The following is a 144,179-nucleotide window of genomic DNA, read 5'->3' as shown; positions in this document are numbered from 1 at the left end:
CTTACTACACCATCATCTTTTTTTCCCATCCAGATCAGAAGAGATTTAAAAAATTCTTTCTTGGAGTTTATAAACCAGTACCTACAACTTCTTGGATTCCAGATATTCTCTTTTCACTTGTTTATAAAAGATAGGTTACACTACTTCATCATATTTTATTGAACAGCTTTTAGACATAAAATAATTTGTGGGAAAGGGAAATGACACAGGAGCTGGCTCCAGAAATTATCAATATTGTGAGTGAAACCAATATCTAAGCCTGTTAGCAAATTACAGCCAGTGAGGGTTTTCCAACAACAGAATACATGATTAGATCTGCATTTCAGAAAGGTCATCCTAGAATAGAGGTGACCTCAGAGGCATGAAGTTTATATCAGAGACAAGACCTAATGATGTTTTGGATTAATGCAGCAGCAGTAGGGATGGGCAGTGGAACAGCTTGATGAGACATTTGGGGAAGAGACTCAGTAGATTTGGTGATTTGCTGAAAATGAAGGTAAAAGAAAGACGGAGCCACTTGGGCTTTCAAGCCACGGAGCTGTACTCTAAGACAATGAACAGAGAAAGTAGAGCCAGTTTAGAAGGGGGGGATTTTGGTTTTTATGTGGGACATCTATGGACATCTAGGCAATGCCTGATACAGAGATGGAAATAACCATTTAGAGCATTATAGAGAGTTGGGGGTAACAGAAAAAGTCTTAGGAGTAAAAAGATTCAGGGTAAAGGTAGATCAATGAAATAACCATGTTCAAAATTGTTGTCATCAGTGTCTTCCCTAGGTGGTGGTCACACTTTTACCTTCCTGTCACCAGGTATAGAGATCCTGAAAAAGAGGAGCTAGAGAAAGAAATAAGCCAGAACAATGAACAGCAGAAACTGTTAGGGAGTATGATTATTTACCTGTGCAGGATGGCAGCAGAGCTAATGATTTAGCCAGCATATCCCATATCCCCTGGCCAGTAAACTACACATTACATTGGAACCTACTCTGCATTAAGTCCACATTTGTGGAATAATTGTCTTGTGAAAATGCTATTTCTGGCTAGAGCCCCCATTCTTGGAGCAGGCTAGGCCATTGGAAGTTCAGCTGGGGAGAGCTGCTTCCTTCTGCTGTGGGGCTCTTGTCCTTCTTAGGTGTGCAAACAGGTGCAGAGATTCAATGTTAATGTGCTCTTGGGGAATTTGGGCATTGTGTGTTGAGGCATTTCTACATGAATCAAATTCTGAGATGAGAATGGCATCAAATGTTAAACATCCTGTAAATCTGGACCACAGCTGAAAGTGAAAATCCTCTTCTATGTACCTCTGATAAACACCTCAGATCTTCTCTCTCCATCTTGAAATTGAAATAAACTTAGTGTGTTTTCAAAAGAAAATAAAAGACTACTTTGGGGTCTGTTAAGAACTTAAAGCTGGCAAACATGTTTCTTGTGATTCATATGATGTGAGGTTATCTTAAAGTAGACTCGACAAAGCATCCTGAGAGCCAGACAGCACACAGTACCCTGACCCCTGGCAAGCAATGATCTCTCACTGCTGCTGCTCCATTTGAGAAAGACTTTAGATGTCCAATCTCATAAGAACTTAGATATTCATATGTATAGGATTGTGGATCATGCATTTATCAAGATCACAAGTATTATTTGGGATTTAAATTGCTGCACTGAAGGATTCATTGATGCCATGTAGACTACCACATAAAGTTCATGAGCTGGTTCTCCAGTAGTGCCAAGGAGACATTTAAGACTTCCTAAATCAAACTGCCCTGCTCAACAAAATGGTGTCTTTGTGCTGTAGAAATTCAAGGGGCACTTCTAACACAAAGACCATCTACTGTATGTAGGTTACAAAGTCAGAGAACATGGGAAATGGTGCTGCAGATCAGATTACACAGAGCACACTCTCAGTAGATTGCTGGAGCTGTCTTAAGGTGCTGGATAAAGCAGACTCAATTCTTAGAAAGTGAGTCTGAGGAACAAATTTCAGGGCTGCTTCTTCTGAGGGACCTAGTCAGGGCTGCCTTGAGGGTGTCCTTTTAGAGACCACAAACAGTATAGGATTTGTGTGGCTACCAACCCCTGGAAGCTATCGAGCTTTCTTAAGAGGTTAAGGAGAAAACAGGAGACCTGGATCAATCTTTATAGAATAGAGTATGTCTGATTTCAAAGGGACATCAGAGACCACCTTGTCCTAACCTTTTCATTAACCAGAGAGATAAAGTGATTTGCCTGGCATTGTCTAGACAGTGGCAGACTTGGGACTAGAAACATAGGTGGCTCCTCTGTCAGTCCAAGTCCGTCCAGCTTTTCTAAACCAGGTTATAACAGGAGGGTAGAAATGAACAAATATGGGATTAAAGTTGGGAAACTTGCTTTAGGTTCTAATTTAGTTGCTACTAGGTAGACCTTTGGTATGAAGGCGGACCTAGTTTGACTTTCTGAACTGGTATCCCAAAGATACCATTTGTCATTTGTTGAATCTCCCTCAAATTACTTCTTATCATTGGCATTATAACAAGATCTTACAAATAGGTATAAACTGTGGTAGTCAAACTGTCTGCTGCCAAAGGCCAGAGTACAGTTCCCCAAACAGCATCCCATAGGGCTGTGCTGGGGTGGGAATTGGGTGATAACATCTACCTGAGGTCTTTTGTTGGGTGTGTGCTGCTCTCAATGGGGGAACAAAACAACCAAATGATTGTTTTGATTCAGTCAGTCATGACACATTTTTTTTTAGTACTTAACCCTAGGAAATGCATAGAAAGATTCAGGAAAGAGAAGCAAAAGTTTTCTTCTTTCACACTGAGTTTATTTGGAGTAGCTGGAGACATTGAATAATCATAAAAATCAGAGTATTTTAATATATTGGGTCCTATGAGGACCCTCCAGAAAACCTTTGAACACTGTATCAATGATTTTGTGTTTCCTGTGACTCCAATTAATGTGTTTTTACTCTCCAAGCAGGCTTTGTGCCCTTTGTTGCAGGGCAACAATGCTTGTTTCTAAATGACATCTTTTTCCCTCATCTTATCTGAGCTGATCATTGCTATGCTTCCATGAAAACACCTGTGTCAAGTTCCATTGTGTTCCTTACTAACTTACGAAAGCTCATCAGTCATCTCCGGCAATGCAGCACAGATACAGAATCCTTTAACAGCCTAGTTTGGTGTTCCACCTGCCATGAGACAGCTATACAGATTTGTGCCCCTTACGATGGGGTACTAACAATTGTGTCAGTTGTACCATTCTACGGTGGGAGAGGTTGGCTGTGAGGACACAGAGATCTTGTGTTGAATTGTACATGAATTTTTATGAATTCATGTTATTGGAATACCAAGGAGAAAAGTTGGGGACAAGCATTTTAGGAAGAAGGAATAGTATGTGGGAAGACCTTGAGTTGGCAAAGAGTTTGGCTTAGTCAAGAGGAGCTTGTTTGTTTTTCTAGGATTCTTGTCCTAGAAGGGGAGAAAATGATAAATCATCTCAGGGATATGTTCACAGATATTGGCAAATAATAACAAAGGTGGCCATGTTTGGACAACATGTGACTTTACATGTGACTTTACAAAACATAACACTCATAGCCTACAGGCTATTCTATAAAACAAAGTCTCAGTAATATGATCAGGTAACCCCAAAGTAGGGAAGACATCTTGAGCCAGACTGCATTCCCCTCTTTGTCCCTTTGCAAATGACAGGCATTTGCCTCCAAATCTGCAGGAGCTGATCCTGCATACTAGCTCAACAAAAAGAGAAAAATAGGTAACATCAACTGCGTTCAGCCTCAGCTCTCTGTTTAGTGTGCCAAACTGATCAAACAAACCAAGCCCCTCTAGTCCTCCTTAAAGAGCAAGAGGGCTGAATGGTGCCTAAATTAACAGAGAGGAAAACCAGATAGCCACTATGACTTCTGGGGGACTAATAATAAACCTGCTCTTGAGCATGTAAGAGTTAAAAAGGGCAAACATAGGAAATATGCTAGACATTTGCAAAAAGATAGGTGATAGTATGATTTTGAAGAAGACTCGTGCCGTTAAACAGAATGAAATAACAGAGCAACTAGGGGGCATCTCGTAAGCAATGAGCTAGGTCATTTAAATAAATAATTAATAGTTAACTAAAGTAATTAAGTAAGAGATAAAAAGTGATTGACATTACCAGAAATATAGGTACAAAGCAAGCCTTCAAAGCTAAGAAAATAATTTAAGGAAACAGTGCTATTTGTAGAATTTAAAATGCCAACAGAGGTAATAAAAAACAATATTGACCTAGAAAATGAAATCCTGATAACATGGTTATACCATCTAACTAGGTTTATTTTAAAGGGACACATATATCACCCAGTTGCTGCCAATTAAGGAACAGTACTTAGGACAGTACTAGGTATCTGGAGGTGGGAATTAGATAGCCCTCTCTAATGATAGAAACATCCAGAGCCTCAGAGCCTCTGGGCTCAGAATGTGAAGGACTATCTTATCTACATGTATTTATAGGCACCACACAATAATGTCATGTAAATGACCATGTAGGTAATGTGGTTTTTATTTAGCTGAAATTTTTAAATAGATAGTCCATATGCAATTGTAGGAAATAATACAGAGACTTTATACACCCAGTTTCCCCTATTGGTAGCATCTTTTTTTTTTTTTTTGAGAGGGCATCTCTCGTATTTATTGATCATATGGTTGTTAACAACAATAAAATTCTGTATAGGGGACTCAATGCACAATCATTAATCAATCCCAAACCTAATTCTCAACAGTCTCCAATCTTCTGAAGCATAATGAACAAGTTTTTACATGATGAACAAGTTCTTACATAGTGAATAAGTTCTTACATGGTGAACAGTGCAAGGGCAGTCATCACAGAAACTTTCGGTTTTGATCATGCATCATGAATAAACAATCAGGTCAATTATGATTATTCGATTGATTTTTATACTTGATTTATATGTGAATCCCACATTTCTCCCTTGTTTTTATTATTATTATTATTATTATTATTTTTTTTTTTAATAAAATGCTGAAGTGGTAGGTAGCTGCAAGATAAAGGTAGAAAACATAGTTTAGTGCTGCTGTAAGAGGGCAAATGTAGATGATCAGGTGTGTGCCTATGGACTAAGTATTAATCCAAGCTAGACAAGGGTAACAAAATATCCACGGATGCAGAAGATTTCTCTCAAAACGGGGGGGGTGGGGTGAGGTTCTAAGCCTTACCTCTGTTGATCCCCAATTTCTCACCTGATGGCCCCCCTGCAACTGTGCCTGTCTTAGGTTGTTCCTCCCTTGAGAAATCTTACCCGTCTCTGGCTAACCAGTCATCTTCCGGGGCCATACAGGGAAATGTAAAGTTGGCAATTGGCAAGTGAGAGAGAAGCAATATTGTTTGAAAAAGTTGGCTTTTTACTTCTTTGCAGAATTATGCCCTGTGGCTTCTATGCCCAGCATTTGTCTTGAGGTATCTTTACCACTTGGAAGAATTATGATACTCGGTAATTTTGATATGAGGCATGAATTCTACTTAGGGGTTGTAATTATGAAGGAAGAAGAGAAGCTATAGAAGTAGCAGACAGAAGAAAACATGGGAAGATTGATTATCTCTTTGACATATCTTCTTGTAGCATGTATAGGTTTTAAATTACTAATTAAATTGTGTGCACACATTAACATAATAGGAATACAACTACATAACCAAAGCAGACCTACAATTACCAGCCATATCCAGTGAAACCAAGAAAACCAGTTAGGCACCCTAGGCATTTGTGAAAACTTATCAATGATGTGATGGATATTGTCTAACTGAATTTGAATATTTTGAGAAAAATCAGACAAATTAAAACAACACATTCGTGGGAACTGTTCACATCACATATGTTCTTTTAACAGTAGATAGTCTATAGTTGCAAGATTTTGGAACACTGCAACTTGCACTTCTCCTAATTCTTGGTTGAGTTCTGACAGTATAGATCCAGTCAAATTTGTTGTTTTACTGTATGTACAGGCAAGCTTAAATGTCTCCTTCTTCATTCCAATGGCAAGTCCAGGAACTGGTGGGATGAATGCAGCTACAACTGCAACAGCACCAGGATCTTTGTTGAAGTTTTTTGATGATCACCTTCTGGAAGGACTCTTCCAGAGAATGTTGATGTTGGAAGTTCTTCTTCATATCGTATCTTAATTTGTTTTCTGGGTAGCCAAATTAGGCTTTGATCCTCTGTATAAACACAAACAAACCCTTTGCCCACACTTCGATATGCCCTTTATATCATTGTGAAGAACTTATTGGAGATCACCACACAGGAACTGATTTTTTTTTTAAAGAGAAAGGAATATTATCAGAAAAATGTACTTCCATAGCTGATCATCTGACACCCTTTAAATGATCAAAATTGAGGATATTTAAAGCATGCATTAATTGGTGATTTGCAGTTAGTTTTATCCTATCAGGGAGTAATCCCCCCCTTTTTTTGTTATCACTAATCTACAATTACATGAAGAATATTATGTTTACTAGGCTCTCCCCTACACTAAGTCACCCCCACAAACCCCATTACAGTCACTGTCCATCCGCATAGCAAAATGTTGTAGAATCACTACTTGTCTTCTCTGTGTTGTACAGCCTTCCCCTTTCTCCCACCCCCTCATTATGATTATGCTAATCATAATACCCCCTTTCCTCTTCCCCCCCTTATCCCTCCCTACCCACCAATCCTCCCCAGTCCCTTTCCCTTTGGTACCTGTTAGTCCATTCTTGGGTTCTGTGATTCTGCTGCTGTTTTGTTCCTTCAGTTTTTCCTTTGTTCTTATACTCCACAGATGAGTGAAATCATTTGGTATTTCTCTTTCTCTTCTTGGCTTATTTCACTGAGCATAATACCCTCTAGCTCCATCCATGTTGTTGCAAATGGTAGGATTTGTTTTCTTCTTAAGCTGAATAATATTCCATTGTGTATATGTACCACATCTTCTTTATCCATTCATCTACTGATGGACACTTAGGTTGCTTCCAATTCTTGGCTCTCGTAAATAGTGCTGCAATAAACATAGGGGTGCATCTGTCTTTTTCAAACTTGAGTGCTGCATTCTTAGGGTAAATTCCAAGGAGTGGAATTCCTGGGTCAAGTGGTAAGTCTATTTTGAGCATTTTGAGGAACCTCCATACTGCTTTCCACAATGGTTGAACTAGTTTACATTCCCACCAGCAGTGTAGGAGGGTTCCCCTTTCTCCACAACCTCGCCAACATTTGTTGTTGTTTGTCTTTTGGATGGTAGGTATCCTTACTGGTGTGAGGTTATACCTCATTGTGGTTTTAATTTGCATTTCTCTGATAATTAGCGATGTGGAGCATCTTTTCATGTGTTTGTTGGCCATCTGTATTTCTTTTTTGGAGAACTGTCTGTTCAGTTCCTCTGCCCATTTTTTAATTGGGTTATTTGTTTTTTGTTTGTTGAGGCATGTGAGCTCTTTATATATTTTGGACGTCAAGCCTTTGTCATATCTGTCATTTTCAAATATATTCTCCCATATTGTAGGGTTCCTTTTTGTTCTATTGATGGTGTCTTTTGCTGTACAGAAGCTTTTCAGCTTAATATAGTCCCACTTGTTCATTTTTGCTGTTGTTTTCCTTGCCCAGGGAGATATGTTCAAGAAGAGGTCACTCATGTTTATGTCTAAGAGGTTTTTGCCTATGTTTTTCCCTAGAGTTTAATGGTTTCATGACTTACATTCAGGTCTTTGATCCATTTTGAGTTTACTTTTGTAATATGGGGTTAGACCATGGTCCAGTTTCATTCTCCTACATGTAGCTGTCCAGTTTTGCCAGCACCATCTGTTGAAGAGACTGTCGCTTCACCATTGTATGTCCATGGCTCCTTTATCAAATAGTAATTGACCATATATGTTTGGGTTAATGTCTGGAGTCTCTAATCTGTTCCACTGGTCTATGACTCTGTTCTTGTGCCAGTACCAAATTGTCTTGATTACTATGGCTTTGTAGTAGAGCTTGAAGTTGGAGAGTGAGATTCCCCCTACTTCATTCTTCTTTCTCAGGATTGCTTTGGCTATTCGGGGTCTCATTGAAGAATGTTGCTGGTAATTTGGTAGGGATTGCATCAAATCTGTATATTGCTTTGGGCAGGATGGCCATTTTGACGATATTAATTCTTCCTAGCCACGAGCATGGAATGAGTTTCCATTTGTTAGTGTCCCCTTTAATTTCTCTTAAGAGTGACTTTTAGTTTTCATGGTATAGGTCTTTCACTTCTTTGGTTAGTTTTATTCTTAGGTATTTTATTCTTTTTGATGCAATTGTGAATGGAGTTGTTTTCCTTATTTCTCTTTCTATTGGTTCATTGATACTGTATAGGAAGGCCACAGATTTCTGTGTATTAATTTTGTATCCTGCAAATTTGCTGTATTCCTATATCAGTTCTAGTAGTTTTGGAGTGGAGTCTTTAGGGTTTTTATGTACAGTATCATGTCATCTGCAAATAGTGACAGTTTAACTTCTTCTTTACCAATCTGGATTCCTGATTGCCGTGGCTAGGACCTCCAGTACTATGTTAAATAACAGTGGGGAGAGTGGGCATCCCTGTCTTGTTCCCGATATCAGAGGAAAAGCTTTCAGCTTCTCGCTGTTCAGTATGATGTTAGTTGTGGGTTTATCATATATGGCCTTTATTATGTTGAGTTGCTTGCCCTCTATACCCATTTTGTTGAGAGTTTTTATCATGAATGGATGTTGAATTTTGTCAAATGCTTTTTCAGCATCTATGGAGATGATCATGTGGTTTTTGTCTTTCTTTTTGTTGATGTGGTGGATGACGTTGATGCATTTTCAAATGTTGTACCATCCTTGCATCCCTGGGATGAATCCCACTTGGTCATGGTGTATGATCCTTTTGATATATTTTTGAATTCAGTTTGCTAATATTTTATTGAGTATTTTTGCATCTACATTCATCAGGGATATTGGTCTGTAATTTTCTTTTTTGGTGGGGTCTTTGCCTGGTTTTGGTATTAGGTTGATGTTGGCTTCATAGAATGAGTTTGGGAGTATTCCCTCCTCTTCTATTTTCTGGAAAACTTTGAGGAGAATGGGTATTATGTCCTGTCTGCGTGTCTGATAAAATTCTGTGGTAAATCCGTCCGGCCCGGGTGTTTTGTTCTTGGGTAGTTTTTTGATTACCATTTCAATTTCTTTGCTCGTAATTGGTTTGTTTAACTTTTGTGTTTCTTCCTTGGTCATTCTTGGAAGGTTGTATTTTTCTAGGAAGTTGTCCATTTCTTCTAGGTTTTCCAGCTTGTTGGCATATAGGTTTTCATAGTAGTCTTTAATAATTCTTTGTATTTCTGTGGAGTCTGTTGTGATTTTTCTGTTCTCATTTCTGATTCTGTTGATTTGTGTTGATTTTCTTTTTCTCTTAATTAATAAGTTTGGCTAGAGGCTTATCTATTTTGTTTATTTTATTGACGAACCAGCTCTTGGTTTCATTGATTTTTGCTATTGTTTTATTCTTCTCAATTTTGTTTATTTCTTCTCTGATCTTTATTATGTCCCTCCTTCTGCTGACTTTAGGCCTCATTTGTTCTTCTTTTTCCAGTTTTGATAATTGTGATGTTAAACTCTTCATTTGGGATTGTTCTTCCTTCTTCAAGTGTGCCTGGATCGCTATATACTTTCAACTTAAGACTGCTTTCACTGCGTCCCACAGAAGTTGGGGCTTTTCTGTTGTTGTTTTCATTTGTTTCCATATATTCCTTCATCTCTATTTTAATTTGTTCATTGATCCACTGATTTTTTAGGTGCATGTTGTTAAGCCTCCATGTGTTTGTGAGCCTTTTTGTTTTCTTTGTAGAATTTATTTCTACTTTCATACCTTTGTGGTCTGAAAAATTGTTTGGTAGAATTTCAATATTTTGGAATTTACTGAGGCTCTTTTTGTGGGCTAGTATGTGGTCTATTCTGGAGAATGTTCCATGTGCACATGAGAAGAATGTATATCCTGTTGCTTTTGGATGTAGAGTTCTATAGATGTCTATTAGGTCCATCTGTTCTAGTGTGTTGTTCAGTGCCTATGTGTCCTTACTTATTTTCTGCCCTGGTGGATCTATCCTTTGGGGTGAGTGGCATGTTGAAGTCTCCTAAAATGAATGCATTGCAGTCTATTTCCCCCTTTAGTTCTGTTAGTATTTGTTTCACATATGCTGGTGCTCCTGTGTTGGGTGCGTATATATTTAGAATGGTTATATCCTCTTGTTGGACTGAGCCCTTTATCATTATATAGTGTCCTTCTTTATCTCTTGTTACTTTCTTTCTTTTGAAGTCTGTTTTGTCCGATATTAGTACTGCAACCCCTGCTTTCTTCTCTGTGTTGTTTCTGTGAAATATGTTTTTCCATCCCTTGACTTTTATTCTGTGCATATCTTTGGGTTTGAGGTGAGTTTCTTGTAAGCATCGTATAAATGAGTCTTGCTTTTTTATCCATTCTATTACTCTGTGTCTTTTGTTTGGTGCATTAAGTCCATTTACATTTAGGGTGACTATTGAAAGATATATACCTATTGCCATTGCAGGCTGTAGATTCATATTTACCAAAGGTTCAAGTTTAGCCTCTTTAGTATCTCACTGCCTAACTTAGGTAGCTTATTGAGCTATTATATACATTGTCTGGAGATTCTTTTCTTCTCTCCCTTTTTATTCCTCCTCCTCCATTCTTCGTATGTTGGGTGATTTGTTCTGTGCTCTTTTTAGGAGTGCTCCCATCTAGAGCAGTCCCTGTAAGATGCCCTGTAGAGATGGTGGGAGGCAAATTCCCTCAACTTTTGCTTGTCTGGGAATTGTTTAATCCCTCCATCATATTTAAATGATAATCATGGTGTATACAGTATCCTTGGTTCAAGGCCCTTCTGTTTCATTGCATGAAATATATCATGCCATTGTCTTCTGGCCTGTAAGGTTTCTGTGGAGAGGTCTGATGATAGCCTGATGTGTTTTTCTTTATAGGTGACCTTTTTCTCTCTAGCTGCCTTTAAAACTCTTTCCTTGTCCTTGATCTTTGCCATTTTAAATATTATATGTCTTGGTGTTGTCCTCTTTGGGTCCTTTCTATTGGGAGTTCTGTGTATTTCTGTGGTCTGTTTGATTATTTCCTCCCCCAGTTTGGGGAAGTTTTCAGCAATTATTTCTTCAAAGACACTTTCTATCCCTTTTCCTCTCTTTTCTTCTTCTGGTACCCCTATAATACAGATATTGTTCCTTTTGGATTGGTCACACACTCTCTTAATATTGTTTCATTCCTGGAGATCCTTTTATCTCTCTCTATGTCAGCTTCTATGCGTTCCTGTTCTCTGGTTTCTATTCCATCAGTGGCCTCTTGCATCTTATCCATTCTGCTCATAAATCCTTCCAGAGTTTGTTTCACTTCTGTAATGTCTTCCTGGGCATCTGTAATCTCCCTCCGGACTTCATCCCTTAGCTCTTATATATTTCTCTGCATCTCCGTCAGCATGTTTATGATTTTTATTTTGAATTCTTTTTCAGGAAGACTGGTTAGGTCTGTCTCCTTCTCTGGTGTTGTCTCTATGATCTTTATGTGCCTGTAATTTTACCTTTTCATGGTGATAGAGAGAGTTTGCAGAGCTGGCACGAGTGACGGCTGGAAGAACTTCCCTTCTTGTTGGTTTGTGGCCTTCCTCTCCTGGGAGAACAGCGACCTCTAGTGGCTTGTGCTGGGCAGCTACACACAGACAGGGCTTCTGATTCCTGCCCGGCTGCTCTGGAGTTTATCTCCGCTATTGCTGTATGTGTGGCTTGCCTCGGGCTGCTGCTCCGATATGGTGGAGCCGTGTTGGAGGAGGTGCGGCCGGGAGGCTATTTATCTCTGTGAGGGGCCTCCATGCTCCCTGCTGCCCAGGGTGTTAGAGTGCCCAGAGTTCCCCAGATTCCCTGCTGCCTAAGTGTCCCAGGATGCTTCCATCTGGTTTTGGGGTCCCTGTCCCTTTAAGACTTCCAAAAAGCACTCACACACACACACACACACACACAAACACAAAAAGCCGCTCGCTTTTCTTTGTCCCCTGGCGCCGGCCTCAGGGACCTGTTCACAGGTCTTGCTATCCTGTTTCCCTAGTTTCCAGCACCCCACGCATGCACTGTGTCTGCATTCTGGTCCGGATGGCTGGGGCTGGGTGTTCAGCAGTCCTGTGCTCCCTCTCCCTCCCCTCTCCAACTCCTCTCCTCCTGCTGGGAGCTGGGGGGAGGGCCGCTCGGGTATCTTACCCCCTTCGTGAGGCGCTGGGTTCTTGCAGGTGTGGATGTGGTCTGGATGTTGTCCTGTGTCCTCTGGTCTCTATTCTAGGAAGAGTTGTCTTATATTTTCATAAATATATGTGGTTTTGGGAGGAGATTTCCGCTTCTCTACTCACGCCGCCATCTTGGCTCTTCGGTAGCATCTTATATTCCTATGGTACAATCACCAGATGTTGACATTCATACAATTCACTGATCTTTCAGATTCATTCAATTTTACCTGTGATAATATGGATTTAAAAGCACTGGGATCAACACATGAAAATGAATCTCAATTACATGGACTAGTTCCAGATCCTAATTACCTTCACTAAATTGATCATCGAACAGTCCTGTCACTGTATTGATCCATGGTTGTGAAAGTGCTTAGGAAATTACCAGCCTGGAGAGAATACTTCACAAATGTCATCCCAGTCTCAATCTGAAATTCTCCCTTGGGCAGGCATGATAAACGGTGGTCAGCAAGGATGTTCTGATCCTCAAAACTGTACACATTGTCCAACACACTGTGAAATCACTGTGTTCTGTTCAAGACTGAAGCGTAACATGGGATGGAAAACAGACGGCAGCATAATTTTTCTTAGAAGTAACTAGCTATTTACTGTGAGCCAATGCAGGATGTAAACAGTAATCTAAGAATAATTAACCTCCTCCCTGAGTGGCATTAAATTACTGTAATCAAAGGGCACAATAGGAAAAAAGTGGTCAGTTATTTAGTTACATTGTATAAATATGTATGAAGGGGTAATTTGAGAAACATTGTACAGGTATCAGGAGACAAGCTGTACAGTGTTTTGCCATGGTAAGCCAAGAAGAGACATAGAAATTTAATGTTTGCAAATGACCTTTATTCATATACCCAGTAAGACCCTCACACTGACATTCTGAACATTGAAAGGAAGGGAACATTGAAAATAAATTTCCAACACAGGAAATCATGAATATGTTGGGGAACTCATGGGCTCTGGATACAGAGGGCATTGTTAGTAATCAAGCCCTTGATGCATGTTCTGGTGAGTTGATTCATGAGTTTCTAAGGCATGTCTGTTCAGTTTGAGGTGTCACTCACATATTGTGCATATTGAGTATGTGCTCCCTTACACAGTTTTGGATCTGTGGTTGATAAGAAATCTAACCAAATTAATCAGAAAACCTTTTAAGGAATAGTTTTATTTCTCTAAAGTAGTACTTCTCAACCCCCCCTTTTTAAATTGAGTATAGTTGATATACAATCTTTTATTAGTTTTAAGTACACAAAACATTGGTTTACCCATTACTCACATTATTAAATCCTCACCCTCAACTATAGACCTTACTATCTGTGTATCTGTCAACATAAAATGATGTTACAGAATCATTGGCTGTATTCTCCATGCTGTACTGCCATCCCAGTAACCAACTTATGATATGATTGAGAAATTTTGTGCCTTATTATTACCCTGCTTCTCACCCACCATGCCCGAACCCTCCCCAATGGTAACCACCAGTCACTTCTCAGTTTCTATGAGTTTCCTGCTATTTTACTGATTTTGTTTTGTTCTTATATTCTACAAATAAATGAAATCATATGATATTTGTCTTTCTTTTTTATGGCTGAATAGTATTCCATTGCATATATGTAACACATCTTCTTCACAATTCTTCTGTTGATGGACATTTTGGTTGCTTCCTTATCTTGGCTATTATAAATAGTAAAGCAATAAACATAGGGGTACATATATCTTTTTGAATCAGGGATTTTGTTTTCTTTGGGTAAATTTCTTGAAGTGAAGTTACTAGGTCCTATGGTATTTCTCTTGTTAGTTTTTTGAGGAATCTCCTTACTGCTTTCCAGAGTGGTTGCACTAATTTACATTTCCACCAACAGTGTAGGAGTGTTACCTTTTCTCCACATCTTTGCCAATACTCATTTGTTTCTTGTCTTTTGGGTAGTGGTCATTCTAACTGGTGTGAGGTGATATCTCATTATGGTTTTGATTTGCACTTCCCTGATGATTAGCGATGTGGAGCATCTTTTCATGTGCTTGTTGGCCATCTCTATGTCTTCTTTGGAAAAATATCTATTCATGTCTTTTGCCCATTTTAAAGTCAGGTTATTGTATTCTTGGTTGTGAGTCATGTGAGTTCTTTATATATTTTGGATGTATAAATCATTTATGAATATTTTCTCCCATACTGTAGATTGCCTTTTTGTTTTGTTGATGGTATCCATTGCTGTACAGAAGCTTTTAGTTTGATGTAGTCGAACCTGTTCATTTTTTTTTGTTTTCCTTGCCATAGGAGATGTGTCCAGGAAAAATTGCTCATGCTAATGTTGAAGAGACTTCTGCCTGTTTTCTTCTAAGAGTTTTATGGTTTCATGTCTTTTAGGTCTTTAATCCATTTCTAGTTTACTTTTGTGTATGGGATTAGACAGTAATCCAGTTTCATTCTCTTGCATGTTCCTGTCCTTTTTCCCATTGTATATTCATGGCTCTTTTATTGTATATTAATTTACCATATATGCATGGGTTTGTATGTGGGCTCTCTATTCTATTCCATTTTTATTTGGGTCTGTTTTTGTGCCAGTACCAAATTTGTTTTGATTACTGTAGTTTTGTGGTAGAGCTTGAAGTCAGGGAGCATAATCCCCCCAGCTTTGTTACTTTTTCTCAGCTTTGGCTATTCAGGGTCTTTTGTGGTTCCATATGAATTTTAGGATTATTTGCTCTGGCTCATTGAAAAATGCTGTTGGTGTTTTGATAGGGGTTGCATTGAATTTGTAAATTGCTTTGGGAAGGATGGCCATTTTGACAATATTAATTTTTCCAATTCATGAGCCTGGGGTAGATTTCTATTTATTTGTGTCTTCTTTAGTTTCTCTCATCAGTGTCTTTAGTGATTAAGTACAGCTCTTTTGCTTGTTGGTTAGGTTTATTCCTAGGTATTTTATTCTTTTTTATGCAATTGTAAATGGAATTGTTTTCCTGATTTCTGTTTCTCCTAGTTTGTTGTTAGTATATAGAAATGCAACAGCTTTCTGTGTATAAATTTTGTATCCTGCAACTTTGCTGAATCTAGTTATTAGTTCTAATAGTTTCTTGATGGAGTCTTTAGTTTTTTTTTAATAGTATCATGTCATCTGTAAATAAGGACAATTTAAGTTCTTCCTTACCAATTTGGATGTTTTTTTATCTCTTTATCTTGTCTGATTATTGTGGCTAGGACCTCCAGTACTATGTTGGATAAAAATGGTGAGGGTGGACATTCTTGTCTTATTCCTGATCTTAGAGGAAAAGCTTTCAGCTTTTTGTCATTAAGTATGGTTTTGGCTGTGGGTTTGTCATATATGTCCTTTATTATGTTGAGGTACTTTTCCTCTCTACCCATTTTGTTGAGAGTTTTTATCATGAGTGGATTTTGAATTTTGTCAAATGCTTTTTCAGCATCTATTGAGATGATAATTTGTTTCTCTTTCCTTCTTTTTGTTGATGTGGTATATCACATTAATTGATTTATGAATATTGACCATCCTTGCATCCCTGGAATATATCCCACTTGGTGATGATGGACAATCCTTTTGATGTATTTTTAAATTTGGTTTGCTAATATTTTGTTAAGGATTTTTGTATCTGTGTTCATCATGGATATTGGCTTATAATTTTCTTTTTTATAGTATCTTTGTCTGGTTTTGGTATTAGAGTGAGGCTGGCCTCTCTTGGAAGTATTCCCTACTCTTCTACTTTTTGAAATACTTTAAGAAGGGTGGGCATTACCTCCTTAAATGTTGGGTTGAATTTAGCTGTGAAGCATCTGGTCCTGGACTTTTGTTTTTTGGGTTTTTTGATTACCAATTCAATTTTGTTACTGGTCATTGATCTTTTCCAAATTATCTGCTTCTTCCTGGGCCAGTCTTAGAAAATTGTCCTTTTCTAGGAATTTGTCCATTTTCTAGGTTGTCCAACTTATTGGCATATAATTTTTCAAATGATTCTCTAATAATTCTTTGTAACTATGTGGTGTCAGTTGTAACTATTCCTTTTTTTCTTTCTGATTTTGTTTGAGTCCTCTCTTCTTATTCCTTGATAAGTCTGGCTAGGGCTTTGTTTGTTTTGTTTATCTTCTCAAAGAAATAGCTCTTGATTTCATTGATTATTTTTCTGTTGTTTTATTCTTCTCTATTTTGTTTATTTCTGCTCTGATCTTTATTATGGCCCTCCTCATACTAACTTTGGGTTTCATTTGTTCTTCTTTTTCTAGTTTCATTAGTTGTGATTTTAGATTATTTATTTGGGATTGTTCTTGTTTTTGAGATAGGCTTGTATTGCTATGTACTTTTCTGTTGGAACAGCTTTTGCAGCATTCCCCATATCTTGAACTTTTGTATTTTTGTTTTCATTTGTCTCTATGTGTTGCTTTATTGCTTTATTGTTTCCTTGATTTGTTCCTTGATCCACTGATCATTTAGAAGCCTGTTGTTTAGCCTCCATGTGGTTCTGTTTTTTTTTTTTTGAAATCTATTTTGTCTGATGCAAGTACTGCTATTCCTGCCTTTTTCTCCTTATCATTTGCATGGCATATGTTTTTCCATCCCTTCACTTTCAGTCTGTGTATGTCTTTGGGTCTTGTTTCTTTATCTATTCTGCCACCCTATATCTTTTGATTCGTGCATTCAGTCCATTTACACTTAAGGTAATCATTGATAGGTATGCACTTATTGCCATTTTATTAATTGTTTTCTGGTTGTTTTGAAGTTACTTTCTCATCCTTTCCTCCTCTCTTATACTCTTGTTATTTGTTCATTTTCCCTAGTGTGATTGCACTTCTTTTTTTTTATATTTTTTGTTTATCTATTATAGGTTTTAGGCTTGTGGTTACCATAAGGTTCATAGATAGTTTCCTAAACATATAACAGTTGATATTCTGTCACTCTATTTCAATCACAGTCTAAAGATACTTCTTTTCTATTCTTCCTCCTCCACACTTTATAATTAGCTGTCATAATATGCATTTTTTGTGTGTAGCCCTTCACTGATTTTGTATGTAGATGATTTTATTACTTGTTTTGTTTTTTAACTTCATACTTGCTTAGTAATTGGCCTTCTACCTTTACTGAGGGTTTATTTTCACTAATGAAAAAATATTTAGGCTTAAGAACATTTCCATCTACGGAAGTCCCTTTAATTTATCCTGAAGGCTGGTTTAGTGATGGTAAATTCTTTTAACTTTCATTTATCTGGGAAGCATTTAATCTCCCCTTCAATTCTGAATGATTATCTTACTGGGTAGAGGATTCTTGATTGAAGGTCCTTTTGTTTCAATACATTAAATATTTCATGCCACTTCCTTCTGTCCTATAAATTTCCTGCTAAGAAATCTGCTGATAGCCTGATTGGATTGCCTCTATAAGTAATTTTTGCCTTCTCTATCTGCTTTCCATACCCTCTTTATCCTTAATCTTTGTCATTTTAATTATTATATATTTTGGTGTTGTCTTATGGGGTTCCTTTTGTTAGGAACCTGGATGTCTATTTCCTTCCCCAGATTAGGGAAGTTTTCAACAATTATTTCTTCAAAGAGACTTTTTACTCCTTTGTCTCTCTCTTCTCCTCTGGGACCTCTATTATGCAAATATTTTTCTTTTGGAGTTGTCACACAGCTCTCAGAATCTTCTCAATTCTAGAGATTCTTTTTTCTCTCTGTTCCTCAGATTCATTGTTTTTCTGTTCTCTAATTTGCATCTCATTGATTTTCCCCTCTATTTGCAGCCATCTATTTGCATTCCCTCCATTGTATATTTCATTTCAGTTACTGTATCCTTCAGCTCTGAGTGGTTATTTTTCAGTTCTTGTATCTCTTTGTCAAAGTCCTCCCTGAGATCATCAAAGTTTTCTGCAGATCAGTGAGCATATTTATGACAGTTATTTTGAAATCTTTATCAAGAAGATTTGTGATCTCCATTTCATTTAGCCCTATTTCTGGTGTCTTAACCTGTTCTTCTGTTTGGAACTTATTCCTCTGCCCCCTCATTTTGTCAGTGTTTCTGTGTTTCTTTCTTTGTATTAGATAGATCTGCTATGCCTCCTGGTCTAGAGGGTTTTATGAAAAAGATGGCCTGTGGTGCCCAGAAGCTCAAGACTCTTTGCTTCCTTGTGCTTTCAGTGGAGCTGTAGTTACTGTTGGTGGGCTGTGGACAGGACTGCTTTTCTGCTTATCTGCTGACAGTGGTTGGTTTCTGTCAGCCGAGGCCCTTTGTGGGCCATGCAGTGGTGCTTCTGCTGGTAATGTTGTGGGTGGGGTTTCCACTGCCTGCTCTGCAGCAATGGCAGTGCTGCTGGCAGACTCTGCTAAAGGTTGGACAGGGTGGGTGCACAGGGGAGTGCCACATGGGGCAGGAAGGAGCTGGCTCCTGCAAGTGCCTCCCCAGTTGGGCTGAGAGAGGGCCAGGAAGTTGTGAAAGCCTTTCTCCATATGCCAGGCAGCTTAGTCTGACCACTGCTGGGCCTAGCAGGCAGGTGCACAGAGAAGCACTTAAGAGCTGAGCTGCCAGAGAGAGGGATGGAGGGTTTGGGGCTGGCTCATGCCTGCATCCAGCCAGTTGGGCTGAAGGAGGGTTTGGGAAGCATCTCCAACTTGCCCTTTCTCCTGCAGAGAGAGCTCCATGCAACTCTTGCCCCTCTGGCACCCTTCCTGCTGCTGGTAAATCTTTCAAACTGTCACCTCTCTGTTGGGTCTCAGTAGGACCACCTGAGTGTGCCTGTCTTCCATAAGTGGCAGGAGTCTCAGCCTCCCAGAGTGCCCCAACTCTCCCTGGTGTCCAGCCCCATTAATTTCCAAAGCCCAGTGTAATGTGGACTTGTGTTCCTGGGGAAGATCTCCAGGCCAGGTGTGCAGAGTTCCTGAGTAGTTATCCCCTGTCGGCTCTGTTCTTCTCCCTCCTGCTGTAGGCTGGGTTAGGGGAAGCGCTTGGGCTCGAATTGATCATACCTCTGCTTCTTTACCTTTCTCTGTGTGGTCTTCTCTTCTCTTCAGATGTCTTTAGGTCATTTTCAGGGTTAGTTGTTTTTGCTGTAGTTGCTCCCTTGATGTTTATGTGAGTGGAGGTTTCTGCCTTGCTTTCCTACTCCACTGTCCTTTTTACTAAAAGGATTAACAGGACAATCCTTTTAATTCATGCTCCCTTGTAGTAATCATAAAAGCCTCACTTTCTCCTGCATCCACTTAAGTCTGATATAAACAACCTCCCCCTTTCTACCTTTCCTATCTGGTCAAGAAGATTCTTATTACTGTTTATGTTCTACAGAAAGTATATTTTTTCATTTTTTTATATTACGTCATAATGCTACATGTGCTAGTTGACTCAGTTCCAACAATTATGACTTAGGCTTTTGACTTTGGGTTTTGTTGTAACTTAAGTGAATACAAGCACTAGCAGACCACTCCAGTGAAAACTTGAAGCTTCCTCTTTCTTTGTTTGCCTGAGCTAAAAGGTAATATTTCAACTCACATTATCTCAGTGCTTTTTCCAAGAGTCATTCTCTGATTAAGGGGCAGCACCCTGACAACAAAGCTTAGTATAATATATCATTATGGCCATTATTCTGATGTCAGGGAAAATGTGACAAAAACATAAGCTACCTCTGTTTTGTTTATCTCCATAAATATCCTCTCTGGGTGGCTTGAACACAGAACAAAAACTGCAGTGTCAGCTATCGTCCATTTGTGTCGACTCAGAGCAGATTAGAGTTGGAGTGGGCCTTAGAAATCCTCTAGTTGAGTTTCCTCATTTGACTGATGAAACCAAGGCAAAAATAAAATTAGAACTCATTTCCCTAATTGGAAATCTAATAATATTTTCAATATTTCAAGGATTTCCATGTACATTTTTGACGCTCCACTTTGTTTAATAAACAGACAAGATTTAAATAGATACATAAAATCTTAAAACATGCCCATAAATGTGCTTTCATAAGAACTCTGTGAGGTATATACTCTCATTATCCTCATTTTAAAGTTGAGAAAATGAGGCTTAGATGGTTGATATGACTTGTCTAAGATTCTGCTCTGTAGGAAGTAGCAGAGCTGAGATTGATTTTGGAACAGAAAACCATACTACTTCCATTGTACTACACAGTTGTAAAGAAGATTGTTTCAGGCATCTTTGAATGCAGTGTGTTTCCATTTACAAAGTAGTTGCATTCATAAAAGAAGTAAGAAACACTTCAACATGACTTTCTATACAATGGTACCTCATAGTGTCTCAACAAACTGCAAAGTTGCAATAGAATAAATGCTGTTCAGTGGTTTGAAACCCAGCACTGCCGTGTACCAGCTCTGTGATTTTGGGCAAGTTCTTTAACCCTCAGATTCTTCAGTGATGAAATGGAACATTAATATCTACTGCATAAGGTTGTTCTAAGGATAAATGAGGTGACAAGTTAAAAGCTTAGTATAGTGTATGTCATGCAGTAGAGCTCAACAAATGGGACTTATTTCTGCTGTCTAGAGGAGGGAGTGATGTTGATCATAATGCAATAAGCATAGAAAGCAGTACACAAATATGGCTAAAAAATATTTCCTTTACATGGAAGCTAACCCCAAACCAAATAACTTTTGAGTTAGAAAGGAATTATAAGAAAAATTACAGAGTAGTTAGAATTGCAGGACAATCAAGATACTACATATTAGCATTTGTAGAGCATGGCTAAAGGAGTACTTACAGAGAAATTTATAGTTCTAAATACTTTTATCAGGAAGAAAAACATTAAGCTAACCTAAGCTAGTAATTCAAGTCAATAATTTATTTTAAAGAGTGAAACCCCAAAACTGAGGAGACAATGATAAAAAACAATGAATGACAGAACAAAAATAAAAATAGAGTAGATTAACAGAATACAGTAGAAACTAAAAGAGAATTATGGACAAAAAAGCAATAGGGAAAAGATAGATTGTTTAACAAATCATATTAGGAGACTTGGCTTACTATATGGAAAAAATAAAAATACATCTTTGCTAATCCCACATATTTGAACTTCCTACTTCTCTAACTTCATAAAGATAATATGTATTATATTTTTTTAACCTAGGGATGGGAGAAGGACTTCTTAAAACTCCCAGAAAGTAATCTATAAGGCAACCACCCCAAAAGATTTGATTAAATTTAAAAATAAGGATTTCTGTTCAAAGGAGGAAGCCATGGACAAAGTTAACAAATGGCAGATTTGGAGAAGATATTTGCAGTGTCTAAAACTGCCAAGAAACTAATATTGAAATAAACATTTTTTATAAAGAAACAAGCAAAAACAGTAATCTCAATGGAAAAATGGACAAAGGTTATAAAAATGCCATTCATAGAAGGTGAACTACAAATGACTGAAACATATGTTACTTAAATGTAAGATGTTCCAACTTATATTTAGGGAAATGCGAATGAAAATACAATGAAGCTTTATTTGTATCAGGTCAACAATAACTAGGAAGTTGGATGTTAAACATGGGGTAGGAATGTGGAGTTACAGGAACGCTTGTACATTGCTGGTGGTTGTACAAACCAATAGAGTCATTCTGAAGTGCTATCTGGCAGAATCAGCCAAGTGAAGTACATGTATCCTCTGTGACCCAGCAGTGCTGTTTCTGTTATCATTCTCAAGAAAATCTCACACAGGTACATAAGAGGTGGAAGATGCTCATTGCAGCATTGTTTATAGTAGCAGGAAATGATAGGTAGTCTAGGTATCTCTCACTAGGTAATGGCAAGTAAAATATGGTTGGTGCAGTTTCTGTACAATGCACAGACTAGACATATGCTCAGAAACATGGGTAGGACTGCCTCAATGCTCTTCACTACTATTTTCATCGCTGGTGACTTCTCATGGTTAGGATTTCAGTGTAAACATTATTTCTTCAGAGAGGCCTTCTGTTGTAGACTAAAAATGGCCACAAATTTCCTTGCTTCTCCTCCCAATGAGAAGGGAGGTCTAATCCTGTCCCTTTGAATCTGGACTGGCCTCAGTGACATGCTTAATTAATAGTGTGGCCAAAGTGATGTTGTCATAGTCTGTGTCCAGTCTTTAAGAGGATTCTGCCTTGTCATCTTGGAGCCCTGAGCTGCCGTGTAAGAAGTCCATCTATTCTGTGGCACCATGCTGTGAGAAAGCCCAGAGCACATGGAGAAACAGGGAAAACGCTCTAGTCCACCATCTCAGAGGAGCTCCCAGCCAACAGCCCACAAGAACAACCAGCCAAGGAAGCGGCCATCTCCAGTGTCCAGGTGATTGGTTCAGATGATTCAAGCCCCAGCTGCTGTTGCACTGCAACTACATGAGAGGCCCCAAATAAGAAGAGTCTAGTTGAGCCCAGCCAATCCTAAGAACCATGAAATATAAGAATAAATTCTTTTTTTATTGAAGTATTGTCAATATACAGTCTTATGTTGGTTTCAAATATACAACACAGTGGTTCAACAGTTACCCATATTATTCAATCTTCACCCCCTTTAGTGCAGTCACTGTCTATCAATGTAGAAAGATGTTGCAGAATCATTGATTATATTCTCCATGCTGTGCTGCTGTCCCTGTGACCAACTTATATTGTGATTTCGAATTATTGCGCCCCTTTATCCCTTTCACCCTCTACCTGAACCTGCCCCAACCCCTCCCGCTTGGTAACCAGTAGTCACTTCTCAGTGTCTTTGAGTATTTTTTATTCTGTTTTTATTTGTTTTTATATTCCACAAATAAGTGAAATCATATGGTACTTGTCTTTCTCTGCCTGGCTTATTTCACTGAGCATAAAACCCTCTAGATCCATTGATGTTGTTGCCAATGGTAGGATTTCTATTCTTTTTATGGCTGAGTAATATTCCATTGTGTATATGTACCATATCTTCTTTATCCATTCTTCTATTGATGGACACTTAGGTTGCTTCCATATCTTAGCTATTGTAAATAGTGCTGCAATAAACATAGGCGTGCATATGTCTTTTCAAATCAGGGGTTTTGTTTTCTTTGGGTAAATTCTTAGGAGTGGAATTACTGGGTCAAATGATATTTCTATTTTTTGTTTTTTGAGGAACTTCCATATTGATTTCCACAGTAGTTATACAAATTTACATCCCAAGAATAAATTATTTTAAGCCAGTGACTTTGGGGGTAGTTTGTTATGCAATAGGTAACTGGAACACTTCCCACAGTTACTTTATTTAAATATACACCCAATGCCTAGCAGAGTGTCTGCTTGTGGTATATTTGTTCAATAATTGAAAAAGTTTAATTGGCCAAACTAGTTTGAACCTTCTTATCTGATCTCCTAGTCCTGATTTCTGACTCATACCTGCAACCTATTTCACTTCAGATATAGAGGGGTCACTAGCTACATTTATTTTTTTAAACCAAATGTTTTCTACAATGTGGTCACATCAGTGCAGCTTTGTGTCAGGAAACCACCAGTTCTTCTGAGCAGTTTTCACTGCCCACCTTATCCTCTTGTTACCTTTTCCCTGCTTCCATTATTCTTTTGTTGCCAGAAGCTGAGGAGAAGCTTCCATTATTTTAAGTTTTTAATGGATCTCATTCATTGTCTCTCATTTCAGGATTATACACAATGGTATTTACACCTTGTGAATGTGTGCCACCTTAGCTATGGGCATTTAAAAGCACAGCTGTCAGAAGGAGTTGATAATAATGGTTATTATACCTCACAATTTTCGTAGACAACTCCCATATTTGAAATGTATGTTGGTGAGTGACATCCTTTGTAGTAATTGAACAAATGGAAATTTTGTCATTTTTATCATTTGGTGACAAGCAATTTTCTCAAACCACTGAACTGAAGAGTTACATAGAAGAATGAGAATTTCTTTAGTTTAAGCATGACATGCCGTGCCTTACCTAGGTATTGCACATCTTTGTCACGTATTCCTCTTGTTTGTGCACATGCCTTTTATCTTCTACTAAATGACAGAACCTTGAGGACTGACTCCAGGTTTCAGTTCTTTTCACAACCTCCAGTCTACAAATATTTGTGGATTTAAAGGCATGACTCTAATTTTCCATCTCTTGATGTCCTTCATAACTATGAACTGGGTAAAGAGAGTGGTGTTTTATTTATTTTGTGTTTTTAATGAGAGTTTTGAAGAGAAAGAGTTATGGAGGCATTTCTGGTATGTAAGAGAGGCTGATGGGAGAGGAGAGGGGATTTCCAGAAGTATTGCTGAGGGCTCTGCATTTACTCTAATTAAAAAAAACAAACTCAGAATAAACACACTTCATTTTGAAATTCCTCTTTTCTTACAGCAACTTTTCTCTTAAACCCTCTAAGATGTTTTGTTATAGCTTATAAATGTTACATAATAAAGCTTGCTGGGGTGGTGTATGAAATGAGTGAATTGGTGTTGAGGGGGATCTGTGGGGCTTTTCTATGAACTAAGTCATATGAAAAAGTCATTGACTTTTCGACATAACAGCTTTTATAGAAAGCTTATGTCCTACTTGGTAGTGTTCTAGATAGGTTGCTGGATAGAGACTTACAAAAAAGTTATTGTACCATAATTTTCCATTAACCCAAAAGATATTTCTGTTCAAGGGTGAGACATTACTTTGGTATGGAACTACTGCACCACTCTCAGCGAGTAACAGGACCTGGGTCTTCGCTGTCGGTGGCAGGGGAAGATCTCTTCCTCCCCACTTTCTAACTGGTCCAGTTACATGGTGTGGACCTAATTAGTCACAGAGTGCCGAGCTGCATTTTACTCCACTCATATAATGCACATGTTGTGTTTAGGGAATCACTATTTTTGTCCCAAGATGGTTTCCTTATTTGTAGAAAGGATGGACAGTACAGAAACCCTATGACTATAGTCAGAAGAGCATATAATGCAGTTGTCTTAATCTCTGTTTATAAGATAATGACACTTGTTCTGGATATGCACAGGGACATTGGCAATGCATGTTGTTTTTGACTATTTCCCCTCTTTCCTGGAGTTTAACTTTCTTGAAGGCAGGAACAAAGTTTAGTTCAGGATTATGCCTTCAGTGATCAGTGCCACACCTGGCAAATAATAGATACTTCATAATTATTTGATGAATGGATTGAAGATTTGAGGACATGCTATGATAATAGGTGAGAAAATTGCTTTGGGGACATCAGGTATTTTAATTAAGATCCTTGTTAAACTTCTGTGTATTCTAAAAATTTTTGTTCTAGGTTGTTACAACTAAACTTTCTTAGCTTTTCCAGATTAATCAATGTCTCTTATAGTAAGATGATTTGCAAATTTTACATTCTGAAAATTTTGAACTTTTACTAGGGCCCAGTTCTCTCAATATTAAAAAAACTACAGTTGAGATCAGTTCTTAAGTTAACAGCTAGCCCTTGGAAAAGAATGTTATTAATTAATTCAATAAACTTTAAGGCCTGTATTATGCTAAGCATTGAGACTACAACAAATAGTCACATTCTTGACCTCAGGGTGTTTAAGATCTGGTGTTATGGGTTGGATTGTATCTCCCCAAAATTCGTATGTTGAAGTCCTTATCCTCAGAACCTCAGAATGTAGACTTATTTGGAATAGGGTCTCTACAGAGGTGATTGAGCTCACTAGGGTAAGGCATAATCCTTTATGACTAGTGTCCTTATTAAAAGGGGTACTTTGAAGACAGACACATAGGGGGAAGACAATGCAAAGACACAAGGTAAGATAACCCTCTACACCAAGCAGAGAAGCCTGGAATAGATCCTTCTCTTACAGCCCTCAGAAGGAACCAGTCCTGCCTATGCCTTGATTTTGGACTTCCAGCCTCCAGAACTGTGAGACAATAAATTTCTGTTGTTTAAGCCACCTACTTTGTGGTACTTTGTTACAGAAGCTCTAGGAAACTAATACATATGGTAAAGGGACTGGTTCTGTAAAGAGACAGTTAAATCCTAGGAATCAAGATTCCTAGGTGTCCTACTGTCAGGGTGTAGAGATTCTAGTGGGTGGACACAGATAATTAGCAACTAAAATTAAAAATGCCCTTTGTGATGAATTCATATAGAGGTATTTTTTAAGAAGTCCAAACTAACAGGGAAAGCAAGACTTTGTAAAGATTTAGACCAATAATTATCTTGGGGGAGAAGAGATAGGCAAATGGATTGGTAGGGGATATCATATAAGCACAGTTGATTCTTCTTACTTGCAGATTTACATATTTGTGAATTTGCCCACTTGCTAAAATTGATTTGTAACATCAAAATCAATACTCACAATGATTTTGCAGTCATTTGCAGACATGCTCAGAGTGGTGAACAATTCAGGTCTCCCAACATGCATGTGTATTCTTGACTGAGGTTGTATACTGTGATATACTTACCTTCCTGTTTCAGCTCTCATACTGTTAACAAGTGTCATTTTCATGGTTTATTTAGTGTCACTTTTTTTTTCATTTTTTTTGCTTTGAGTTAGTGATCTCACTGTTTAAAATGACCCCCAAGTGTCTGAAGTGCTGTCTACTGTTCCTAAGCTCTAGGAGAACTGGCAGGTCTTATGGAGAAAAGATGTGTGTTTTGTTCAGCTTTGTTCAGGCATAGTTATAGAGCTGTTGGCCATGAGTTCAATATTAATGAATCTCCAATGTATATGAAATAAGAAATCTTTAAACAGGAGCACACATAAAACAAAGTTATTGAATGGTTGATGAAAATGTTACCATAGGCTTCAGGAGCATAACCCCGTATTTCCTCTAGGAGCAATGCTTCAGTATTTGCTCATTGGTATTTATGGTGACTTTATAGAACATAATTATCATTAATAGTGAGAATCAGCTGTAGATGTAAATTATTTTTAAGTTCATGAACATTTATTACACTACTAGAAAAACCTAATGATGAGTGTGTGTCATAAATTGTGGTATGATTAACTTCATGTACCTGAACATGCATAAGTAAAATACAATTTTAAGAAGTGCACAAGCATAAGATAACTTTATATAGTCCTAAGTGCCACTGAGGAAACAAAGCATGATAGTGGGATAGATAGAGACTGGCAGGTGGTGAGGGCAGGAGGGTGAGAGAAGGGGTCAGGGATGGATTCTCTGAACAGTGGACTTTTGATCTGAGACTGGAATGATGAGAAGGAGCTCCCAGGTGGAGATCTGCAGGGATAATATTCTATGCATGGGATCAGTGAGTTCAAAGGGCAGAGAATGAGGTTGGCATGTTAAAGGAGCACAAAGGACAGTGAGGTTGGAGCACAGTGACCAGTGGGAAGGGGGATGGCATCAGATGAAGCTGGATAAATAAGAGGGTCATGATAATGCTCTTACCAATAAATAAATGTTCAGGGTATTCCTATATGTGACAAGTTCTTTCCTGGTACATGTGAATGCATTTTAGATGGATGTGAGAAAGTGGTTCCTCTTTTGTTTCTTTGCTTTGTTGGTTTTCATAGTTGTTTTTCCTTCCTTATTTTGTTTGGATGATTTAAGACTACAACCATTGTTGAGACATGGTAGCTTAGCAGAGATGTCTTGGAAAAATGCATGTGATTGTCAACTTCCACAGAGCTGAATGAGTGGAAGGTAAGTCCACAGCCCGCTGATGCGCTCGGAGGAAGCAGTGTGTGCCATGACATCATTTGGTCTGCATCATTGACTCTTCAGATGTCTCTCTGCTGCCCTTATAACTTAATGCTCTGGGCAGCCCAGGTTCTAATTTATCAGCAAGGACGATAAATTGCTAATGACTGCTGGCTTCTCCTATTCTTAAGTTATCTACTAACACAAAGAGACAGATTCATTCAATTTGGAAAATGTTAATAAGCTGCCAAAAATGTGTTCAGGGAGAATAAAGAGAAAGCTTTTAGAAATGGCTGTATCATTCTTTCCAAAATTGAATTCCAATTGTCCCTGTTTGTGTAGGTGAATTAAAAGACTATCAAAACCCTAAATGTCTATTAACCTAATTAAACAGTGTCTGAATAGAGAAGTGGTACAGATGAAAGGCATTCATGCTTTATCAAACAAACCTCCATGACAAAAGGTAATGAACACTAGATTTTTTTTTCCTCCCAGGAAATCATTTGTAATACTTTGATTTGACTATTTGGATAATGATTTTCTAGGTTTTTAGGAAGCTCTTTTAAGTAGTTTTTTTCTCAGTTTTTACTTTACAGAATAGATTTTAGTATTTGCAATTCCTAGATTCGTGGTGTTGTGGAAGTTTCTGTTACCACCCCACCCCCCAATTTGTGAGCCACATTGCTACTGACTGACATCCTTCTGTGGAGAAGCAGAGAAAAGTGGGTGGTAGGACTGAAATCAGATTTTTTACATTGTTTCAAAAAGGTTGCTCAACTGATGTTTGGGGGTTATAAATATTTCAAAAATTTGAAGTCCAAGTAGTAATGACTGTTCTTATAGAAAGAGTCTCCAATTCGATCCAATAAGAAGGATGTTGAAAATAGTAGATTGTTTTATAGCCTTTGTATAAGGACATATGAGGTAAATAGCTTTTAGAATTTAATACAATGAAAATGGTCTCTGCTCCTGGGGAACTTTTATTATTTTGGTAAAGATTTACTTGTATATGTAATTAATTCTTTTTTTTGTGTTAGAAAATGAGTCATTTGTAAGCCATCTTACTCTCTTTTTGCCTATGCTGCTAGAACTGTATACAATGCTCAACAGAGTTATTTAGCAATGGCTTACATATTAACTTACCTCCTTTTTACACAATATTTTTTGTATATATATGACACTTACTTATAAACTCCTTGACATAGGTTTTGGAAGTAGATCAAATATAAGTAAAATAAATACATACATAGTAACTCAGGTTCATGTCTCTGAGAGAGAATTTTCTACTGGAGGTATATTTGTTACTAACATATTTTGCTTTGGTAGTGATTGGTTATATTTGCTTTCTCTGAGTTGTCTTTTTGCAGCATGATTCCTTCTTAATGGTGGGAGAGACATTTGTGGCTATATTTCCAAGTAGATTATTTGATACAGGTGTCAGTCATAAGGACTTCAAAGTACCTTCATTCCTTCTGATTTAATACTATAAATTTCAGCAGATAGTATTAAAAACATTTTAGTGGGCATGCCAGGCATTGGTAAGGTTTTGTCATGTTGAATCAAGCTTTTGGGCCATAGTAATGTTTACTTCTGACAGCCATGTAAACAACACTGCAGTTAAATGGTGCAATACCTTTCTGTTATAAATGATATAGAGTTACTTTTCTGTACATTGATTTTTTTAATGGAGATGTCTTGTAGTTTCAGATAGTTAATATAGTTCTAATTATTCAAGTGTTCAATGAATCAAGTAGAAACACCTCTCTATCAAACCACAGGAAGTGAATTTAGATTGGAGCTGAATACATAGTGGGAGCTGCCTTAACCCACTGATGACTCATTGGCTAAATTGCAGTTTTGTCATTTTGATGTTGATAATTCATAAGATAAGCTCACAACTCGTGACAACCCAACCAGTGGTTATTCAGCTGCCTCAAGGGTTTGAGTAAATATAGCAGAGAATTGCAATTACTTTCTCAGTAAGAGATCAGATTTCTCATGAGATGGTTCCCTGTCTCCCTCATTCTGATATGTTCTGGCTTTGCATGGTAAAACAAGAGAACGTTTTGACACATCTTCCTAGTTGGAGATTAAGATATACGTCTTTATGGTTTCTCCCTTTGGGTTTTTGCACTTTACTCCTGCAAACCAAAAGCACCTGTCCCTGACATACTCTCACCCAGGTCTGCCTGAGGTTCCCATTTCTCTCTCTCTCTCTTTCTATGTGTATGTACATGTGTATGTGTACACATGTGCATGTAATAATGCACGTGTGCATGTGTGTGTGTATCTTACCTTCATGTTTCCCTTTCAGTGCCTTCTCCACAGCTTCCTGTGCTCTCTGAGGTACCTCTTTCTGGATCTTCCTCTCTAGATCTTTCCATCCTCCTCTCTCTCTTAGTAAAGCAAGGTATCCTTCCTTGGACTTCTCTAAAATGGATCCCTACATGTGCTTGGTCAGGAAAAAAGTCCTCTAACATATCCACCTCCCTCAGAAGGTGAGGATAGATGAATGTAAATAACTAGTAATTTAACTTAATTTTTATCCTGAACATTCTTCTTCTATGTTTTTGCACATTCTGAAAGGTCTTCAGCTTCTCACCCTATCTGTAAGACAAATCTTTTAAAACCATTTTTCTCTACTCAACAAGAGTTATCTGTTAGTCACAAAAACCCAGAGAAAAATGTAAAAGCATGTGTTCCTTCTCTTTCTCCTTATCTCTGTCCCCCACCCATGCTCTCCCCTACTCCCTGTCTTTCATTATATGTGTCTGTTTCTCATACTCTCTCTCCCTCTCCTTCATTTCCTCTCTCTCTCTGTTTCATCCTTCTTTCTTTTTAAATGATGGAAATTGCAAGCTTTCCTTCTTGACAGTTATGATTAAAGGACTGTGCACCTGCTCAGGTAGAATAAGTGGGGAAAATGCTGAAGCAAGTATTTATGCTCACTAATATAGTCTCCTTTCTTGTTGCCTTTGAAAACAAGCCTGCAACTCAGAAAAGCTTCCCCTAAAATAAGCACACTGAACCCTTTTACATTCAAGCTTTCTCCAATGTCAGAAGAGGTCCTTGAATCTCAACTCCATGAGGTTTGTGGGGGCACAGGTGCCATTTCCTCAGAGAGGAATAGATGCTTAGTTCACAGGAAGAGGAAGAAATTTTCTCTTCTCTGTGAGAAGGAATAAGAAGGAAAACAGTGGAGGGGGCAAAGGTAAGGTTTTAATAGCAAATGACTTAGAAACCCCTACTTTCTCCTCAGATCTTATAAACTCCAACGTTTCTAGGTTGGATTTAACTACACTTTAAAAATAGAGCACCAAATGCTCTTGAAGCTTGCATCTCATTTTCAAAGCCCTCTCCTACTCCACTTAGGCTTCTCATCTCTTTTTCCCCTTTCTGATGGGAAGAAGCAGTTCTGCTGTGACAACTTGTCAATTAGTAGGTAAATCTCATTGAACAAACAGTATTTTATTTAAAGGACAAGTTACTTGAAAATAGGACAAAGATCTCATCTCACTCCTTCTGTTCCCCTTGTCTTCTCACCCACTTTTCCTCCCTCACTCTCATGCATAATCCAAAAAAAGTTAACCATTGCAGCTGGTTAATATGTCTCTTAACTCTATTGATTCTCCTTTCTATTTCCTTCTTCTTTCTGGCAATCTTTCTTTGGTAGGAGAAATTGGTTGGTTTGTCCGGTAGAGTTCTCAAAGTTTGGATTTTGTTGATTGCCACCTCGGAGAGGGTTTTACTATATTCCTTATGCCTTGAATTCCTGTCAACTGGTAGTTAGGTCTAGAGCCTTGATCAGATTCAGCACTGAAGTTTGGAGGACAAGACATCACTGGTGGTGGTGTGTGCTTCCAATAGGAGGTATGGAAGGATGTCCAGTTCTCTCTATTTTGAGGTTCAAAATCATGGATGATCATTGCCTATATTAAATTGTTCTTTAGTAGCTGCAAATAATTATACTTAATTTAATATTTTTTTCATTTGATTGTGGAGGACTTGTATAAAAAGACTTCTTGTAAAATATTTGTTAAGGTTATTTCATTAAGGTAAAATGCTTATTTCTCTCTCCTTGTTTAGAAGTTTTTAAAGTAATGAGTTGGTTTCCTAGTAGCTCTGAAAGTGACTATCTTGAATAGATTTTTAGAAGAACCAGACCCAGAAGGAAGGATTTGGTGGTGCAGGAAATGCCAGCAAGGGGAATGGAGAAGACAGAGAAGGGCAGGCAGCCCAAACAGGGTACATTATTGACACAGCTAGCACTGAGAGTGACTGGTGTTAAACCTGCTTGGGAAATCACGGCAGCTAGAGTAGAATGCTTCTGTGTTATCCCTCTTGTTACACCCTGGTTGTTCTGTCCTAACATGGGAGCCAGACAAGCTCTTAGGTAAAAAAATGCATGCACCAACAGTTGGAAGTGGAGCCACTGTGCCCTGCAGTGAGCAGATGTGGGTGAGGCACTGACCAAGACCGCCATAGTCCACCCCATCCTCCCCTCAGTGCCCCACATCAAGTTTATCCTTTCACTGTTTCCTCTAGATGGTAGTTAGTGACAACTGAAACAACCCAAAACACTCAACATGAGAGTAGAACAATCTACATTCCTATTGCTACAGGAAGTAGCTGACATCATTGACAGTGGAGCAGAAAAATAAAAAAGAATGGAGACCCTTGTTGGCACTGCAGAATCAATCAACCCTGAAGTCTGCCTGACTGCTGAAGTAGCAGGGATATGAGACAATAAATTATTGTTTAGCCATTTTGAGTTGAGCTTTCTGTAAATCACTTTCAAAAGCATGCTGTGTATTATAATACTATTATTAAACCTGTTTAACAGATGAGAAAACTGAGTCATGTAGAAGTTAAAGGAATTTGTCAAAGATTGATACGCATAATAGTGAGTATGCTGACACTTGAGCCTGGGAATGTCTAATTCAAGAAACTTAATTATGTAATCATATAATCTTAATTATGTAATCACTATAATGTTCTTTATAGCGATATGTGAATCTCTAAGAAAAGTCCTTGCCAGAGGACTTTCCTCAGATTTCACTCTATTTATTCAAGGGCCACAAGGACCCGTGCACGTGAACACAACCCCCGGAGGACTGAGCGTGCCTACCTAGCCCACTTCTAATGATGTGAAGGCAGCCAGGGTCACCAGTCTAAGAATCCTAGAATTGCCTTTACTGATGGGTTGGGATTGTGCACAGCACCCCCATGGGGCCCCTAGGTAAGATGTGCATAGAGAATGCAGCTTGAACCCAGGGCCAAATTGTGGTTCTCTACTCTTATCTCCCTGGTAGTCTGGACTAAGGGCCTTGCCTGTGGAGAGAGCTAATGTGGTAGAATAGACTTTTATCCAGCTGGTCTCATAAATGCTCTCATCAGGCAAAGCAGGGGCAGAGACACTGGGAAGGCCGACCTCTCCTTTTGAGGCACAGCAGCATGGCCTTTCATCATGTGGGACAGGCCCAACCTGTGGTGCTCCTCACTAATCACTAGCCATTCTTTTCTCAGCAGGAGAAGGTGGAGAGAATTTGAAACTCTTTAACACTTCTCAGAGAAGGGCTGTCATGGTGGGCTGAGGTGGGAATGTGGAGAGAAGGAAATGTTTTTTCTCAGGTCAGCGATTTTTTTCTGTTAAGAGCCAAGTAATAATATTTTAGGCTTGGGGCTGGGGACAGGGTGTTGCACATAGTCTTTGTTGCATATTCTTTTTTGTTTGTTTGTTTCCCAACCTTTTAAAAATGTAAAAACTATTCTTAGTTGGGGACCCTTCCAAACACAAAACACAGGATAAATTTGGCTGTGGGTGAGAAGGATCTGACTCCTTAATTCACCAACTGCCAAACCTGAGACCAATGCTTAATGTGCTCTGACATGGGTCAGGATAGGACTTTACTTAGAGCAGCTCTGAGGCCATACTGTACCCTAGGCCAAATATTCATCCTCTTTTCTATATCCTAAATCCACTTATGACCAACTATACAGTTCAATATAGCTTGCCAGAAGTGAGTAAATGAACTTAAATACCAGCCAGCCTAAATATAGCTCAAATAACACAGTGCCATCAGTATCCCAGTGTCTCAAACTTAAACATGTACTCTATCTTACTCTTAAAGTCTAAGAAGGCTCAAAACTAAAATTTTGGCTCGTTAATTGAATCTCAAAGATGAATGTTCCATTTCCTATTTTCCTGTTTTGCCCTCTGTCCAGTAGGAGAGGCCTCCTTCTGCAAAGCCTGGCTTCCTTCTGCAGCTGTGACACCCTGGGCACACACTAGAATGACCCTCCTCTTCAAAGCTGACTGAATCTCTGCAGTCAGTAGGACTCACAAGATTCTCATGGCACCAGCCCCAAGTTCATCATACTGAGAAAACGTACACTTGACCTGAAACTTTTTCTGCCAACGAAGACTTCTCTTCTTTCAAGCTGGCTCAGTTTCTGCCTTATAGGAGCTCCATGGGGTTCTTTGTTGTTTAAAAAAAATCCTGCCATTTTCCCTCGCCAAGCAGGCAATTCCACTAGGCGCTATCCTCCAATAGGCTAGGCCCCTGAACGGGGCAGTCTCAGTCTGTCATTATCTGGCCAGGCTGCACTGTCATCTCTCCTTGCCTATCCTAGTCGCCTACATACCGAGGGCACGTGTTCTCTCTGTGCGGGCTGTGTTTGCCTACAGCTCTGGATGTTCACTTACTAATTCCTGACCTATGTCATAGTGGTTTTCCTGGTCTTCCCCTTTCAAATCAATGCAAATGCTCTGTATATCTTCTTTAAGTGTCCCCATCATTTAAGGGTAGCTTCCCCGTTGCTCTTAAATTTTCTCCCTGACACTTAGAGAAGGTAACCTTGAGTCACAGTGTTCCCAGGCCAGTGTTCCCTCAGTTTCTGCAGTCTCCTGGTTTTCCTCTGACCCCGTAACCCCTTGTGATGTAGTAATAACTAAAATGTCCCACTCATTCCTGAATGAAGTTAGGACCGAGTGTAGCTTTTTTCTCTTTCAGGTCTGTTTTGAGATCGCTGACCTTTGTGTCTCTGACTTCTCCCCTAAGGCAAGCCTTTCCTCGGTGCAGTTTACTCAGTATGTCTTTTTTTTTTCCTTTTTCTTTCCCACAGCAGGTGTTCTGACTGAAAGACTGAGACTTGTTTCTTAAGCTGATCTGATTCTCCCTTGAGTCACTGAGTAAACCTAATTTATAGAGACAGCATATTCCTACTAAAATCTTCTTAATTCCTTCTAAGACCCTGGGTTTGAAAAAATTCAATGGACTTTTATCTGATTTTCTAAGAAGATGACTTAGTTTCTCTGTGATAAACCACTCTACCCTTTTATTGCTACCACTCAGATCTTCTATACTTGCTCGTTGATAAAATCTGCACTTTTTGTAGACCCGTTGTAGTAGACCTTTAGTCCTAAAATAGACGAACATAATTTGAGGCAGCTGGAGACTGGGGAGAGAAAGAAAAAGTGTAGACAGAAGAAAAGGTTTAGGTGCTGTGTTCTGACAGTTCTCCCCCAATCATCCAAGGATTGGAAGGGGAGAAAGGGCCTGGGCTCAAGGCAGACCCAGCCTTGGCATTTGGGGGATCCCAGAATGCCCTGTTTCCCTTGGGATCCTTCAAGACTGGCAGCTGCATCGGTGCCATTGCACAAGCGTGATGGCACAGAGAGGTGGGGATAGAGTGCATATAAACGTGTAAAGAGCCCCAGGCCCCACCACATCACAAAGACACATCCAGTAATTTTTTCTGCCTCTTAGTGGGGCATGGAGGTTCACCAGGTGAGAGAACCAGTATGTTTTTTTAGGGAAACCCTAGTCAGGAATGTGACACATACTTGGGGAGAGCCACGGGCAGCCTGGTGGTCACCTTCAAGTTTGACTACAACAGGTCACTGGAGTGAAAACAGAATCTCACCAAAGGTGACAAGAATAGCTAAGCCCTCCCCCTACATGCCTGAAAACAAGACATAAATTTGTAAAGGCATCTCCCTTTCCCACATCACAATGGGCAGAATTCTTAATCACCAGGAGAGAACTCTAGACTCTTATCAACCCAGATATGGGCACCAAGTGGAATCTGCATAACAAATCACTAAATAATTCAGATGTTCCATGAGTTTCTCCCATATATTTACCTTCTCACAGCTTGCCAGCCATAAAAACCTAAAAACTTTTTCCTTTGTTTTATCACTTCTTCACAAATTTACTATATAAACCTCAAATTCTGACCACCCTTTGAGTGACTCATTACTAAGTCACTGTATGTATGATGCATATGTTAATAAATTCTGTTTTTCTTTTGTAAATATGCCTTTTTATCAGTTTATTTCACAGGCCCAGCCACTGAATCTTAGAGGGCAGAGTTCTTCCTCCCCTTAAGTCATTTTTCTGGGATTGACTTTTCTAGAGGAGTTCTACCAATGTCCCCCTGCCTGCCGCCCTCTGATTGGCTGGGCATTTGGTGGTTGAGTAGGGGGCTGGTAGTCTTCTGCTTCAGTCCATCTATCCAGTTAACCTCACTTTCAGTAGATACCTCTGCCCTGCCTGGTGCATTGGGGTCTGGAGACACTCTGCTTCATTTTTCCCCCAGAATAAAGCTCCAATGTCCTACAATGGAAAGGGGGAGGTAGGTAGTCAGGTTGGTGGGCTGAGAAGGAGCTGGGGTTTAACCTTCTGCTGACAAATTTCAATGCCTCTCCCCTCCTCTCTGCCTTTTCTAGCCTCCTACCTTGTTCCCACCCTCTGTGGCTCTTAGTGTTTCCAGTTTGTGAGTCTTTTGGAGGCCTGCTGTGTGAGATGACTTGATTCTCATTTCATCCCTCTCTGCTGGCACATGGTATTCACTTGTTTGTCTATTCTACTACTTTGATCCATATTCCAGCTTCTAAATTTTGTAGACTTTTCTTATCTGCTCTTCTCCCATTTTCTTTGTCTCTTACCCTATGTCCTCAATTTTAGTGTGCTTAAGAATAGAATAGAATAGAATAGAATAGAATAGAATAGAATAGAATAGAATAGAATAGAACGAATAAATTTGTATTTTAAACTGTAAGTCAAACAGAAGAGCCCTAATCTTAAAAACAAACAAACCATGGTCAAAATTGATGTGGCCCTGTTCAAGATCATTTAGTCACTGGCAGAAACAGAATAAAACTCTAAAAGTTTGGAGTTAACTTTCGTGATGAGATTTATTGATAGGTGGGATCAATCAATCATCTTTCATAATTGAAAGTGAGAGCCTGAATCCTCCTTTTCCTTTAAAAAATTTTATTTCTAAAACTGAAGGCCACTTTAGTATTTCCTAGTTCTACCTAAACTCCTCTGGCCAACAGGTCCCTGAAGGGTCTTGCCGGGACAGTTGCAGACTTCTGGTGGCACCAGTACAACCTCTCATCCACTAAGACTCCTAACACGCAGGTGTGTCCAGACCCACCGGAAAAGTCGTCCTACCCGTCAGCCCTCCACCCCTGCAGAACAATACAGGTTGAGACATCATGGGCTGCAGTTTTAGCAAAAGTGCTTTGGAAGGAGGGAAGAGGAGAGGAAGGGGGCTGGCGTGCTTTGGGAAATTAAAGAACATCTGAACAGTGAAGCGACAAGATGGTAATCACAACCAGGCTGGCTAATTGAGACTTGGCTTACTGAGATGAGGCGGAGAAAGAGCAGCAGTCTGGTTTCAGAACCAAGATTAACAGGAGAAAAAAAAAGATCTAATTGGAAGCTACATTAACTTTTTGAAGAGGCAGGTACAGCTGAGATGCAGGGCAACTGTTCATATAGACAGCCTCATAATGGAAAGGAAATAGAAGATTAATCCACTGTGGATTCTCTACGCTTGGGCTGATTTAATATGCAAAGACCTCCTCTGAGCCTGCCTTCTCTTTCCTCTCTTTCAGCATCATTTTTGAACTGAAGGGAAGCATTTATGTTGAAAGAAACTTGTGAGGCTGAAGAGGGATGATAACCTGGTTGGTACAAGAGAGATGGCTGCACATTACTGCCAGGTGCAAACGAGAGACGCTCAGAGGCGTTCAAGGCTTTCTAGGACCTTTGGGCAGACGTCCCTGCAGGCTGTAAAAGGGCAGCAGCCTGCTTGTTGTAGCTGAGCCAGCGTCAGGGTATCTGAAGCAGGTTCATAAGGAATTTGTCAAAGCTGCTTTGCAGGGGTTTCATATAGAAGTGCAGGGGTTTTAAAGGTGGAAGGAAGCCACAGAGACAAAAGCATTTAGAACAGAAAAGGAGCTTACTTGCAAAGAGATTTTACGAGGGAGTCAAGGCTTTTAAAGAGTGTTTTCCAAATAAAATTTATTAACAACCAATTAAAGAAAAGAAATAAAAGATTACTGTAGCATGTTCCTGATGGGAAAATAGCAGTTTTCTAACTTGATTATCATATACTCAAAGGTGATCTTTTTAGGATCAAAAGTCAGGAATGAAGTTTTTTTTGCTGTTTTTTAAGGAGTTGTGACCTAATGGCTCAAGGTCTCCTTCATTTTGAGGATCAGAGCTAAACAAAAACAATCCTGTTTTGTTGTTGTTACCCTTGTTCTCAGGAGCAAAGTGCTTTATGGTATGGGGCATGGTCTGCAGTTGCTCATAAAGGAGGCAGAGCAAGGTGTCAGGTTTGCCTTCACAGACCCTCCTAGAGGTACCAATTTAATGTTTGCTTAGTGCTTTTGTGATTCACATAATTAATTTGATGTTTCCTTTCATTTGGCTGGTTTTACAAACCAGCCCTGGGTATAATGAGGGATTTTGATTAATGTGCAAATACCTCCTTAAGATGTAGATAATAAAACTGGAGCCATAGTATGCTAAGGCCTGGGACTTAGTTTCTGTCTGGAAGTTTTATAAGGCCATCAAGACTAATTTTTAACCTCTTTATGTGCTAGAAGTATTTTTATGGTCCTTATTAGTTTATCTGCCGAGACCAAGAACAAGAACTGTCCAATTCTCTTCTTCCAGGTTTTGCCTGCAATACCCATACCTGTAGGGGCTTCCTACAATTTCTTGCTGTTTATCATTATTAAAGCTAGGATTTCATAAGCCACAAAACAGGTGCCAAGACAATTTTTTTGAGGAAAATTTATAAGCATCAATTTTACATGTGATATATAGTTCCTTCTCCTTAATCATAGGTTTATCATACCCAATTAAATGAGATTTATTTCCCTATGTGCCATTTCTAGCATGGTCAAGGTTGTAAATCTGATTTTTCCAATTAAATTTTAGTAGAAAGGAGGACATATTCTTAGTACATTTAGATAACATGATCTTGGAAAGTAAAAAAAGATTCAGTAAAGTACTTTGCATAATATTTAATAAGAGTTATCCCTATTTTGAGTTATTTTGTAGAAAAGGCCAATTTGTCACTTTTTCCAGAATCATAAATCTTAGATATTTCTAATTATTTATTAGCTTATAATTTTAAAATCTTTCACAGATTTTTTTCCCCCAACTTTTTGGAGTTCAGTAGAAACAAGTAGTTCGTTCTAGTTTAATATGTGTATATGTGTAAAGAGACAGACAGATCAAGAAAAAATGAAAAGGATTTTCTCATACATTCATTAGAAATACACCATTAATCACACCTAAGTCAGTTTCATTTATTCCTAGGCAATTAACTCTTATTTTGCTGATTGTAGGTTAGTTAGCAGTCTGCTTTCATGAATTTACCTGCTTGTCTTGGAATTATTGATTTAGGCTCTGGGTACAGACTGACAAATGTCTGTTGGTGATGAGTGTCAGCTTATAGTGGCAAGCCTGTACCCATTAGTCTGTTACTTTAATATTACTAGTTAAGAGAATGTGGGACTTTCTGAGACTCTATTTCTTTCAGAAGACTCAAATTTCTAATGTGGAGTTTGTAGCAAGAAACTTAGGCAACTTTGAGGAAAAAGCAAAAAATACTTGTCAGTGATAAGCTCTAATGGCTCAACTTAATTTTATTATGACACATAACAAAATGGGGGATGGTGGATTCCTCTCAATATATTTATGGAATTTACAAGGAGTTAATCAATGATTATCGTCTGATAAAAATACATTGTGGACAAAGCGGGCATTGTCAACTTTTTTAGGGCCCTTTAAGTCATACCATAATGTGAGTGGTATCATTATTCCTAACTAGCAAGGATATTTAAGCCTAGAAACAAAATTTTAATTTAAAAATACATTTTTTGAGGGTTAGTGTGCCAGTCTGCACATACCATAACTGCAAATATGGTATGCACATACCATATTTCCATCTGAAAGATACTTCAGATTAGATAATTTCAAGACATACTCATATTAATAACATTTTGCTTGTATATAATTAACTTGGGGAGGTTGAGCTTCTGTTTTGATATGCTAGTTTTCTGTTGTGAGCTTTACTAAGTAGTGTAGAGATAAGTAAAAATATGGAGACTTTCCACCATAACCAATTACTTCTAGTAATTCTTCTTTTTTTTTTTTTTTTTTTTGAGAGGGCATCTCTCATATTTATTGATCAAATGGTTGTTAACAACAATAAAATTCAGTATAGGGGGGTCAACGCTCAATGTACAATCATTAATCCATCTCAAGCCTAATTCTCGTCAGTCTCCAATCTTCTGAAGCATAACGAACAAGTTCTTACATGGTGAACGAATTCTTACATAGTGAATAAATTCTTACATGGTGAACAGTACAAGGGCATTCATCACAGAAACTTTCGGTTTTGATCATGCAATATGACCTATAAACAATCAGGTCAAATATGAATATTCATTTGATTTTTGTACTTGATTTATATGTTGATCCCACATTTCTCCTATTATTATTATTACTTTTATTTTTAATAAAATGCTGAAGTGGTAGGTAGATGCAAAGATAAAGGTAGAAAATATAGTTTAGTGCTGTAAGAAGGCAAATGTAGATGATCAGATGTTCAGGTGTGTGCCTATAGACTAAGTATTAATCCAGGCTAGACAAGGGCAGCAAGACATCCACGGATGCAGAAGATTTCTCTCAAAGCAGGGGGGGTGAGGTTCTGAGCCTCACCTCTGTTGATCCCCAAATTCTCACCTAATGGCCCCCCTGCGACTGTGCCTGTCTTAGGTTGTTCCTCCCTTGAGGAATCTTACCCGTCTCTGGCTAACCAGTCATCTTCCGGGGCCATACAGGGAAATGTAAAGTTGGTAAGTGAGAGAGAAGCCATATTGTTTGCAAAGGTTAGCTTTTTACTTCTTTGCAGATTTATGCCCTGTGGCTTCTATGCCCAGCACTTGTCTCGAGGTATCTTTACCACCTGGAGGAATTATGATACTCGGTAAATTCGATATGAGGCACGAATTCTATTTAAGGGTTGTAATTAGGAAGGAAGAAGAAAAGCTATAGATGTAGCATATGAAGGAAACATGGGAGGATTGATTATTTCTTTGACATATCTTCTTGTATAGTACCTTAAGTATGTATGGGTTTTAAACTACTAACTAATTTGCACACACATATTAACATAATAGGAATACGGTGACATAAACAAAGCAAATCTATAATTACCATCCATCTCCAGTGAAGCCAAGAAAACCATTTAGGCACCCTAGGTATTTGTGAAAATATATCTATGATATGATGGATATTGTCCAACTGTACTTGAACCATCAGACAAATTAAAGCAGCCCATTTCTGGGATCTGTTCACATCCCATATGTTCTTTTAACCATAGATAGTCTATAGTCATGAGATTTTGGAGTGCTACAACTTGCACCCCTCCCAACTCCTGGTTGAGTTCCAACAGTACAGATCCGGTCAAATTCGTTGTCTCACTGTATGCACATGCCAGCCTAGACATCTCCCTCCTCATTCCTATGGCAAGTCCAGGAGACGGTGGGCTGGATGCAGCCACAACCGCAGCATCGTCCGGATCCCTGTGGAGGCTTTTTGATGATGATTCCCCGGCACAAGTCCTCCAGAGAGTGCTGATGCCGGAAGCTCCTCCTCATATCGTATCTTAGTTCATTTTCTGGGTATCCAAGCTAGGCCTTGATCTTCTGCATAGAAACAAACAGACCCTTTGCCCACACTTTGACATGCCCTCTATACCACTGTGCAGAACTCATTGGAGGTCAGCACACAGTAACTGCTTTTTTTTTTTTTTTTTTTAATTAAGAGAAAGGAATATTATCAGAAAAGAGTACCTCCATAGCTGATCATCTGACACCCTTTAAGTGATTGACATTAAGGATATTTAAAGCATGCGTTGATCTTTGATTTACCAATAGTTTTATCCTGTTAAGGAGTAATCCCCCTTTTCTTTCTTTCTTTCTTTCTTTTTTTTTTTTTTAATTTTTAACTACACTTACATGAAGAATACTATGTTTACTATGCTCTCCCCTATATCAGATCACCCCTAACAACCACATTACGGTTACTGTCCATCAGCTAAGCAAAATGTTGTAGAGTCACTACTTGTCCTCTCTGTGTTGTGCAGCCCACCCTCCCCTTTCTCCCTCCCCCCATGCATGCTAATCTTAATACCCCCCTTCTTCTCCCCCCCCCTTATTCCTCCCTGCCCACCCATCTTCCCCAGTTCCTTTCCCTTTGGTAACTGTTAGTCCATTTTTGGGTTCTGTAATTCTGCTGCTGTTTTGTTCCTTCAGTTTTTCCTTTGTTCCTATACTCCTCAGATGAGTGAAATCATTTGGTATTTCTCTTTCTCCGCTTGGCTTATTTCACTGAGCATAATACTCTCCAGCTCCATCCATGTTGCTGCAAATGGTCGAATTTTTCCACTTCTTATGGCTGAGTAGTATTCCATTGTGTATATGTACCACATCTTCTTTATCCATTCATCTACTGATGGACATTTAGGTTGCTTCCAATTCTTGGCTATTGTAAATAGTGCTGCGATAAACATAGGGGTGCATCTGTCTTTCTCAAACTTGATTGCTGCGTTCTTAGGGTAAATTCCTAGGAGTGGAATTCCTGGGTCAAATGGTAGGTCTGTTTTGAGCATTTTGATGCACCTCCATACTGCTTTCCACAATGGTTGAACTAATTTACATTCCCACCAGCAGTGTAGGAGGGTTCCCCTTTCTCCACAGCCTCGCCAACATTTGTTGTTGTTTGTCTTTTGGATGGCAGCTATCCTTACTGGTGTGAGGTGATACTCATTGTAGTTTTAATTTGCATTTCTCTGATAATTAGCGATGTGGAGCATCTTTTCATGTGTCTCTTGGCCATCTGTATTTCTTTTTTGGAGAACTGTCTGTTCAGTTCCTCTGCCCATTTTTTAATTGGGTTATTTGTTTTTTGTTTGTTGAGGCGTGTGAGCTCTTTATATATTCTGGACATCAAGCCTTTATCGGATCTGTCATTTTCAAATATATTCTCCCATACTGTAGGGTTCCTTTTTGTTCTATTGATGGTGTCTTTCGCTGTACAGAAGCTTTTCAGCTTAATGTAGTCCCACTTGCTCATTTTTGCTGTTGTTTTCCTTGCCCGGGGAGATATGTTCAAGAAGAGATCACTCATGTTTATGTCTAAGAGGTTTTTGCCTATGTTTTTTTCCAAGAGTTTAATGGTTTCATGACTTACATTCAGGTCTTTGATCCATTTTGAGTTTACCTTTGTATATGGGGTTAGACAATGGTCCAGTTTCATTATCCTACATGTAGCTGTCCAGTTTTGCCAGCACCATCTGTTGAAGAGACTGTCATTTTGCCATTGTATGTCCATGGCTCCTTTATCAAATATTAATTGACCATATATGTTTGGGTTAATTTCTGGGGTCTCTAATCTGTTCCACTGGTCTGTGGCTCTGTTCTTGTGCCAGTACCAAATTGTCTTGATTACTATGGCTTTGTAGTAGAGCTTGAAGTTGGGGAGTGTGATCCCCCCTACTTTATTCTTCTTTTTCAGGATTGCTTTGGCTATTCTGGATCTTTGTTGTTTCCATATGAATTCTTGAATTATTTGTTCCAATTCATTGAAGAATGTTGCTGGTAATTTGAGAGGGATTGCATCAAATCTGTATATTGCTTTGGGCAGGATGGCCATTTTGACAATATTAATTCTTCCTAGCCATGAGCATGGGATGAGTTTCCATTTAATAGTGTCCCCTTTAATTTCTCTTAAGAGTGACTTGTAGTTTTCAGAGTATAAGTCTTTCACTTCTTTGGTTAGGTTTATTCCTAGGTATTTTATTCTTTTTGATGCAATGGTGAATGGAATTGTTTTCCTGATTTCTCTTTCTATTGATTCATTGTTAGTGTATAGGAAAGCTACAGATTTCTGTGTGTTAATTATGTATCCTGCAACTTTGCTGTATTCCGATATCAGTTCTAGTAGTTTTGGAGTGGAGTCTTTAGGGTTTTTTATGAACAGTATCATATCATCTGCAAATAGTGACAGTTTAACTTCTTCTTTACCAATCTGGATTCCTTGTATTTCTTTGTTTTGTCTGATTGCCGTGGCTAGGACCTCCAGTACTATGTTAAATAACAGTGGGGAGAGTGGGCATCCCTGTCTGGTTCCCGATCTCAGAGGAAATGCTTTCAGCTTCTCGCTGTTCAGTATAATGCTGGCTGTGGGTTTATCATATATGGCCTTTATTATGTTGAGGTACTTGCCTTCTATTCCCATTTTGCTGAGAGTTTTTATCATGAATGGATGTTGAATTTTGTCAAATGCTTTTTCAGCATCTATGGAGATGATCATGTGGTTTTTGTCTTTCTTTTTGTTGATGTGGTGGATGATGTTGATGGATTTTCGACTATTGTACCATCCTTGCATCCCTGGGATGAACCCCACTTGGTCATGGTGTATGATCCTTTTGATATACTGTTGAATTCTGTTTGCTAATATTTTATTGAGTATTTTTGCATCTACATTCATCAGGGATATTGGTCTGTAATTTTCTTTTTTGGTGGGGTCTTTACCTGGTTTTGGTATTAGGGTGATGTTGGCCTCATAGAATGAGTTTGGGAGTATTCCCTCTTCTTCTATTTTGTGGAACACTTTAAGGAGAATGGGTATTATGTCTTCTCTGTGTGTCTGATAAAATTCCGAGGTAAATCCGTCTGGCCCCGGGGTTTTGTTCTTGGGTAGTTTTCTGATTACTGTTTCAATTTCTTTGCTTGTAATTGGTTTGTTTAACTTTTGTGTTTCTTCCTTGGTCAGTCTTGGGAGGTTGTATTTTTCTAGCAAGTTGTCCATTTCTTCTAGGTTTTCCAGCTTGTTGGCATATAGGTTTTCATAGTAGTCTTTAATAATTCTTTGTATTTCTATGGAGTCTGTCGTGATTTTTCCATTCTCATTTTTGATTATGTTGATTTGTGTTGACTCTCTTTTTCTCTTAATAAGTTTGGCTAGAGGCTTATCTATTTTGTTTATTTTCTCAAAGAACCAGCTCTTGGTTTCGTTGATTTTTGCTATTGTTTTATTCTTGTCAATTTTGTTTATTTCTTCTCTGATCTTTATTATGTCTCTCCTTCTACTGACTTTAGGCCTCCTTTGTTCTTCTTTTTCCAGTTTTAATAATTGTGATGTTAGACTATTCATTTGGGATTGTTCTTCCTTTCTCAAGTGTGCCTGGATTGCTATATACTTTCCTCTTAAGACTGCTTTCGCTGCATCCCACAGAAGTTGGGGCTTAGTTTTGTTGTTGTCATTTGTTTCTATATATTCCTTGATCTCTATTTTGATTTGTTCATTGATCCATTGATTATTTAGTAGCATGTTGTTAAGCCTCCATGTGTTTGTGAGCCTTTTTGTTTTCTTTGTAGAATTTATTTCTACTTTCATACCTTTGTGGTCTGAAAAATTGGTTGGTAGAATTTCAATATTTTGGAATTTACTGAGGCTCTTTTTGTGAGCTAGTATGTGGTCTATTCTGGAGAATGTTCCATGTGCACTTGAGAAGAATGTATATCCTGTTGCTTTTGGATGTAGAGTTCTATAGATGTCTATTAGGTCCATCTGTTCTAGTGTGTTGTTCAGTGCCTGTGTGTCTTTACTTATTTTCTGCCCGGTGGATCTATCCTTTGGGGTGAGTGGTGTGTTGAAGTCTCCTACAATGAATGCATTGCAGTCTATTTCCCTCTTTAGTTCTGTTAGTATTTGCTTCACATATGCTGGTGCTCCTGTATTGGGTGCATATATATTTAGAATGGTTATATCCTCTTGTTGGACTGAGCCCTTTATCATTATGTAGTGGCCTTCTTTATCTCTTGTTACTTTCTTTGTTTTGAAGTCTATTTTGTCTGATATTAGTACTGCAACCCCTGCTTTCTTCTCACTGTTGTTTGCCTGAAATATGTTTTTCCATCCCTTGACTTTTAGTCTATGCTTATCTTTGGGTTTAAGGTGAGTTTCTTGTAAGCAGCATATAGATGGGTCTTGCTTTTTTATCCATTCTATTACTCTATGTCTTTTGATTGGTGCATTAAGTCCATTTACATTTAGGGTGACTATTGAGAGATATGTACTTATTGCCATTTCAGGCTTTAGATTCGTGGTTACCAAAGGTTCAAGGTTAGCTTCTTTAGTATCTTACTGCCTAACTTAGCTCGCTTATTGAGCTGTTATATACACTGTCTGGAGATTCTTTTCTTCTCTCCCTTCTTATTCCTCCTCCTCCATTCTTCATATGTTGTGTGTTTTGTTCTGTGCTCTTTTTAGGGGTGCTCCCATCTTGAGCAGTCCCTGTAGGATGCCCTGTAGAGGTGGTTTGTGGGAAGCAAATTCCCTCAGCTTTTGCTTGTCTGGGAATTGTTTAATCCCACCATCGTATTTAAATGATAGTCGTGCTGGATACAGTATCCTTGGTTCAAGGCCCTTCTGTTTCATTGCATTAAGTATATCATGCCATTCTCTTCTGGCCTGTAGGGTTTCTGTTGAGAAGTCTGATGTTAGCCTGATTGGTTTTCCTTTATAGGTGACCTTTTTCTCTCTAGCTGCCTTTAAAACTCTTTCCTTGTCCTCGATCCTTGCCATTTTAATTACTATGTGTCTTGGTGTTGTCCTCCTTGGATCCTTTCTGTTGGGGGTTTTGTGTACTTCCATGGTCTGTTTGATTATTTCCTCCCCCAGTTTGGGGAAGTTTTCAGCAATTATTTCTTCAAAGACACTTTCTATCCCTTTTCCTCTTTCTTCCTCTTCTGGTATCCCTATAATACGAATGTTATTCCTTTTGTATTGGTCACATATTTCTCTTAGTGTTGTTTCATTCCTGGAGATCCTTTTATCTCTCTCTATGTCAGCTTCTATACGTTCCTGTTCTCTGGCTTCTATTCCTTCAATGGCCTCTTGCATCTTATCCATTCTGCTTATAAATCCTTCCAGGGATTGTTTCACTTCTGTGATCTCTTTCCTGACATCTGTGATCTCCTTCCAGACTTCATCCCACTGCTCTTGCATTTTTCTCTGCATCTCATCCCATTGCTCTTGCATTTTTCTCTGCATCTCTGTCAGCATGTTCATGATTTTTATTTTGAATTCTTTTTCAGGAGGACTAGTTAGGTCTGTCTCCTTCTCAGGTGTTGTCTCTGTGATCTTTGTCTGCCTGTAGTTTTGCCTTTTCATGGTGATAGAGATAGTTTGCAGAGCTGGTACAAGTGACCGCTGAAAGAGCTTCCCTTCTTGTTGGTTTGTAGCCTTTTCCTGGGAGAATAGCGACCTCTAGTTGCTTGTTCTGGGCAGCTGTGCGCAGACAGGGCTTCTGCTTCCTGCCCAGTTACTTTGGGGTTTATCTCCGCTGTTGCTGTGGGCTTGGTCTGGCTGGGGCTGTTCCTCCAAAATGGTGGAGCCCTGTTTGGAGGGGGAGCGGCCAGGAGGCTATTTATCTCCGTAAGGGGTCTCTGTGCCCCCTGCTGCCCAGGGGGTTAGGGTGCCCAGAGATCCCCAGATTCCCTGCCTCTGGTCTAAGTGACCTGTCCTGCCCCTTTAAGACTTCCAAAAAGCACTCTCCAAACCAAAACAACAATAGCAACAATGAGAGAGGGAACAGAAAGTAAGAAAAAAAAAAAAAAAGGAAAAAACAAGTGATTTTTTTTTTCTTTTTTTCTGTCCTCAGGTGCCGGTCTCAGGCACCCGCTCACTGGTCCTGCTGCCCTGTCTCCCTAGCACCAGGGTCCCTGTCCTTTCAAGGCTTCCAAAAAGCACCCACCCACCGGTCCCGCAGGGAAGGAACGCTCGATATTCTTTGTCCTCAGGCACTGGTCCCAGGCACCCGCTCACCAGTCCCGCCACCCTGCCTCCCTAGCACCAGGGTCCCTGTCCCTTTTAGGCTTCCAAAAAGCACTCGCAGAAAAGAGAAAAAAAAAAGAGAGGAAAAACGCGCGATTTCCTCTGTCCTCAAGTGCCGGTCTCAGGCACCCTCCCACCGGTCCCACAGGGGAAAAACGTGGGATATCCTTTGTCCTCAGGCGCCGGTCCCAGGCACCCGCTCACCAGTCCCGCCACCCTGCCTCCCTAGCACTGGGGTCCCTGTCCCTTTAAGGCTTCCAAAAAGTGCTCGCCAAAAAGAGAAAAAGAAAAGGGGAAAAACGCGCGATTTCCTCCGTCCTCAGGCACCGGTCTCAGGCACCTGTCCGCCGGTCCCGCAGGGAGAAATGCGGGATATTCTTTGTCCTCAGCCGCTGGTCCCAGGCACCTGCTCACCGGTCCCGCCACCCTGCCTCCCTAGCAACGGGGGCCCGTCCCTTTAAGGCTTCCAAAAAGCGCTCGCCAAAAAAAAAATCCGCTCCGGTTTCTCTCCACCCGCCGGGAGCCGGGGGGAGGGGCGCTCGGGTCCCGCCGGGCCGTGGCTTGTATCTTACCCCCTTCGCAAGGCGCTGGGTTCTTGCAGGTGTGGATGTGGTCTGGATGTTGTCCTGTGTCCTGTGGTCTCTATTTTAGGAAGATTTTTCTTTGTTATATTTTCATAGCTCTATGTGTTTTTGGGAGGAGATTTCCACTGCTCTACTCACGCCGCCATCCTGGCTCCGCCCCCTAGTAATTCTTCTTTTATAAGGACAGGAGCAAATCTTTGATATTATCCAGTCTGGAAGTCCCAAAGATTAGGTTATAAACGGCAAATTATTTTGAATGTGGGACCTAAATTGAAAAAAGCAATGTCCAAAATATTTGTCAAAGGAAATAAGGCATGAGGTTAAGTCATAGGTACCTGAAGGCAAGAAATGATGAATCTCAGACAAGAAAGAAAATAAACACAGCAGCCTATAAATATTAGAAATTCTAGCTTTTTCAAAAGTAGACATTTGCTAAAATTGATTCAAGGGCAAATAAAGAAAGTATAGAATTAAGAGGCTGCTTAGTATAGAAAAGGTATAGAATGATTTTTACTGTTTCTTGTTAAATGCAAACTGTTACTCAAGATCAATTTGTCATTTTCACAGGAAGAAAATGAAATTCTAGTTTACTCTTTTTATATACCTCCCATGTAACATTTTTTGTTAAAGAACTGAGAGTTTTCTGCTTGCCTCTGGGGTCCACACACTGGGGCTATGGGTCAAATCTGGCCACATCCATTGTTTGCTTGCTGTTTGCAGCTACATTTGGGGCCATGACAGAGTGAATAAACGCAACCAAGACCAGGGGCCCACAAAACTGAAAGTATTTACTATTTGGCCCTTTACAGAAAAATGTTGCCAATCCCTCAACTCTACCCTACTAATAAATCCACCAAACTTAAGCCAATTGTATTAAACATTCTAGTACTTGTCAGTGCTCTTTTCAAACTTGTTATTTGCAGATATAAGACCAAGGAAAACATAATTCATTTCCCCTCTGACCTTCTACAACTCCAACTCATTGTAAATCTCAAAATTTGTTTTTTTACTATTTCTTTTCACATTCTTGCATGATCAAGTTTCAGGTAGTTAATCTCTTTTTCCCTATGTAAACCAACAGGCAAATCACATCCATTATTTTATAAATGCACTTACATTCCTTTGTAATGATTATAACTAGTTTGGTCTCAATCTTTTAATTGGTTTCAGCCTTTAACCGAGGTAACTGACTTCCCTCCACAGGTACAGAGACTTCTGGGAAGTAGGTAGCTGAGAACAGTGTGTCAACGTAAGTGTTTTATACACCAGCAGAGCTCCAGTTTGGGATGCTGTACCTTATGTGCACACAAAAGTCTGCATTTGCCTGCGGTCACCTACATTCATGTCACCATTCTTGAGGTAGGAAAAATAAACATGTATGCTAATACGTCCCCAAGGTATCTGCACAGCTTTGTCCACCTATTAACTGATTTCTTCTCTACTGTATAAAAAAGAGGTGTATATATATATATATAATATATACACACACATATATATGTGTGTGTGTGTGTGTGTGTGTGTGTGCGTGTAAACTTTGTGTGGTGTTTTTGTATTCTCTTTATTTCCAAGAATTTTAATTTTTAAAGAATTGTTCAAGTAACTATACATTTCTCAAATTAATATTAGTCAAAGTTCTCAAAGTTAGTAAGGATTTTGGAAATTAGATTTATTTATTTATGTTTATGCAATACAGTAATTCCTATTGATATTATGAATTTGCCAGAGAGATGACATTTAAATTTTCTAGTGTAGAGTCATAAGAATTAATCCTTTTTGATAAAGACATGGCTTATTCTCACTTAATTTAGAACTTCTGATTTTTATACTCCATATTTCTAAATATTTTGTGGAAATGATGATTTACCTGACCCATACTTTAGACGGCTTAAAATAGACTTTTCATAGGAAAATAAAATCAGGTCTTATATAAAGTAAATTATTATGTTATCATTTTTCATGCTGTGATATAAGTGGGAAAAGTATTTTGTCAGTATGCACCTTGATTGGAAATATTATCTGAACTTTATTTGATATTTATATACATATTAAAAAGCTCTTGAACTTGTGTTTAAAATACTGAAAAAATCTCTTAAAATTATTTACCCCTCAAATTTGCATTTTTTTACTTCTTATCTTGGAATTGAGCAACAAAGGACAATAATTTAATTTAAAGCTAAACTCCCCCACTCCACACATAGGTTTTTTTCCCTTACTGTTTCAGTGAGCATCTGAAACTTTCTCAAAGGACTAGCATATTTAAACAGAAGTTCAAATAATTGTTTATTTTCTAGTAATTCTTCATTTATTTTAAATGTACATATATACTGATTAGTCCTTATAAGCCAATCAAGATAAGAGGGCTACTGAATTTTAGAGAATTTATAATCGAATTTATTAATCCCCATTGGAGGTAACCAAGGTATACCAATGTTTGCTCAGACAATACTTCACATTCATATAATTGAAGAACTTAACTCCTAGGCAAGAGAGAGTTTATAGCTGGATTTCTCTTTAATTTATTATAAGCTGTTTTCTGTTGTGCTTGTTCAGTCAGATTGTAATTATTTTTCATTATACCTTGAGTTGATTTATTTGGATATTTCTAGGTAATTACCTATGTACCGTAGCTCACCTTAACACAGTTTCACTGACTATTTTCAGTTTCTGAGGTCAATTGCTGTCTGGAAGCAGATGATCCTCCTTCTTAAATCTCATCGGAAGGTCAATAGCAGCTTAATGCTATGTCACAGGGCCTCCATCATTCACCTCACTTCATCTCATCAGGTAGGCATTTTGTCACCTCACATCTCCACAGGAAGAAGGGTGAGTACCGTAAGATATTCCGAAAGAGAGAAACCTCATTCACATGACCTATTACAGTATATTGTTATAATTGTTCTATTTTATTAGTATTTGTTCTTGTTAACCTCTTACTGTGCCTAATTTATAAGTTAAACCTTGTCATAGGAATGAACATACAGGGAAAAAAATGTGTACATAGAGTTTATTACTATCTCCAGTTTCAGGCATCCACTGGGGGTTTTACAACATATTCTCACAATGTAAGTGGAGCTTCCATTAGAACGCTTTTGTTTTCTCTGAAAGTTGTAAACACCAGACAAGCCAGCAGTGATCTTGCCCTGCCTATTCCAACCCATATATGTGTTCCATCCTATAGTGTACACACATTAAAGATTTTATGTCCAATTAATATCCTAAATTTTTGAGAGAATGAGAGACCATTATTACCAGATACAGATATAGAAGAACTGCAATTATTCATAAGCCATTTTAAAAGGCTAATTGCCCTCCCTTTGTGAATGGAGGAAAAAACTCTATTCATTTACACAGACACAGACAGAGACTAGCAGCCTCCAGTTCACAACTACAGCATGGCTCAGCAAAACTCACTGGTGGGTTGCCGCTGAGTAACAGGACCACTAGGAATACACAGTGGATCTCAGAGCCACACTAATTGGCTGTTCCTGAATTCATAGGCTACTCTCCATCCCAGTAGGAACATTTTTTTCTTCTAAGTGACTTTAACTCACAATGGTGCACTTATAAGACAAACCATAGGGAGATGGAGATGTCAGAATTCTGAAGACAAACAGCTAAACATAAAGAGACAAGATTTCTTGTCATCCATTGAACAGATACCAGATTTATGTCATCTGCCACTCACAAGAGACCAGATTGTTATTCTCAAAGCCAGCCTTCCAATGAAAATTATAAAAAATGGCAGCCAATGTAATGTCACCTAGCAACAAAATATCAAAAAAGAAACAAATAGAATCAATCAGAGTAAGTGAGACTGAAGGCAATATTTGTGGCACAAGATTCTCCACAGGAGCTGGAAAAGACTTGCCTTGACATGAGGGTCCCATGTGTGTTATACCTATACGACAGTGCAGTGTAGTTGCTGCTAATGAATGATACCCTGGGCATCTTAATTTAACCTCCAAATCACTTATACATTGGTTTTTTTCTTTTTATAATTTTTAAAATTTCCTGTGCATTACCCATAGCCATGTTTTTAAAATCCCAGCTTACCGTGTTCCTGCCACAGGAAACAGTTTTCAACTCATTGCTTTGGGAACATTCACCAAACAGTGATTTGCAACCTGGGAATGGGATGAATGACTGTAAAGGGCCCATCAGCACAAGCACACCTCATATTGGCTATGAACTAACTAAGGAATAGGCATCACACATGAATAAAACAATATTGCAGAAGTATTTTATGCTTTCATGATGGGTAAAATACAAATTAACTTAGAAACTTGCAGGATTCATAAGGATTCATAGTCCCTTTCCTGGTCATTATGTATTTGCCACTCAGTGGATCCTAACAGTTATATCACTTGGCAGGAGTGAATGGGACAATGTATTGTGAACATTTTTTACATGAAGATCTGCATACATTCATTGAAAGAAAATCGGGTTGAAGGTGCTATCATGAATTAACCACTGTTTCTTTCCTTGTCACAATAAAGATAGGACAGGAACTCATCTTTTGATGACTGAGGATGACTCCCCTGTAAGGCTTAAAGCAGGGAGAGGAGCCTTGATTTTCTGGTATGAAATTGTTGTGAAGAGAGAGAGAATCCTGGGAAAGAAAGGTGGCCCTGTTTTCAGTCTTTGAAGTTGAAGATGAGGATGCTAACTCCAATTCCATGTTCCCGGTGCCTGCTTTGTCCTGGGAGGGGCTGAGGGCTGAAAGTATGGTCTCTGAAACCTTAACCATCCGTGGGGAATCAACCCAGATGGATTGCATGGACCCTGCAATTAGAGTTGGGGTGGGATTTGCCTTTCTTTAATGATCTGCTGAGAAAGGACTCTCTCTCTACTGAGGGAATACGATGATAGTGGTTTGAAATTCCTAGTTTAAGGAAGGGAAATAGAAACAAGAGCAAAATTCATCAGGAAATGACAGCGTAAGAAGATGGAGTGAAATTAATTGTGCTGAATAAATAATGAGAGCACAGAATACTAACTTATGAAGATTTATGCTAATGTTCATGTGAAGGAAATTAATATACCCAGGGGATATTTGCAAATAGCAGCACTTCCAAACAGCTTGTTTTCATAATTCATTTTCATAGCCCTTTTAGGGAATTATCTATTCATGTTTTTAATTCATTCTTGGAGTCTAAAAGGTCTTCATTTCTACTGTATCATCCTAATTTGCTTTGCAGCTCAGACTTTTCCTGTCCTCACTAGCTCTCTTTTCAGAGTCAAATACCCACTCTTGAAGAGTGTCTTGTGGTCTCAGCATGTATTTCCTTCTGAGTTTTCTACCAGACTTTTTCCATAATGCATTCAATAGGTCAGCAACATTTCCTGAATTATCCAAGTTGGAGATGAATTCAAGTGGATACTAACTCTGATATATTGGAAGGGCAAATGTTAACTAACTGTGTGTATCCACTGGGGGGAAATGGTCTTTGCATTTGAAAAGTTTTGAAATACAGAGAAAGCATATTTGAATTGTGAACAACTGACTCAAATTAAACTGAGAAATAATATGCAAACATTTAAATGTATCTAATATTAGAGCTAATGAAGTAGTTGATTTCCATGCAATATCATTTTTTTAACTATTAGAAACTTTAATTTGTCTAACAGATTTATTTTCCTTTAAGTATACAAATTATAGATATTTTAATCTGGGCCATACGATTTTATAAACCTGATTTCTTTCCCCTATTATTATGTTTAGAATGTTTTCATTTAATATATAATTTAATCTAAACAGAAGTCTGTAGGCAAAAAAAATAGACCTCTACTATTTGATACATAAAATTGAAATTGAAGAAGTTAGTTTTCATTTTTTTGTGTGTGAGAAGTAGTACAAGAAGTAGTACAAGATGAGGGCTGGAGAGAGGGGTTAGTTTTCTTCTTTTTTAAAATTTTTACTTTTAAATAATTATATACTTACAATAAAGTACAAAGAAATGTACAGGGAGGTTCTGTGTACCCTTCAGCTAGCTTTCGCTAGCCTTAACATTTTGTGTAACTGTAGTACATATCAATACCAGGAAACTGACATTGGTAAAATCTATAGAGCTTATTTTGATTTCCTCAATTATGCAAGTATAATTTGTGTGTGCATGTGTGTGTGTGTGTGTGAGTATCTGTGCAATTTTATTACATTACATTTCCATGTAACCACCACTACAATCAAGATTCTTGACTAGCTCATCAATGCAAGACTCTCTTGTGATGTCCCTTTATACCTACTGATCACATCCCTCCCTCCTGAACACCTGACCTCTGGCAACCACTCATTTTTTCTTCATTGCTAACGTATGTTATTTCATGAATGTTATATAAATGTAATCATGCACATAGCATGCTTTTGAAATTTTGTTTTTTTCTCGTATTTCCTTCATTTTCATTCAAATTGCTGTGTGTATCAATAGCTGTTGCTTTTTATTGCTAAATAATATCACATGGTATATATGTACTACAGTTCAGTTAACCATTTACCCATTGTAGGACATTTGGTTAGTCTGCAGATTTTGGATTTCATTAATAAATCACTATGAAGATTCTGAATGAAAAATACATTTTGATTTCGCTGGGATAGAGAGTACACTTTCTGAGTTGTATAGTAAGTCCATCTTTAATTTTGAGAAAGTTGCCAAACTATTTTCCAGAGTAGTTATACTGTTTCCACATTACCTTCCCACTGGCAATGCATGAATGATTCAGTTCCTCCACATCCTTGCCAGTATTCGATGATATCACTATTGTTTATTTTAGTCATTCTGATGTTTGTACAATGATAAGTCATTGTGGTTTTAATTTGCATTTCTCCAATGGCTACTGATGTTGAACATCTTTTTATATACTGTATGTATATTCTCTTGGTTGTCATATGTATATTCTCTTTGTTGAAATGTTGTGCATATTTTTGGCTTATTTTTTAATTGGATTATATCTTTGCTTTTGAGTTTTGAGAGGTCTTTATATATTATAGATGTTAGTCCTTTGCTGGATATGTGGTTTGCAAATATTTTGTTCCAGATTATAATTAGTCTTTTTGTCCTCTTAGCAGGGTCTTTTTCAGAAGCAAAGGTTTTAATTTGTTGAAATCCGATTTATTAAATTTCCCTTTCACTGAACATCGGTTTTCTTTTCCCTAGAACAATTATAGACTGACTAATAGAGACTGAAGAGACTTTATAGAGATTCTCCAGAATAATGTTTTTTGAATTTTTAATTATTTTTTAACCTTTTATTTTGAAATAATTATAGATTCCTAAGAGGTTGCAAAGATAGTACAGAGGTTTCATGTACCCTCACATAGTTTCCTCCAACGGTTGTATCTTATATACCTTGAGCACAATATCATAACTAGGAAATTGACATTGCCACAGTGTGTATGTATAATTCCATGCCAAGTTTTCTATAGTCAAATCAGCCTCCTATTTGTTCTCCATCCCTAATCACTGGCAACAACTCGTTTGTTCTCCACCTTTATAATTTTGTCATTTCAATAATGTTCTTCAATTTGACTTATACAGTGTATGAATTTTTGAAACTGGCTTTTTTTCACTTAGTATAATGTTATTAAGATCCGTCCAAGTTGTTTTGTATATCAATAATTCATTCCTTTTTATTGCTGAGTAGTGTTTGATGGTATGTATGTGCTACAATTTGTTTAACCATTTGCCCATTGTAGGACATTTTGGCCATTCCCAGTTTTTAGTTATTACAAATAAAACTGCTAAGAATAATGACATACAGATTTTTTTTTTTGCATAGACACAAGATTTTGCTCTACGAGATAGATGCCTAGGGATGTGATTGCTGAATGGTATGATAAGTGTATATTTAATTTTTAAAGAAACTGTCAACTCATTTTCTAAGGTAGTTGTAGCATTTTACATTTCCACCAGCAATGTATGAAAGATCCAGTTTCTCTGCATTCTTCCAAGCATTTCATATTGCCACTATTCTTTAGTAGCAACTTTATTGAGATATAATCCACATACTATGAAATTTATTCTTTTAAAGTATACAATTCCATGGTTGTCAGTATCACAGAGTTGTATAACCATCATCACTATTTAAGTTTTGAACATGTTTATCATTCAAAAAGAATACATTACCAACATTACAGTCACTTCCCCTCCATATCCCCCACCCAGCCCAGGGTAGCCATTAGTTTTCTCTCTGTGTGAATTTTCCTATTCTGAACATTTTATATTAATAGAGTATTACAGTATGGCCTTTTGCATATGGTTCCTTGCATTTGTCAGAATATTTTCAACATCAATGTTGTAGCTTATATCAGTACTTCATTCCCTTTTAAAGCTGAATAACATTCCATTGTATGGGCATACCACATTTATTTATCCATTTCATGTACAGGTAGACATGTGGGTTGTTGTCACTTTTTTGCAATTATGAATGATGCTGCTATGAGCATCATGTATAAGGTTCTGTACATTCATGTATTTTCATGACTGTAGTATATACCTAGGAGTGAAATTGATGGGTCTTATGGTACTTCTAGGTTGAACGTTTTGAAGAACTGCCAAACTGTTTTCCAAAGTGGCTGCTCCACTTATACTTTTCCATCAGTAATGTATAAGGTTTTCAGTTTTTCTACATCCTTGTCAACATTTGTTATTGTCTGTTTTTAAAATTATAGCAATCTCAGTGGGTGTGAAATGATATCTCACTGTGGTTTTAATTTGATAAACCCTAACAACTAATGATATTGAGGAGTTTTTCATCTGCATGTTACCCATTTGTATGTCTTTGGAGAAATGTCAATTCAAATCTTCTGTACATTTTGTAACTGGGTTATATGTCTTTTTATTGTTGATTTGTAAGGATTCTAAATGTACTCTGGATATAAGTTCCTCATCAGATTTGTTATTTACAGGTATTTTCTTCCATTCTGTTGGCTGTCTTTTCATAGGATAAGCTCTGTAGATTGTACCTTTGCAAAGTTGATGGTAAACTTTGAAGCACAAAGTTTCTAATTTTGATGAAGTCCATTTATCTATTTTTTTCTTCTGTTGCTAAAGCTTTTAGTGTCCATATCTAAAAAACCCTTGCTTAAGGGATTAAAAAAGGTAGTGGTGTGAGAAGTGAGACAGAAACCTCCTCCCCAAACCACATATAATGCAAAAATACAGCAAATACAAATAATCCAAAGAATGACTGGAAAGAAGACTGCAACAGATGGCTTACATCTGGGGAAAAGAGCAGACCTCACAGAAAAGGGTAAAGTAGCAAAGCTGTGATCCAGCAGGACTCAAGCTCTCCCCCCACCCCAGCTCAGCAATGTGAGGAAGAGAAGTGGAGTGGGGAGGGAGTAGAAGCCCAGGACTGCTAAATACACAACCCTGGAGACCTACTCCAGGAGCACTAACCCACATTACCTGGTTCCCTGTAGATTAGAGGAGTTGGAAATCAAAGACAGGTAGAACACTCAGAGAGACTGAGATTCCAGCTGCTTGTGGAGAACAGGTACCCATACCAGCCACTCTGGGACAAAAGAAAGGAGGGCACATTGAAAGATATCCCAACAGCGAAATGGATGCTAAATGGGCAAGGATTACACAGAGCTCACTGCTCAGGAGAAAAGAGAGGTGGACAATATCATTCTGGTACACGTAGCCCATCAGGTTGGGAACTTTTAGGAGCTTCATGAGCTCCATCCCCATGGCTGGCAATGCAGTGCCAAGAATCCCCCACTGCAATTCACAGCCTGCCTCTCCTTTCTCCTGACCAGCACCAGTTTGCAAACCTGCTGCCCCCACCATTGTGCCATGTCAGCCAGAGGGTGTCCCACCTTTGGCAGCTACAGGGGTGAAGCATAGAAGCTCCTCCCTACATGCTGGACCCAAAGGCCCTGACAGTGGAGGTAGGCATTGCAGCCAGAAAGCAGGAAAGAGCTCTTTCCTCCAGGCAGGCATTGGCACTGTATGCCTGCAAGCCCTGCCAGCACTCCAGGGGCTTGGCAGCTCCATAGAGTAGAGCTTCTGGGCACTAGAGGGAGCTGCCTATACAGTTTTTATTCCATAGTAATCATTACAAATATGAAATGGCAAAAGGACATGTTACAAGCCAAAATCCCTCAAACACCAGAAAGAGGGCTAAGTGAAACTAAAATCACCAATTTTCCTGATAAAGATGTCAAAATAAAAATCATAAACATGCTCATGGAGCTACAGAAAAGTATTCAAGACCCACTTGAAGAGTCAAGTCCACTTGAAGAGTGGACTTCAAGAAAGGGATAGAAACTTTGAAAAATACAATATCTGAAATGAAACATACAATGGAGGGATTTAAAAGCAGACTAGAAGAAGTAGAGGAGATGGCAAATGAAATATAAATTAGTAAACAGGAATACAAAGAAGCTGAGGCACAGAGAGAAAAAAGGACCTCTGGGAATGAAAGAATTTCAAGAGAACTGTGTGACCAATCCAAATGGAACAATATTCACATTATAAGGGTACCAGAAGATGAAGAGAGAGAAAAAGGGATAGAAAGTCTCTTTGAGGAAATAATTGTGAAAAACTTACCCAATTTGGAGAAGGAAATAGTCTCTTATGCCATGGAAGTGCACAGATCTTCCAACACAAGGGACCCAAGCAGGACAACACCAAGACATATAATAATTAAAATGGCAAAGATCAAGGACATGGACAGAGTATTAAAAGCATCCAAAGAGAGAAAAAAGATCACATACAAAAGAAAACCCATCAGACTTCTCAGCAGAAAACTTACAGGCCAGAAAGGAGTGGCATGATATATTTAATGCAATGAAACAGAAGGACCTCAAACCAAGAATACTCTACCTGGCAAGATTATCATTTAAATTTGAAGGACAAATTAAATAATTTCCAGATAAGCAAAAGTTGAGGGAATTTACCTCCCACAGACTGTCTCTACAGTGTATTTTAAAGGGACTGCTCTAGATGGATGTACTCCTAAGGCTAAATAGCTGTCACTAAAGAAAATAAAACCACAGTAAAGGAAGTAGAACAATTAGTTACTAAGCAAATGCAGAATTAAATCAGCTACCCACAAAGTCAGTCAAGGGATACACAAAGAGTACAAAATATGACAACTAATATATAAAGAGTGGAGGAGGAAGAAAAAGAAGGGAGAAAATAACCTTTAGATTGTGTTTGAAAGAGCATACTAATCAAGTTAAGTTAGACTGTTAGATAGTAAAGAAGCTAACCTTAAACCTTTGGTAACCACAAATCTAAACCCAGCAATGGCAAAAAGTACATATCTATTGATAATTGCCCTAAAGGTAAATGGACTGAATGCACCAATCAAAAGACATAGAGTCACTGAATGGATAAAAAAACAAAACCTGTCTATATGCTGCCTACAAGAGACTCACTTCAAACCCAATGACATATATAGACTGAAAGTGAAGGGATGGAAAATATATTTCATGCAAACAATAGGGGAAAAAAGTAGGTGTTACAGTACTTGTATCAGACAAAATAGACTTTAAAACAAAGAAAGTAACAAGAGACAAAGAAAGACATTACATAACGATAAAGGGTTCAGTCCAACAAGAAGATATAACCATTATAAATATCTATGCATCCTACATAACAGTACCTGCTTATGTGGAACAAATGGCATGATATATTTAATGCAATGAAACAGAAGGGCATGAATACAGAACACAGAATTAAAGGGGGAAACAGAAAGCAATGAATTCATTTTAAGAGACTTCAACACATCACTCACTCCAATGGACAGATCAACCAGACAGAAAATAAATAAGGAGACAGAGACACTGAGCAACACATTAGAGCAGATGTATCTAGCAGACTTCTACAGAACACTGCATGCAAAAGCAACAGGATACACATTCGTTTTGAGAGCACATGGAACATTTTCCAGAATAGATCACATATTAGGCCACAAAAAGACCCTCAGTAAATTGAGAAGGATTGAAATTGTACCACTCAGCTTCTCAGACCACAAAGGTATGAAACTAGAAATAAATTATGCAAAGAAAACAAAAAATCCCACAAACACATAGAGGCTTAACATCATGCTACTAAATAATCAATGGATCAATGACCAAATAAAAACTGAGATCAAGCAGTATATGGAGACAAAGGGCAACAATAACTCAACACCACAAAACCTGTGGGAAGCAGCGAAGGCCATTCTAAGAGGGAAGTGTATTGCAATACAGGCTTACTTCAGGAAAGAACAATCTGATATGATCAGTCTAAACTCACAATTAAAGAAACTAGGAAAAGAAGAACAAATGAGGCCCAAAGTCAGTAGAAGGAGGGACATAATAATAAACAAAATAGATAAATCCCTAGACAGACTTACCAAGAAAAAAAGAGAGTCTACATACATAAACAGAATCAGAAATGAGAAAGGAAAAATTACTATGGACACCACAGAAATACAAAGAATTATTAGAGAATACTATGAAAAATTATATACTAGTAAGTTGGGTAACCTAAAGAAATTTACAACTTTCCATAAAAATACAACCTCCCAAGATTGACCCAGGAAGAAACAGAGAATCTGAACAGACCAATTACCAGCAACAAAATTGAATTTTAATAAAAAAAAAACTACCTAAGTAGAAAACTCCCGAACCAGATGGCTTCACTGCTAACTTTTATCAAACATTTAAAGAATACCTAATACCCATACTTCTTGAAGTTGTCCAAAAAGTAGAAGCAGAGGGTATCCTTCCAAACTCATTCTATGAGGCCAGCATCACTCTAATGCCAAAACCAGGCAAACACTACAAAAAAAAGAAAATTACAGACCAATATTCCTGATGAAAGTAGATGAAAAAAAACTTGACAAAATATTAGCCACCTGATTTGAAAAAGACATCAAAAAGATCATCCATCATGATCAAGCAGGATTTATTCCAGGGATGCAAGGATGATACAATATTCAAAAATCCATTAATATCATATAGCACATCAACAAAAAGAAGTACAAAAATTACATGATCATCTCCATAGATGCTGAAAAAGTATTCAACAAAATTCAACATCCATTCATGATAAAACCTCTCAACAAAATGGGTAGAGGTCAAGTACCTCAACATAATAAAGGCCATATATGACAAACCCACAGCCAACATCATACTTAATGGTGAAAAGCTGAAAGCTTTACTTCTAAGGTTGCGAACAAGACAAGGATGCCCACTGTCCCCACTTGTATTCAACATAGTTCTGAAGGTCCTAGCCACAGCTGTCAGACAACACAAAGAAACAAACAGTATCCAGATTGGCAAGGAACAATTTAAACTCACTGTTTGCAAATGGCATGATATTATACATAAAATACCCTAAAGAATCCTCCCCAAAACTACTAGAACTAATAGCTGAATTCAGCAAAGTTGCAGGATACAAAATTAATACACAGAAATCTGTAGCATTCCTATATAGTAATGATGAGCTAGCAGCAAGAGAAATCAGGAAAACAATTCCATTCACAATTGCACCTAAAAGAATAAAACACCTAGGAATAAACCTAACCAAGAAGGTGAAACACCTATATCTGAAAACTACAAGACACTCTTGAGAGAAATTAAAGAAGACACCAATAAATGGAAAAAAATCCTGTGCTCACGGGCAGGAAGATAATATTGTCAAAATGGTTATCCTGCCTAAAGCAATCTGCAGATTCAATGCAATCCCTATCAAAATACCAAACGCATTCTTCAACAAACTAGAACAAATAGTTCTAAAATTCATATGGAGCCACCAAAGATCTCAAATAGCCAAAGCAATACTGAGAAGGAAGAACAAAGCTGAGGGGATTATGCTATCTGACGTCAAGCTCTACTACAAAGCCACAGTAATCAAAGCAATTGGTACTGGCACAAGAACAGACCACAGATCAATGTAACAGAATAGAGAGTCCAGATATAAACCCAAACATATACAGCCAATTTATATATGATATAGGAGCCATAGATATACAGTGGGAAAAAGGCAGCCTCTTCAAGAACTGGTGTTGGCAAAACTGGATAGCTACATGTAAGAGAATGAAACTGGATTATTGTCTAACTCCATACCCAAAAGTAAACTTGAAATGGATCAAATATCTGAATGTAAGTCATGAAACCATAAATCTCTTAGAAGAAAACATAGGCAATAATCTCTTGAATATAAACATGAGTAATTTTTTCCTGAACACATATCCTTGGGCAAGGAAAACAAAAGCCAAAATGAACAAATGGGCCTACATCAAACTAAAAAGCTTCTGTACAGCAAAGGACACCATCAATAGAATGAAAAAGCATCCTACAGTATGGGAGAATATATTCATATACAACATATCTGATAAGGGGTTAACATCCAAAATACATAAAGAACTCACATACCTCTATACCCAAAAAGCAAATAACCTAATAAAAAAATTGACAGAGGAGCTGTACAGACACTTCTCCAAAGAAGAAATTCACATGGCCAACAGGCACATGAAAAGATGCTCCTCATCACTAATCATTAGGGAAATGCAAATGAAAACCACAGTGAGATATCACCTCACAGCAGTAAGGATCGCCACCACCCAAAAGACAAGCAGCAACAATTCTGGTGGCAAGGATGTGGAGAAAGGGGAACCCTCCTATGCTGTTGATGGGAATATCAATTAGTTCAACCATTGTGTGAGGTTCCTCAAAAAACTAAAAATACAAATACCATTTGACCCAGGAATTCCACTCCTAGGAATTTTCCCAAAGAAAACAAGATCCCAGATTCAGAAAGACACATGCACCCCCATGTTTATTGCAGCACTATTTACAACAGCCAAGATACGGAAGCAACGTAAGTGTCCATTAGTAGATGAATGGATAAAGAAGAGGTGGTACAATGGAATTTTATTCAGCCATAAAAAGAAAACAAATCCTACCATTTGTAACAACATAGGTTGAGCTAAGGGTATTACGCTCAGTGAAATAATCCAGGCTGAGAAAGACAAGTACCAAATGATCTTCCTTACTTGTGGAGTATAACAATGAAGGAAACTGAAGAAACAAAACAACAGCAGACTCACAGCGTCCAAGAAGGTTCAAATGTTCACCAAAGGGAAAGGGGTGGCGAAGGTAGTTGAGGAGGGAGGGAGAGGGGGTTAAGGGACATTATGATTAACACACATAACGTAGGGGGAGCATGGAGAAGGCAGTATAGCACCAAGTAGTGGCTCTACAGCGTCTTACTCTACTGTTGGACAGTGACTGCAATGGGGTGTGTGTGGGGGGGTCTTGATAATATAGGTGAATGTAATAATCACAGTGTTGCTCATGTGAAACCTTTAAAAGATTGTGTATCAATGATACGTTAATAAAAAAAAACTTTTCCTAACCTTAGGTCATAAAGATTTATTCTATGTTTTCTTCTAAGCATTTTATAGCTTTAACTCTTAGATTTAATTCTATAACCCAATCTAATTTTTAATGTATGGTGTGATATAGGAATCGTACTTAGTTCTTTCTTATGCAGATATCCAGTTGATCCAGTACCAGTTGCTGAAATGACTAGTCTTTCCCCATTGGATTTTCTTGATACCATTGTCAAAAATCAATTGGTCATAGGTGTATAAATTTATTTCCAACTCTCATTTCTTTTCCACTGGTCTATATCTCTATCCTTATGCCAGTATCACACTGTCTTGATTACTGTAGCCATATCATATGTTTTCAAATCAGGAAGTGTGATTCTTCCCATTTTGTTTTTCTTTTCTAAGATTGTTTTGGTTATTCTGTGTCTTTTGCATTTCTATTTGAGTATTATGATCAATTTGTCAATTTCTGCAACAGGAAAATGAAGCTTGCATTTTGGTAAAATTGCCTTGAATCTTTAAATCAATTAATAATATTACATCTTCTAGTCTATAAACACTGGGTTTTCTCAGCTCAATTTTTGAATTGTTAATTGCTAAAATACAATTGATTTTTGCATATTTGCCTTGAACCTTGAGCTTTTAAAATAGTTTTTCCATGGATTCCTTAGGTTTTCTATCCAAGATCATGTCAGGGAAGGCCTCGCTGATGAGGAGTTATTTGAGCCGAGTATTTCAAATGGTGACAAGGAAGAGTTAAGATCAAAGACCTTGTGATCAGGCATGTTTCATAGGTCTTCAAGGCATAGTGAGGAGACTGGTATGGTCAACGGGGAAGGCTTTGGATTTATCTTGGGAAAGATGGGAAGCTGTCATGTAGTTGTGAACAAAGAAGCTGCATGAAATGATCCTTTCAGCTCAACCTTGCCATAACTGCAGCACAACTTGGTCTAGTCACAACTCTAGCAACCATTTTCACCCTGAATTTCACCACAAATGCCTCACCACAGGTTTGAGCCACATACCTAAAGTCCTATCCTGGGACTCCTCTGAATGTCTTACTCAGGACATACCCTCAGAGTCACACATGTACTACCCAGTAGTGAAGGTGGTATAAGTAGACAATGGATCCTTGGAGCAACCCCAATCAGCAAAGGCGACAGAAGTCAATGCCTTTCCCCTTCTCTTAGGTGCATGGTTCTCCCACGTACTCACAGGATTCTTCACAAGGTCCCCTGGGGACAAAGCATCGTTGCTTGAGTTACACTTGCTTATGTTAACTCCACCTCCTTTCCTGCTTCAGTGTGCCTCCTTTACTCCTGCCCCTTGGAGCCACATTCTCAAATAAAATGCGCACACATAAAGCTTTGTCTCCTACTTTGCCTTCAGGGACCTCAGGCAGAGAGATACATGGAGTTTAGGACAATCCCCCTGGCTCCTGGACTGGGGAGGGATGGGAGCAAGAGGGAAGCCTGCAGGAGCAATTAGAGACAATTCGGTTCTTCCAGGAGAGGTCATAGCAGTTCAGCCCAGACAGGCTGCGAGAGCAAGACATAGTTCCATTGTGAATGTTCTGGAAGTAGAGTCTAGAGGATTTGTGGATCAGATGTGGGGTGTAAGAGAGTGGAGTCAAGGGTGGCCCAAGTGTCTGGATGAACATAACAGCATGGAGTTGCTGATGCCCTTGGCAGGGCTGACTTGGAGAATTTGGTTCAGGGCAGTTAGCCTTGAGAAGCCCATCAGGCATTCAAATGGAGATTACTTAATATTACATTTTTGAAACAGAGACCAAAGAAGGTGAAAAAAATTACCTGTTCAAGATCATATCAATAAGAAACCAAAATAAAAATAAATGAGAAAGAAGGAAAAACAAAATTCCATATCTGTGTATTACATAAACATCCATCCTAAATGTCTCACTTTCTCTTTCACATGACCTCAATCTATGTTCAGAAATTCTGGGGGAAGCAAAGTCTTCTGGAGAAAACCTGTGCTCTGGATTTGATGTGGCCTCAGGGACATGGCGGCCCAGAAAATGAGGGTCGAATAGTTCAAGTGTATAGTCATCATGGCTGTTGTTACAGGTCCTCCTGAACATCCTCTGATTATATTACTTATTCCTAGAACAGCTGAGAGGTGGTGGTTCAGAATCCTTGTTACCACCTGAAGAGAAAAAAGAAGGGAGGCTCAGAAAGGCTGATGATTTGGCTGAAGCTGCATAATTAGTTAAAGTTCCTACCTAATTGAGGACTTATGCCTTGGTGCTCCCTAGTACCTGCGCCATACACCCCCTCCTGCCTGCATGAATGTTTCAGTGGAGCCAAAATCATCTACAGGGGCAGCTCTTCTCATCCCGGCCAGGAGCCTCGGAGCCTGGAGCTCCTCACAATGCCTCCTTGGCAGCCTCACCGAGGGGAGCCTGCATGAGCCACCACAGATCCCCAGGACCCTGGCTGCCCTCCTGAGAGGGCTGGTGTCCACTCATGTTTCTGAACTGTGATCCTTCCGTCTAGTGTCTTGACAAAAACTTGCAACTGATGGGGCACAAGATCCTTTCATTTTACCATGGCATTAACTGAACAAGTGGGCCCCCCCTGGCCCAAGGCCAAGTTTAGGTGTCAGGTGCGTGAAAGCTCTGAGGAGAAGATTATGCGTTTTCCTTTCCAGAGTGAAGAGAAAACATGTTCCACTCTTTCATCTGTATCAAAGTTATCAATTTAGCAGTTGTCTGTCTTATAAAACTGAGCTTAAACTTCAGTGAGCACTTATTGCCTTTTTGTTTTGGGTACAATAATGCATTTAAAATTTTTTATGTAAAACATTAGGTGGCTTCATTCAGTTCTTTGCATATATGAGCTTTTTGTCCTATATGCATTCCAAAATGCTTATATAATATGAAGTATCGAGCATAGATTTGGTGTTGACAAATTGTCCACAGATGTAAGAATGCATTGTTTTACTAGCAGATAACAATTGAGTCTTTGAGGCCATCCTGGAAAACCATAAGAGTAAGATTTGGCTTTACAGATATGGTAAAGTCCCAAGGACAAGAAATAGAAGGCACCATATAAAGTATAGAGAATGAAAGGGGGAAGGCAGGAAAAGTCTCTGACAGTGGCGGGATGGAGTCATGCCTCCTTGTCTGATGAGCAGAGTCTGGTGTGGGTTTGCACTGGCCAGCCAGACCATTTCCTTCCCCCTCATTCATGGTCTTCATTGTCCATGTTATCCTTTGGTTTACAAGTCTTGTTGGGCATTTTCTCATAACAGGTTAGTTGTCTGTTATGACTGAGTGCCGATAACATCCATCAGTGTTAGTAGGTTTCTGTTTCCTAATCCTGTCACCCTCCCTATCCCAAATCCATGTCCTAACAAAGGGGAAGTATTGCTTTCTATATTTTATAGATGAAGGATCTAAAACATGTTGAATGGAGACCCTGTGGATGATGTTCCTCTGTTTATTCCTTATATGTTGGTTCTTTCTCAGACTCCATGGTAGAGCCACTTCTCTTTTTATGTTATATTTTGTTTTGGGTACAATAGTGCATTTTTAATTTTTTATGTAAAACATTAGGTGGCTTCGTTCAGCCTTTTGCATATATATGAGCTTTTTGTCCTATATGCGTTGTCCTGAGTGATCGTATCTACTCTTAGATCTCTGTCAGTGGCTCCCAAATTTCCAACCACTGAGTGCACACTTATTAAGTACTACTAACAGTCCAGGACTCAGAGGTGTCCTATTGGACATCCCTTGTTGGGTGTTCAACAGGCGTGTGAAAGTTAGCTGGTCAAGAAGAAGCCCATAAACCTTCCCTGCAAATTTTTTTCTCTAGCATCAACCCAGTTACCCAAGTCTAGAGGTAGTTCTTGGCTTCTCCCTCTACCAAAGACCCACAACCAATTTGGGAATGCCTTCTAAATATCTCTTGGAAGCATAGGGAATGATTAGAACTTTGGAGCAAGACTGCCTGAGTTTGAATCCTGGCTCTGCAGGTTTGTGCTCTGCTCTGTGTGACTCTGCCTCAGCTTCCTCATCTGAGGATTGGGAATGATAATGGTGCCTAACACAAAGGGTTGTTGTGAGGCTTAATGACTTAACCCATAGACAAGTCTTAGCACAGTGCCTGGCACACAGGAAACACTCCATAAATGTTATCTATTGTCATAATTAGTACCAGGCAGCCTCTCTTTGCCATCGCAGCTGCCTTAGTTTAGAGCATCGTCATCTCTTACCTGGATTATTGCAGTTGCTTCTTACATGTTTGTTTTCTTGTTACCAGGCTTTCTGCTTCTTACCCATTTCTCACACTAATGCAAGAATTCATTTTTAAAATGAAAGGTAATGAATTTACCTCTTTACTTACATCCTTTGGTGGTTTCTTAGTTGCTTCAGAATAAAATCTGAAGTTATCAGCATGATCTGCAAGGCTCTTTATGACCTGACTTATACTCATATCTTCACTTTCACTTTCTACTTTGCATGCTTCATTGTAACTGTTTTGAATCTTCCACAACCCTTTTGGCAATTTTCAACCCATTCTTCCAGATTTATCTGAGGCATTATGTTTTCTAAGAGCCTTCTGTGTCCTGCCCTATAGTTGGGATTAAGAATATATCCGTCATACTGGTGAGGCCATCCACACATCAGTAGCATCTAATGAGGTGCCTAGCATGTGTTGGCACTCAACACCAGCTCGCTGTGTGAACTGTCATTAGCGTGTCACTGGGAGACCGAGGGCTGGGGTCGTGGCTCCTGGGATTGCACCATGGGGACCAGGTTGCCTGCTTTGTCCCTTTCAAAACTAACTGGTCTGTCTTTTTAGCTTCCCATGTTAGGAAGGGGTCAGGAGAGCTCCAGAAAAGGCAGGGAGTTTGGGCATATGTAGGAGATATGTATTATATGTAGTCTTAATAGTAATTAAAGCAGGGATCACCTACTGAACCCTTCTCAAGTGCCAGCGATGGCATTTTGGGTGCACTCTTACATGTTTTCACAGCAGCCCTGTGAAGGAGGTGCTATCGTCCTACCCTTTTTATTTTCGAGGGGACTGAGGCCTAAACTCACACTGTTCCTAGTTGGTAGAGCTGCCTGCCGCAAAGCCTGTGCTCCTGATCCAAACTCTGCCCAAGACTCTCTGCCTGTCCGCCCTCTAGGGGCACCCCTAGGCTCCCTGGATAATTTCCTCAGCACAGTCTGGGAGCGGACTGTGTAGTAGGCTCTGAGAGGCCCATAGGGTGGTGTTTGGGGCCCAGTGGAGTACCAGTTGGGAAGGGGGAACATGGTGGAAGTGTCCAAATCTCAGTAAACGTGTGTCTCTGTTTTGTTGTTACTTGTGCAAAGAAAGTGTCTATATTCATTACTAAAGCTATGTAGTGGTGGAAGTCAGGTCGTGAGGTTGAGACTGGATGAAAAGTGGACTGAAGGGTAGAAAAGGTATAAAAATCAGCTGTGGAAGATAAAAGTGGTATTGTTTTGATGCTTTGGATGAGGAACACACTTCCTTATTTCTCTCTGCCTTTCCCTCTTCCCTTCTCCTATTCAGGCAAGGGGCTGGCCCTGTGCTCACTGAGCTCAGGTGAGGCATGTGGCAGGGCAGAAAGTAGAAATCCGGGAGGCTCAGGTCTGAAGGAACCATGCTGTGCAGTATTACTTGATGACTAGAAGGTCCCCTAGTGCCTTGAGCCCCAGGAACAGCCTTCCTTCTGAACATGGAGATAAAGAATGCCAAAAAAGGACTGAGATTAAGTTTCCTCTCAGCCCTGGGATAGGTGGTTGGATAGAAATTAAGCAAATATTCAGGTCATCATCATCAGCGCTGCCAGGCAATCTGTACCTTGTGCCTAGCTAGAAACACGCAGGTGTCCTTTATGCCAGCTGCTCCTTCACTGCGGTAGATAGCTTTGTGATGGGTCTTACTCCAGTAGAGATGCTGATAACCAGTAGGGGCAGAGGTTCCTGGCATCAAGCTCAGCAACTGCCTTGCAGCTGGTGGGATTTTTGAATAAACCATTGAGGCTGTAGGACCAAGACCTCTGTGTGCTCCCTGTCACCCTAAAGCCCTGAGTAGTGGCACACCAAGAACGGGAGGCAGAGAAGGAGTAGATGAAAGAAAAAGCAGGAGCTGCATTTGGGAAAAAGAAGAACTGGAGAGCAAAGAGAAAGGAGAAGGGGGCAGGGAAGGAGGAGAACTTGGGATCAGTCTGGGGCCTCCAGCAGCTGGCCGGTGGCTCCAGAGCCGTGAGGTGTTCTTGCAGAGGCATGCACATCGTCCCCTGGACTGTGAGGCTCCGTGGTATTGTCTGAGTCAGGCTGAGCACCCTGCATCTCTCTGCAGAGGCTCAGAGCAGGGGAGGGAAATGTAACTAAAAGGTTCAGCCCAACCAGCTGTTGACTAAAACTCATTCTGCTGAAATATTTATTTCAGAAAGAATGAAAATGGGAAAGTCAACATCTGTAGCTTTCCCTTAAAAGAAACATCTATAAACAAATACGCTACAAAGATTAATTTGAGACAACTTAGTCTCAAGTAGCTTGCAGAATCTTCAAGGTAGATGAGGCTTTCTGTGTCACCTGTCCTCCCTTCCTCACTTACTGGTGAGCAGAGGACAAGAAGATAAGTGACTTATCCAGGTTCCTCAGCTTGTTAGGGGCAGGGCTAGGTCCAGAACTGAGATCCTCATCAGGGTCTCAGTATCTGATGATTCAGCTGAAGGGTCTTTCATGAAGTCATTTTTTATAGAGCTGTGGGCAAAGTTAAGGAAACCCACAGGGGACCCACCCAGAGACTAGTGACAGCAGGACACCGTTATGTCCCTAGGCCTGAAATAGCACAAGGAGCAACGAGTCTACAAAGTCAGAACCTGGGGGAGATGCTGCCTGACCCTTAGTAGCGCAGGGACACAGCTAGGGCCAAAACTGTGGTACAAATGCAGGGACAAAAGGAGGGAGAAATTCCCCAGCTTCTCTCTTGCCTTATTCTTATGTCTTGACAATGCCTCCCACAGAGCAAACCCAACTAGAAGCCAACCTACAGAGAAGCCAGGTGATAGTTCAGAGAGCCTAGCCTCTCTGAGTTTGGAATATGGCAAAGATGGGTCTGGGGGTGGAAGCAAATAGGGAATAGTTGGAAGCCCAGACCTCCTGATTTCCCATTTAATGTTCTTCCCAACACCATTTTCCCCTAGACTCTGGAAATTGGGTAGAAGTGGGTTGAGTTTAATGTTCTGCCCTGAGTTTAATGTTCTGTTCCTCCCTAAAGGGGAGAAGCACTGAACTCTCTTGAGAGAGGATTTTCTCATCCTCCTTGAAATGTGGATTCTTTTCTACTTACCAGTCCATAGTTAACTGCCAAGGTTTTAAAATCTATACGTGTAAATTCCATTTTCTCTGAGTGCTCTAACTAGTTACTTGAAGCCAAAGGCTATTAGCATCCTTCCCAGTTTTTCTTTTCATCTTCATCTCATATGTGGCCAAAGAAGAACTACTCAGAGATTCTTTAAGAGTGTCTAGATGTAGAGCTTGATGTTCCCCATGTGATAGAAACCTGAGAACAGTATGGGACAGAGCCTCTGGGCTTTTATCTTTCTTGCTTATGGAATTTTGTTCCTGGTTCCTGGGCTTCCTACTGGAGCAAGTCATATAATGACAGCAGAGAGGCTGGAAGGGAAGTGGGGTCAAGGGAAGGGTCCTTATTTTTTTTTAATTTACTTTTCTTTAAAAAATTTTACCTGGCTTTTTAGTGAAAAGATAATATGCATAATTTACATAAGTGGTATCATACCTTACATATTGTTCATGAAGTTGATTTTTCTCATTTAATGTTTTTTGAGATGTCTTCTTACTGATTGATAAGTATGTATCAATTTATTCATTTAACTCCTATATCATATGCTCATGTATGAATTACTCCTCACTGTTAGACAAATTAGCTGGTTTTTAGCTTTTCCCAACTGTAAACAATGATGCAGTGAACATCCATACTTATGGCTCCTTGAGCAGGTATGGGGAGCTCAAGGAACCATGGGAAAGAATAGTCAATGAGAAATATTTTTCAGTAGAATAGGCAGCTAGAAATGCAACCTTCTATTACATATTCATCAACATTTTTTAGGTACCTGCTATGTGTATGGCATTATCCAAGGAAGAAGTAAAACTGAGGTGAGTAAAGAAAGCACAGGCCTTGGCCTTCATGCATATGCACTTTGTTGAAGAGGTCATTAACACAGATGGAATTCAGCATAAGTTTAGATTCTGACTGGTATAATGTAAGTAGGAGTATGGGAGTAAGGAAGATAATGACTGACTCTGCTGGGAATATCTGGGAAGACCCCCCAGAGGAAGCAACTGCCTGGCCTGGACAAGGGATATCATGGTAAGAAGGAAGTAGAGCAGAAGGTATTGCAGGCAGAGGCAACATCATGGATAAAGAGGCAACATTCATGGATGTATGAAAATGCAAGACCCATGCAGGGAACTAAGTCCAGGGAATAGAAATAGAATAGAAAGGACCTAGGAATGCTGTGAATTTTGCAGCCAATCAGTCTGCTCAGTGGTCTAGGCTTCCACCTACTAAAAGACTCACCAGCTCGTTCTGAGACCCATTTTATACCTGCACCTTTGTTTTTTAAATTTTCTTATTTAGGTTTCATTTATTATCTTCTGTATTTTATGTATCTGCATTGGGTTTCCATCATTTCCTTTTGTAATAAGATGGGTTAAAACAACAACAATGGGTAAATCTTTAAGTAGTAAGAATAAAACACTTTGCCCATTGCATTTGCCCTGAATTGGACCAGCCTTTACCCTGTTCTTTGCAGTTGTTGTCACATAGTAGTAATGTAGTGTGTAATGTACTAGTAATAATTGTAGTTGATTGCTTTCATTACAACTATTAAATGAGGCTCATAAGGCTCATTCCTATCCAGACTTCTCTACATTTTTCTTGCCTTTTCTACAACCCTGCTGCTCAAGTGAATTTTTGAGTAGTTCTTTTCAGTCACATAGAATGAGTTTGGTGCAACACTAAATGCTGAAGATCAAATGCTGATTGATTCAGAATTATTTACCAATAAACACATTTTTAAGGCATAGGGATTGATTTAGGTATATGGAAACTTACTTGGATTTTACCTGAAAATCTAGCATAGCAGAAAATGTTACTATCTCCCAATATCTATTATCCTCTTCTTTTAGTGTTTTATCCTGGTCTTTTAGTGTTACAACCTCTTCCATGGGTTTTAGCAGTGCTCACTGGTGCACCAGTTGAGACAATGTAACTGAGTGGAAGCCATGTGTGACCCTCTAGGACATGTTCTTAAATCTGCTTTCCCTCTTTCTCTTGCCTCTTGAGGAGTGGTGGCAGTTGGAACAGACACTTTGACGCAGATGCAAGCATTTGTGTAGGATGGCTGAACTGCTCCACCAGCTTAGATGTCTGAGAACACTCATGGGGCAAAGTTGCCTATAGCCCTGGAGTGTCCACCTACTTCTAGTCTCTTAGGGAAATAAACTTCTGTCTTATTTAAACCACAGAATTATCAGGTCTCTTTGTTAACAGTAACTTAACTTGTCATCTAACTAAAATAACTAGTTAAAAAAAATTATGAGTTGATCAAATACACCTTTTTAGAATATAGATGAATAAGACAGAGTGGCAGGTCAGCAGATTTTTTTTTAGGGACTTCTACCAATTTCTTTTTTCAACCTGAATACCTTTAGGTGAAATATATTCTCATCTTTCTATAATCTTCCCCAAACCTTGTTTTCTTGTATCTATTAGATTCACACATTTATATTATCCTCCTGCCTTCTGTGGACATTTGAGCTTGGGACTCCTGGGAACAATCCAAACAATTTTTTTTTTTTTGCAAGTTGAACACTCATTTATTTTTTTATTTCATTTATTATCACCATATGATAATAAGCAGGGTTTTGCTAATGTCATATAGCCTGGACATTAGAATGTAGATCAGATCACATCACTACTGACATTCACTGGGGTCTGAAAGTATCTGTTAGAAGTGCTGTGCTGCAGGGACTATCTTGATATTGGATAAACATGCCAGATCTAGCTTACTCATGTTCCTGGGGGAAACAGATAAGAAAACACATTTAGTGGGGTTCAGCAAGGGGGATGAAGATAAAACATGCTACTGCCCAGGAAGCAGTGGAGCACTGGGATTACTCTTCACTTGACACAACATTTAATGGGATAGTGGTTAATGAAGCTTGAAAGCTGAGGTACTTCAGCCATTTAAGCCAGCACCAACCGAACCAAAAAAACCCTCAATTTTGTAACTGAAAAAGAAGTGACTTTTTCTTCAAAGCTTGCATTCATCCTGCCTCCTCTCACAGCAATTTAGGAAGGACTGTGGACATGAGGAAAAACTTAAGTAGAAGCCTTTGGGAACTCCAGGCAGAGAACGGACTTCAGGGCTTTTCTCCAGTGGTTTTATTATGGAAAACTACATGGGTAGGAATAGAGCTGGGAGTCTCAGACAGCTAATTTGGAATTGGAACTAAAAACCATGAAGTATAGAACTAAAAGTCAAAATAAGTATGAGTTGATACAGGACATAAAATCCTAATGTAGAGTTCATCAAAACAATTGAGGCCTCAAGTCTCTGAGGAAATCCAACTAAGAAAGTGGCAACTGGCATCAAAATGCCAAAGCAGCAAAGCAAGGCTATGTGAAATATCTGCCTCACTTTATAGAGACTAATGTACCTAGAGAGGGGACCAGCCCAAAATGGAGTGGATGAGAAATGGTGTAAGTTTAAAATAGCCTAGAAAAGTGTTTCTGAAAATTTTTTCTAGATTCACCAGGATGTTTGTGCAAAATACAAATCTTTGGGCCCCAATATAAAATGAGTGAATTAAAATATCCTGGGGCTAAGAGGATGTTTTAAAATGTAATCTTATTAATAAGTATTTATTGAGTTTCCAGGTAATTTGAGAGTTAGTAGCAAGTAGTTGAGAAGAGGTTGACCGGAAAGCACTAATCTGCCCAGAGACTGTAAAATATTGTCAACATTTATAGGGCTTCTAATATGTTCTAGGCTCTGTGCTAGGTCTTGAGATACAATGCTGAGCATGAGCAGTCAGTGAGGAGAACAGAAAATAAATGAATAATTTCAATACAATATAGTGTAAGGTTCTCTATAATACAGATTGACAGAAGATGGTATGGGTAGCTGCCTAGGTATAAGGGAAGAGCTTCACAGTGGGAAAAGCATCAACATTTGAGCAAGATATTAAAAGATAAATGGGAATTTTCCAGATAAAGAAGAGCCATTCCCAGCCTGGGTGGAGGAGAAAAGTATTAGGTGTATTTGAAAGGGGACAGTGCATCAGGGGAGGCCAGATTTTGAAAATGGTTTCAAAAGAGATGTGGAAGAATAGATGTGTTCTTGTTGGGTTGGGGAAATCTGTAGAGTATGTGCCTGGGTCAGTCTTTTAGAGGATTTGTGGGGTCTCTGATAGCAGAGGTTCTTTGTGGCCATGCTTGTTTCTTCCCTGGGAGTTTTTAAAAATCATTTCCCTGGATTCAGTAGTGAACAAGGCAGATGGGCCCTATCATCTCAGATTTCTCAGTCTGGCACAGGGAGACAGAAAGTAAACAAATAAATAGATAAGGGCTATGAAGAGAATAAAGCAGGGATTTCTTTCTGGGAATATAGTTGGCTAAGGTAATTTGGACAAACCCTCCTACTAAAAACAAACATTCTTGAAAGTATGGAAGAGACAAGATGATATAACCAAGAGGAAGCAGGAACCCAGAGAAGCAAGCAGAACAAGAAAACTTACTGATTCTGGCAAACTTTACTTGGGGAGGCAAACAGACATCAAAGCTCACGCCCTCCCAGGTGGAGGGTCTAAGAGGAGCCTCCCAAGGCTCCAGCCTCAGGGTGGGCGGCACCGGACTTCTCAGGGCTACCTGCCGCTTAGTCTCTCAGAGGCTTAGTTTTTATTCAAGTCTTCCTTCTTCAGGCTCCTGCCAGCAAATAGATTTCTTTATTTTTCAAGTTGGTCACTGTCAGTTTCCCTGTTTTCAGCCGGTGACCCCTGATCAACACATTCTGTTTCATTTTTTCTTTTGAAAATATTTTAATTTTTTGAAATCATTTTGAACATATAGAAATTTTACAAGAGAAATACACAGAATATTTTTCCCCTTGAATCATTTGTAAGTTGCAGACCTGATACCATTCCCTGGAATACTTTGACAAGTATTAGCTACATACTAGAACATTCTCTCACATAGCCATAATACAACCATCAAAATCAGGAAATTAACATTTATTCATTACTACTATATAATCATCAGATCCTATTCAAGTTTCACCAATTATCCCAATAATGTCTCTCAAATTAGGTTTGTCTGATGTTTCCTCCTCATTAGATCTAGGCTATGCATAGGGTGGCAGGTATTGTGTGTGGGCAGAAATATCCCAGAAATTATGCTGTGTTCTCACTGCATCCTGTCAGATGTACATTATTTTGGTTTCACCCATTACTGGTGAGGTTACCTTGATCACTTGAAGGTGTTTTCCAGATTTCTACACTGTAGTTTTTTCTCTTTGTAATTAATAAGGACTTTGTGAGGAGGTACTTTGAGATTATGTATTCTATTTCTCAGCAAACTTTCATCTACTAGTTTAAGCATTCACTGATGTTACTTGGCTCAATTAATTATTACTATGATAATTGTCACATGGTGATTTTTTATATGTTATCATTACTTCTACATTTATTTATCAGTTGACAATATATAGCAAGCAATACCCTTTTCTTTGCCCCATTTATTTATTTCATGTATTCCTATTGTATTATATGGGTTCAACATACTAATATAATAATTTGTTTTTACGCTGAAATGGTCCCATATTTGGCCAGTGGGATCCCCTTCATGAGATCTTGTTCTCTTTGACATGTGCCCATTATTCTTTGAGCTCCTCCCTACTTTCTAGCATAATACAATGCTCCAGCGCAATCTTGCACTTTCCCTGCCCCAGCCCTGGAATCCAACATTTCTCCAAGGAGCCCTGGTTCCTTTTGAGGAGAATGGTATTTAAAAGCAAGATTTTATCACCAGGTCTGCTCATTGCTACACACACACACACACACACACACACACACACACACACGCACACACACACATACACACATACAAACCTATGTTTATTCCTGTATCTCTCTATACTGAGACCTGTAAATTCATGCTAATACTTCCAATTTCAATCCAACATCACATTTGTAACTCCCTTAACCAACAAGAAACTTTGTTTCAATTATCCTTAACATATTTAGTAATTAATCAACCCTCTCTGTATGTAATCAATCTCCTATAGCCATAATAACTTTCTCCCACCCTGACCTTTATCAGGCTCTAATACCCAGCTCTGGGTTGCACCCCTCCCACTACAGAGACTCTTCCCTTAACCCACTCAGTCTCCAGTGCTTCACATCAGGCTAATGGTTACTCTTCCCCTCCACCCTCAACCTGCGTAGGAGCCTTTGTCATCTCACTGAAGCTCCAACACGTGCTCTTGGACATGACAGCACCTTACCCTCAACACAGATCCCTGCTTTGCTTGGCCTCCATAATACTTTTGGACTGTATTATTTAGGAAGGTAGAACAGCCAGGAAAAGCAAGAATGTAGGAAGGCAGTCAGGAAGCTGGTAAGTACATTTTCTAAGCACTTAGAAAATGAGTAAACTAAGGAATGGTTATAGAAAAAGTTAGTAAAAGTAGACGGTGGAAAATAAGCAAATATTTATTTAATGATACCTTGGAAGAAGTCAAGGATGACCTCAGAACTGCATGGGGGCCACTAGAGGAGAGAGGAGCTAAGTGGTGTGTGAGGAGGGAGGGAGGAAGACTGTAGGAGAGGCTTTGACATGAGGTTATTGTGGAAAGAGCTAAACCTACACTGTTGATTCTCTATTGAGATTCACATTGAGAGATATCCAACAAGTAGGTTAAATAGAGGTTACCCAGGGCATTTTTTCCTGTAAAATAGCTGGGTTTTTCTGGGCCCTTGGGAATGAGGCAATTTCCCAGAAGCAGGATGTAGGAACTCTGACTCATAGAAGCCATTATTGTGCAAATCTCTACAACAAAGCAAAATGGATTAAAAATGTTCCATTGAAGCTCTAAGAAAAGTAAGCAAAAAAGTTTTTAGTAAGGGAGGAGTAGTACATGCATATTAATAATGCTATTACTAATTTTAGATATGTACAGTATCATTGTTTTTTTATTTAGTGGGCTTTAAAAAATTGATTTTATTTTTTATACTAGTTTCAGGTTCATAGCAAAACTGAGCAGAAGGGAAAGAGATTTCCCACATTTTCTGCCACTGCAAGAACATAGTCTCCCCAATACCAACACTCCCAACCAGAGTGTATATTTATTATAACTGATGAACTTGCACCGACACATCATCACCCAAAGTCCATAGTGTGCATTCGTGTTCACTCTTGGAGTTGTACATTCTATGGGCTTAGACAAATGTACAGTGACATGTAATTGCCATTATAGTGTTGTAGAGAGTAGTCCCACTTCCCTAAAAATCCTGTATTCTGCCTATTTTAATATTGTATTTCAAGAATAGAAAGACCATTACTCCATTTCTATTTTGCTACAAATTTCCCAACTGTGAATTCTCTTTCTCAGGGATTGATGGAATTTCTAATAGCTTAATTTTATGCCACTTGTCTGTCTCATAAAAGGGGTCAATGCTATTTTTTAAAAAAACATGAAGAAGAAACAGTTCAGTTGCTTAGCTATGCTCAGAGACTGGTTAGGAATCAAGACGACATATTCCTAATTAGCAGCCAACTTAACGCCCATTATTTTTCTAGTATAGCAGACCTTGGAGATACTGTGGGTTTGGTTGCAGGCCACCACAGTAAAGCAAAGCAAGTGGATTTTTGGGGTTCCCAGTGCATGTAAAAGTTAAGTTTACATGATAATCTAGTCTAGTAAGTGTGCAATAGCATTTTGTCTAAAAAACCGATATACATACATTCATTAAAAAATGCTTTATTGCTAAAAAATGCTGATGATCATCTAAGCTTTCAGCAAGTCATAATCACTGATCACAGATCAAATATAATAATAATGAAAAAGTTTAAAAAGTTGCAACAAGTACCAAAATGTGACACAGAAACTCTAAGTGAGCAATGCTGTTGGAAAAATGTCTTTGATTGACTTGTTCTATGCAGGGTTGCCACAGACCTTCAATTTGTAAAATACAAAATATCTCTGAAGCACAATAAAGTGAAGCACAATGAAATGAGGTATGCCTGTAAGAGAAAACAATGGAATATTTTAGCATTTATAAAAAAGTAACTATATTTTAGCCAAAGTTATGATATTTTGTATGTTTTACATGGGTATTTTTTTAAAAACTCTCTTCTGTTTTTTCATGTCTAAAAGTGCTTCAGAGTCTATAAATCTTAAACTTTTCTTAAAATAAGATTTATTTTTAAAAATGCCTCAGTGGACTGTCTAGGAAAAACAAAATGTGACAGCCATAGAAAAAAATGTCATATCAACACATTTAAGAGGAAATTGAGACAAGAAATAAAATAATCACTTTGGGGGGTTGTGAGAAGGTCGAAAAGGGGGAAACAGAATTCGGAGAAATCCCACTTCCTCATTTATATGGGTCAACACATAAGGGATCACACTTTCCACCGCACTAAGAAGAATAAAATTGAAGGAAAGGACCTGAGAAATCTTGCACTTCAACCCTCAGATATGAAACTGGAGGAAGCTAAAGTTCAGAGGGACCGACGGGTTTGTCTGAGGTGAGGAGCCGCCTGGGCTGAGCCGGTTCTCTAGCCGCTTCTGGAGTCCAGCACCTGGTTTCCCGGACAGGACAGCCGTCCTTCCTGCTCCTCTCTGCCTCTTCCGTGTGTCTCTGCAATTCTCCTCGTTACCTCAAGTGGGTCTTGGTTTTGCCTTTTTGAACTCATGAAGTATCATTCCTCCAAAGAGACCAAGGCATAAAAATCCCTGAAAGTTTTGAATTAACTTGGCTTAACTATAAACCAACAGAAGAAATGACAAGTGGGGGGAGGATGGTTGGCACTGGGCAAGGAGTGTGGGGAGATGGGAGAAAGGGCGTGTGCGTGTAGTGTGGCTGGGAGAGAATGTTCCATCCTCATGTGCAGCAGAGAAGGTGGTGCTGCAGCCACTGCATACCCTTTATTTTAATTAGTTGGCTTGTACTTAATGAAATGGTTCTGGTCTCAGGGCATTAAATATTAGTGATTGCAGTCATAATAGCTAGGAATAAGCTTTATATGCATTGCATACCAATGAAAACGCTTATACAATCACGTCTTTCTTTTTTAGACCCTCTTTTTTTTTTCTTTCTCCTTAACTACCTGAGGAGAGTAAAAAAGCCATTTTACTGATAAATGAAGCCAGGGATGATGAAATGCTAATCAGGATATAGTATTTCTGAAGTCCCTCTAACATTTATTTGGCAGCAACCACTGTGTACAATCCATTTTGAATTTTGCATTTTTCTCTTGGCGTTACTTCATATCTGTGCAGAGTCCATGAGCTTATCATGTTAATGCTACCCTGATGTCCATTATGGTTACATTCCCTAATTCTATCAACTGCACTTGGGTTGTTTCCAGTTTTCATAATCTCCAAATAGCCCTGCTATGAACTTCACCTTACGCAGCTCACCTTTGGTCATCTTCTAGGTTGATTCCTTAGGATATCACCCCTCAAAGTGAAATCGGAAAATGCCATACATAAACTCTGCTAGTTCTTTTTCTCATACTGCCAGATTGCTCTTGAGATTGAAACCTTATGTCAACTGTAATAATTGTATTTCTCACAGATTTATAAATAATGGAGTTTATTATTTTTAATTTTAATAGGTAAACAATGTCACCCCAGGCTTGTAAAATGGGCATTTCTTGAATTGTTACTGACAGTAAATTTTCTGCAGTTTTTACTTTTTAGCGTATATTTCCCTTTTCCAATTATAGAATAAGTTCTTAAATATTTATATCAATTACTCATGTATGTTGAATACTAAGCTTAGTTATGTTTATCACATTTCTCTCATTCTGTTGCATTCCTACTTATTTAAATAGATTGTTACCATATTTTGTTTTCATTTTTTTATTTATAAGAATGTCTTTTCTCTGATGACAAGTTCAATATTTTCAGTGTTTAGACTAATTTCTCTTCTCAACAGAGATTCCATATGCTTTCTCCAGTTTTATTTTAGTTTTTAATTACTGAAGTCTTTCAACCCAGCTGAAGTGGCTTCAGTCTGTTATAATACTGGATCCATGTCACATTATTTTTTTCAAAAAAAGAGTTTCTCTGTCCATTCTCTTTCTCCAATTTTGTGCTAGTCGTTGGTGATATTAAAGAAAGTTGATATATTAAAGGCAGTTCCCACTCTGAAGGATCTTATAATCTACAGGCCACATGGCCGAGTGGGTCCTACTACAGAGCAGTGTGTATAGTGTTAGAATGTTGACAGTAGAGGCTGTGGAAGAACACCAGGCAGGGTTATTTAGCCCAGTCTTGAGTCAGGGAAGGACTCCTGGAGGAAAGGGATATCTAATCTAAGACCTGGAAAGCAAGTAGGAATTGGCTAGGTAGCAAAGAAACAGGAAGAAGGACTGTTCCAGTCAGATGAACAGCGAAAACAAAGCCTGAGCCAGGAAGAGATAGTGTTTCTATAAGGAAGCAAGAAAAGAAATAAGGGCTGTGCATGTTCTTTGTGATGAAAGCACAGTTGACTCTTGAACAACATGGAGGTTAGAGGAGCAGACCCCACACACAGTCAAAAATCCATGTACAACTTTTGACTCTCCCAAAACCTATGAATAATAACCTACTGTCAACTGGAAGCCATACTAAGACCAAAAATAGTTAACATTTATTTTATATGTCACATATTATGTACTATATTCTTACAATAAAGCAAGCTAGAGAAAAGAAAATGTTTTTTCAAATTGTGACAAATCTCCAAAAATTTTCCAACATATTTATTGAAAAATATCTATTATAAATGGACCACTGCTGTTCAAACCTGTGTTGTTCAAGGGTCAACTACTTTGAAAAGGATGCAAAAGTAGCCTTGTACTCATCTACAATTGCTACCTGCCAAAATGAGAATGTCTAGCATTGCTACATTTAGCTACTCCAGTTAAATAAAGCCCTGCATTCCTGGTGCATGTAGCCCACCTTGGGCAGAAAGAGCATATGTTTGAAGGACTGACTATCTTGACTTCCTAGCCTATCCTGAATAAGCCACTGATGTTAAAAGATCTGGCAATGACCCAAGAAGTCTCTACTACTGCATATCACTTGCATTTCCATCCCAGAAAGGAAAGCTGGACCCAAGGATGGGAGAATAGGGTGGACAAGTGATTGGTGCCAATATTTCCTAAGAGGCTCTGAGAAATAGGCTTCTTTATTAAAAACCTGTACTAAAGATATTTAATTCAATTGATTTAAGTGAAAGTTTCAGAAGATATCAGAATATTTGAAATAGGGTTTTTTGCAAACTGTAAACAATTGAGCATAGACTATAAGGTGAGGGAAAGTGTACATGTCCTGTTTAGGAACTTTCCTTCCTCTTCCTTAAATGTTTATGTTCATAAGCACATTTTCATGCTTAAGAAGAAATCCATTGTTATTGAAATTTAAGGGAAGAATGTGGCAGGCTAAAATTTTGACTTTTTATTTTTATTGAATATGCATTGCATCCCAGAACATAATAAGGGAGGAAACACTTTCTCCACCTACCCTCCTAGATTTTCTGCCTGGGACCCTACAAACTACATGGACAAAAGGCAAATTAATAACAGAAAAACAAACAGAAGCTTAACACATGAAGAGTGCATACATATGGGAGAAATTCAGTGGTGAGTAACTTAAAGGGGTGGTTAGAACTTTAGGCTTATGTAGCATTTTCACAAAGGAGAGTAAATTTGTAGAGAAGTGATAAGACAAAGGAAAAGGATTTTAGGCCTTTATTGGTGGCAAACTGTAGAAGGGTAGATAAATGAGGGAGACTAGTGAGAGATAAGGGTTGTTGGTTGTTTTAGTAAAATTTGTTGAAGTAGATTCCTCTGGTGCTATCTCTGAATTTTATAAAAGTTTAAAGTTGTCTCCAGTGATTAAGAATTGTCCTCCCTTCCTAGTAGAGAGGAGGAAGGCAGAGAGTTTTTCTTTTCTCTGCTTTTTCTCAGATGTCTTCATTCCCAAATAATCTTTATGTCAAAATGGAATATTTTTTGGGGTGGCATATTCTGATCTCCTACAATGAAGTTCTTTCTTTCTTCTTTTTTTTTGTGAAAGTTCTCAGGTTATACTTGAAATGCTTTTAGTTATCATTAAAGTCTCCCATTTGCCCCTCACAGCATTATTTATTGTCTTCTTCTGCTCCATAATCTCTTTATTAATTTTTGTCTCCTTGATTTACTTCATGTCACTGACCTTCACCTTGGTCTATACTTTGTCTAATATATTCTTCTGAATGGCTTTCATCTGCTTTCATTTTCCATTGCCTCTTATAAACCATCTTTGTAGATTGAGAATTTGTTGTCAAACTGTTTCAGTAACCAGGTCTTGGAAGATGCTCTTTCTTTCAGAGAGAAGTTGCCTGGGTTGGTGGCTGTTGTGATCACACTTATTTTCAGATCTGTAGGTGTTCTTCCAAAGTCTCCTCCTCTCCTCACTTGAGGCAAAGTTCAATATTGTCTTCTGCTTTAAACACTGTCTCTTCTTTCTTCTTTGTGATTTGTTTTTACAAGAGTATTAATTTGTCTTTGATGTCTAAACCTTGGAAGGTTGTTTTGTTTGGAGGGAATCTGTCACTGAGGATTACTCTTCAGTGGAACTCTGCCTGTTGCTGCTGACTAGTAAGACTTAGCCTGTCTTCCAAGTCAGCAAAATCATCTTCATTTCCCTGGCTGTAATTTCTACATTTCTGATCCTTTCAGGTCCATCAAGCCCTTCAGTTATTCACAGATGGGATCTCTTCTCTCTTCTGGGTACACAGGTTCATCTTTATTGTGATCTTTCATGTGAGTCATTTACCTTTGGTTTGGGCTTGCTGTGCAAGTACAGCTTCAGGATTGCTCCTTGACTGTCTCCAGATCAAGGGCTTTTCCAGTTGTTGCCTTAGGAGATTGCTGAAGTTGTGAGAGCTCATGAGGTCTGTAAGAAAAAGATATTCAAGAAAGAATAGCACAGGGTGGGGATATCTTAAGAGTGTATCTTAAGGAATATTGGGGATGGGGGATGAGAAAGAAAGGACAGTGAAAGGGCAGAGGACAATAATAGGTAAAGGTGGAGGTTCACTAAGGTTTAGTGTTATGACTGGGGTGCTCTACACTTTGGTATTGTGGCTAATATGCTGTTTTTCTCCAGAGTAAAAATAGTTGAGACGGTCTCCACATCTCTATCTTTGGAAATAGAGGCCCCCAAATCCTGACTATTCCTTTGAAAGGTGTTATCATTTTCCTGTTGGTTCTCAGGGTCCCCTAGTGCTTAGGAGAATGTGGGACTCAGGATGTCCAGTCTGGCTCCATTGTACCTCATTTTCTGACTCTGAATGAGTAGAAGCTCATCTTGGAGAGTTGTGTCTTAATAGCAGAAGCTGGGTGAGGCCCTAGCTTCTGCAGTTAACAAGTGTTCCAATCCCTCATGTCTTAGGAGAGGGAGGTTGTAGGGGTTTGAGCCATGGTGGATGAGTGTTCTAGCTGGTTCAGAACCACTAGGAAGAGGGGTGTTAGATCTTTTCAGTGGCTGAAACTTAGGAGTGGAGTGAGGTCCATGGTTATACACAGAGGTTTCTGATCTATACAGGTAGAGCTGTCCTGTAATTAGGGCTCAGATCACACTGGTGTAGACTGGTGCACTCCTCCTCTGGCTGGTTCAGAGATAAATCCTCTCCCAGAAGTTCCTTGAGAAGTAAGTTTCCAGAATCATGCTTGTTCATGCAGTGCTGAGGTCCTCGAGGGCTGGATTCTGAGTGCTCTTCCCCTGTGATGAGAGTCCCTAGGCTTCCCACGAGCCACCCAGTAGGGCTGGAGCAGAAACTAGAGGCCCAGATCGGGATGTAGTCCCAGTGTGACACCCAGTCTTGCCTCCCTTGTAACCCATACCTTTCCCAAGATGGACGCTCCTTTCCTAAGCCCCTCTAAGGGAGAGCCCCTTTAGGTGTGCCCAGGTGATTTCTTTTTCTCACTTGGGATATAGCTAGCAACTTTTCTAACAGAACAGATTTCGTCCGTATAGAATGTTACTCGGAAGGAACTCCATCATCCATCATTGACTCTAAAGGAAAAAAAAACATTTCAGCAAGAGAGGTCATAGAAAAAGTAGGGTGGTCAGCAAAATTAAATGCTGGTGAGAAGCCAAAGAAGACAATTACTGAGAATTTAGTCCATATTGTGTCACTGATGACCTAAAAGAGCACAATTTTAGTAAGTTGGATCAAAAGAATCTGTTCTGCAGGGAGTTTTAAAGGTAATGAGAAAATTGAGATGGCAGGTATATCCTTAGATGGTAGCAATTTAGTAGTAAAGATAAATGTGTCAGTTATGGACATTCAGTGGTTGACTGATTTATCTTATCTCTGGTTATGGCCTATCTAGTATAAACCCCATGGTGTTGTGCATACTATTAGAATTGCCATTTTCCCCTGGAAATATGCTGACTGGTCCAAGCCCCGAATACATTCCAGCAAGGTCCTCATCATATGGTTCAGCAGGTTGTATGTTGCACAGTGCTAGGGGTACTATTCACATGGTGTAATGGTGTCCTGAGAGTTGTGCGGTATACAACCTGCACAACCATACACAGCAGCTCTAGTTCTAGCACTGTCTGTTTTGAAGCAAAAAAGTAAATATGTGCTACATTGTTTGTCTGACTCTGAACGTATCCCCTTTTTGTCTGCTGGGATTAAGGAAGTGATGCATTTATGTCGTCTCTCATTTATGGCCAACTATGATTTAAAAATAAGTTACAACAAAAAGTAAATCTTATAAGCATATCCCTGACACTAATAGTAGTTGTTTAGAGGAGAAAATATGATGATTGGCTGAATATGGGATAATAAACATAGAAATTCAAGATCACAAATGTAATGATTATCCACTGGATAGCAGTACATAGTTATTTTTTTTTTTGAGCTATAGTCCTTGCTTCACAGGAGTAAACAAGGCTGAATATGTAAAGCATCTTACAAAATCACAATTTAGTGAAAGCATTAAGTAAGCTTGAATTTAATAGCTTTAAAAACGTGGGAGAAAAATGTCAAAATTGTTCTTGAAAAAATCATGTTGGTGTATATTAACATTCTGATATATGTTAGGCCCAAAAGTTAAACCGATGAGAGTATATAGAAAAAAATCAGTGAATGAAAAATAACTTAATCCAAATTTCTCATTTTACAGAAGAAGAAACCAAGTCATGACAAGTTAAGTAATTTGCTTGAAGTTATACAACTAGTTTGTGTCAAAATGAATTAGTAATGGACTTCAGATCCTATATGAGGTGTAGCCATCACCAGTTTTTTATGAAATCATATTTTTATCATAAAAGTTCTTCTAATTAAGGCAGTTTAAATGAATTGTCTTGCAAATTAAATCTATCTGTATGCTACTTCAAGCAATATGACATATAAAATTACAGATTGACACAATATTTGAATTAGAAGATAAGTTTGTTTAAGATGACTATTGTTCCAGTTATAAAAGATAGCTATTGGATTCCTTTAAATAGCAAACCCTCTCTCTCACTCCCTTCCCCAAATCCTTTCATATAAATGTAGTCTGACTCACAAAAGTACAGCCAGCTCACACATTTTAAAAAGGAATCTATTGTACAAAGCAAGGCTTATCTGTAAGTTATCATCCAATTTGTAATTTTTTAAAATCATATTTTCACATGCCAGAAAGAAAAGCGTAGCACTAATAAGAATATACTAGTTTTCCTGACTATCTGCACCATCTTAAAGATTAGCACTTAGGAGCTGTCAAGTACAAGGCTCAATTATGGCATTAGCTATAGTGAGATTCTAAATACATTTCCACATCTATTTCCTGAACCTCTTTCATCTGAGTTTTCCCCTAGTGATGAATGAAAGTATTGAATATGGATATTTTTTGCATGTGGTCTTAGTCTAAGTGTTAGAGGTGCAAATGTTATTAGGATAAGTTCGCTTGTCTAAAAGTTCATGTCAGGATTCAGCCCATATTGAAGGGAGCTGTGTTTGGTGGCCTAGAGGGAAGGTTGTGAAGATTGGCCGAAATGGCCTCAAAGATTTGAATCCCATTGGTATTCATGTGTTCTGATAATAAAATTTTGCTGACTTTTCCTCCAATATTGACAGTTTGATGATCAGGGAAGGATTTTATCAGAAAATAATTCTTGCTGACCTCACAGGATTATTGGGAGAATACAATGATATTATGGAAGCAAACATGCTTTGTAAATGGTAAAATGCCACATCAAAACGCTGCATAATTAGATTCAGCTTTAGCCATGTGATGAATAAGCAGAAGCTTTACTGAGAAAATATTAGAGGACTTGAAGAGCCATTGCAATGGTAGTGAAATTGCTTTAACCCGTTTTGCTTTTAACCTTTGGAAGGGCAGGAAAGTGCGGCTTGCAGTGTGCAGTCCTGGGGATTGCGGCAGTGGGATGGGTGAGGCAGGGGGATTTCTCCAATTAGAGGATCAGGCCTGAATGAAGAACCAAAAGGGTGGTGCAGAGAAATTCTTTACTTTTCTGTTTGAGCTGCCTCTCAGCATACACTGAGCCAACTGTGTTTCTTGCCTGCATTTCTCTCCCATCTCCAATACCATCATTTTTAAACTCATTTTAATGCTGTCTTCCCGGCCATCAGTAATCCTGTTGTGTTTTGTTTTCCTCTCCATGGGGCTGAGGTTGGGGTGGAGAGGCTGTGCAGTCCTCATGGGCTCTGGGGCACAGGGGCTGTTCCTAGTTGCCGGTACCTGGCCATGGGTGGTTAGCGCAGGGAAACAGTGGCCCTGGGTGTGAGAGCCCAGGAGAGGAGGTGGTTGCAGGTATGGGCTCTGGATTGGTTTATTTGCATATGAAAGTCATGCTGTTAGATGAGTTTTTTACTTTAGGACTTGGCTAGCCATGGGAGGGACAGTCTCTCCAGGGTTAGCAAGGCCCCAGATGTCAAAGCAACAGAATACAGAAAATAGAAGGGCATGCTTAATACAAGAGCACACCTTGTAGAAATGAGTATTTCTAGTGCATAGACTGGTGGCCTCTCAACACAGCCTCCAGGCATATGCCAAAGGGCCATGTACTTTTGAGAAGTCCTTTTAATGATCCTATCTTGGGATGGGTTGGAGGCCTAGATGGGGTTGAACAAGTACACTGGAGAGGCAGGAGAAAATAGGCACTAAATAGTGGCCTAAGAAGCTGTGCAAAGTCTGAAAACGACTCCTTTAGGATACTTGATTTGGTTGTGTAGGGACGTACTAACCCCTTTCCTACCACTTTCACAGATAGCCCAAAAACCGCTTTCTTTAACAGGTCAGATTTAAAAGAGCATTTTGATATGGGTACTTGACTTGGGTGCAGTACTCAGCAGATACAGCAGTAATTGCCTGTATTTTTCTTGAAAGATCTTTCTCCTACTTCCTCTAATGTCTCAGGGAGGAAATGTGGATCACTCTATGTTCTCCTCCCCTTAGGCTATCTTTAAAGAGAAGAAAAGGGCTTTCTCTGTTCAGAACAGCTTAGATATCTCACAGAGAGCAATTCAGTCATGCCCCATGGAAAAGCAGTGTCCTTCATTTCCTGTAACTGTTCTGGGAACAAACCTGCCTTCTCACTGGCAGTAATGGGGGCGTGGCCAGGGAAATTTAATTTGCCATTTGAAGATACATAGCCATTTTTTTTTTGTAGATAATTATTTTTTATTGAAGGGTAGTTGACATACAGTATTACATTAGTTTCAGGTGTACAACACAATGACTCAACATTTATATACATGATAATTCTAGCTACCAGCTATCACCCTACAAAGTTGTTACAATATTTTGACTGTATTCCTTATGCTATACATTACATCCCAGTTACTTATTTATTTTACAATTGGAGGTCTGTACTTTTTTTTTTTTTGAGAGGGCATCTCTCATATTTATTGATCAAATGGTTGTTAACAACAATAAAATTCTGTATAGGGGAGTCAATGCTCAATGAACAATCATTAATCCACCCCAAGCCTAATTTTCGTCAGTCTCCAATCTTCTGAAGCATAACGAACAAGTTCTTACAAGGAGAACAAATTCTTACATAGTGAATAAGTTACATGGTGAACAGTACAAGGGCAGTCATCACAGAAACTTTTGGTTTTGATCATGCATTATGAACTATAAACAATTAGTCCAAATATGAATATTCATTTGATTTTTATACTTGATTTATATGTGGATACCACATATCTCTCTTTATTATTATTATTTTTAATAAAATGCTGAAGTGGTAGGTAGATGCAAGATAAAGGTAGAAAACATAGTTTAGTGTTGTAAGAGAGCAAATGTAGATGATCAGGTGTGTGCCTGTAGACTATGTGTTAATCCAAGCTAGACAAGGGCAATAAAACATCCACGGATGCAGCAGATTTCTCTCGGAACAGGGGGGTAGAGGTTCTAAGCCTCACCTCTGTTGATCCCCAATTTCTCACCTGATGGCCCCCCTGCGACTGTGCCTGTCTTAGGTGATTCCTCCCTTGAGGAATCTTACCCGTCTCTGGCTAACCAGTCATTTTCTGGGGCCATACAGGGAAATGTAAAATTGGTAAGTGAGAGAGATGCCATATTGTTTGAAAAGGTTAGCTTTTTACTTCTTTGCAGATTTATGCCCTGTGGCTTCTATGCCCAGCATTTGTCTTGAGGTATCTTTACCACTTGGAGGAATTATGATACTCAGTAAATTCAATATGAGGCACGAATTCTATTTAAGGTTTGTAATTAGGAAGAAGGAAGAAAAGCTATAGAAGTAGCAGGCGGAAGAAAACATGGGAAGATTGATTCTTTCTTTGACATATCTTCTTGTAGAGTAACTTCAGCATGTATAGGTTTTAAACTACTAATTAAATTGCGCACACACATTAATATAATAGGAGTACAGTTACATAACCAAAGCAGACCTATAATTACCAGCCATCTCCAGTGAAACCAAGAAAACCAGTTAGGCACCTTAGGCATTTGTGAAAACTTATCTATGATATGGTGGATATTGTCCAACTGAACTTGAACAGTCTAAGAGAAATCAGACAAATTAAAACAACCCATTCCTGGGGACTGTTCACATCCCATATGTTCTTTTAACAGTAAATAGTCTGTAGTTGTAAGATTTTGGAGTGTTACAAATTGCACTTCTCCTAATTCTTGGTTGAGTTCCAACAGTATAGATACAGTCAAATTTGTTGTTTTACTGTATGCACAGGCCAGCTTAGATATCTCCTTCTTCATTCCCATGGCAAGTCCAGGAACCGGTGGGATGAATGCAGCTACAGCTGTAGCAGTGCCTGGATCTTTGTTGAGGTTTTTTGATGATCATCTTCTGGTATGAGTCTTCCAGAGAGTGCTGATGTTGGAAGTTCTTCTTCATATCGTATCTTAGTTCATTTTCTGGGTAGCCAAATTAGGCTTTGATCCTCTGTATAAACACAAACAGACCCTTTGCCTATACTTTGATATGCCCTTTATACCATTGTGTAGAACTCATTGGAGGTCACCACACAGGAACTGCTTTTTTTTTTTTTTCTTAAGAGAAAGGAATATTATCAGAAAAATGTACCTCCATAGCTGATCATCTGACACCCTTTAAGTGATCAAAATTAAGGATATTAAAAGCATGCATAAATCATTGATTTACAGTTAGTTTTATCCTATCAGGGAGTAATCCCCCTTTTCTTTCTTTCTTTTTTTTGTTATCATTAATCTATACATACATGACGAATATTATGTTTACTAGGCTCTCCACTATAGCAGGTCCCCCCGTTAAATCCCTTTACACTCACTGTCCATCAGCATAGCAAAATGTTGTAGAATCACTACTTGTCTTCTCTGTGTTGTATAGCCCTCCCCTTTCTCCCACCCCCCCATGCATGCTAATCTTAATACCCCCCTTCTTCTCCCCACCCCCTTATCTGACCCTACCCACCCATCCTGCCCAGTTCCTTTCCCTTTGGTACCTGTTAGTCCATTCTTGGGTTCTGTGATTCTGCTGCTGTTTTGTTCCTTCAGTTTTTCCTTTGTTCTTATACTCCACAGATGAGTGAAATCATTTGGTATTTCTCTTTCTCTGCTTGGCTTATTTCACTGAGCATAATACCCTCCAGCTCCATCCATGTTGCTGCAAATGGTAGGATTTTCCCTCTTCTTATGGCTGAGTAGTATTCCATTGTGTATATGTACCACATCTTCTTTATCCATTCATCTATCAATGGACATTTAGATTGCTTCCAATTCTTGGCTATTGTAAATAGTGCTGCGATAAACATAGGGGTGCATCTGTCTTTCTCAAACTTGATTGCTGCATTCTTAGGGTCCTAGGAGTGGAATTCCTGGGTCAAATGGTAAGTCTGTTTTGAGCATTTTGAGGAACCTCCATACTGCTTTCCACAATGGTTGAACTTATTTACATTCCCACCAGCAGTGTAGGAGGGTTCCCCTTTTTCCACAGCCTCGCCAACATTTGTTGTTGTTTGTCTTTTGGATGGCAGCCATCCTTACTGGTGTGAGGTGATATCTCATAGTAGTTTTAATTTGCATTTCTCTGATAATTAGCGATGTGGAGCATCTTTTCATGTGTCTCTTGGCCATCTGTATTTCTTTTTTGGAGAACTGTCTGTTCAGTTCCTCTGCCCATTTTTTAATTGGGATATTTGTTTTTTGTTTGTTGAGGCATGTGAGCTCTTTATATATTCTGGACGTCAAGCCTTTATTGGATCTGTCATTTTCAAATATATTCTCCCATACTGTAGGGATCCTTTTTGTTCTATTGATGGTGTCTTTTGCTTTACAGAAGCTTTTCAGCTTAATATAGTCCCACTTGTTCATTTTTGCTGTTGTTTTCCTTGCCCAGGGAGATATGTTCAAGAAGAGGTCACTCATGTTTATGTCTAAGAGGTTTTTGCCTATGTTTTTTTCCAAGAGTTTAATGGTTTCATGACTTACATTCAGGTCTTTGATCCATTTTCAGTTTACTTTTGTAATATGGGGTTAGACCATGGTCCAGTTTCATTCTCCTACATGTAGCTGTCCAGTTTTGCCAGCACCATCTGTTGAAGAGACTGTCATTTCGCCATTGTATGTCCATGGCTCCTTTATCAAATATTAACTGACCATATATGTCTGGGTTAATGTCTGGATTCTCTAGTCTGTTCCATTGGTCTGTGGCTCTGTTCTTGTGCCAGTACCAAATTGTCTTGATTACTATGGCTTTATAGTAGAGCTTGAAGTTGGGGAGTGAGATCCCCCCTACTTTATTCTTCTTTTTCAGGATTGCTTTGGCTATTCGGGGTCTTTGGTGTTTCCATATGAATTTTTGAATTATTTGTTCCTGTTCATTGAAGAATGTTGCTGGTAGTTTCATAGGGATTGCATCAAATCTGTATATTTCTTTGGGCAGGATGGCCATTTTGACGATATTAATTCTTCCTAGCCAGGAGCATGGGATGAGTTTCCATTTGTTAGTGTCCCCTTTAATTTCTCTTAAGAATGACTTGTAGTTTTCAGAGTATAAGTCTTTCACTTCTTTGGTTAGGTTTATTCCTAGGTATTTTATTTATTTTTTGCTGCAATTGTAAATGGAGTTGTTTTCCTGATTTCTCTTTCTGTTGGTTCATTGTTAGTGTATAGGAAAGCCACAGATTTCTGTGTGTTGATTTTGTATCCTGCAACTTTGCTGTATTCCAATATCAGTTCTAGTATTTTTGTAGTGGAGTCTTTAGGGTTTTTTATGTATAGTATCATGTCATCTGCAAATAGTGACAGTTTAACTTCTTCTTTACCAATCTGGATTCCTTGTATTTTTTTTGTTTTGTCTGATTGCCATGGCTAGGACCTCCAGTAGTATGTTAAATAACAGTGGGGAGAGTGGGCATCCCTGTCTAGTTCCCGATCTCAGAGGAAAAGCTTTCAGCTTCTCACTGTTCAGTATAATGTTGGCTGTGGGTTTATCATAAGTGGCCTTTATGATGTTGAGGTACTTGCCCTCTATTCCCATTTTGCTGAGAGTTTTTATCATGAATGGATGTTGAACTTTGTCAAGTGCTTTTTCAGTATCTATGGAGATGATCATGTGGTTTTTGTCTTTCTTTTTGTTGATGTGGTGGATGATGTTGATGGACTTTTGAATGTTGTACCATCCTTGCATCCCTGGGATGAATCCCACTTGGTCATGGTGTACGATCCTTTTGATGTATTTTGTAATTCAGTTTGCTAATATTTTGTTGAGTATTTTTGCATCTACATTCATCAGGGATATTGGTCTGTAGTGTTCTTTTTTGCTGGGGTCTTTGCCTGGTTTTGGTATTAGGGTGATGTTGGCTTCATAGAATGAGTTTGGGAGTATCCCCTCCTCTTCTATTTTTTGGAAAACTTTAAGAAGAATGGGTATTATGTCTTCCCTGTGTGTCTGATAAAATTCCGAGGTGAATCCATCTGGCCCAGGGGTTTTGTTCTTTGGTAGTTTTTTGATTACCGCTTCAATTTCATTGCTGGTAATTGGTCTGTTTAGATTTTCTGTATCTTTCTGGGTCAGTCTTGGAAGGTTGTATTTTTCTAGGAAGTTGTCCATTTCTCCTAGGTTTCCCAGCTTGTTAGCATATAGGTTTTCATAGTACTCTCTAATAATTCTTTATATTTCTGTGGGGTCTGTTGTGATTTTTCCTTTCTCGTTTCTGATTCTGTTGATTTGTGTTGACTCTCTTTTCCTCTTAATAAGTCTGGCTAGAGGCTTATCTGTTCTGTTTATTTTTTCGAAGAACCAGCTTTTGGTTTCATTGATTTTTGCTATTGTTTTATTCTTCTCAATTTTATTTATTTCTTCTCTGATCTTTATTATGTCCCTCCTTCTGCTGACCTTAGGCCTCATTTGTTCTTCTTTTTCCAATTTCGATAGTTGTGACATTTGACCATTCATTTGGGATTGTTCTTCCTTCTTCAAGTGTGCCTGGATCGCTATATACTTTCCTTTTAAGACTGCTTTTGCTGTGTCCCACAGTAGTTGGGGTTTTGTGTTGTTATTATCGTTTGTTTCCATATATTGCTGGATCTCCATTTTGATTTGGTCATTGATCCATTTATTATTTAGGAGCGTGTTGTTAAGCCTCCATGTGTTTGTGAGCCTTTTTGCTTTCTTGTACAGTTTATTTCTAGTTTTATGCCTTTGTGGTCTGAAAAGTTGGTTGGTAGGATTTCAATCTTTTGGAATTTACTGAGGCTCTTTTTGTGGCCTAGTGTGTGGTCTATTCTGGAGAATGTTCCATGTGCACTTGAGAAGAATGTGTATCCTGTTGCTTTTGGATGTAGAGTTCTATAGATGTCTATTAGGTCCATCTGTTCTAGTGTGTTGTTCAGTGCCTCTGTGTCCTTACTTATTTTCTGTCTGGTGGATCTGTCCTTTGGAGTGAGTGGTGTGTTGAAGTCTCCCAAAATGAATGCATTGCATTCTATTTCCTCCCTTAGTTCTGTTAGTATTTGTTTCAGGTATGTTGGTGCTCCTGTATTGGGTGCATATATATTTATAATGGTTATATCCTCTTGTTGGACTGAGCCCTTTATCATTATGTAATGTCCTTCTTTGTCTTTTGTTACTTTCTTTATTTTGAAGTCTGTTTTGTCTGATACCAGAATTGCAACACCTGCTTTCTTCTCTGTTGTTTGCATGAAATATCTTTTTCCATCCCTTGACTTTAAGCCTGTGCATGTCTTTGGGTTTGAGATGAGTCTCTTGTAAGCAGCATATGGATGGATCTTGCTTTTTTATCCATTCTATTACTCTGTGTCTTTTGATTGGTGCATTCAGTCCATTTACATTTAGGGTGATTATTGAAAGATATGTACTTATTGCCATTGCAGGCTTTAAGTTTGTGGTTACCAAAGGTTCAGGGTTAGCTTCTTTACTATTACTGTCTAACTTAACTCGCTTGTTGAGCTATTATAAACATGGTCTGATGATTCTTTATTTCTCTCCCTTCTTATTCCTCCTCCTCCCTTCTTCATATGTTGGGTGTTATGTTCTGTGCTCTTTTTAGGAGTGCTCCCATCTAGAGCAGTCCCTGTAGGATGCCCTGTAGAGGTGGTTTGTGGGAGGCAAATTAACTTTTGCTTGCCTGGGAATTGTTTAATCCCTCCTTTATATTTAAATGATAATTGTGCTGGATACAGTAGTCTTGGTTCGACGCCCTTCTGTTTCATTGCATTAATATATCATGCCATTCTTTTCTGGCCTATAGGGTTTCTGTTGAGAAGTCTGATGATAGCCTGATGGGTATTCCTTTGTAGGTAACCTTTTTTTCTCTTTGGCTGCCTTTAATACTTTGTCCTTGTCTTTGATCTTTGCCATTTTAATTATGATGTGTCTTGGTGTTGCCCTCCTTGGATCCCTTGTCATGGGAGTTCTGTGTACCTCTGTGGTCTGAGAGGCCATTTCTTCCCCTAGTTTGGGGAAGTTTTCAGCAATTATTTCTTCAAAGACACCTTCTATCCCTTTTTCTCTCTCTTCTTCTTCTGGTGCCCCTATAATGTGGATATTGTTCTGTTTTGATTGGTCACTCAGCTCTCTTAGAATTCTTTCATACCTGGAGATCCTTTTATCTCTCTCTGCATCAGCTTCTCTGCATTCCTGTTCTCTGTTTTCTAGTCCATTAATGGTCTTTTGCATCTCGTCCATTCTGTTCTGAAGTCCTTCCAGATCTTGTTTTATTTCTGTATTCTCCTTCCTTAGTTCTTACATATTTCTCTGCAAGTCCGTCAGCATGGTTATGACTTTTGTTTTTTATTCTTTTCAGGAAGACTGGCTAAATCTATCTCCCCAGGTTCCTTCTCAGGGGAAAATGTAGCCGATGCCTAAGCTGTCTGGGTTAGTCTTCTCTGGATCATATTTTTTGGCCTTTTCATGTTGATAGGTGCTATTGACTGTCAGCTGGGGGAGGGGGCCAAACTTTTCACTTGCTACTGGCCTTTCTTTACTGGGACAACTGCGACCCCTAGTGGCTTGTGTTGGGTAATTGCATGTAGACTGGGTCTTTGTGTCTTGCCCGGCCGTATGGAGGAAGCTCCCTTTCTGAGGGTGGGGCCTGCCTTAGGCTGCTTCTCTGCTTTCGCAGTGCCTGGAGGGGTAATGGTCGGGGGGCTGTTTGGCTGTTTACCTCCATGAGGGGTCTCAGAGCTGTTGCCCAGGGGGTTAGTGTGCCTGGTTTTCCCTTTAATTTCCAGCCACTGGGCTGTGACCTGTGTTATTTCCATCCAGCTGTTACATCCCTGTCCCTTTAAGACTTTCAAAAAGCACTCGCTTTTCTTTGTCACAGGGGCATCAGCTTCGGAACCCGCGCAGAGGTCTTGCTGACCTGTTTCCCTAGTTTCCAGCCCTCCACACATGCACTGTGTCTGCACTCTGGTGCAGGTGGCTGGGGCTGGGTGTTTAGCAGTCCTGGGCTCCCTCTCCCTCCCCACTGCAACTCCTCTCCTCCTGCAAGGAGCTGGGGGGAGGTGTGCTCAGGTCCCACCGAGCCGGGGGTTGTATCTTACCCCTTTCACCAGGCGCTGGGCTCTTGCACGTGTGGATGTAGTCTGGCTGTTGTCCTGTGTCTTCTGGTCTCTCTTTTAGGATTAGTTGTTTTTGTTGTATTTTCAAAAATATGTATGTTTTTGGGAGGAGATTCCCACTGTCCTACTCATGCCACCATGTTAGCTCCGCCTATCACTTAGCTATTTTTTGTAAGCCATAAATGCTCCTTTGAGTAAATGATCGTGCCCATCTTGTGATTTCTCTTCCCTGCATTTTCTCAGCCAAGATGGTGTCTGGACACAGGAGGAAGATGGGGGGAAGGGACCTGGACTCAGGCTTTGTGTCATCCACTGGGTCGCTCTACCTCTGTGGGGATAACATCCATCCCCTCAGTTAGTGGGCCTGGGCCTCCTGTCAGTATCCCCTGTCAAAGTCCACCCTGGGGTAAGCTCCTGGTCTTTTCTGCTGATGTGGCCAGGGACAGGTGGTGTCCTGGCCATCTTCTGCTCACCCTCCTTTGAGAGGCTCTCCTTTTCTGACTGCAAGACTTCTCCTGTCCCCTCTCTCCTCAATCCCACCATCCCACTCCCAGCACAGCCTCACTTTCTGTTCCTAGTCAACAGACGTCCTGCTTTGGGCTGGTCCTGTCCCCATCATCCTGACATGCTAAGCCTTATAGCTTAGTCTTAATGGCTGCTGGAACCATGGGGAGAACCCAGCTTCCTGATGAGGAAACACATTTTAAAATGTCACTAATACACAAGCATTTAAACTGAATAGAGCTACTGAAAAGAAAGACCACCTTAGCTTAAACTAAAGAAAAGACAGCCACTCATTTTTGGTGCAGCCATCTCATCCTTTTGTATCTGAGTGAGACTTACCAGAATTAATTACCCTGAGGCTCTTACACGGGTTCCCAACCCTGGCTCCTGAGGGCCTTCTAGTTTGTTAGTACCCAAACCCCATCTCACAACTAATTAAGTCAGAAACTTTGGGCCTGGGACTTGGACTTCAGGAATGCTTAAAAGCTCCCAGGTGATTCTAATATGTGGTCAGGGTTGAGAATGACTGATACCTCAGACCAGCAGCATTGGCTTTACCTGGGTGCTTTGTCAGACACAAAGGATCTCAAACCCATAATCAGCATTTTAATAAGATTCCCAGGTAATTCCTATAACAAGTACTAATAATTTCAGGGACTATCCCTGGAGGAGTGAAAACTGAGCATTAACTCTTAAGGACTTGAAGACTCTGCAATTGGACAAACCAAGCTCTCTCCCATCTCCCTCTATTACCTCAATATCATGTCACAGTAAATCAAGTTAAAATGCACATGATATACACCCTCAGTGATGCAAGTAGTCAACCCAAGGCACAGAGAGAGCCCATTAGGCCTGTGCGCATGACACTGGCAGCCATGGTTCACTACTAAGGCACATATGTGCTTGTGAGCCCCTGTTTTTGATTGAGATTTGGTAGGCCATTTGCTTGTTTAGGCACCAGGCACCAGAGCCTCCTTCCTCTGGACCTCCCCTCTTTTTTCTGGCACAGCCTGGTTGCAGAAGTAGAAGCTGTACAAACCCAGGGGCAGGGTGATTAAGGAAAAATACATGACCTTGGAAGCAGACAAAACTGGATCCGATTCCAGCTTCCCTGCGTAACTTTGGGCAATCAGAAGTCCCACCAAATTCCTGTTCATCAGTACTCTGGGAATAACTCTCCCTAAAGGGATCAAAGAAATAAGTCTGAGACAACAAATTAACAAAGGTTACTTTTTCATAAACCTTGGCAAGGGGGGTTGTCTTTTCTCATTTCAGCAGGGTTTCAAGGGTGTTAGAAAGGAAAACAAGTTTTATAGACTAAAAAGAGGAAACACTGAAACAGCTTGTGATTGGCAAGTGCTCTTTCTAAGGTGGAAGTTTTGAAGGTAGGAGAGACTTTCTGGGTGATCTTTAGGTACGTTTGACAATTTGAATCATGATTGGCAGTAAGGGGGCAAGTGAGCAGTTTGGGGACCTTGTAAAAGGAAGGATTATTCAATGTTGGGATGGAGGGTTTTTGTGGTCAGCCATTTCCTGGAACACTTGAGGGTTGATGGGGGGCTATTTTTAGGGTGATGCTCTTCATGAGAAGCTGACTACCTTGACAGGTGTTTTTTTCTCACAGAAAAATAATTCCACTCAGGGAGGAAATTATTTGCATCTCACCACTGGACATTGTAGGAAAACAATGTAAAATTTCATTTCCCACAGTTCCAACTCTAGGGACAGCTCAGATCTGCTTTGTTGTTTCACATTCACACATTCACCTTATCTTCTTACTGAGGGCAGAGAAGCTTAACCCTGGAGCTCAAGGTCAGTTGTTTGACCTTGGGGTTCCTATTTTTTGCCCACAGTTGAAAAAAGTGATGTTTTTAAATTGCTCTTTCTAAAACAGACTTCTCTTCAAATAGAAACTAAGAAGTATGAAATGAAACACTTAACAGCAACAAAGTGGCACATTTAAAATCTGGGGCATTAAATCACCTTCTTTTTGGGTGACTGGTGTTAAATTACATGTCATCCAAGTCACATAAATTATCTCCAAAGATGGATAAGGCACTTCTGCCTCTCTAACTACTACTAGCCATCCCTGCTGCTATGAGAGGAGTGAACTGCCTTTCGATGGAAACTGGTACTGCCTGTCTCCAAGTTATAGCCATCTAATCCACATTGCTGGGTGAGAACTGGAAGAGATAGGAAATGGGCCTTTGGAGCGTGTGGGGCACCACATGCTTGCATGTTTCCCTAAGCCCTTTTTTTCCTGTGGCTTCCAGGGAAACCAACTTTTTACGGAGTGACATTTGCCTTTGCTTACCCCCACTTTAAAGACAAAGCGTCTTCTGAGTCTGTTCCCTTAGGATACTGATGTTGACCCTGGAGAAATCTCCCCAAACAATATTATAACTTCCCTTCTAGCCTTGGTCCCCGCATCCCCCACCCCACCATCCTTTACCAGAATCCCTTCGCTGGCTCCCACCATGAAACTGGGTGCTGGTGTTGGAATTTGGGATCAGACAGAGGGGAAGGTGTTTCCAAAAGTGGGAAGAAGGAACACCCATCCTCCCAAGTTTGAGGACTTTTTCCAAAACTCTAGTAAGCGACTTAGGTTTACATTTTTTGAGAGGAGAAATGGATCAGTAGGTAAGTGCTTGTATAGGTCAAGGGCAGGGAAGGAGTGTGTAGGAACTCAGACTGGGTAGAAGGCCTCCTTGGAGTAAGGAACTGTCCCCAGTACACAAGTAGATCTGTCCGTGACCAGCCTTGGTGCTGGATCATATTCAGAGACATGCAGCCCAGCTGTCATAAAATCACAAACAGTAACTCAAACCTGTGCTCAGTCCCTGGAGGAAGGGCAGTCCTAATGCAACAAACCATCTGAAAATTCTCCCTCTCTGCTGTCCTCTCCCCTCCCCCTCCCCCATGGGCTCTTGGAGAACTGGCTCTGGTCAGCTCCGAGGAGTAAGAGGGAGAGCAGCAAGGCCAGCGGCCCGAAGCTTGGGGCTGTGGGAAACAGTGTACAGCCTCTATAACCAGAAAGGACGTGGAAGAGGCTTTAACAGGCCATGCTTACTGGGGACAGAGGGACTATGCACCGTAACTTACTCTTCCTGTCACTTCTTTGTGATCTGAGAGGCCTCTTCCCTCCCTAATTTATCTAAGAGCCACATGTAGCTATTATTCCCAGGGCAGTGTCCCTATCCTCTCTCATGGGGACTTGGATTAGGAACTAGGGTCTTAAGTTATGAGGAAAGGTCATACGTTATTTTAGTTGGAGTCTGCATCAGTGTCTTAGAACCGTCCCTCCCTTTCACAATCATTACTTGAGCATCTGTGAGGTGCCAGGCATTGTGCTGGTCTATCACCACATACCAGATGGGAAAACCGAGCCTCAAAGACACTTACCAACTGACTAGTTAGATGTGAGAAAAGCGAGAACTAGATTCCAAGCTCCCTAATCCTGGGTCAGTCCCCCACTATCACATCCCAAGGCCTGGCTTAATAAAGCCACATTGAAAACGTTTAGCCATTTGAATCTTTTCTGTCTTCTGTGAGCACAAAAGATCTCAGCCTTGAGTGGAATGTCTTATCCTTGTTAGCCCAGTAACTTCCCATTCATAAACCCAGTGGACCTTCCCAAGATTGGAGCTATTGTAAATCTCTTCTTTAATTAAAAAGTTTTCCTTAGAATGAGCATAGCTCTGTGGGCATTTTCATATCCTTAGTCACTGGACAAGTTCAAGAAATACTCAGAGAGCACCCGGAGGGTAATGGGATTCCTTGATATAAAGGCAGGAAATTGTTCCGCCAAGTGGTAGGAAAACTACAATAATAATTTCACTTTTGGACATCCCAAGGCCCTTTCTGTTACAGTGTGTTAGAGAAGCTTTTGGGCATGTAGTAATGCCTCTTATTTCTTCAGAAAATATGTCCATGAAATCTTTGAGCATTTTGATCATACATTATTATGAAGGAAAAGAAAAACAAGACCAGGACCAAAAAAAGTAGTTTCTCTTTTATGGAAAAGAAGGAAAAAATATTGCTCTGGATTTAAATATGACTTATTTGAATAAATGGATGCTTAGATGGGAGTCTGAATTATGTCAAATCTGACCTTAATGAATGAAAGGTTGTCAGGGATGAGAAGCAGGGAGCGGCTGGGCTCCTCTGCTCTGCTGGGGAGAGTGTGTGACTATGGGACGAGGAATGAGGAGCCTTGGACCTTGCTTCCTCCCTGCCTCAACGATGTTAAAGCTTGAGGCTCAACCATACACGAGCACCCCCACCACCCCAGGCTTCAGGCAGGGAGGTGGGCAGAGCCATGGGAGGGAGTCCAGAGGAGCCAGTGTCTCAGAGTATCCGATAGCAGGCTGAGGGGACCCAGGGCCCTGGAGGGAGGGCCCTCAGGCCAGGAGGAGAGTCTTGGGGGTGAGTTACTGGCAGTGAGTTTCCCCAGGAATGACAGGCAGCAGAGAGAAACCACCATTCCTTAATTCATTCATTCCTTCACCAACAAGTACTATGACTTCAATGCTCCAGGTGGGTATGTACATTTATATCAGGTCCCCAACTTAATAAGCTATGGTCATAATTTCATTCTTTCCAGAAGGGAGGTGGGCAGGCAGGCAGGGGCGGACCCGTGCTCCTCAGCAGAACACCCCTGGCTCCTGAGTCTGGAACAGGACATTCTGCTGGCAAGGACACGCTCTGCCAAAGCCTGGCCTGCTCTGGGAACCTCCCTTCTTGCCACATCTCTACCCTTTTAGCCTCATTGTAAGGAATTCACGCTAGTGATCTATTTGTGTTCATTTAGGGACTATCCTCCTCTTGGTTCTTGAGTGAACTTGTCGGCAAGCCTCCTTCCTCCTCTGGGAGGAGAAAACAGAGTCAGTGTGCAGAAGTCCTAACGGAACAGTACCTCTGCCCTGTAAGACTTAGCAGGAGGTTTGGAACTGGCTTCTTGGGGGACTGTTGATGTGCCAGACACTCAGAGTCTCTGCCCTGGAGCAGCTCACAGTCAGGAAAATGTGGACATGCCCAGAACATCCAAGGGCCAGGGCCAGGTGACTGAGGGGAGATCTCACCCACAGTAGAGCCGTATTCTGAGCTACACTGCCAAGCGTCAGTCTCACTCTGCCACTTTCCAGCTTGTGAACTTGGTAAGCTCCTTATGTAGTGTGTGCCTCAGTTTCCTTATTTGTGAAGTGGGATTAATAAAGGCACCTCATACAATAGTCCTAAGGATTAATGTTGGTTTGTGAAAAGCATGTAGAACAATGTCTGGCTCATAGTAAATGTTGCCTTTTGGTATTGTATGTATATCTGCTGGCTGTATACTACTATGGATCCAGTACTGATTGCCTAAAGCAATAGTGTATGAATTTTTGCTTCCACTTTCTTTTTTTTTCTGGCTCTTTTTGTACAGTATTATCTGAATAGCCATGCAGTGAACCTTTGGCAATAGCATTCAATAAGTATCAAGTCAGTATCTGTACACAAAGGCCAAACTTCCCTGTGCTCTAACCCTTCCCGCAGACGGGGCCCCTGCACCCATGCACTGAGCAGGCAGGTCCCCCATGGCTTTGCCATGTTGCCCAGGGGCTCAGCAAACACCATCCCCAGTCCCTCTGGACTCCGCAGGAACTGCCTGCAGCTTTGTGCCTCCTTCCCGGATTATGTTGAAATGTGTTGTTCATACCTCGAAGATTTTTAGTGAGAAGAAAAGGGCTAATGACGCTGGAGGATTATCGGCACTTGGGCCTTGCTCTGCAGACGGCATCTTGGATGTGCTCTCCGGGCCCTCTCTGAGTCTCTCCTCTGCAAGTCTGAGGTTGCGGCTAGCTGGCATGCCATGCCCAGTCTTCCCAGGGCCTCTTCTCAGAGAATTTGACCATCTTTCTTCCCTAGTTGTATCAGATATTCCACTACCCTTTCACAGTGTACATTTCCAGTATTTAAGTTACATGACTTTGAGATACAAATTGGTAATCTTAGGGAGATTTGAGAAGATGGGAAAGCAGATAAGATAGTCATTTGTTAAAATGTTGGTAGCTTGAAATCAGCCATGATGGGAGTATTCACATCATGGGACTTGGCAAATGCAGAGTTCTCCCTGCCCCGTTTTCTGGCATTTCTGGCATGAATTACAAATAAGAGAGAACTTGGAGCCAAAAGCAAGCCAGAGATGTACCTTCTCAGCTATCTTCTTGAATATTGTCTCACTTTTATAACATCCAAGCTTTTCTTAAAACAACAATAATAGCAAAAAGACCTTTGGATAGATTTAAACAAAAACAAAACCTTTTTTTTTTTGAGACAAATACTTACCTTTTTTGCCCTACTAAACAAGCTTCCCAGGAAACTCCAGCCAGATAGATGCAAACAACAGAGGAGTGGAATCCCCCAGGACCCATGAAGGAGGGGATATTCATTAAAGAACCCAGCGGGGGTAGCTAAATGCCACCGTAATTAAGCAGGTCTACCTAGATTACTGGCACACTGTTGGTGACAGTCCCTCCCAGAAGGCCTGGGGCAGCCTGAAGGCCTCCTGCTCCTAAGCTAGAGACCCCTGCTTCTTTCTCTGTACCAAGCAATGTAGACTGGACTCTGCTTTCCTCTTTTACAGTATCTCCTGGAGACAATGTGCAGGGGGTGCTGCTTCGCTGCTTCATTTAGCAGTTTGCTTCTCAGTGACCCATGTATCACTCTGCAGGCGGGGCACATGGTGCAGAACAGCTAAGCAGAAAGCAGATCCAGTGTTGGGAGCCTGGTTAAGGGAGTGAATGTTCACTCTGACTTAACACAGCTGCTTTGGATGCTGTGCTGACCTGGACACCGAAGCAGGAGATGCTGGCCAAGTCTGCCATCACTGAGAGTCCCAGACCTGTGCATTTGGCCCTGAAAAGATTGACCTCTCTACACGTTAGAATTATCTGGGAGCAGTTCCTTAAAAATCCTGATGCCTAAAATGCAGTTTAGACAAATTACATCAGAATCTCTAGAGATGGCATCTAACCACGAATGGCTTTGAAATCTCCCCAAGGTTGAAAACAGTGGCACTAAGTGTGAGGGCAAATACCCACCACAGAACCAGCTAGTGGTTTTCCTTCTGGGGAGGTACAGCCTCCATGGGGATGTTGGGAAATAGGGTGTTTTTGGTTATTACAGCAACTGTGGCTGCTGCTGTCATTGGTGGGCCAGGGATATTAAAAACCTCCTGCACTTTCTAGAATGGTTCCTTGCAGTGATAAATGCCAAATCTCTGAGGTGCAGAAATGTGTGTGAATGTTGAATCTGAGACACCAAGTACACGGTCCTAGCCTGCGTGTGGGGGCGATAGCCTGGTCAGATTTGGTTTGAGATGCTGGTGATGCAGAGCAGGATGTAGAAGTCTTCCCTGGAAAATCAATAACCTGCCTGTAGAGGCCTCTCTACAATGGTTTGTTTAGAGTGAGAACAATAGCTGTGTTTAAAGCCAAGGGCAAAAATTCGTTACTGTTTTCTACCATAATCTTCTTGAATATTAATACAAATCATGGCTGATGGGTGCTGGGTGGGGGTGGTGCAGAAAGGTATTTCTACAAGTGACATTCCCAGGATTGACTAAGAAGGCAACAACTTCCTGCCTTCTTAATTTGGATGATCCTGTGTAGTCTACTTGGTGCCTAAGACAAAGAGATGCCATGAACCGGCCACCATCATGCTGATTATGAGGTACCTATGTGACCTGCCATTATAGGCAGGGAGTCGCTTTGAACCATAAAAGTCCTGTTTTTTGTCCAAATGTGTCAACCACTTGCCCTGCCTGCATGGCTCTGTGGGTGTTTCTGTGTACTTTTAGCATCTCTCCTGCTGCACAATCCCACCTTGCCCATCACAGCAGACATACCCTACCACCACTGCTGCAGATCCTCACCAAGCTGGCACTTGGGGGAAACTGCTGTGAAAAGAGTAGAGCCCTGAGCCAGACCAAGAGCTGAAGGTCCTCACTGGGCATGTTTCCAAACTCTGCCTCATGGGCTGTGGTCACAGAGTCCTAGAATTTCAGAGTTCTTGTCACGAGAAGAACATGATCTTGCTTAAATCACCATTAGCTAGGGTTTCAAGTTTCTAGGAGCCACTCTACCTGAGGACATATAATGCAAAGATCACTAGGTGTGGGTCCCTGGTGACATGAGAGCAAAGGACCAGACTAAAATGTCTCAATCCTGGCTATGGTTCAGTCAGCTGAGGAAGCTTTTAAAAAAATAACCAGCACTGGGTTCTCACCCCAGACCATTTGAATCAGAATTTCTGTCAGGGGTCCAAGTATTCTAAGCTCTTCAGGTCTGATCACTGTAGAGTGATCCCTAATCCCTAGCTCTGTTGGTTCTGCTGAAATATGAAGGGGGTGTAATGCTTGACCCAGGACATAAGAGGGTCTCTAGAAAAGGGAAGGAGGGGAAAGATAAGGTCAACTCTAAACTAGAGAGGAGCAAACTAGAGTCTGTGCTCTAGAGCCCCACAAGAGGGTGGAATGATGTTGCCTATTCTTTCAGCCATTTATTCACTCAGTCACTGAAGAAGGTAAGCAAGTATTATGAGCAGGGCATAAGGAATGCACTGCCAAAATATGGTCCCTGTTGTCACTTAGTGCAATTGTGGAAGAAGAGATATGTATTTAAAACAAAACAAAACACCTCATACCACCAAGGAGAGTGACAGCTGTTGTGTTTACACTGAGGACCCAAGCTCCATTTCAGACAGGAAACAGGCCTTTGGGAGCATCACATTATTTGGGAAGCTTTCTCATTACCATTGCAAACTGATCTGAACCAATCCAGTCACATTCCAACCCTAAGTTTCTTTTCAGGATAATAAAGCCAAAGAAGTATGAGGTGGCTGAGGGTTTGCAATTTCTCCACAACCTAATTTCCAAGTAAAATGGAAGTGAGACTCAAAGAAAATTCTGCCACATGTACAGTACTTATAAAACTAACAGATATTGGCCAGCCCTCAGGAAACAGTTAACATCTTGTTCTATAATGTCAGTAAAGTCCCAGATCTCTCAGAAAATCAGAATCCTCCTATTTCAGTCTGTTCAGGCTACTTTGACAAAATACCACAGACTGGGTGGCTTATAAACAACAGAAATTTATTTCTCATAGTTCTAGAGGCTGGAAGTCCAAGATCAGTGTACTAGCATGGTCAAGGACTGGTGAAGGTTCTCTTCTGGTTTGTAGACTGCTGGCTTCTCACTGTGTTGTCACATGGTAGAAGGGGCAAGGGAGCTCTGTGGGGTCTCCTTTTATAAGAACATGAGTCCCATTCATAACAGCTCCACCATCATGACATGAGCCCTTTCCAAAAGCCCAGCTTTCCAATACCATCTGTAACTCCAGGAAATGGTGGGGGCAGGGGGGAGGCGAATGTTCCCACACTGTAGCAAATAACCTTTGAAACTGAAATCAGTCAAAGGAAGAAATACAGTGGGAGAAAACTGTTTATTGCTTACAAGCAGTCATTTACTTCTGCTTGCCTCTGTCTCTTGTGACACAGCTGCAAAGGACCCCACCAAACCTCTCTGGTCCTGGTGTGTGCTAGTTTGTCTCCATCCCTTGGAAACACCTATTGATATGTAGATGCACCAAGGCCAGGCAAGAGATCCTGGAAATATTGCAATTTTACTCACAGCCCACCCCTCCAGAAATCTCACCTCACAATCTACTTGCTCTCCATCTTCCGCAATGCCCCCTGTGCAAGAAAACTGGAGCACTGTAACCAGACTAATAACATACAATAACAACAGCAATAAAATCATGATAATCTTCAAGCCAGAGGATTCAGCTAGGTTCAAAGTCCTATGCAGATTAAATCCAAATCTCATCCATTCCACAGGAGACCAGTAGCTGAACAGGTAGGGAGTTCAGTGCACTCATCATGTGGCAGCTGCAGCCAGGGGGCAGGTCCAGGCCACAGGGACTGTAGAAGAATATAACCTTAAGGGTGATAAGATAAATGTTTTAAAGACACCAGCATAGGCAAATCTTGTCCATCTCATAGGATGCAAGCAAGAGAGTGGTCCTGTGATAGGACAGTGGCAGGAATGGAATCTCATCCTGGTCTAGTATACCAGACGTTCACCCCCTTCCCTGTGGGAGTTACAGATGGGTCAATATATAGGGCTACAGGAGGTACATGCACTAGCCATAAAGATAAAACAAAGCTTCCCTGAAAGTTCTTACTTTCCAGACATTTTGGGTATAGTACTATGATCTTTGGGGACCAGTCTGCTATTACACAGGAGGCCAACTTCCAGGCCTTTCCCCCAGGGTGCCAGAAGGGCCAGCCATCGCTGGTCCATGTGTCGGAATGTCCAGGGCCACACCCACTCAACAGTCTCCAGGGTTTAATGCAGTTGGGGCTGGCAGCAGGATGTTGCTCTGCTGGCCATATCCTGGCTTCAATAACTCCTCTTTCGTTTGCACATACAGTTGTATAGGAGAGGCAGCACTGTGTGTTAGCATGTCCATGGGGCTCAAGGCTCCTTTTTGGGGCTTCTCATTCAAATGCCGGAGCATTGTCCATAAGCAAACTGACGAGCCCCATAGACTATTGGTGGTGTCCAACTTCAGGCCAGATTTCAACAAACCATTGTAGCTCTATATCACGCCTGCCTTGGTAGGGTTATATGGTACATGAAATATCCACTTCATCCATAATTGCTGCACCCATTCTTGTCATGCATGTCCAGTAAAGTGGGTGTGTTGATCACTCTCAATCACCTGTGGTTGGCCATAGGCTACAAAGATGCTCTAGGCCCCTTTTCATGATTTGCTGATCTGTATGACGTGCAGGAAAAGCAATCAACAGTCCAGTAACTATGCCCACACAGGTTATGGCATACCGATATCCTTCTGATATGGGCAGAGACCCAATATAGTCTATCTGCCACCTGACAAGGGGTATTGGCCCTTTATTATTGTCTCATGTTGCTGTGGGATTCGGTGTAAGTTCCTCTGAGAGCACATAAGACACTCCTTTTGGTCTCTGCTGACTTCTTCTAAGGTTAACAGCAAGTTTCACCAACCGGCTACAGCCCACATTGTCTTTTGCCCCATGCGCAACAGATGCTGATGTAACCATTGGGCTACATCAGAGGCAGGCTTTCCTTCTAGCCAGCACACCTGGGCCAATGTGTTTGCTTCATCATTCCCTGGGGATACCAAAGGCAAATGGCCAGTCACATGATATATGGTAACTGTCTTAGTCTGACCAGAGGCTCACTGGTCTTGCCACAACTCTTGCCCCCAAAGGGGTTAGTGACCAACCAACCAGTTGACACAGCCCAGCTTTCAGTGCAGACAACTATAGGGGAGGGCTCCTGGGTGATCATGAGCTATACTGCCTGCAACTCAGCCCATTGACTGTTCTTCTCCTCTCCATCCATATTGTCTCAGTCTTAGGATGGAAAGCCACAGCCCTCCACTTCAGGGGCTGCCCATGACTGGGCATCTGTATACCAAGCATCTTCAAGTAGAAGGGCTTTACCCTTTTAATAAGGACTCTTGGCTACCAATGGCTCAAAGCAAGTTCTTCCTGCTTTCCACTGGTATGCCACTGGCCCCAGTAAGCACTGGAGTTCTCCACTTAAGGGGCTAATGGAAGGGGCACCAGGCTGCTGTAAATGTGTATCGTATCTGGCCATGCAGGCATCTGTGCCATGCCACTCCATAGCCTTTGGGTCCAGTCTCACACCCACCCCATGATGGTATAGGTGTTTATTACCCTGGCTGGAGTGTTCTGGTGATAGGCTCTGTAGCCATTAAAGCATGATACACAGCAGCCAGTTGCTTTTCCATCAAGGTGTACCAGACCTCTGCTCCTTTTCATAGTTGTGACCAAAATCCAATAGGTTGGCGCATCTGTTCAAGCCATTGCCAAAGTCCCCATCCATAACCATCTTCAGTTACATGAACATCTAGCTCACAGGGCCTTGATAAGTCCATTACACTCAAGGCCTGTGCGGCTTTGACTGTTCGCGTAGCAGCAGTAAAAGTAGCTACACATGTTTCATCCTAGTCCCACCTGACATAACAAAGTTTTCCACCCCCCATATCCCAGAGACACAAAAGCCGTGTAGGCAGAGGTTCTGACCACTTTTGCCAAAACTGGATGCTCATGTCCAGCAGCTCATCCTGGTATAAGGGTGGAGCATGGAGTGCCCACAATCTGGGGAGGGGATAGCTCCTCCCCCTGAGGAGCCTGTGGTTGTTACATTTTTATTTTCTTAATTACAACACAGTCCTGTAATATGGGTGGTGGTCCCAGCAACAGTTTGGCCCTCAGCTCCACCCTCTCATCCTCCCTCAACATCTCTACCATCTCAAGGGCTGAAGGCACCACTCCTTCCTCCCCTCCCCCATGACCTTCTGCAACATGGATTCTCCTGTGGCCTCCTCCCTCACTGCTACTGTATCTTCCAGGAGTGCTACCTGTCTTCTCAATAACTGTCTCTCTTTCTTAAGGGCATCCCATAGGTCATCACCCAGCTCCTCCCAGCAACGCTGAAGTGTGTCTTTCTCCTCGATAACCCTTTCCACTATCTTGAGAAATAAACCTCCCACAATCCTGGCTGCCACACAGCCACTCAGGTTCTCTATTCAGTCTTCTATCTCAGAGGGCTACTTCCAGAGCTTCTGTTGCCTCAACCCTGGGGAAGGGCCCACCGGTCTAGGAGGTGCTTTATCCTAGACCTAAGAGCTGTCTGAGTGGATGGCCCACAGGTGGGGAGTTACTGTGTGAAACTGCACCCTCCACTGCAGTCAGGGAAGAATGAGTCATCACCCACCATGCAGCCACTGGGGCCTCCCCACCATCCACAGCAGGGTTTCTGGATATCTCCCCACCATCTCCAGGGGCAGCCTGCCCAAGCATCACACCCATGAAGACAGATTTTGAGTTCAGAGGTCCTGCCAACTACTGCCACGTTTAAGTCTGTGGGGAAAATATGTTCCCAACCCAGGGCAAATAACCTTTGAAGCTGAATTCAGTCAAAGGGAGAAATAAAGTGGGAGAAACCTGTTTATTGCCTACAGGCAGTCATCTACTTCTGCTCGCCCGAGTCGCTTGTGACCCGGCTGCAAAAGGACCCCATCAAACCTCTCTGGTTCCAGTGCGCACTTGCTTCTCCCCACCCCTTGGAAACACTTACTGACATGGAGATGGAGCACTCTTCACCCCTTGGAAACACCTATTGATATGGAGGTACACTAAGGTCAGGTGAGAAATTCTGGAAATACTGCAATTTTACCATCACACTGGACATTAGGATTCCAACATACAAATTTTGGGGTGACACAAATATTCAAACAATAGCACTTCCTAATCAAGGCTGGATACAGGAACATTCAGGGATCATGACTTAGGCAGCATTTTAAAGGATGCAGGCAACAGTGCAACTAGACTCTTAAATGTGGCTACAGAGCCCATCACTAGAATGCTCCGGCCAAGGTAATAGTCACCTATGCCATCAAACCCATTATAGTTATTTAATAATAAAGCCCATTGCTAATATTTATCATGCTACTTAAGTCATAATTATTATGTAATTATAATTATATAATTATAATTATTTTAATAATGAAACCCTATATCTGACCTTTACTTTGTTAATTAACAAAGCCTCAGGTATTGATAGCTACTTGGATTACTGAGGCACATGCAGTAGTCTTCTCTGGAGTGGGGCATTATGATATATTGCTAGCTGGTCACCCTGGGAATATGGGTCCTCTGCTATGGGTCCTCAAAGGGTCAGGGTTGGCAATTCCATAAAAAACAGTGGTACCTTTTTTTGAATATTTTACACTTAAGTTGTATGTTTAGTACAGGTCTCTCTACCCCTTCCCCATGTTTCTGGAAATCACTCTTCCCCCCAGCCTCATGATAATTTATAAGACCTTGTCTTTGCTGTACACAGCTGAATGGTCTAGGAATGGACATGACCCAAGCATGGCCAATTAGCCTCTCTTCCAAAGGAATTGGAAATTAAGACACAGAAGGAGAGGCAGCTACTTTTGGCTAGCTAGGCCCATCTGATAGAAGTCTTGGAACTGAGGGGTGTTTCTTGCCCCTTTGAATGTCACACCGAAGAGCAGAAGTAACTAGTATGGAGAGAGAAGGAAGAACAAAACAGAGAAAGTAGAACGGGAGGGCTTCCACTTTCCCAACAGACTTTGGTTCCTGGTTTTGGTGGCCCATGAACACATGCTCCCCAGTTTTGCTGGGGAGAAAAATTGGCTGATGGCTCAAGCTCTTGCCCCTCTGGATTCACCAACACTTTAGCTTCAAAGTCCGGCTCCCATGGGCTATATATATTTTATATATATTACACATATACCCTATTGGTCCTGTTTCTCTGGAGAACCCTAATGCAATGCACATAGGGATTCACTATTGTTTGCCACCAAAGGAACAAATAGAGTTACCAGGTGTCAAGCATTTTGCTAAGCTCCAAAGATCTATTTTCTCACTTAATTCACTTAAATTAACCTTCAAAGGTATATATAATAATATATATATTATTATCACCATTTTCCAGATGAGGAATAAGTTTCTGAGAATGTGTAGTTTGCCCAAGATATCACAGTAGATCACATATAGCTTGGAGAGTGGAAAGGCCAAGTCTTCACTGAGAATGTTCAGACTCCAAAGCTTATACTCTAAGCCACTCTATTCTGCAGGATGCGACATGCTGAATTAGTTCAAAAGTCAGAACAATGCAACTTGATACTTAAAAATTCAAATAAAAGTCCCTTACTCCATAAATCTGTGTGTCTTGGGATATTCTTCTGGACCCAGCTAACTCATTGTCCTTTTCTTCCTGCCTCTTAATCAAAATTGCAGTATTCTTCAGTCCCTTCAAACTCTGCACTTGAAGCATGTCCCATTTAGGGGCTAGATTATTTGTCTTCATTTCTGTTGCAAACAAGGGGAGGTAAAGCTTCAGATTTAATGGCTACCATCTCTCTACCATCTACACAAATGTCTTTTACACTGGTGTTAAAGTTAGAGGACGCAGGACTCACTATACCTTCTGAAGGGACAGACATGATACACAATACAAAAGGAATTACAAAGAGTGTGCTCTGCAGTTCTCTGAGTCAGGAGACTTGGTGCCTCTCTCTACAGTTTCTTAAAATATACATTAAAAAAAATATAACCCAAGTAAAGAGTTTGACAGATTACTGAAGAATACTATATTCTTTGGCCACTGAAGCAAGATTTTCATTCCCTTTGTGCATCACAAATTTGGTGATAGAAAGTAGGAAACCTCATCTGGGAACAAAGTACAGAATTAAAACAACTATGAAATGAAAAACAAACAATGTGGGACTGAAGAATGGTCTTCTTGCCCTATGGGGGGACTGGCTCTGTTGTTCATTTTGTTTTCTAGAGCTCTCTCCATGTGATCAGGCTGAAGCCAGACTCCAGCTGAGATCACACACTTGCTTAGTTTCTTTCTCTGCCTCATCCTGCTTGTCTCATTTCCCACTGGAAAGCCCTCCCCCAATAAATCTACAAGAATCCTTGTCTCAAGAGAGCTTTTAGGGAACCTACTCTAAGAAAGTGGTTCATAGGATTTTTTGGAAGAATTAGAATGCAGGCTAGCATCCTGGATACTTTCTTGTACTCTTGGGAATGTTGGAGAACAAGTTTGTGGGTAGTGGGAGTAAAGATCTTAAGAGAAAAAGGAAGAGAGAAAACCAGGATGAATACTGAAAAGTGAGAGAATGTAATGAAAAAAAATCCCTGACTGATTAAAACTTTGCAGTATAGCAGATCAGATTCCTAAGAATGTATGAACATGAATGTCACTTTTCTAATATGTTTCAAACTGAAAGATGAGTTATTTGAGGATGCTGCAACAAATAACCTTCTTGGACCTTGAGTCCACCTTTCTCATGCTTTCTAATTTGGCCTTCTTTTTAAATACCAAGAAGATTTCCCTGAACTTACTTCCAGTCAGATTCAGTGGGGGCTTTCAGCTCCTAGAGGTTTTGCATCCCTCTGTTCAGCAGCCAGCATTGATTCTTCTTCTACAGGATAACTAGAGTGCTGGACCACCGCAGAGCATGGCTTCTGTAAAACAATCTGCCGTAACTTTTAAAAGGAGGTTCTAGGATTAGCCACTTCTTTTGTTCAGAACAGTCTGAAAACTATCATATAAACACATATCCTGAGCTCACAGAGGCATGAGGTTCTTTAGGTAGCAGTAGAATGGTTCAAAGTCTGAGCTCTGTGATCAGCTTCTACATACAGGGTTCGTGATGATTAAATGTGATGATACTTTTAGAGCACTTAGCCTGAGGTTGGCATGAAGTAAATGCAGTGTCACCCACCATGAAGACAGTTCCTGAGCCTCTCCAGCGCTGATTCCATGAGTCCTTTCATGTTGCCTCCGTTCTTTGCTCTGTATAGTGTTGGTGCTGCAGGGCTCTCAGGAAACCCCAGCTTCTGGGGATGATCCAGACCCTCCCTGTTGACTCCAAAGTCTTCAGTCTTTGTTCTGAGATGATTACTCCATGATTATTCCGTATGACCCCATCTCAGCTCTGGACCTGTTTACCTGGTGATCCCCCTTCCTTCGCAATCTCTGCATTTGGCAGCTTGTGCCTGCCCTCCCCTATTCAGCAGGTGTTTATAGTTACCATGATCTTGGGTGAGAAAAATTTTCTCTCTAGTAATGTAGCTAAGAGTTATGTGGAAGCCCAGCAACTATACTTCTCTTCCCTGAGTTGAAGGGAATGCAACATTCTCCTGCTTCTGGCATGGAAAGACTTGGGGAAAAAAAGAGTACTAATCCAGTCCTCCTTATCCCACCTTAAGCCTTGGGTACCAAACAGGGTCTGTATTATCAAGTGATATGTGCATTAGAAACTTGTGTTTGGTGTTGACTTAGTTGGACTTCAGTGCTATTTTTTAGCTCCATTTGCTTGGAGAATCATATGGTCTACTGGGAACACCTTTCGGTCTGGTCATGGCTCAATGTTCTCTGTTCCTTTGGAGGCTGAAGTGGATCACTGATGAAGACACAAGGAGAAAATTTATGGGAGACCAATTTCTTGTACTTTGTACTTTTCCCAAGTATAACCTGCCATGACAGCATGTTAGTGCTTTGTGGCTTCAAGAGATTTACATTTGGGAAATGGGAGACTGTAGTAGTGGCCTGTATTTGACCTTTACGCCTAGAACCCTGTACTCCACATTCCCAATCTTTAAATATGTCTGAATTTCCTACTTTAGTGTTCACACCAAGACCTCCTCCTACTCCAGTTCTTCGTAACTCCACTTTGTGTGGGATACAGGGGCGTTGGCCCAAGGCAGCTTTTTCTTAAACACTGAACTCTATCTGAAAAAGAGTAGGCCTTGGAGCCCAAGGCAAATAGAAACTCAAAAGAAACCTTGTAGCTTACCTGTGTTCTGTATGAAAAATAATCTAATAATGTTGAGGATGATTTTTGTGGTTTTATTCTAATGATTTTGCTGAAAGACAAAGGGCTGGTTCTGGTCCAGGATTCTCCATTTAGTAGCTGGACTGTGAATATGATACAGCACCTACTTAAGACTTTAGTTCTGCTTCTCTAGAATAAGGACAGTAACTACTGGATGGAATCACTGTGAGAATATGCATGCCCAGTACACAGGAATTACCTAATAAATGGAAGATGTTTCCATTACAAACTGCAAAGATTGGCCATAGTACCACAGCTGGAATGGGACCTTTATTATTTAGAAGGTTGAGGTTTTCATAAAAGAAAACAAATGTACCAGATGCTGCATTACCTTTCCCATAACTTCCCTTAAGGAAAAGGTATCAAGTGTGATATGAAATCAATATACAGGTAGAGGAATAAAGACTGCAGATCTAATGTCTAAGCAAGGCTTTATTCATATTTAGTACAACATATGTAACTATATTGCTTACCATTAGTTCTTATAAATCCAGAATTTATTTCTAAATATCCTTTAGAGACAGAGGATGAGAAAGGGGAGAAACATTAGGGTTGAAGGTGGGGAATAAAGCATATTTAATTCTACGTATGTTTAATTCATGTTTTGAATTATTAGTACAATAAACTCTGATTTCATTCATAGCCAAGCAGGGTTATTTATGTTTGAATGAAAGCACATACATTTGTTCACACAAAGCTCCATTATGAACTAAAATAATCAGTTTTTATTGTTCAAACAATTGTGCATTAACCAAAGGCTCAAAATGAGGATTCTGAGAATTGTGAGCACAAACTGGGAATGTTAATGTGCTAGGTTTTTATGTGGTGTCATAGGATGGGTTAGGGCTTAATAGAAGTGAACTGGCTCAAGAATACTTTCCAATGGCCTTGAAGCTGCTCACTGAAGATTTATTATTTTCCATTGATGATTCTACTACACATAGAAGGAGGAACCTTTGATTCCTTCGCAGCTTCACAGAGAATGAGAGATCAACAATGCCCAGAGCAGCAGCAGCTGCGTTTGTGGGCACTAGCTCACTTACAGGTCGGAGGAACAAACAAGAAGTGTCACGTGTACAGAGCCAATGGGCCACTTTGAAACCTGCCACATGTCGAAGCTCTAGGCCACACAAATTCTGACTTCCCACTGCCTGCTTGGTGCCTTCTCCACAGGGCCTGTTTTTAGAGAATGTCCATGACCTTTATGTATTTTATACTTGTATATATTGTAAGACCTCCATAGGTGAGGAACACTTTAAAAGAACTATTTTCCCTGATTTCTATGAAGAATATTTGTAAATTGGGAAAATTTTAGAAATTGAAAGAATAAAATCATCTTACTTCTCCCCCAAAGATAACCATTGTAACATCATGATACAAATAAACATCACATATAATATACTCAGCACAGCCTCTAGAAGGTAGTAAGTTCTTAATGCATAACAGCTGAAAATGTTTTGTATCTATATAGTTTTTCTTTCCATTATTTTCTCTTTTCCTGTTTTTATACATGGATTTGTTGAATAAGTAAACATTCCACACATATTCACTGAGCCCCAGGAACTTTGAGTGGGCTGGGGAGGGGGGACTCTACATTAGGGTGGACAAGACATTGTCTTGGTCCATAAGGTGGTCACAATTCTAGAGGAAGAAGTAGGTAATGGGCATTCTGTGTGAGAAGGAAGTGACCTGGTAAGTGCTACATGGGGGCTAGCAGGTGCTCCTAAACCTCACTGAGGGCTTTCTGGAGAAATTGATGTCCATCTTCAGACTTGAAGAATGGACAGGAGCTATTCAGTTAATGGAGTAGAAATGAGAAAATGTTTCCTACAGATAAAACAGCATCAGTTAAGTTTCTGAAGCAGGAGCGAAGAAAGTATGAGCTAAAGAGTATGAAGGTGGGATTAGATGAAGGGTGGGAAAGTTGGAAGGTGGTGTAGGATGAGGGGGAGACTGGGGAAGAATCCACAGGAGTGAGCCAGTGTGCTTGCTGGGGGAGTGAACATGGGTTATGCTGTAAAGTCTTCGCAGGAAGCCCTGTGAGAAATTTTAGATTGCGTCCTAAGGGGAGTGAGGAGCTTCAAAAGCAAGAGATATGATCAGATTTGTGCTTTAAGGAGAATATGTAGTAAAGTCAATAAAAAAATAGGTTGCCAAATAAAATAATTAATAACTTACCATAAAAATAAACAAAACTTAAAATAATAGTAGATAACATAACTGAAGAAGGTTGAGCAAAAAGAGTCTACCTTAACATTTTTAAACATCCTTTACTTTTTTGGATAAAGAATAAATTATAGAATTTTTAATATGAGTAATACTGAAATTACAGCATAGTTAAAAGTTGTGATGTGTGACACTTTCAAGTGACGTTCCATACAAAATTTATAGCCACAAAAGGATTTACTAGAAACAAATGAAACTGGAAGGTGAGTGAGTTCTGTAGGTTAGAAGTCTGATCTGGGTCCTGTTGGGCTAAATCAAGGCTGCCTGTCTTGGCAGGTGTGCATGTCTTTCTGGAGTCTCTAGAGGAGGACATCTTTTTTTTCTGTTCCAGCTTTATAGGTTGCCCACTGCGATGGTTAATTCTGTGTGGCAACTTGACTGGGCCACAGGGTGCTCAGATCAAGCATTTTTCTAGGCATGTCTATAAAGCTGTGTCTCTACAAGATAAGCATTTTCATTGGTGCACTCAGTAAAGTACGTTGCTTTCCCCAGTGTGCGAGGGCATCATCTGATCCACTGAAGGCCTGAATAGAACAAAAAGCAGAGGAGTGGAGCATTCCTCCTCTTCCCACCTGCCTGTAAGAGCTGAGACACTGGTCTCAGCTGCCCTTGGACTGGAATTTACAACACTGGCTCTTTTGATTCTCAGGCCATTGGACTCAGACTGGAATTAACCACTGGCTTTCTTGGGTCTCCGGTTGGTAGATGGCAGACTGTGGCACTTCTGAGCCTTCATAATCTCATATGCCATTCCTTATCACATCTCTCTCTCTCTCTCTCTCACACATACACTATTGGGTTTTTTTCCTCTTGAGAACCCTAATACATCCTAATACATTTAAGGAAAAGCTGAACCTAGTGTGAAGAAAATCATAGAGACTTTAGATAGGCCCAGCCTTTTCCCTAGAGATGCTTTTCTTTCCTGACAGCCAATTTGTCCAGATGATTAGCCTGGGCCTGTAACTCTCTAGCTCAGCCTGGCTGTTTGTTAACATGGAGGCAGTCTGAGGGACCCTGCCACCCACAGCTGCAGGAACCAGTTATTGTGCAGCAGGGCTTGCAGCATGGCGGCAGCATGTGGAGCACATGGGCCTTCTCAGCTTGTAGGATGTGTGGTAACTTGGAGCCACTTGCTTTAAAAGGTTATATTTGCATGATCAGCAAAGAATATGGAAAACAGCCCAATTTCAGCTGATTACTCACTGAAGTGCCTGGGAGCTGCTCTGTAATTTTCATTGCTGCTTGCTGGGCTCTTCTGCAAAGTTTGCAGGCAAATTTAATGGAATTCATTCAGCCTTGCTGAACGGCAGACAGAGATGGCACCAGCTTCCTGTTCTCTTTGTTTGGGAGCATCTGTTACCATAACATAGTAAACATTTTTTTAAGTCATTCTGAAGACAGTCATCTGTCAGACACCTCTCCAGTATAGTCTTAGGCCTGGGCTTTGGCTTTCCCACAACCTCACCCAGTATTAATTGTTACCCAAGGCCAGTGAGATTGGCTCTAATGAGGATTTCTAGGTAATGGCTCCTGGACATCTACATGGATAAACTCTCCTAACACTTGTTAGAACTAAATGATTAAATTCTGGTGCATGGCACAATCATACAATACTATTACTTGTCAACCATTAAAAAGGATGTTGTAGATTCCTCTTCTCACATTTTAATGAATCACTTGGGGATCTTGTTAAAATGAAGATCTGATTCAGTAGCTTGGGGTGGGCCTCAGGTTCTGCATTTCCAAGCTCCCAGGTAATGCCAATACTATTGATTTTTGGACCATATTTTGAGTAGCAAGACTGTGGAAATTGTATAATTGCATAGGAAGGTGCTTATGGATCCAGTGCATAAGAAAGAAAGAACTGCAATATGTAGAATAGGATTGAATTTCTGTAAATTAATATATATATGTGTGTGTACACACACACACACACACACACACACATGTATACATACACACCCAGAAAAGCTGGGAGGAAATATAAGAACAACTTAATAGTAAGTATTGCTGAGAGGTGAGATGTAGGGCAATGGTTATCTTTACCCTTTTGATTGGTTATCTTTATTTTTGTAACATAGTTCATAATAAAATCATTATAAAATATCGTTAAGCACTTGCTAACAAAACACTAAAACAATCTTTTACAAAGCATCTGTTTTCACAGGGGAAAGATTCTGCAGGCACTATTAGGAGAGGAAGGCCTGAGTTTTCACATAAATGATTTAGGATCATGGAATCAGAGTAGAAAAACAGAGACTCAGAGGCCATCCCATGATACAGGTTTCTCTGTCTGCTCCATCAGTTCCCTGGAACATCAACATGGCCCAGAGAATACCTTCATCTATCACTTGGCAAAGATTAAAAAATTTGGTCACACTCAGTGTCAGTACAAATGTGAGAAAACACCACATGCAAGCAGTTTTGGAGTAATTGATTCAACTTTTAAAAATACTTGGCAAGATATGTTACAATTCCAAAGGCATCTTCCTTTTAAACCAGCAATCCCATTTCTAGGAATCTGTCTTAGAGGTATACTCTCACAAATGTGCAAAGATGCACACACAGGCTTAAACATACCTTCATACCAAGATCTTCACTGCAGAATGGTTTATAATATCAAAAAACTAGAAATGACCTAGATGTCCATCAACAGGACTAGTTAAGGAAATTATGATGTATTCATACAATTAAATCTATGCAGTCATTTAAAAAAAGGATGACATCTATGTCATATTTACAGCATATCTATGTTGGAACAGACACTCCTGGTTGCTTATCCAACAGCCATGCCCCTGCATTTTTACTTCAGAGACTTACTGCCCCGATGGAGGCAGGAAATGTCAGCTCCGTGCTTCCCCAGTTTTGCCCGCTGCCAGGGTAGGGGTTTAGGATTAGGTTTTCTGGGGAGGTCCCCCTGGGTAAACAAAAGAGTCCATTGTAGAGAAATGGCTCCTTCCTGCCTCTGGGCAGTGGTTGCCTAAGGACATCCTACCTGGCAGGGGCTGCTGTCTTGCAGGCCTCTGGGAACAAGCTGGAAGGTTGAGCCCCAGGAAGTTTCAAACAGGGACAGAAAGATGTAGAAGCCAGGTCCTGGGTCCTAGGTGACAGTGTGAGCCACCGAATTAGCCAACTCTGCAACCACCTACTTACAGACTCTTGTTATGTATGATGTCCTTATCATTAAAGTTACCGTTTAATTTTAGTTGAATGTTTGGTTACTTGACACTAAATGAGAATTGTATAGGATTTCTTTGTTCTTTCTTACATATGAATCTTACACTTCAAGTGGCAGAATAAAATAAAATTATATGAATACACCATAATTTGTTAAATACACAGGATTTTAAGGTTTAAATATAAATGTGCTGCCAGAAAAGCAAGCATCAGAACAGAATTGTTTAAAATAAATTATTTCAAACTGTTATGTCATTATTATATCAAATCAACATTATATAATATTATTTTATATTTTATATTACATTATATTTTACACATATGGGTAAAGATATATATTATTAAGTGCATCTTAATTTCTTGTCTCATCATTGTTGCCTCTACGTAAAAATGTTGTCAGGTTCCTGCTCACTTTAGGTTATAGGTAGAACTACAGTTACTTTAAGTTGAAAACCCAGTTTCAAAGGAGTGTCAAAACAAAGCATCAATCCTTTGTGATTCATGACGTAGCTTAAATGTTCTCATTCCCCTGAGCTGAGATCTGGTGCTGGGAAAGCTGGGTGCGTCTCCCTGCTCTTCTTCTGGAAGCCAGGGACTCAAGACCTTCAGTTCTGAAACCTAGAAAATCCCAGCAAACTAGGATGAGGGGGTCACCCCTGTCTGCTGTCTCCCCGAGCACCCCCAGCCAGGGTAGGAGCTGGTTTCCGGCAGGCCTCATGGGGTGGGTGGTGGGGGTTAGGGTTGGGGGGTGTGGCATTCAGCAGTCCCTCTTCTCCACCAGGGCCGTTCTGTAGCTTCTGCCTCCCATTTTGCTGGGGGTGGCCTCCTTGGACAGCACCCAGGACAACTGGCTGGGTCTCCCTGGTGAGTCCACATTCTGTCCTGGGGAAGCAGTTGACACCATGTAATGGACTCTCTTGGTTCTGCTGCGAAAACAGTGGCTCTCCTCCCTTCTGGATTTCCTGGCAGGAGGGAGATAGTCACTCTCCATGCTGTAAGTTGGCTTGGGCTGCCTCAGTCCCCTGTCTGAGTGCCAACCTCAGGGGACGGATGTCAGACCTCTCCAAGGGCATCCCTTGGACCCCATTCACCAGGCTTGGAGTTCGAAGGGGGAACCTTCTCCCTTCTCCCATGGTAGTGATGTGGGTCTCACAGCATGCTTCCCCCAAAGGGCTCTCTGCCCTCAGCCCCTGCTGTATGTCTGATCTTCCTGCGGTTTCCTGAGTTGCGAAGCAGGCTCTCCCACTGCCTCAGTGCATTCTCTGCATGTGTGTGCTCCACTCTCTTTGGGCCTGGCTTTTATTACATTGGCACTTCAGGGGATGCTGAGGCAGGAAGAGTCCCATTGTAACATCCCGTCCAGAGGGACAAACTTTCAGCAGTTGTTTGTGGAGAGTGGATCTGATGATGGGGAAGTGACATTTACTTTGCATTTTATAATCTTATATAAAGTGTAGATATGTGTATGTGTGTATATCTATATAGGTATACACATGTATATATGTATATAGGTACATATATGTATACTTACACGTGCATATATCCACATGTGTATATGCATACACACAGCCATATAAAACCTGCCACAAACATGTGCCACTTTTGTAAGTTAAAAAAAGACACAGATAGAGGAACAATCTAATTTCATTCATAGCTTTCTAATTGCATTGAAACTGCATGAGAACTAGTCATAATTAAAATAGAAGCTTTTTTTACTGCTGCAAAAATGATTAATAACTTCATTATTCTTTCAAAAAGCATACTTAAACTTAACCAAATTAAAAGGAAAAAAGTTCACACTGAAAACATTTCCTCCAGGTTCCATCTCCTCGAGCTATTCAGTGGAGACAAGATGATCTTTGAAGCTGTGGCCGTGGGGAGTGGACTCTTGGGTTTCCAATTTACACTGGCACTAGATTAAATGGGATACTGAAGCCATCACTCTGATGAGTGGGATTGCATAGAGGCCTATTCTGTTCCATTTCTACAGACGCGCTTGATGAGCTGACCCTCTGTCAATGGTGTTTGGTGCTGAACTGTCATGTCTCAGAGATGTGCTTCTTGTGAGCTGTCTCATTATTGCCTTATAAACTGTAAATGAATAGTTCATTGATGCACTTGAAACACTCACCTGTCAATGGTAAAACTCTCCTTAATATCTTATACTTCAACTTTCTCTACTTTGAGAAACTCAGACATCTGGCTTGCTTGAGTAGTCTCTAGGTGAATGGAGATCAGCGGAAACTGGTGAATCTGATTTAGTGGCTAGAAATGTTCCAAGTTTCTGTGCCACCCTGCAATGTGTGCCCTCTGAGAATAACTCCAAAGAACGCCAGCCTCACTGGAGGTGCAGAGAGATCAAAATGCTATTGGACGGAGCCAGTGGGCCCAATGCCTGCCAAGAGACCTCCCAGTAAAACCCTGCACCTTCCAGATGTTTTTGTGTCCCAGATTGGTGCAAACTCCAGAACCTAAACAGAGAATTGAAAATGCTATAGAAGGCTAGGAGGTTCTAAAGTCAACAAAGATTATTTCATAGAAATTAAAGAATCAAGAATCTCATAAAAATTAAGAAATTCAACTATGTAAGCATGGTTGAGAGAAAGTATGTGTGTGTGTGTATATGTATATATATCTGTGTGTGTGTGTGTCTTTATCTTCAAATTTATATTTTTCACCAAGATTTATAAGGCCTGATCCTGCTTCCCTGCCTGCATCCCTGCTTCACCAACCTGCATCTCCAGTTTGTATTCCATGTTGCAGCCGTTTTGAATTTCATTCTCTTTCTGGACAACTTCTTCTAAATCTCTGGGTTCATCTTATATGCTTACCCACTGCCCTCTTCCCTCAAGTTCTTGCCCTGACCACTTTCATGCATCCTTTCCTGACCACCTTCCATACATCCTTTCTGTCTCACTGTACTTACCACTCACACAGGAAGCTGAGCGGGCCTCCCTGTGTCCTCTCTGTGTTCCACGCAGCTGCCTCTGCCTAGCACAGCCCTCAGCATCTTCCGTCCTGCCCTGTAACTAGTGAGGGGGGGGAGCCCACCAGCCCTGCTCTGAGCTGTGCCCACAGCATCTAGAAGAACCTCACACATGGCAGGTAAGTGCTCAAAACTATTGATCAAGCCATCAAAGAGAAAAGAACGTGAAAGATGAATATGCTTTTCTGAAGTAGTAAGGCAGGATAGTAGGTGATTTTTCTCTACTTTTCACATTAAGGAAGAAATACAACAAATTCAAAGTACTTTTAAAAACAATAATCGATTCATATAAACAAAATAATCTACATTCTTCTCTCTTCAAGATTTTGTCCATATACCTATTTTACATAGTTGTTATGATATGTTTTGTTCTGTTTTTCATTGTTATTTAGGATAATAGGATATAAGCACATTGCATCTTTCTACATAGTTCTTCATATTTTATATTTTTGTTAGCTGTGTAATGCCTTGAGTTGATGTGTTATACTTTCTCTAACTAGCTCCTTAATTTGTGTCTGAATCAGGTATAGTGAATTCTCTAAACTCAGTGAAATGCAGGCATGAACAGTTTCTTGTTCTCTTCCAATCACCTTCAGTGACATTTTGGGATGATCCCACAGCTTTAAAGTCATTTCTCATTATTCAAAAGTTCTGTCTGGTTCAGTTTCAAACCAATCTCATCTCTTCTCCCCTCCTTCTCTAGATCATGAGCTTCAGGACCTATTGCTGGAAAGGGATATGTTTATTTTTCATTCTTTCCCTCTCCCAGTTGGGGGGAGGGGAACAGGGGCTTGGAGAGAGGGAGGAGGTCGTACCACACACTGTTAGCTGCTGGTGCTGGGCAGCATCCCTGTTGTTTTTCCTGGGCTTTGTTTGGCTTATGTTTGGCTTCACTCTGGGACCTTTGTCACATTCTTAGAAAGGAACAGTGGTGTTCCTTTCAAGCAATGCCATTAGTTCGCATCCCCCTGTCTCAATAGGGCGTCTCCTCACTTGGCCACTGGGCACCAAAATTCCTGCTTCTCTTTACCCATCAGCTCCTTCTCATGAAGCCATTTTCTCTTCACACCCTCCAAAAGCCACAGGGGGCCATGAGGTGGAAGGTCATCTTTGACCCAAGCATGTATACCCTGATCCCTTCTCGCTCTTGTACTAGCTGCTCCAGCAGTTCCCACCCTCAGAAATCCCAGTTAAGATGATGGCCCCAAAGTGGGCCTATAAGTATCACGACTTGGCAACTATCCAGTCAGGGAAGATGCCATTCTCTTCTTGTGTACAGCCATCTTCCACCTGTGTGAGTTATTCTTTGGAATCCCAATTTTTTGGCAAGTAAGGGGAGCGCCCTGAGGGAGAGAAGGAGAGTGAGCCTCCTCACCGTGAACACTGACCCCCAGTGACCCCTGCTCTTCAGTGATCTAGCATCTGGTCCTGTTTTCTGCTCATTTAAAAACACTGGGGGATGGTTATGTTCATTATGTTGACTGTGGCAAGGGTTTCATGATATATACATATGTCAAAACATCAAATTGTACACTTGAACTATGTGCAGTTCATTGTCAACTGTACCTCAATAAGGCTGTTCAGAAATATTAGGGGAACTTACTGGCTCTTTGTCTTCTTCAAGACATAATGCTGTGTGAATATCATCATGCATATGGGTTTTTCTTCCTTTTCTGTTTCCTTAAGATAAGTTCTAGGAGTTTGATAACCAATTTTTATAAGCTCCCAATTCTTATTGCTCTGCTGCTTTTCTAAGGAATTGTGCCAGCTTCCAGTGCAGCAGCAAGTATGACTGTATCAGTTCAGCAGCAGCCTTAAACTCGAGTGCTATTTTTAAAAAATTGTTCCTAGATGTAAAATAGTACATTGTTTTATTTCTTAGATTGGTATCAAGGATAACATGTGTATGTGTTTGGCCAATTTGTATTTCCTCTTATGAGAACAGCCTGTTCTTATTTTGTTTATCTACGTACTGGGGTTATTATGTTCTTTTATTTTGATTTCTATGAATGTCATAAGTTGTTTGTGAGATAAAACAAATGTTTTTACCAAAAACACTGTTTATTCCCATGCTTGGTCTTTGAGAGCAAACTGATTAGAGTTAAGCAGGACCTAGTTATAGATTGTGGAGGTCTGTCAGCCACCAATCCTGGTTTCTGAGATGAGGGTACTCCTTCTGTATAGGCAAGTTGATTTTTTCCAGGCAACCTTGTTTGCCAGTAGTCTCAGTTTTCCTGACTGTTAACATTTCTACTAAGTTTTCTGACGCTAATCTTACTAGAGCTACATATTTCCTTTCAGGACACTGAGTTTAAACTGGGATGGTGGTAGGTTTGGGAAATAGGAAGGGAATGGTGGTGGTGACATGTGTTATTTTTAAAAATCTGTGGGAAGAATTCAACATCCCTGTCAAAGCAGTCATAAGTTTTATATGTGGTATTTTGGAATCTCAAATACTGTAAAAAATATTTGTACACAGGTAGTGTATGTAAGATTTTTTATAAATATCAAGACAGAGCGGAACCTATAAAAGACTGAGAAACTGTTCTATGCTTCTTTCCAAAATGGTCTTATGAGTTTATGTTTTAAACTGCTCTACAACAATCATACATTCAAACACACACACACACACTCCAGACATACTGCATGCTCAAAAATAAGTTAAGTATCTATGTAGACAAAAACCAAAATGGAAGCATCCAGCCATAAGTCGTGGTTGAAGTGACAGATGAACTCTGAGCACTTCTGGGTTCTGAATCCAGAAATGCCCAGAATGGGCCACACTTGGGTTTCTGTGGAGTAGAGGGGACTGGGAGCACCCCATGTGCAGAGGGATGGCAGCCAGTCTTGCAGAATGACGCTAGGGGCAGGGTGCCACTTCTCACAAAAGGATCACTGACTGAGCTGTAGCTTCTACATATTTAATTTAATACTGATAATTTTAAAGAAGATTTTTGTTTGTTTAAAAGAGTAAATACAAGTAAAGCTGGGAAGCTGTGGTGGCCAGAGGAAGCAGAGAAGGCAATGGAGACAGAATGTATGCTCGGGTATCTGCTGATTAAAATAGCTAAACAATAATATTGCCCCAAAATGGGGCAGAAGGTCTGTTCTCAAGTAGGAGTCCCAGGAGCTGTGTGGAGGCCCTGTAGAAATAAGGGAGTGAATGAATAGGAAGGATAATATGCTACCCTCTTAATTAAAATAACAAAGGGCATAACACCCACTCTGAGAAAGCTGGTCAGTGAATCAAAAATTATAAGAATTAATTATTCAGGAAATAAAAGCAATTAAATAATCCCCAAATGACCTTAAAATAAGTGTAAGTTATTCAGAGATAAAGGAATAACAACCATTAAAGTTTGTGAAATAAAAACTTGCAGCAATGAATCAATGACAAATATATATATAAAAAACTAATTCAAAAAAACCTAGAAATAAAAAATAGAGTAATTGAGATTAGAAACACAATGAATGGAATAAATTCTAGATTGATAACAATCAAAGAGAATTACTGAATTTGAAAACAGTACTGAAGAATTTACCTAGAAAAAAGAACAGAAATAGAGAGAGAAAAATACTGCATAAATGTTAAGTGAAAAAGAACATGGATTGAAGAGGTCCCATATTGGTTTTTTTCCCATAACACATCCCACCACAAATCCCTGTTGAGAGAACTACTAAATGATGTACTTCACCGAGAAAAAAAGGAAACCTAGAATAAGAAATGAGAAGGAAGAAACAGTGATGACCAAAGGAGTGGATGAAAATATATTGGTGAATCAAATTTTGACAATTTAAGAATAACATTTTTGTTTGTTTAAAAGAAAGTTGAAAAAAAATTAAACAGTAAATACAAGGAGGATGAAAGGGATGGAGTATGGTGAGTAATGTACACAAAGATCATTGTCCTGTTTGGAAGGATAGGGATACTGGATTACTTTCAACTTTAAAGATAATATATAATTTAACATTTATGTTAAAGTAATTACCAAAATAAAAGAAATGAAATCTATGGCTTCAAAAGCATTAGAGAAGGAAAAGAGGAACAAAGATATTTTTATCAATCTTAAAGAAGAGATGAAAGGGGAAGAAAGGGAAAAGAAAAAAAAAGGGAGGGGGTGAGAAAGATAATACACCGAAGATGCAGGTGTAAACAGTAGAAATTAATCCAAATATATCAGTTATTGCAATAATTATTAATAGATCAAACTCAACCTCTCTAAAAGGAAAGACAACCAGACTTGATTAAAATAAACAAATGTTTATGAAAGACACAGCTAAACAAAAGTACATGGAACTATTGAAAATAAAAATAAAAAAAGTATAACACGCAAATAAATACTAATAAATAGAAGACTGGTTTAGTAATATTGTCAAAGTAACATTAAAGACAAAACCTTAATGATAAAGAAGCATACTTTACAATGGTGAACCTTTCCAAGAAGAGATAAAAATTTGAATTTGTATGAACCTAACAATATAGCTTCAATATTTATAAAGAAAATGAACAGAATTATAAGAAAATATGAACAAATAAATATAGAGGGAGATTTAAATGCAACTGTATGAAATAAAACAAGCAAAAACATTTAGTAAGAATATATAAGATTTAAACAACACAAAGTTTCAGTGATAAATCTTTAAAAATTAAATTTAATATATGTGAAACATTTACAAGTTTATTGAAATGGGTCTCAATAAATTTAAAAGGATATGTCATAGAAAGTATGATTTCTGACCAATAATAGAACAACCTCTGAAAAAAATCCCCAAGTACTTGGAAACAAAAGAGCACACTTCTAAGTAACCTATGGATCAAAAAAGAAATCTGAAGGGAAATTAGAAACTATTTTTAAACTGAATGAAAATGAAAACAGTATATTCAATTTGTGGGAACACTGAAGCCATGCTTAGAGGAAAATCTGTAGGACTAAAAATCTTATCAGAGAAGAATAAAGGTCTCAAATCGATGACTTCCATTTCTATCTTAAAAAACTAGAAAAGAAGAGCAAATTAGACTTAAAATAAGTAGAAGAAAGGAAATAATAGAATAGGAAAGAAGCCAATAAAATAGAGAATCAATGAAACTGAAAGGTTGTTCATTGAGAAGATGAATAAAATTGATAACTCTACTATCCTGATCAGGGAAGGAACACACAGTTACTAAATAGGGAATAAGAGAGGTAACATGACTCCAGATTCTACAGATATTAAAATGATAATATGGAAATATTATGAAACAATTTTATGCCAATTAATTTGACCATTAGATGAAATGTATAAATTCCATGAAAGACTCAAACCATCAGAGCTTTGTCAAAAAGTAGATAAACTGAATATCTTGTATCTATTAAGGAAATTGAATTTGTAGTTAAAAAACTTCCCACAAAGAAAACTTCAGGCCCAGATGGCTTTACTGGTGAAGTCTGCCAAATACTTAAGGGAGAAAAAATTTTACACAAATTCTTCCAGAAAACTTAACAGCAGAAAGTAATCCCAAAATATTTCAAATGTGTCTAATGTTACTTAATACTAAGTCCAGACAAAGACATTATGATAATGTAATGTAAAGAACATAGGACCAAAAATTCTAAAAAAAGAAAAAATTCAGCAATTAGAATAACAATCTATAATAAGTATAATATATCATGACCAGGGGAGGTTTGCATCAGGAATGCAGTGCTGGTTCAACAACATAAGAAAAGAAGCAAAAGGCGTTTGTATGGATAGGAACAAGTAAACTTGTCTTCATTCACAGACATGACCGTTGATATAGAAGTGCTATGTGATTTACAGCAAAGCTACTAGAACTAGTGAGTTTATTAGGTTTCAGAAAGAACATCAATATATAAAAATCAATTCTGTATCTATATACTAGCAATAAACAATTTGAAATTTAAAAAGAGAAAACAGTACCATTTATAGTAGTATCAAAAACTACCAAATGCTTAGATATAAGTTTTTCAAAAGATATGCCAGACATGTACAATGAAAACTAGAAAATATTGCTGAGTGAAATTAAAGTAGAATCAAAGAAAAGGAAAAATATTCTGTTCAGAGGTTATAAGACTCAGTATTGTCGAAGTTTCAACTATCCCTAAACTGATCCACAGATTCAATGTAATACCAATCAAAATCCAGCAGGCTTAAAAAAAAACATTTTGTAAATTAAGAAAATACAAACAACACTATAGCAAAGTTGGCAGTTGATAAACTGTATCATGGGGAGACTACACATATACATTATTTGTGATTCTATATTTGAAATTCACCTACTTGTTAAAATTTCTTTGTAACCCTCCAAATCAATACCCACTGTGCTTTTATGATTATTAAGGGACATATGCAGAACAGCAAAAAATTTGAATCATTTAAAGTACATGTTCTCAGCTGAGGTAGGACAAGGTGACACTCTACCTTTATTTCAATGGTCATGCTGTCAGGAAGTGTCCTTTTCATGGTCTGGTTAGCACCACATTTTTGTATTTTTTGCGCTTTTTGTTCATAATTTCATGTTTAAAATGCTCCCAAGTGCTGTCTTGGGGGCCAAAGTGCTATCTAGTATTCTTAAGTGTTCCTAAGTGCAAGATGGCTATGATGTACCTTATGGAGTGTTCAGGCATACAACTTTATAGCACCATCAATAATGAGAATCAACTGTGTATAGATAGTAAGCATATGAAAATATACTTAAACTCACTGAAAATCTGCAAAGGCAAATAAACAGAAATATTTCATGTTTATCAGGATGACAAACATTTTATATTCTGACAAACTGTTTTCAAGATGTGAGGAAATAGAAACATTCATTCACTTCAGTGATAGTTCAGACTGATAAAAACACTTCAGAGAGCAATTTGACAAAATATAACCAAATTGAAAATTTACGTTTCCTTTGGCACAGCAATATGTGTGGCACTGCTTATAATACTTTTAGTAAATTAATATCTACTTTAATTGGGATACGTTAAGGACCTTGCTAATTACTCTTGACTGTTAAACTCATCAATATTTTCTAACCCTATACTGAAATCAAAGTGCAGCAATGTTCCCAGGAAATCATCCCATAGGAACTTGTATGTGTGTATGTATAAAACTATGTTATTAATGTGGTATAGCAATTCTGATTATGTAATAGTTTCAGTTTTAACTTTGTGTACTAAATACTTCACATGGGTCCTTTCTAACACTTCTAATACTGGAATCTGCCTTGGGGGGAGTCCTGGGGTCAACATGCATATTAGATTATTTTGGCTTAGACAGAAGTAGATTCAGAACACTAAATTAGCATATATATTCTTTAAAAATATAATATAAAATAAATGTCTAACATATGTGCAAAATACAAAGAGTAATAATAAAAAGAAGATCCAAATTTTTTCACCTAGCTTAAGAAATAGGACAGTAGCAATATCTGTGAAGCCCTCTGGGTGCCACCCCCCTCCACCCTCCAATTCCCCAACCCTGGAGCTAATCACTATCTTGATATTTGTGGGAAGATTTCAAACTATTAAATAATTATAACAGTCACCGGATTATTTCAATTTTCTTTTTCTTCTTGAGTTAAATTTAGTAAGATATTTTCTAGGAATTTGTCCATTTCATCTGTTTTCAATTTTATTGGCAAAAAGATGTGTATAATTTTTCTCATAAGCTTTTAAATATCTGCAGTATTCCTTAATTTCTCCTATTGCTCCTGTCATTTTTTTCCTAATCTTTATTACCTTGGGGTTGTCCATTTTATTAGCCTTTTTAAAAGTATAAACTTTCAAGTTTATTGATCCTGTTTTCTTTTCTATTTTTTCCCAATTCAGTAACTTCATCCTTATATTTATTATTTTCCTTTTCCTTTCTTCTGTAGTTCTCTTTTTAAAATGTTTTCTAAGTTGGATACATAGCTCTTTAATTTTCAGTCTTCTATCTTTTTTAACATAAACATTTAATACCATAATTTATCTTCAAAGGAATGCTTTGGTTACACTCTCAATTTTTGCCATGTGGAATTTTTGTTCTTTTTATCGTGATTTTCATTTTTGTTTCTTCTTCAAGAGTTATTTAGAAGTATGCTTTCAAATTTCCAAGCACATGGCTTTTTGTAACTATCTTTTGATTTCCAACTTAACATGATCCTAATGATAACAATATTTTGAAATTTCTTGACATTCTTTTATGGACTACTAAGAGGCCAATTCTCATAAATATCTCTGTTTGAAGAATGTGAATTTTCCTACTGATAAGTGTAAAGTTTGAAATATGTTCCACAAAACAAGTGTTTATTATGTGGGTCAATCTTGGATATACTTACTTTTGTCTGCATACTTTATCAATTATTGTGAGAGGTACGTTAGAATTCCTCAGTATATTGGTTGATTTATTGATTTTTCTTTATTAATTTGGAAATTGTTATGTCTGAATATTGAAGCTGTGTTTTTTCTAAAATAGTAGACAGTGTTTTTAGAGAAGCTTTAGGTTTACAGAAAATTGAGCAGATAATTCAGAGATGTCACATACCCTCTCTCTTTCCCCTGTTCACATTTTCCCCTATTATTAATATCTTTTATTACTGTGGTACATTTGCTACAATTAGTGAACCAATATTGATACACTGTATTAACCAAAGTCCAAAGTTTAGGGCTCACTCTTTGTCTGTGGGTTCTATGGGTTCTGACAAATGTATAATGTCATTATCCACCATTACACATTTGCACACAAAAGTTTCACTGCCTACAAATCCCCTATGCTACACCTGTTCATCCCCTACTCCCCAAATTTTGGCAACCACTGATTTTCTTTTCCTTTTCCTATAGTTCTGCCTTTTATAGAATATCATATAGTTGGAATCATACAGTATCGAGCCTTTTCAGGCTGGCCCCTTTCACCAAGAAATATGCATTTACGTTTCCTTCATGTCTTTTTGTTTAACTTTTGTGTTTCTTCCTTGGTCAGTCTTGGGAGGTTGTATCTTTCTAGCAAGTTGTCCATTTCTTCCAGGTTTTCCAGCTTGTTGGCATATAGGTTTTCATAGTAGTCTTTAATAATTCTTTGTATTTCTGTGGAGTCTGTCATGATTTTTCCATTCTCATTTCTGATTCTGTTGATTTGTGTTGATTCTTTTTTTCTCTTAATAAGTTTGGCTAGAGGCTTATCTATTTTGTTTATTTTCTCAAAGAACCAGCTCTTGGTTCCGTTGATTTTTTCTATTGTTTTATTCTTCTCAATTTTGTTTATTTCTTCTCTGATCTTTATTATGTGCCTCCTTCTGCTGACTTTAGGCCTCATTTGTTCTTCTTTTTCCAGTTTCGATAATTGTGATGTTAGACTATGCATTTGGGATTGTTCTTCCTTCTTCAAATGTGCCTGGATTGCTATATACTTTCCTCTTAAGACTGCTTTTGCTGTGTCCCACAGAAGTTGGGGCTTAGTGTTGTTGTTGTCATTTGTTTCTATATATTCCTTGATCTCTATTTTGATTTGTTCATTGATCCATTGATTATTTAGTAGCATGTTGTTAAGCCTCCATGTGTTTGTGAGCCTTTTTGTTTTCTTTGTAGAATTTATTTCTAGTTTTATACCTTTGTGGTCTGAAAAATTGGTTGGTAGAATTTCAATATTTTGGAATTTACTGAGGCTCTTTTTGTGAGCTAGTACGTGGTCTATTCTGGAGAATGTTCCATGTGCACTTGAGAAGAATGTATATCCTGTTGCTTTTGGATGTAGAGTTCTATAGATGTCTATTAGGTCCATCTCTTCTAGTGTGTTGTTCAGTGCCTGTGTGTCCTTACTTATTTTCTGCCCGGTAGATCTATCCTTTGGGGTGAGTGGTGTGTTGAAGTCTCCTACAATGAATGCATTGCAGTCTATTTCCCTCTTTAGTTCTGTTAGTATTTGTTTCACATATGCTGGTGCTCCTGTGTTGGGTGCATATATATTTAGAATGGTTATATCCTCTTGTTGGACTGAGCCCTTTATCATTATGTAGTATCCTTCTTTATCTCTTGTTACTTTCTTTGTTTTGAAGTCTATTTTGTCTGATATTAGTACTGCAACCCCTGCTTTCTTCTCACTGTTGTTTGCCTGAAATATGTTTTTCCATCCCTTGACTTTTAGTCTATGCTTGTCTTTGGGTTTAAGGTGAGATTCTTGTAAGCAGCATATAGATGGGTCTTGCTTTTTTATCCATTCTATTACTCTGTGTCTTTTGATTGGTGCATTAAGTCCATTTACATTTAGGGTGACTATTGAGAGATATGTACTTATTGCCATTGCAGGCTTTAGATTCTTGGTTACCAAAGGTTTCAAGGTTAGCTTCTTTAGTATCTTACTGCCTAACTTAGCTCTCTTATTGAGCTGTTATATACACTGTCTGGAGATTCTTTTCTTCTCTCCCTTCTTATTCCTCCTCCTCCATTCTTCATATGTTGTGTGTTTTGTTCTGTGCTCTTTTTAGGGGTGCTCCTATCTAGAGCAGTCCCTGTAGGATGCCCTGTAGAGGTAGGTGGTTTGTGGGAAGCAAATTCCCTCAGCTTTTGCTTGTCTGGGAATTGTTTAATCCCACCATCATATTTAAATGATAGTCGTGCTGGATACAGTATCCTTGGTTCAAGGCCCTTCTGTTTCATTGCATTAAGTATATCATGCCATTCTCTTCTGGCCTGTAGGGTTTCTGTCGAGAAGTCTGATGTTAGCCTGATGGGTTTTCCTTTATAGGTGACCTTTTTTTCTCTAGCTGCCTTTAAAACTCTTTCCTTGTCCTTGATCCTTGCCATTTTAATTACTATGTGTGTTGGTGTTGTCCTCCTTGGATCCTTTCTGTTGGGGGTTCTGTGTAATTCCATGGTCTGTTCGATTATTTCCTCCCCCAGTTTGGGGAAGTTTTCAGCAATTATTTCTTCAAAGAGACTTTCTATCCCTTTTCCTCTTTCTTCTTCTTCTGGTACCCCTATAATACAAATATTATTCCTTTTGGATTGGTCACATAGTTCTCTTAGTGTTGTTTCATTCCTGGAGATCCTTTTATCTCTCTCTATGTCAGCTTCTATACGTTCCTGTTCTCTGGCTTCTATTCCTTCAATGGCCTCTTGCATCTTATCCATTCTGCTTATAAACCCTTCCAGGGATTGTTTCACTTCTGTGATCTCCTTCTTGACATCTGTGATCTCCCTCCGGACTTCATCCCATTGCTCTTGCATTTTTCTCTGCATCTCTGTCAGCATGTTCATGATTTTTATTTTGAATTCTTTTTCAGGAGGACTGGTTAGGTCTGTCTCCTTCTCAGGTGTTGTCTCTGTGATCTTTGTCTGCCTGTAGTTTTGCCTTTTCATGGTGATAGAGATAGTTTGCAGAGCTGGTATGAGTGACCGCTGGAAGAGCTTCCCTTCTTGTTGGTTTGTGGCCTTCCTCTCCTGGGAGAATAGCGACCTCTAGTGGCTTATGCTTGTCAGCTGTGCGCAGACAGGGCTTCTGCTACCTGCCCGTTTGCTATGGAGTTTATCTCCGCTGTTGCTGTGGGCGTGGCCTGGCTGGGGCTGCTCCTCCAAAGTGGTGGAGCCCCATTGGAGGGGGAGCGGCCGGGAGGCTATTTATCTCCGTAAGGGGCCTCTGTGCTCCCTGTTGCCCAGGGGGTTAGAGTGCCCAGAGATCCCCAGATTCCCTGCCTCTGGTCTAAGTGTCCTGTCCTGCCCCTTTAAGACTTCCAAAAAGCACTCTCCAAACCAAAACAACAACAGCAACAATGAGAGAGGGAACAGAAAAAAAAAAAAAGGAAAAAACACACGATTTTCTTTGTCCTCAGGCGCCGGTCCCAGGTACCCGCTCACTGGTCCTGCGGCCCTGCCTCCCTAGCACCGGGGTCCCTGTCCCTTCAAGGCTTCCAAAAAGCACCCGCCCACCGGTCCAGCAGGGAAAAACGCGCGATATTCTTTGTCCTCAGGCGCCGGTCCCACGCACCCGCTCACTGGTCCTGCTGCTCTGCCTCCCTAGCACCAGGGTCCCTGTCCCTTTAAGGCTTCCAAAAAGCACTTGCCAAAAAGAGAAAAAAAAGGGGAAAAATGCGTGATTTCCTCCATTCTCAGGCACCGGTCTCAGGCACCTGCCCTCCGGTCCCGCAGGGAAAAATGCGGGATATTCTTTGTCCTCAGGCGCCGGTCCCAGGCACCCGCTCACCGGTCCCGCCGCCCTGCCTCCCTAGCACCGGGGTCCCTGTCCCTTTAAGGCTTCCAAAAAGCACTCGCCAAAAAGAGAAAAAAAAAGGGGAAAAACGTGCGATTTCCTCCATCCTCAGGCGCCGGTCTCAGGCACCCGCCCACCGGTCCCATAGGGAAAAACACACGATATTCTTTGTCCTCAGGCACCGGTCCCAGGCACCCACTCACCGGTCCCGCCGCCCTGCCTCCCTAGCAACGGGGTCCCTGTCCCTTCAAGGCTTCCAAAAAGCACTCGCCAAAAAAAAAAAAAAAAAAAACTGCTCCGGTTTCTTTCCACCCACCAGGAGCCGGGGGGAGGGGCGCTTGGGTCCCGCAGTCCGGGGCTTGTATCTTACCCCATTCGCAAGGCACTGGGTTCTTGCAGGTGTGGATGTGGTCTGGATATTGTCCTGTGTCCTCTGGTCTCTATTTTAGGAAGAGTTTTCTTTGTTATATTTTCATAGCTCTATGTGTTTTTGGGAGGAGATTTCCACTGCTCTACTCACGCCGCCATCCTGGCTCCACCTCGTCCTTCATGTCTTTTTGTGGCTTGATAGCTCATTTGTTTTTATTACTGAATAATATTGCATTGTCTGGATGTACCACAGTTTGTTTTTCAATTTGTCCTTTGAAGGACATCTTGGTAGCTTCCAGTTTTTGGCAATTATGAACAAAACTTCTATAAACATCGGTGTGCAGTTATAAGTTTTCAACTCATTTGGGTAAATACGTAGGTACATTATTGCTGGATCATAATATAAAATGGACTATGTTTAGCATTGTAAGAAGCTGCCAAACTGTTTTGCAGAGTGGCTGTACCATTTTGCATTCCCATCAGCAGTGAATGAGAGTTCCTGTTGTTCTTATATCCTTGCCATTTTTGTTTTGAATTTTAGCCATTCTCATAGATGTGTAGTGTTAGCTCATTGTTGTTTAAATTCTCAATTCCCTAATGACATGTGATATTGAACATCTTTTCATATGCTTATTTGCTATCTATAGTTACTTGTCTGTACAGATATTTTGCCCATTTTTAATTAGGTTGTTTTATTATACATTTTGGGTAATAGTCCTTTATTGGATATGTGTTTTGCAAATATTTTCTTTCAGTCTTCTAAATCTCTTAACAGTGTTTGTCACTTTTAATTGGGTTGTCTTTTAATTCTCTTACCAGTGTCTTTTGCAGAGCAGAATTTCTGAATTTTAATCAAGTCTAACTTAATTTTTTTCTTTCATGGATTGTGCTTTTGGTGGTATATCTGAAAAGTCACCAAGTCAAACCCAAGGTCACCTAGACTTTCTTTTATGTTATCTTCTGGAATTTTTTAAATTTAGCATTTTACATTTAGGTCTGTGATCCACTTGGAGTTAATTTTTATGAAAGATGAAAGGTTAATGTCTAGAATTGTTTTATTTGGCATGTGGCTGTCCAGTTGTTTCAGCATCATTTGTTGAAAAGACTATTCTTTTTCCATTAGATTGCCTTTGTTACTTTGTCGAAGACCAGTTTACTGTATTTATGTGAATTTATTTCTGGGCTCTCTGGTCTGTTCTATTGATCTATTTGTCTATTCTTTTGTCAACACCACGCTGTCCTGATTACAGTAGCTTTATAGTAAGTCTTGAAGTTAAGTAGTGTCAGTCCTGCAACTTTGTTTTCTTGCTTAACATTGTGTTGGTTATTCTGAGTCTTTGCCTTTATATACAAACTTTTGAATCAGTTCGTAAATATTTACAAAATCACTTGCTAGGATTTTTATTGGGATTGTGTTAAATCTATAGATCGATTTTGGAAGAACTGATATCTTAACAATATAGAGTCATTGTATCCACAAATGTGGAATGTCTCTCCATTTATTTAGATATCTAATTTATTTTGTCAGAGTTTTGTAATTGTCCTCATATACATCTGTGCATATTTTGTTAAGTTTATTACTAAGCACTGCATTTTTTTGGTACTAATGTAAGTGGTATTGTGTTTTTAATTTCAAATTCCAATTGCTTAGGAAAGTAATTGACTTTTGTATATTAACATTTTATCCTCAAGCTTTGCTATATCGCTTATAAGTTGCAGGAGGATTTTTGTTTGTTTGGGTTTTTTTGGGGGGTCAATTCTTTGACATTTCTGTATTTTCTCTGTTTGCATAAAGTTTAAAATTATTTTATCTTCTCAGTGAATTGAAAGTTTGTTATTATATAGGACTTTATCCTACTAATGCTTCTTGCTTCAAAATATCTTTATTGCTTATGAGAATAGCCATAAAATATTTTACTAATATATGCTTTCAGTTTTTGATTTTCAATGTTTCTGAATGTTTCAGGTCTGTCACTTGAAAACAGTACACAGACATATGTGTTTACATCTGTGAGTGTGCACACATACAAAATATGAGAAAGTTTTTATTTTAACTGATTTCTATTTATTGCTATTAAGTTCTAATTTAATTCCATTTGGTCAGAGGACATACTTTTTATGATGTTAATCCTTTTAAATTTATTGATAGTTGTTTTATAGTCTATTTTGATAATATTCTTGTATACTGGGAAAGAATGTATATCATGTTTTGGGGTAGAGTGTTGTATAAATGTCAATTAAGTTTTGAAATCTCTAACTGTAGTTGTGCATTTTTCTGTTTCTCATTGTAGTTCTGTCAGTTTTCCTCCATACATTTTAAAGCTCCACTATTAGGTGCATGAGTGTTAAAAATTTTTATATCCTCTTGATGAATTGACCTCGTTATGATGGTGAAAGAACAGTACCTTGTAATGTTCTTTGCTCTGAAATTACCTTGTATGAAATTAATAGTCACTCCATATTTCTTTTGACTAGTATTAGTATAGCACATTTTTCCATTTACTTTTAACCTATTTGTTAAATAAGTGCACTGTATTTGTGTAGTATACCTCTTGTGACAGCATACAGCACAGCATTGCTTTGTTATCCAATATGACAACCTGTGTCTTTCAGTTGGGATATTCCAAACATTTGCATTTAATGTGTTTATTGATATAATTAGGCTTATATCTATCATCTTTGTTTCTACTTGTCCCATGTATCCTTTGTTCCCTTTCTCCTCTTTCTGGCTTTTACTGGATTGAATATTTCTTACTAAGGATTTTCTTTTATCTCCTTTGTTGGCTTATTAGTTATAACTCTGGTTGCTTGCACTATTAAATTATCACAAACAACCTTGAAATGAAATTATAACACTTCCTGTAGAGTCTAAGAACCTTATGATAATATACTTGTTTCTCCCTCTCTAGTTTTATGCTGTTGTTATATAGCTTTACTTTTACATATGACATAAATTCCACAATACTCATTTTGTTTAAATAATCAATTACCTTTTAAAGAATTTTAAATGGTAAGAAAAAATACATAATTAACCCACATATTAAACATTTTTAATGCCCTTTATTCTTTTATGTAGATGCCTGTTCCCACCTGGTATTTTCCTTCTGTCTAAAGGACTTCCTTTAACACTTCTTGTAGTGAAGGTCCGCTAGAGACAAATTCTTTCAGACTTTGTATATTGGAAAAAGTCTTTGCTTTGCTTTCAGTTTTAAAATATATTCTTGCTGAGTACAGACTTATATGTTGGTGATATTTTTTCTTTCAGTATTTTAAGATGTTGATACAGTACCTTTTCATTTATGTTGTTTCTGAGGAGAAATATGCTGTCATCTTTACTTTTGTTTTTCTGTTCACAATGTGCCTTTTTCCTTAGGCTGATTCTAAAATTTCTCTTTACCTCTGGTTTTGAGCAATTTCATTATAATGTTCCTTGGTGGAATTTTCTACATGTTTGTTATGCTTGGGGTTCATTTAGATGCTTGGATCTCAGGTTTTATAGTTTTCATCAAATTTGAACATTTTCCAACTGTCATTTGTTTAATATTTTGTCTTTGCTCCCCTCCTTCCTCTTCTTCTTTGGGGACTCCTCTTATTCCTACATTAGGTTTCTTAAAATTGTCCTTCAGATCACCAGTGCTTTTCTCATTTCTTTAAAAAATAACATTTTTTTCTTTCTGAGTTTCATTTTGAATAGTTGCTGTTGTTAGGTCTTCAAGTTCACTAATCTTTCTTGTGCAATGTTTAATCAGCTGCTAATCAATTCTAGTATATTTTTCCTCTCAGATACTGTAGTTTTCACTACTAGAAGTTCTATTTGTGCTTTTCTTACATTTTCCACATCTTAACATTTTTATAACATACTGAGTAGTACAGTGACAATACTGGATTTGTTATCATTGTCTACTAATGCTAACAATTTCTGTCAGTTCCCAGTCTAGTTTGATAGATTTTTCTCCATATTATAGATCATATTTTCCTACTTCCTTGCATGTGTGATCATTTTTGATCAGATGCCAGATATTCTGAATTTTACTTTGTGGGGTACTATGCTTTTGCTTTCCTATAAATATTATTGAGTTTAATTCTAGCCATGCAGTTTAGTTGCTTGGAAACAGTTTGATTCTTTCAGTCTTGTTTTTAAGATTTTTAAGTGGGACAGCATTTAGTCTAGGACTTATTTTGCCTATGACTTGGGCATGACCCTTTTTAGTTCTCTATCCAGTGCACTGTGAATTATGAGGTTTTCCAGTTGGGCTGGTGGGAATGGGCAGTACTCCTGGCCCAGTGTGAGCCCTGAGTACTGTTCTAATCCTTTAGGGTTTAATCGGCTGCTAATCAATTCTAGTATATTTTTCTTCTCAGATATTGTAGTTTTATTCTCCTAGTTTTGGTTAGTTTCCTCATATGCACATACTGATCAATGTTCTGAGTACTCAAGGAGGATCCTCTGCAGTTCTAGCACTCTGTGCTGCAAACTCTAGCTTCCATTATTTTCCCTGTCTCTCATCCCCTGAATTCAGGAGGTCTATCAGGTTCCATCAGCATTTGTCTCTCTTTGCCTCTGCCTGGAAACTCTCTGAACGCAGGAAGCTGGGGGAATCACATGGCTCCCCTCAGTTGTTTCCCACCTCTCTGGGATTGCTCTCTTTCATTACCCAGTGTCTTAGAAACCTTGGTTTCTTTTCTTTTGTCCAGTTTTCAGTTGTTTCAGATGGGAGGGTAAATCTGGTCCCTATTATTCCATCTTCACTGGAAGTGAAACTCATTCATTAATAATTAATGATATATTTGGAATTTGATCCTACTATTTTATGCTTTCTATTTATCCTGAGTTTTCTATGTTTACTTCTTATATATTTTCCCTCCTTCTTAAGACAATAATTAGATATTCTGTTTTTCAAGGGCTTAAGATGTACCAGACCCTGGGCTATATATTTTCTCATTGAGTACTCACAGTGACCCAAGGAGATAGCTATTAATAACATGCTTCTCTTACACTTGAGGAAACTAAGTCACAGAGTTTTTAATGGCCTCCCCCAAGGTTATATATTGGGGTTTACATCCAAGTCTGTCTCCAAAGTCTGTGCTTTTTCTATACGTTACCATCCTACCACCAGCTGAAAGGTAATGTGGTTATTTCCTTAGTATGCTAATCTGTGTGTTTGTTAAACTAATAAAACAGTTCCTTTGGATTGAGTGGTCAGGGATTCAGTTGTCTCACTGGACTTTACATTCGTTATCTGTGGAGCTAATCCAGAGTAAGCATTGTTGATAGTCCTTACTCTGGAGCCAAGCATAAGTCCAGAGATACTTGAGAACAAATGAATAAACACATTTTTAGAAGGCTCCACTCTTTTAATTCTAAGCCTCTACAGTCTGCACACTGTGCCCATCTCTTCATGGGTGAAGAACAACTGGGCCTGCACTCTAGGAATTCTCTCAGCCACTCCCTGCACTGGTCTTTGAAACTGTCCTAATTGTAGGCTAATTTAGCCTTTTAGGAGGCATATTTTGTCAACCCTGCTGCACTTGCCAGTGGAGCTACACAGTGTCGTACAAGGAAAGTCTGACTTCATGCCATTAAACATTTATTTGGGACTTGTAGCTACTAATGTGACAAAACAGTAATCCATGAAAGGTAAAAACAGTGAAATCTCCTTTGAAACAGGCAGTACAATAGCATGGTGTGTCATGCACCTCATTACTGAATTCTGAACATGTTCAAATCTTTGAATCTTATGATATAATTAACCCAAAGCACCTTTATGAGCAAGGGAAAAATGGAAGGCTCTGAAAGCCTTCTAGCTGCCTAAAGTCACTGCTGTGCATTACACTGGGAGGGCTTAGCCTTGCAGACGAAGATGATGGAAACATGCAGCAAGCCCCAAGGCACAAGGCTGCTTCCCACTGGAGCTGTCAAGAGAACAAACAGGAGGAACGGGAAGTCTGTACCACATGGTAGAACTTATACTATTTATTCCAGCATCACAAGTGGCACATTAGACATTTGCTGTAGGGAATGGCCTTTGGATTTGAAATACCTTTTTCTATAGAAATGAAAGATTTTTGAGAAGGACTATTATTAAGAACTTGAACACACCATACTACCTACTGTAAGGAAAAGATAAACATTAAAATTTTTAGACAGTGTATCCCTCCAGCAAGCCAGGGATATGAGTGAAGAGAAATGTACTTCTGCATTCAGTACACATTTATGGAGGGACCAGTGAGTGTCAGGAATTGTGCACCAGGTGTTAGGGAGGAGGCCTGGATATGACCTTGAGAATTGAAGAGAGATACGTAAAAACATATATATGGTAACTGAGTGGTGTGCACAGTGTATGGGTGCAGAAGTGTGCAGTACTGCTTGGGAGATGAAGAAAGCTTTGCAGAGGAGGTGAGGTGAAATGTTTTCTGGGAATAGAAGGGCAATCTGGGAAGAGCCAGCAGCATGGTTAAAGGTAGGGAGACCTGAAAATAACCCACAGCTCTGGGAAATGGTGAGTAATCTAGTCACCTCTGCTCAAGAATGACTGGAAATAACAGAAGTGAAGAATGTTGGGGTGAGTTTAGGGAGGACATTGTCTGATGGGTAAAGGAAATTGGACATTATGCTATGTATTTAAAGTAGGGGAATAACTAGTTCAGATTTGTGTTTGAGAGGATAACTCTGGAGGTAGCCTAGAAGATGAACAGACTAGAAAGCGGAACTAGAAGTTCACAGAAATTTAGAAGGCATTACAGTGCTGGGAATGGAAGATGGTGTACGCCAGACCATGGCTGTTTTGTTTAGGTCTTCACTATTATTTGGTAATGCAGTTTGCCAGAAGACATGGTCTTCATCATTACTTCCCTGGCCTCATGACTCAGAGGGATGTTCTGGTCTTCTCCCACCTTTAGTGCTTTTGCCCAAACCAAGTAAAACTGTGCTCTGATTAAGTGTCAGGCAGGCCTGCATTTGAATCCTACCTCTTCCTCATTTCAGCTATGTGACATGAGGGAGATAGTTGGCCTCTTTGACCTAACTTGTCTCAACCGTAAAATGAAGGAACTGTGCCTTTAATAAATATTGACTGTTTAGGTATTGTAGATCTGCCCATCTTCATGGCCACTGCAGACCATGTGAGTGAGGGAAGTAGTAGTATTGGCTAAACTTGCGACTCCTCGCAGGGCAGCTAGGTCTTACACTTTTGCATAGACCATGATCAGTGCATGGTTGTTAATTGGTTTGTTTTGATTCAAACAATGCCCTCCAGTAAAGGATTTAATCTCTGGACACCTAAACTCTTCAGTGTAGTTCTGCCATCTTTCATGAATTCAGGTTCATGTGGTATGAGAAATTGCTAATGTTGACTTTCTGTGCATTGGTAGATTACAAGATTAAATTTTGGAGCTGGGAAGGTGTATAGATAACATCTGTTAAATTTTCTCATTCATTCACTTAGTTATTCATTCAGCAAACAATGAATGAGTATCTAAATGTGCCAGACACTGTGCACTGGCAAAAATAATTTAGACCAAGGCCCTGTCCTCAAGATGCCCAGAGGCTTTGGGAGAAGTAAGCACATGACTTATAATAGAAAGTACTACAGAGTTTTGGAGAGGAAGGGAAAATAGGTCTGTAGTGGCAGGGTAAGGACATAGAATCCACAAGAAGTTGACCCTTGAGCCAAATATTGAAACATGAGTCCATATTTACTAAGCCAATATTAGGGGTAAAGGAGGGCCAGAATTCCTGTTGTTTTTGGCTTAGCAAACCACCCCAAAACTTAGGAGCTTAAAACAATACCAATTTTCATGAGTGTTTATTCACATTGGTTGGGCTCAGTGGGGCAGATCTGCGCCCAGTGGTGCTGGATGGAGTCACCAGTGCTGGGAGCTCCGACTGGCCTGGAAGGTGCAAGATGGCTTCCCTCATGTTTGTTGCCATAGATGAGGTGGCTGGAATGATTCAGGTCTAGCTGAACCTCTCTCTCTTTTAATCCCTCTCTCTTTCTTTCTTCCCATGGGGTCTCTTGGCATTCAGTTGTCTAGTCCAAACTTTACGTGGTGGCTGGATCCCAAAAGGGAAAACTGAAAGCTGCGAGAGCTCTCAAGGTCTAACCCAGAAGATACACAGCATCACTTCTGCCATTTTCTATTGGCCAAAGCGAATTGTGAGCCAGTTTTGAGTCACAGGGAAAGGAAACAGTCTACACCTATAATGGGAGGAGCATTATGCACATGCAGGGATGGGAGGGACTGTTGGTGGCCATCTTTGTGGACAGTGTACCCCAGTCAGTCCAGATGGAGGGAACAGTATTTGTTAAGAGGGCCCTGTAACCTCACTGTGCAGGAGAAATGGTCAAAGCCAGCTCCTGAGAGCACAGGGGGAAGGGAGGTCCCGGGACCTGAGGAGAGCGAGGGAGTGGATGGGGGCGGGGCAGGGGCACCAAGAAGGATGATAGAGCCACGCAG

Source organism: Manis javanica, chromosome 6, assembly GCF_040802235.1.
Source record: "Manis javanica isolate MJ-LG chromosome 6, MJ_LKY, whole genome shotgun sequence".
NCBI classification, from domain to species: domain Eukaryota; kingdom Metazoa; phylum Chordata; class Mammalia; order Pholidota; family Manidae; genus Manis; species Manis javanica.
This window is presented reverse-complemented; position numbering follows the sequence as displayed.